This window comes from Manis javanica, chromosome 7 (genome assembly GCF_040802235.1).
Source record: "Manis javanica isolate MJ-LG chromosome 7, MJ_LKY, whole genome shotgun sequence".
In the NCBI taxonomy this organism is placed as follows: domain Eukaryota; kingdom Metazoa; phylum Chordata; class Mammalia; order Pholidota; family Manidae; genus Manis; species Manis javanica.
The window spans coordinates 1,371,966-1,513,370 of record NC_133162.1 but is presented as its reverse complement, the minus strand read 5'-3'; the positions used below and the strand labels follow the sequence as shown (position 1 = coordinate 1,513,370).

General features: G+C 53.1%; 2 protein-coding genes across 8 annotated transcripts; one reads left to right on the top strand and one right to left on the bottom strand.

Annotated features, from left to right (window-relative positions):
* The first annotated feature begins 86,341 nt into the window (after nucleotides 1–86,341).
* Nucleotides 86,342–120,769, top strand: PPP2R2D (protein phosphatase 2 regulatory subunit Bdelta). Of its 6 annotated transcripts, XM_073240111.1 has the most exons (10): nucleotides 86,400–86,539; nucleotides 86,620–86,712; nucleotides 101,896–101,993; nucleotides 105,595–105,760; nucleotides 106,162–106,274; nucleotides 109,497–109,674; nucleotides 112,584–112,748; nucleotides 114,414–114,583; nucleotides 114,656–114,747; nucleotides 120,231–120,769. In XM_073240111.1, the coding sequence occupies exons 1-10, from the start codon at nucleotides 86,533–86,535 to the stop codon at nucleotides 120,508–120,510; spliced, it is 1,362 nt and encodes a 453-aa protein (XP_073096212.1). In that variant the 5' UTR covers nucleotides 86,400–86,532; the 3' UTR covers nucleotides 120,511–120,769. The 6 variants fall into 6 exon arrangements, with proteins under 6 accessions (XP_073096211.1, XP_073096213.1, XP_073096212.1 ...); XM_073240110.1 differs by lacking the exon at nucleotides 101,896–101,993 and having other exon boundaries at nucleotides 86,342–86,539; XM_073240113.1 differs by lacking the exons at nucleotides 86,400–86,539; nucleotides 106,162–106,274 and adding an exon at nucleotides 99,430–99,496 and having other exon boundaries at nucleotides 86,627–86,712.
* Nucleotides 120,770–128,308: 7,539 nt separating this feature from the next.
* BNIP3 (BCL2 interacting protein 3) lies at nucleotides 128,309–139,188 on the bottom strand. Of its 2 annotated transcripts, XM_037011304.2 has the most exons (6): nucleotides 138,986–139,187; nucleotides 132,704–132,854; nucleotides 132,175–132,259; nucleotides 130,709–130,815; nucleotides 130,487–130,636; nucleotides 128,309–129,160 (listed from the first exon to the last, which is right to left on the bottom strand). In XM_037011304.2, the coding sequence occupies exons 1-6, from the start codon at nucleotides 139,029–139,031 to the stop codon at nucleotides 129,115–129,117; spliced, it is 585 nt and encodes a 194-aa protein (XP_036867199.2). In that variant the 5' UTR covers nucleotides 139,032–139,187; the 3' UTR covers nucleotides 128,309–129,114. The 2 variants fall into 2 exon arrangements, with proteins under 2 accessions (XP_036867199.2, XP_036867200.2); XM_037011305.2 differs by lacking the exon at nucleotides 130,709–130,815 and having other exon boundaries at nucleotides 138,986–139,188.
* Nucleotides 139,189–141,405: the final 2,217 nt, after the last annotated feature.

The following is a 141,405-nucleotide window of genomic DNA, read 5'->3' as shown; positions in this document are numbered from 1 at the left end:
TGTTTCCAGATTCCACTTGTTACCATTTTGTTGATGGTTTTGTGTTTATTTTCATAAGGGATACCAGTCTGTGGTTTTCTACTTTGAGGTGTTCTTGTCTGGTTTTGGTGTTGTGGTAACACTAACATTATAGTGCTTTGTATTAATACTTCTTTAAATATTTCATAGAATCCACCAGTGAATCCATGTTTTCATTTGGGGAAGTATTTTAATTACCTAGTCAATGTCTTTACCTGTCATAGGTCTGTTTTGATTTTCTATTTCTTCCTGAGTCAGTTCTGGTAGTGTATGTCACTCTAGGAATCTGTGCATTTCATCTAAGTTACATAATTAATTGGCACATAATTGTTCAGAAAATTCCTTTAAAATCCTTTTTATTTCTGTAAGGTTGGTAGCAATGTCCCCTCTTTCATTTCTGATTTTAGTAATTTGATCCTTTCTTTTTTTCTATGGTTAATGTAACTAAAGGTTTGTCAGCTTTGTTGGTCTTTTCAAAGAAATAATTTTTGGTTTTGTGGATTTTTCTCTACTGCTTCTATTCTAGATTTTATTTATTTCCACTGCAACCGTTATTATTTCCTCCCTTCTGCTTGTTTCAGATTTAGTTTGCTCATCTTCTAGTTTCTTAAGGTAGAAGGTTAGGATATTATTTTGAAATATTTCTTAGCATATGTGTTTTCACCTATGAATTTCCCTTTATGCACTGTTTTAGCTGCATCCAATAAGTTCTTAGATGTTTTGTTTAAATTTTCACTATCTCAAAATATTTCCTAATTTCCCTTATAATTTCTCCTTTGACTCATTGGTTATTTATTTAAGAGTGTTTTATTTAATTTGCATATATTTGTGAATTTTCCAAACTTGATTCTCTTACTGATTTCTAGTCTTATTCCATTACAATTGTAGAAGATACTTTGTATGATCTCAACCTTTGAAACTTCATTGACTTGTTTTGTGTCTAAGACATGGTCTCTTCTGAGAACGTTACCCGTGTGCTAGAGGAGAATGTGTGTCCCGCTGTTGCGTGGAGGCTCCTATCAATGCCTGTTAGAATCAATTTATTTACAGTCTTGTTCACATCTTCTACTTCCTTATTTATCTGCTGTGTAGCTTTCTATCCATTATTGAAAGTGGGTATTCAATTCTCCAACTATTATTGTTGATTCATCTGTTTCTGTCTTCAATTCCAAATCCAGGATGATCTCATCCCAAGATTAATTTAATTACATCTGCAAAGACCCTATTCCAAAGACATTCACATTCCCAAGTTCACAGGTGCTAGGTGGGCATATCTTTGGGTGGGGGCACTGTGCAACCCACTCCGGGAGAGGACTGTGCTAATTGCACAAGCAACAAGGATCTTGCCAGCCACGGGATTCTGGGAACCCTTGAAGGCCCACTCCCAGGCTCCCCTGACTGCCTCTAGTGGCTCCATCCACACACCAGAGCCTTGGGGACCAGAGGCCCATGAGAAACCCACCCTCCAGTGCCCTGTGCACTGGCCACGCTCTCACCTGTGATGCTGCACAGGTACAAGACTTTACCAGGCAGCTGTGTCCCTGGCCTCAGGATCATCACCTTCAATACTGGATCAACTGTAGTCCCACCTGCTGAGACACAGCGGCCCCATGAAGACGGTGTTTCCCCCCTCCACAACCCCGTGGGCTGGGGGTGTGCCAGGAACCCACCCGGCCCTGGCAGTACTTATGTGAGCGCTCGAGGAGCAGCGCCCAGGGTGCTTTGGGACTAGAGCCCGTGGAAATGTGTTCCTCCCTCTCCTGGCCTCACCCTGCCAAGGTTAGCCGTCACGACCAAGGGCAGAAGGGGTGCCAGGGTGGGGTTTGGCCCCGAGCCCCCATCCTCCAGGCCTAGTGAAGCCCACATCTCCCCGGCACAGCTTGGGGTGGCCCCCAGCTGGGGGCAGGAGGCACTCCCACCACAGTCCCTTCCACAGAAACCATGGGAAATGGCCACATCTGACTTCCTCGCCTGCTGGCAGTTTCTATTCTAGTTTCCATGGAAACAGCTCTCTGAATGTGGGCAGAAATGGGGAGCAAAGATTCTTTAAAATAATGATAGTTGAAAAACTTTCATGGGCCTGTGTTTCCTGCTATGGGGGTTTCCATGGAAACACACACCAAAGACAGAACTAAATCGAGAAGGCGCTGGGTGTACCCCACCACCGTAACTGCAGGGGAGCCTGCAGTGTCGGAGCCTCCCGCTCAGCCCTCCACCCCTCTGGGGACACCTGCTACTTCCATGTAAGGATGCAGGAGCCGCCCTCCCAAACCACCAGCAGAGCCGGGTATCCCGCAGCTCACAGGGGAGTAGATGCCAGGAGGTGGGCAGGAAGGAGGGCACGTCTGCTCCCACCCCGGGCCCCAAGCTGTATACACTCCTGGTGACCCACAGGGGAGGGAAGAATGCCAGGGCATGGGAGCCCTCCTCCCCAGACCTGCATGTAACACACACACCCACACACACACCACAGAACCAGGCACGCACACCCATGCCTCAGCACCCCGTGCTTGCAGACCTGCTCATGAGCAGCCTGGGTCCACCTCAGCCCCCCTTCTCCAGCCACATCCCCGGAGACCCAGAGGCCCTGGGCAGAGCGGGCAAAGCCAGGTGGGCGGTGGGGACGTGGTGGTGCTCATCTCGTCCAGACGTGAGACGGACTCCAGCTGCCACCCGGAGGCCTCGTCTGAGAACTTGTGCCTGGGGGGCTGTGCGCCTGCATCTACAGAGATGTTACCTAGTCCAGGCTCGTGCCACTCGCCACAGGATGGGACTGTAAGTCAAGGGACAAGGTGTTGGGGCAAAGAAAGTGACTTTATCCCGAAGCCAGCAGATTAAAAGGAGGGGACTCATGTCCCAAAGCCCCGTCTTCGCTCAGGGTTGATGTCAAGCTTTGCTTGTATTAGGGAAGGGGGAGCCGGAGGGCCGAGGTCGGGGGGTGACCATCAGACCAGACATCTAGACGTCAGTGAGGTTCTGAGGATGGCAGCAAGTCCTACCAGGCCAGTGACTCTGGTCCACTCTGTGATGTGGGTCTGGCCCAATGCTCCTGTGAGGCCTTGCCAGTCCTGTGGTCATTTCGTGCCACCACTTTATCTCCCTGGGAGAGCGAGGCTTCAATGAGGGGCTGGTCCCATCAGACTAAGTCCTGAGCAAAATCCCCTTTGGTGGTTAACAAGCCCATGTGCAGGGCTGCAGGGCTGAGCAGAAGCTTGTGACCCAAAGATTAGGCGGGAAGGAGACGGAGACGCTGTGAAGGCAGAGAGGCCAAGCTTGTCACTGTCACAGAAACACCCTGGCAGAGAGTGGCCACAGAGCACGGCCCCGAGGTGGCAGAGCTGTGGGCCTGTGGCTCTGAGTAGCCGTCCTCACGGGGAAGCACTCAGCTCCCGGCTCCCCACGGGCCTCACCTCGCTGCCGTCCTGCTGCAGCCCACAGATGGCAGCCCCACCCACCCCAGCCCCGAGGAAAGTCAGCCTCATCCTTCCGGCTTCTCCGGCCACAAGCAGGCCTCGGGGGCACCAGCCAGCCTCCCTCCTCCTCCGAGGTCCTCGGTACCTACGACAGCTCCTGTACTTCAGGCACATGATGCTAGGCTGTGTTTGTTTCCCCACATGACTGAAAGATGCATTTGAAAGAGATGCTTCAACCGAGAGGCACGGACATGTGTGCCCATGGGGCGCTCCTAGCCGTCCCTCACGGAGGCCGGGCCCACGCCCACACGTGCCGCCCCCAGACTCCCAGCACCCCCAGCCCGTCCATCCTGCAGGACGCTGCATGGCCCTAGGAAGCCGGGAGCAGAAACACTTCCTGTGGAGAACATGCCTGGGCTTCCGCTGCTGCTAAGTGACCCTGGAGCCTCGCCTCGGAGCATCCCCTTGGGGTTCCAGGGGGTCCATCTGCAGCGGTGACGCAACAGGACGCGTGTGGGGCCTGGCTCCCATGTTGGACACACAAGGACCCGCGGGGCCAGAAGCACGCACCCCGGCTCACAGGGTCACTCATGGAGTTGTGGAAAGAGACAAAAGGCTTCCTCATTCCAAGACACAAAATACTAAGGTAGATTTAGAAAACACTTCTAAGTGTGTCTTACAGGACAGACACAGGCCAAAGAACAGCCAAGTTTCAGACTGCGGGTGAAGAGGCACCTGCCCAGGTGGGGCACTGTTCCTCGTGGACACTCCCCCGTCACCTGCCTTCCACAGACACCCCTGGGGCAGGTGCCGCTGGGGACAGACTGACGGGGAGGCGGAGCCCCTGCGCCCAGGCTGGCGGATCGAGGGGCAGGCACGGACCCGGGCCAAGGTGCCGCAGAGCAGTGACAGAGTGCAGGATCCTGATGAGGCTGCAGGTGGGTCTCTGGCCCAGCCGGGGCGTCAGAAGACGCCCTGGAAGAAGTTACAGCAAAGGCCAGACCCAGAAGAGGGGGAAGCTCACCCCCAAAAACAGGTGCTGCAGGGAGACGCATGTGGCCACCGGCTGGGCCTGCAGGTGGGGTGACAGGGTGACAGTCAGTCTGCGAAGCGTAGAGGCGGAAGGTGGGCACACCTGGCAGGCAGGGCTCACGGCAAGGTCGGGAGGCTGCCAAGGTGTCCTCACGTGTCCTGAGCAGACCCTCTGGTCAGGGTGGGGGTGCAGCGGGCTCTGCGCTCTAAGGTCACTCTGGCTGCGGAGTGAAGGGCCTGTAGGACGTGGGGCCGTGGGGTTGGGCTTCCAGAGGCTTTGCTCTCTCCCAGGCCTTGCCCCCTGGCTCCCAGCCTTCCCTTCCCCCAGAGCCATGGCCGAGTGGCCAGTTTCCCAGTTGCCTGGGGCAGCCCCAGTGTTCACACTGAAACCCCGTCCTGGGAACCTCCCACTGAGAGGGGATCGCCTCGCAGAGATGGTGGACGGTAGAGGCCCTTCCTCAAGGAGCCGAGGAGGGACTAACGTAACAGAACAGGAGGAAGAGAGGTGCATGGCCACCCCCGTCCAGGCCGGTGCCGTGGGTGACCCTGCAGCCCTGCCTGTGTGACCCCAAAGCCCACTTTCCTGACCTCTGAACTGCAACCTGGCAAGAGGAAGGGGTGAGGTTGCTTCTGAGGGTGAGCTGTGCTCACCAGTCCCCAGGGCTGCCCAACAGGCAAGCGGGCCCCCCAGAAGGCTGCCCCACTGAAAGGGCTCAGCAGACACAGGGGGGCCTTTCAGGGCTGAAGAACGGAGCCAAAGGAGGGAGGCTTGCACGGCAAACGCACCAAAACGCCCTGTCAGCCAGGCTGCTGGAGGGGGATCCGTCCCTCGTGGATCTAAAATCACAGGCTTCTTGAGTCGTCTTACCCGTTTGGAGGAGCCACACTTGGCAAGTGCTTTAATGCTGATCGTGTAGACGGCCCTTCAGGAGGCCTCTTGAAAGCCCAAGGCAAGGTCGGGGAGTGGGTGTGGGAGGCCGGCACCAGGAGCCGGGCCGCAGGGCGCCGGGCAGCTGCAGGCGCGGTGGTGAATGGTGCTGAAGCCGTACTCCACCCAGACGCGGCTCCTGTCCTCTGCCTGAAAGGCCACTGGCCATGAGCAGCTCAGAAGCTCAGCTCCGGCCGGCCAGTGCCCAGTGCCAAGCTGGGGCCAGCGGGCACTCACCCTATAGCACAGACACCCTAGCATCCCAAGGCGGGCATTGAGGGAGGGTTCCTCTTAGGGACCTGAAACATGAGGGGCTCTGCTGACACCTGCACACCCTCAGGGTCAGGCAGGCACCCGTCAGGGTGGCCTGGACGGCAGGTGGGGCAGGCAGAGTGACGGGCCCTCAGCGCCCGCAGCCCCGCCAGCACCTGTGCACCATGCGCCCCCATGCAGTGCCCTCCTGTGTCCCCCACACTGCAGTTTGCAAAAGCCACAGATGTGGTGGTCAGAGCACTTGGTGAGGAGTGACTCACCCACATCTGCACTCAGGCTGAGACGTGGCGAACGCACTTCGGGAAAGTATGGGTTTAACACCATTTCTTGGGCAGTGCTGGGCTCTGCACCGAGCTGCCCTGTGCCTCAGTTTCCTCACAGCTCGTAGGGCTGGACGTGCTCGTTAACCCTTCCAGGTCATGCAGGTGGGCAGCTGGTGGCACATGGGGTCAACCCCACAGGGGCGCACCGACTCCCCTGAGGCCTCTGGGGTAAAGCAGCCACTGAGGACAAGGATGTGCCCAGCGGGCCCGTGGACCAGGCAGCACAGATTTCAAACAGAAGACAGCCTGCAGCCTCCCTGCTGAGAGCCTTGGCCACGGCAGCCTCCTCCAGATCCCAGGTGGGCACCGGGGCCTCCCCCACCCTCCCCAAGAGCCCACACCCAGCAGGGACCAGGCCAGCTGTGGAGTCATCCCGGGCAGGGTTGCTACAGCCCCAAGCGGGACCCACCCTCTGAGCAGCACCAGCCCTGCGGCCCGCACTCCCCTCGGGCCCCCTTGCCATGCTGAGCCTCACCCACTCCTGCCTCCCCTCCTCAACCCCAAAACCTGCCCCTGGGCCCACTGCAGCCCCGCACGTCAGACACCTCGACCTCAGTGCTTAAGAAGAAAACGTATCTGCTGTGAAGACATGATGCGATTTTACTCCAGCACAACGAGGGAGGGAGATGACGAACGAGCCGCCCGGCCGACTGAGCGTCTCCTGGCTCGAGTCTCATTGCTGACGCTCCGCGTTAGGCTGGAGGAGTGGCTGGCTTTCCCCTTATTTCCCTGTTTTCACGTTATCCGCGCTGTCTGTACCCATTCCTTAGGTATTACACACTGACCATGGCTCGATTAGCCAAGTTTCTCCAGAGAAACAGCCCCACGGGATGGGTGAGAACTAAGAGGTGAGAACTAAGAGGTCTATTACAGGAATCAGCCCACGTGGTTACAGAGGCCCAGGGGGCCCCCAGTCAACCCGCCAGGTGGAGACCAGGCACGCGGTCATGTGCCAGTCCAAGTCCACAGGCCTGGAACCGGGAGCCCCGATGGCCCCGGGCAGGAGGCGGGCAGCCCAGATCAGGAAGAGAGCGTGAGGGCACCTTCCTCCTCCGTCTTATTCTCCCACCCATCCTGGCGGGGCGGTCTCTTCCCTCACTTTATGACCCAAACTCCTCTCTCCTCCTGAAACCCCCCCAGATGCACCCAGAAATACCATGTGGCCAGCTGCCCGGCATCCCTGAGCCCAGTCAAGATGGTACACAAATCGACCACCTCATGACAATGATAAAAAATGTAAGAAAGGCAGAGGATGCAGAAGCAGCTCCACCTCCACATTCTGTTGAAACATTCAGCGAACGTCGCTCTGAGGGGTGTCATGAAGCCTGGGGGAAAAAATGTCCCTGAAGATTTTTAGAAGATGGAATTGTTGCCTAAAAGTAATATGATTACTGTCATGAAATATTTTTTTTTAAATATGTCAAAGATTTTGTGCAACTGATTCACTAATGGAGAAACAATAAGATATTGCATTTGGTAGAGAACTTAAACACACACCCACAGAGGCAGTCACGAAAGGGAAAATAAGTTTATGAGTAAATAAAAAAACTGGTCAATATCCAAGTCAACTGTACTCCACCAGACGTGATTTATGTGCAATCCCACGGGCAAGACGCATCTGCGTGACTCTAAATTTTCTACAATGTGTGTGAAGTTGCAAAGTAGCCCACAGACATGGAAGGATGCAGGCCCCCCAAGACGCAGCTTCCTGCGGCCCGGGCGCCACACCCCACGCCTTGGCTGCATTCCCGGCGTCCCCCCACCCATGTACTAGCATCTGCTCTGAGCCAGGCCCAGGCCAGTTCTGGGGGAGCCATGGCCAATGAGACAGCCTTTTCTCAAGCCCACCGCCTGAAGAAAGGTTGATAACCAAACACCCCAGCTAAGGATTCTCACCCACGATCCTAATATTCTGGTCTTATGTTAATATCGCCTGCATATTGTGACTTTGGGGCATCACCTTTCACCTCTAGTAACCCAAGAGGTTTTAGCCGGGTGGCAGCCGGGGGCAGGCTGGCACTCAGGTCATGAGAAGAACCCTGTTTCCTGTCCCAGCCCTGCCTCGACCAGCCTGTGGCCCTGGACACATCACCCAACCTCTCTGCGTCCCAGTCTCTATTATGCAGCAGCAATGACTCCACCACCCACAAGCAGGAGAGAAGGGTGAAAGTATTTGACAGACGTGAAGCCCCTCCCGCAGTGCCTGGAAGCACTCGGGAAGCGGGTTCCGTGTGTGCACTGCACGGATGCACGATGTGGCCCCAGGGCGTGTGAGGACCCAAAGGCTGGAAGTGGAGCTCCTGCCACCCCCCTGTGCTCCCCGGGCCAGGCCCCGACGCGGCTTCTGCCTGAGGCATCCCCAGAGTCACAGGGACGGTGAGAGATCCAGGTGCTTCCTTTCCTCTCGCTTCCGTCGCCAGAGCCACGCCTGGGCCCCCGGCATGGTGACGTGGCAGCGGCCGGGCACTCCAGCTGCCCTGAGCCCGCAGCCCCAGGCCTTCCACATTTCCCAGGAGATTTCCCTCACCCTGCCGGTGCTGTGGGTGGCCTCGCCCTAATAAACCCCAAGTTCTTAACCAGCTCCCATCAGATCTAATCAGCAATCACGTGTTGTCAGATTACAAGCTCAAAACCCAACATTATAAAGCATCTAAAAATCAGTCATTCAAGGCATCTGATTCAATCCACGTTCACTCCCAAGGCCTCTGGACTGAACCCTGGCCCCCAGGAATCAGGGCCGCCCCATGTCAGGGACCTTTCCCCTGCTCCCACCCCTGCTCTGCCAGCTGCTTCCCTTCCTCACAGGCTTCAGGTTTGTGGCCAAAGAACAAGCTGATGCAAATGCACATGCCAGCTCTAATGCGCCAGGTGCAGGATGACCTTCGAAGGTCTGGCTGTGCCCTGGGGTGGGTGGACGCCCCGGCGGGAGCCTAACCCCTACAGCCCAGAGCCGGGGACCAGGGCCAAGCCTGCTGGCCTCTTCCCTAACCTTGGTGGTCAGTGATCCTACTTTCTGACAAACGTAATTCAGAGTGGGAGGTCCATGCAAAGCAGAGGGCACAAAGGGCAATGTCTACCACCAAAACCGCCCTCCTGCTTTCAACTCTGTTGGGCTCTTCTTTAAGAGAAGCTTCACAATGACCCAGTGCTGCTTCCCTAAGCCACTGGGACACACAGGATGAGCCCCCGCACCCCAGCATCACCTCCCCAGGCCAGCTGGCTGTGGACCGTGGGTGCTCCCCATGCAGATGCCCTAGACTGGTGTCCTCCCTCTGCAGCAGCCATGGGGCCCCCCTCTGGCTGAGTGGCCACAGCCCCCAGCCCCGTGAGCACTGCTGAGGACCCATGTCGGCCATAGCAGCAGGCTGACTCGATCTGTTTTAAAATCGGCTTGATTCAACATGGGTTTACTGGGCGAGCACTGAGACCCTCCCACACGAGCCTGCCAAGGGCCAGGTGGTACACAGCTCTCACTCAGGAGGGGCCAAGCTACAGGAAGCCCGTGCGTCAAGGGCAGCCTGACAAGGTAACAGGAGAGCACAGGCCAACAGGCCCTTCCCACTGAGACCCACTGGGCCAAGCTTTGCATGGGGACACAAACAGCGAGCTGAACACGTGTGGTGAGCTGTGCACGTGGTGAGGAGCCGTGTCCATGGGGGGCTGTGCGTGGTGAGCTGTGCGTGTGGTGTGGCTGGCTGTGCATGTAGTAGGCTATGCATGTGGGGGAGCTGAGTTGCGCTGGGCTTGTGTAAACAGGCCACGTTGCATACATACATGAGTTCCACCCCTGTCTCCACCTCCCAGAAGAGGCCGTCATTGACGCCTCCTGCATACTATTTGTATAAAACCTTATTCCTGTGCTGTCACCCCCATCTGGAGTTGGCCTCCGTGCTGAAACCGCGGAGCCTTGTGAAGACTGCGAATGCCGTCTGGCTGTGCATTGCTTTCCAACACTGGGGGTTTGAACAAGTGAGGTTCACCTCATTTCTCCAAGCTGCATGGATACTGGTGACTGTGTCTCACACCAGTAAAAAGGCCCAGGAAACCAGAGAATCCATGCCTGCTGCAGCTCTGTCCTGGTGCCATAGATGCCCCGGAGATGCCACATCCTTCCATGGCAGACCAGAGGGCTCAAGGAGATCCCAGGACATGTTCCAGAATGTCTGCCAATCGGCTCATTCTCACCCTCAAAAAAGACAGAGGACAAGGTATTCTAATATTAGTGAAACTATTGCTGTAAAATCCACATGCACTAGTGTGAGTATCGTGTTAAAACCTGAGCTCTAGGCAGAGTGGCTGAAAGCCTCGTTGAAGTTTGAGGAGGTGTTGAGCAAGGGGCCCGGGTGAGACCTCCTGCCTGATGACCATTCCAGGCCTTCTTCCAAAATCCATACAACTGACCACACACCTGGCGGCCGCCCGCTCCCTCGACCAGCCAGGGCGACACCCACCAGAGCCCGGCTCCCTCTCCTCCAAAGGCCCATAGACTTGCAAAAATGAATGATTTCTGCCTGTAAAGCCCAAATTACTGTTCCGTTCAAAGTAACACAGTTTTTGTCTCTGCAACAGTGTTAATATCGTCCTTAACAGTCCCACGGGGGACACTTAAAACCCTGTCTTCCCCAAAAACCGGAGGCCTCTGAATCCTCCCCTCAGTAGATTGTTCACCCACAAAACTCGGACTTGCAAAATACCAGTAGGGAACCCCACACCTGCCCTGCCCTTTCCTCTTGTGATTTGGGGCATTTATCGTACACAGCACCTCACGGGACCATCTTCCTCTGATAGGGGAGGAGTCAGGAGGCCGAGCTGGGAAGGACCAGCCCAGCCTCCCCGCGGGCAGGAGGGTCTGAGCCTGCAGGTGGCTGATACCCGAGGCCTGGCCCCTTCCCAGGAGGCCTCCCACCTGCGGGGAGCCTGCAATAAAAGCCTGTGGGAGGACACGGGGTAGAACTAAGCAGCCTCCTGAGATGCCTACTTTGAAGTCCAGTAGTGACTCAATGGAAACACTCTCGCATATTGATATAAAAATAAAATCATTCTGGTTACTTTTAAATGTCATGTCTCATTTTTTAAAATTACCTTCACATCTTTGTTCAGTCAATAAGGAGAAGAACTTCAATTTCTATCTGAATGGATTGCCAACCAGCCTCCAAAGTACCCCTGGGAGAAGCTGGAAGCATAGGGCCCCCCACTCTGGGTGGCGACACAAAGCCGTGGCCCAACACCCCACACTCAGTGTGACAAGCGCAGGTCCCCTGAGCCTGCCTGGCAGATTCCAGGCTGGTACCCAGGCAGGGCCCCAGAGCCCGCTGGGCTCCACCTGGACATGAGAACCCCAGGCCCAGGCCAACCCCCGAATCTCACCTTCAGTCACAAAATATCAACAGTAAAAAACAACAGGAGAGAAGGTGAAAACAGATCTGGACAGAGTTCTTCCCATGTTCTTTTTTTGTTTTTTTTAATTGATTTATTTTTATTTTTTTGAAGCACATTATGTTTACTAGGCTCTCCCCTACCCCAAGTCACCCCCACAAACCCCATTACAGTCACTGTCCATCAGCGTAGTAAGATGCTGTAGAATCACTACTTGTCTTCTCTGTGTTGCACAGCCCTCCCCGTGCCCCCCACATTATACATGCTAATCGTAATACCCCCTTTTTTCTTCCCCCCCTTATCCCTCTCTTCTCACCCACCCTCCCCAGTCCCTTTCCCTTTGGCAACTGTTAGTCCATTCTTGGGTTCTGTGAGTCTGCTGCTGCTTTGCTCCTTCAGTTTTTTTTTTGTTCTTATACTTCACAGATGAGTGAAATCATTTGGTACTTGTTTTTCTCCGCTTGGCTTATCTCACTGAGCATAATACCATCTACCTCCATCCATGTTGTTGCAAATGGTAGGATTTGTTTTCTTCTTATGGCTGAATAATATTCCATTGTGTATATGTACCACATCTTCTTTATCCATTCATCTACTGATGGACACTTAGGCTGCTTCCATTTCTTGGCTATTGTAAGTAGTGCTGCGATAAACATAGGGGTGCATCTGTCTTTTTCAAACTGGAGTGCTGCATCCTTAGGGTAAATTCCTAGAAGTGGAATTCCTGGGTCAAATGGTAAGTCTATTTTGAGCATTTTGAGGAACCTCCATACTGCTTTCCACAATGGTTGAACTAATTTACATTCCCACCAACAGTGTAGGAGGGTTCCCCCTTCCCATGTTCTTTTAATGCTCTGTGCAATAGTGATGCTATTTCACAGACTATTTTGATTTTTCTTAACTGTCAAAATCCTCCAGAACCATAATTTTAACACTGGCCCCTAAATAACTCCATGAACTGACCACAGAACCCAAACTGTGAGGAATGGGTCACTGCCCACGCATCAACGACAACCTGTACCGAGGCTGTCCATCCATTGTTCTGCCACTGTGGGTGCCCATCTCACTCCCCAGGTGCCCATGTGGCCAGGGCGTGGGTCGGGCATCTTGGCTGGGCAGGGGGCTGGCCAGACCCCAGAGCTGAGGGCAGCACGTGCTATTCCCCCTCCTCTGGCTTAGAGCTGGAGGCTTCCTCCCCACTGGCTCTATTTGCATGAGAAATGGGCCCTGCCCTCCCACCCACATCCCAGGACAGGAGCTCACACCCCATAGGGGTGGCCACTCGCCTGCTAGGATAGACGTTGTACCAGGGCACCTGCAGGCCAGAGCTCAGTCCTCACATCGGTGACAACAGCCTGGGTGGTCCTCGCCCCGTGATTCCCAGTGGCTTCTGACCACACGGATCTCAACCTATTGATATATTTCCTTCTAGTTTTCCTTCTACAGATTTTTTTCCCCCAAACCACAGCCATGCTGCTATAAATGGACTTCTGTTGTTTTCACTTAAAGTTATAACAAGTTTTAAGAACTCTTAGAAAATCCCACTTCAAAGACTGCGTAGGATCGCCTTGAATATGGGTTGTGCAGGTGCAGCCATTCACCTGACCACATGGGATCATTAGACACAGGCTCATTTTACTTCATTTCTGAAAAATGCTATGATTAATACCATTTTTTAAAATACTCCCAAAAAGTCATTGTGAGAAGATTATTCATAAGGTATAAGCATAAAGAACCCCTTCTTAAATGAGAGCTCGTCCTGACGCGGCCCATCAGAGCATAATGGCAATCCTCCTGGCTATAGAGTTTTTCACAACACAGTGTTAAAATGGCATTAATGAAACACTAGGCAGTTCAGGAAGAGAGAAAGGACCTGGAAACGGGCTCCAAAGGATTCAGATCAGAACAATCTTCACAACTAAATAAAATTTAATTTCTGGATCACGTGAAAAAAGATTATATCCGATTTCTCATTCCTTGGAAAATCAGAGAGACCTTAATAACAAATGCCATAATTATCTGCAAAGACAGAGCCATGATTAAATTATTAGGAGGCCTTTCCTCCTAAAACTATTTCTTTAATTAGCTAAAGCTGGCAGTATATATTAATATTTCCAGAGGTATTTGCATACACTCACAACAGGCTAACCAGATATTAACTAAAATATAATTTTCCTAATATTATATTAGAAATACTTTTAGGATTAAATCATATTATCATGTTTTTTCCATGATTATTAGAGTAGACACTCTTGATTTATTACCATACCATAAAAACTGAAAATTGCTTCTTTCTTGATGAGAATTTCAAATCCATTCACAAACCAAAGAAGGCTCTCTTGGAAGCCAAGATCAGCTTGAGAGAATATGGTTTTGAATAACCCACATGCCCAAACTGCCTGCAGAAGAATGGAAGAAAGCCCCCCCTGGGTCTAGCTGACCGCAGTCTGCTCCTCAGACCCTGTGACCGAAGCGAGAAAGGCCGCCAGGCAGCAGTGATTTGGGGACTAGGCAGAGGCAGGGGTTCCTGCAGCACAGGACAAGGAGTAAAGGACCCACCAGCAAGGACAGAGGCTGAGGTAGAGTCGCCCATGTGCACCTGCACCAAGCAGATGGCACATTCGAGTTCACAGGCTTCATAAAAGGACTGGGGACAGAGACGTAAGGGGGCTACACAGGTCATCACAGCCAGGCTGTCCCCACCGCCAGGTGAAGCGTGTGGAGGGACCCCCACAGGGGCAGGTCGGCTCCAGGGGAGGGGTGGGGAGATTCACCTACCTTCTCCCGTCCACACACCTTTCAGGTCCCTATGGCCAGACCCAGCAGAAGCCAGAGGGTGGGGGACACACAGACGAGCCTCCAGGCCAGTGTCCAGGCCTGTGAAGAGGATGACCTGGAGGCGACAAAGGTTGCAGGGCACCGGTGGTGTGGGCGCGGCACGCGCCAGTGACTGCATCTCTGCCTACACAGCACGGAGGACTCCACCTGGACACACGCAGCACGCGGATGCCGGAAGCCATTGTCCTCAGCTCCCGCGGGTTCCCCCCTCCACGTGGAGGACTTCCTCCAACGTGGCTGTGACAAAAAAATGAGAGGTCGGCAAAAGTGGAAGACACTTTGAGAACTAAATGGAAGCTTCCAGAGTTGCCCTGGAGCAGGGACCGCCATCAGGAGCCATCAGTCCCGGGCCCTCGGGTGGCCCCCAGTGGCCCCACCAGTGCTCTGTGCCGGGGCTCCGAGAAGGCTCAGAAGACCATGCCCTCCTGAGGGCCTGCAAACTGGCACTACGGCTCCCTGCTGGGAGGGCAGGACGTGAGAGGGTGCAGGCAGGAGCAGGTGGCACAGGGAGGACCCCACGTGGTCCGCTGCACCCGAGGAGCCTCAGGGCAGGGGACAGCAGGAGCCCCCCGGCCATGGTGCCCATCACCGGGCGAGGCTGGGGCTCAAGGCCAGCTCTGGCCGGATGCTGGGCCCGGTTCTGCGCGTTCACCCACTGGATTTGTGGGACCAAATGGGCAGGAATATCGGAGACCACATCTCATCCCCCACACAAAGCCACAGCAAGGAAACTTTTCTTGACCCTCTTCACCTGACGATCCCCTTCACATGACGTTCAGTGACACTCCCGTGAGCAGAGGCGGAAGTAGAAAGCAGGCCACAAGGAGCAGGCGCTGCGCGAGGGCCCACGCTCAGCCTGCCCCAGCGCCCCGACCAGGAGAAGCCTGCACCGCGGGGCCGGGCGGGGCCTGCAGGCTGGGAGGTGGCTGCTGGAGAGGGCCACGAGGAGGGACGTCATCCCTCGAGGGCCCTCGGTCAGCCCCTGTCCCCTGCCTCCTCTTCCAAACCAACCGTGCTGACGACTTCTCGGCGGGAAGGAGCAGCTTCCAGGGCCCTGGCTGAAACCTCACAGAGCATTTGTAGGCGCTTGGCCCCCGCTGGAGGCCCCAGGACTGTGTCCAGGTCAGAGGCTGACCATCGGCACATCCTTTTCCTGTAGGAGCATGTGGCAGAGGGCAGGGACCCGCAAACAGAGGGTGCAGTGGCTCTGGGGACCAGGGGCACAGGGCAGCGGAGACCTAGAGGCCTCCCCATTGGCACCATCCCCTGAGCTCCTTCAGGACAGACACATCACAGCAGAAAGTCTGGGGCTCAAAACTAAAATTGGTCCCTGAAAAGATGCTGTTTCCCTCCCCAAGGATTGAAAAGTATCTTAGGAATTAAAATGCAGTAAATTCAAATTACAGTCTATCCCAATCATGACACTAAAAAGGAAATGTAATATTCATACCCAGCTTGTCATCTTAATTAATTTGTCTGTATTTATTTCAGAAGTTCTAAAAAAAACAGGGCAGTCATCAAGCGAAAATGCAGTACAAATACAACCATTCAATCAATTCACTGTCCGTCTAAGCAGATTGAGGGAGGAAACCCCCCACCCACTGGGACCAAGAGGAGCGAGACAGACACTCCCAGAAAAAGATATTTGAGGATAATTGCTTAAAAATGTGTGATTTTGAAGTTATCATGCACTCTTACCCCGTCTGGAATTTCAGCATGCTTTTTTCAGAGATGTCAGGGGCTGGGAGACAGACGAGAGACTGAGAAGGGTGCAGGGGACTCGTGAGGAGGAACCGGCCTGTGGCCTCGGTGGTCCGGGCTACGTGAAGGCAGCCACTGGAGCTCATGAAACTGTAGGCTTCAGTTTGGTAAATTTTATTCATGTAATGTCACCTCCATGAAGCTCCCAACTGAAAGCCCCGTTGCTCCCCCACTGCCCCTGGGACAAAGCCGAGGTCCCGTGGCCTGCTGCCTGGCGGTCTCTGCAGCCGCCCCTCAGGATGTCCCAGCCTCTCCCCTACCCCCAGGCCCCTCCCCCTCTGCTGACGCTGTAGGAAACCCCTCCAAACCCTCCTTCCATGCTGCCTCCTGCCTCCGTGTCCTCTGCACACCGATCCTTTGCCTGGGATGCTCTTCCCTAGTCCTCCTCCATCTACTGATAACACCACCGGGTCTTTAAGAGTGGGAAGATTTGCAGAGGCCGCTAAGCAGGCTTCATCCAGACAATGAGCCAGGATACCTGGTAACGCCCATGCCAGGCAGCGTAGCAGCAGAGTCCCTACCGAGGCACTATGTCCTTCTTTAAAAATAAGGCACACAGACTGTGAACGATAAGATAATTATTGGCAGATCTTTATAACTGCTTTCAAAAAAGATGAAAGAACATCTACGATTAGAATTGATGAGAAGGTTCATCGAGGCCACTGCTTCCAGGCTCAGCACACAAAGATGAAAGCACCCATCATCACGCGTCAGCGACGGCTGATTAGGAAATGTGATTTATGAAAGATCCCATTCATGAGAGCAAAAAGAAAAAGAGAAAAAGCTGTAAGTACTCTAAAAGTAAATCTAACATCAGCTGCCCCAGATATTTATGGAGAAAATGATAATAAAAAATGTCCTGTGCTCAAGGATGAATGCAAAGACCTAATTTTATGAAAATGTCAATTCTCTCCAAATGAATCTATACACTCAAAGCAATTCCAGTCAAAATCCCAAAAGATTTTTTTGTGGAACTTGTAAAATGTATTCTAAAATTCACATGACAGAGTAAAAGTCCAAGAAGAGTCAAAACAGGTCTAGAAAAGAAGCCGGTGTAAGGTGTGTCCTGAGATCACCGTGGTTTGTCACGAAGCTGCAGGCCCTGGGCGTGGTCAGAGGTCCGGGGACAAGCAGGTCACCGTTGCAGGACAGCTCAGACCCGCCCACCCACAGGCCGACAGCTTCCAGCCACACAGCAACAAGCATCCTCACACCGAGGGATAAGGACAGCCATCGTGTGCAGGACGTGATTCCAGGACATTTGGCTTTCTGCATTTCATAGATCCCTGCTTCTCAACCAGGACGACTGTGAATTCCAAATGCATCAAACATCTAAGGGTGAAAAACAAATTAGAAGAAAATGCGCAAGAATACTCTAACAAACCACAGGGAAAGAAAGGAGAAACATGCATTGTGAAAAAGACTCCAAGACAGGACCATATCCTGGAGATTTGGGTGTAGCAGGAAACACCACAGCAGATTAAAAACAATTAAGCTGGAGACTGGGGGAAATTGCTTGCAATATATGCAGCCCGTAAATTATTAGGATCTAGAATGTACAATGATTTCCCCACAAATCAATGATGAAGACAAAAGAGCCCAGTGGAAAAATGCCCCAGGAGGGCAGCCTGAAGTCCTGGGCATGCAAATCAGAGCCACAGCGAACACGGCTTGGTGCCCAGAACGGCCGGGTCGCAGGCGTGGCAGGCTTCCACGGCCACTGTTGGAGCACAGCGGTGAGCCAGCTCTGGAGAGCATTTGATGTCACCTCATCATGTGGAAGAGCAGGGCTGCCCTCCTGGAGGAAGACGCAAAGCCACGGACAAGCCACGGCCCGTCGCCCCCTCCTGCCTCCCTCGCAGGAGGCAGACAAGAGGTGGATGTGAGGACGACGCAGGCACATAACCCTGGAAGTGGCCGTGGGGTGGGGATGTGTTAGAGCCACAGGCGGGAACGTGCCAGCGACCATGGGGTGGACAGCTGGGGGTGCCAGGCCAGGCTTCCCCCCACCTGCTGAAGATGGTGCTGCTGGGCTTTGGTGCCTTGTGTCTGAACTCGCTCCAACAGCACCCGCCGCAACGCACACGAGAAGCAGAGGAGAACGCGTGTGGGGCGCGCATCCTCCCAGTTTGCAGCGACCCACGGAGCCCAGCCCACAGGTAAGGGAGCTGGACAAGGCATCACCCTCAGAGGGCGGAGAGTCAGTGAGTTTGTGGGTAGATTTTTTAATTACCAAACAGAAGTGCCCTGCCCTTGACCCCAAAAGAAAGAAGAAGGCAAATAGTGTTCTGGGTGGAGGCCCGAATTCCAGCCGAAGTCGGCACTCCAGCTCCAGGTGAGACCCCTCTTCCCGTGTATGGCGCACACTCGGCTGCCCAGGCCCTCCGGCAACCCGTGCATGCCTCTGAGCCATTTCCTCATCCCTGGGGGACTTCATGGGTTTATTTTAATCAGTTAGTTTGGGAGCAAAAACTCATGTCTCAACATAGTTATTCTTGCAAAATTGGAGCTGGTACAAGGCCTGTGAAGTTAGAAATTAAATGGTTCCTTTTCTGAAACACAGGTTAAGTGAGTAGCTCATTACCTTCTTTTGGCTCCAAGACTAACAACCTGGCTCGTGAATCTTTAAATCTGAATCATTACTCTTCAACAGTCCCCAGCGCAAGGGCTCAGAGAGAAGTGCATCTCTCCTAACGCAGGCCAAGGGAAGCCGAGCCGGACAAGGTCACACAGGCCACTTGGAGAAGACGACGTTGATGGTGTCTGCCGGCAGGTGCCCTGCAGGGGCTCTGGGCTGGGTCACAGTGCAGTGGGCAGAGGGGACTGCAAACAAGTAAACATGAGGTGGATTTTGGTATGACATCCAGTGCACTTCTTTAGAGGTTAGTCAAGTGGGAAAGGTGCGCTGGAGGAGCCCCAAAGAGGAAAGCAGTCCTCTGCCCAGCCCAGTCTTTCAGGGGGAGAGCTGGGCACTTCCCACTGGCTTCCAGCCCGGGGTTGACTCCAGCCCCATTGTACTTCTGACCAATTTGTTTATTAAGCATTTAAATTGTTTCAAATTTTTCATTATACAAATAGTCTTTTAATTAACATCCTATGCAAAAAGTACTCTAATAATTTCTCCAGGATCAACTCTGGGGGCAAACCTGCTGGATGAGAGGGATTGCCCCTTTTTAAAGCTCTGGGGCTGACAAATGGCCTCCAGAAGCTCGAACCCCGTGTGTCCCCCATGTCCTGCCGGCCTGGATCTCAGTCACCGCTGTCACTGTTGTAGGTGGTACGTGGTGTGACCTGATTCTCATTTCATCTGATCGCTGATGAAGTCGACGTGCTCTCGGCAGCGTGGACTTGGGTGTCTCTGACTCAGGCCTGTGTCACTGGCGCTCTCGGTATCTGGAGGAAGCTGACCCACGGACCAGCCAAATTCTCTGTTTATGTCCAGTGTACCCCTCGCTCCATCATTCACACCACCGTCCCCATTGTCTCAGTCCCCATCATCTCCAACAATCAAAACACAATGACAGGAGGTCACCAAACGTCAGCCGCCACCAGGAGCCTCTGGCGCCCTCGCCCAGCCAGGGCACTCCGTCCATCGCCCTGCCGTGCGTTAGATTTCATTGGTATTCCTGTTAAGAACAAAGGGCAACTTCCTGGATAATCTTGCTGCCTAACCTGCTTAGCATTTAATAAGGTGAGAAGGCCAGTGTCCCTTCCCCCCGCGCCCATCGTGAAGCTGGGCTCCCCCCTTACACGGAAAGCCAGGTACCGCAGGCCCTGAGGACCACGGAGAGAAACGAACCCAGAACCGTTGCTCTGAGATCTTTATTTGTATCCTAGGAACCTGCTTCAAATGGAAATGCAGGTAATGTGCAGACATTGATTAAATTGTCCACATGAATATTCATCAAATCACCTGGACTTCCAGATAATTCTTGGCTGCCTCTGAATAACAAAGCCTCCTTTCTCCAAAGAGGGGAGCTCAGCTCATCAGAAAGCAGGGAGAGACTGAGGCTGAATTTCTGGTTTAAAAAAAGGCTTTAGGAAACATTGGCCCAGGGCTCAGGGCCTGCGTTGACTTTTTTAAGTTGAGATGAGTTCCACCTTCAGAATCTAATGTATTTCTTCATTCGGTCAATATGAAGAATAAGAAATCATTTCATACAAATGGACATATATTTAATAAGCGTTCTGAGAACAGGATATTTTAAAGGATTATCATATTAAACCACGGTGCTGGAGTTTCCTGGAATGTGTTAAACCAGGGTCCACATTTGAGCAGACATCTGAGAGGGACAGCCCCTCAACATCTCAGAAGAAAACAGGGTATTTGAATGCACTGGATTTTGATGGAACTTCCATATCTGGGCAAACATCTGGTTGAATCCACACCTGTGCCCTGGAGGTTTCCCATTAGTTGCTGGGGAGCGGGCAGCACTCACCTGGCATGTGGCAGAGGCGCCCAGGTGACCCCAGGCCTGCCCAGCTCTGTTCCTTCCTCTGCCCCATGCTTACAGCCTCTCTCTGCTCCAGTCCAGGGGGAGAGAGAGGAGGTGTGTGGGGCAAGGTGCCATTCACCCTCTGGGCTGCAGCCCAGGCCCTGGCTCCCATGCCCCAGACACCCTAGCCTGGCCTCAGCCACAGGGAACCTGTGCCACACAGGGGGCCAGCCCGCCCAGCAGGATGAGTGGGTAGATGAGCACCCGGGCACAGTAAGAGTCCCTTTCTGCCTCTGCAGGCCTGGATGGAGGGTGTCCCCTGGCCAGTCCCAGGCCTGCCTGCCTCAGCAAAAGCCTCTCTCGGGTGGGGCCCTGGGTGTCACACCTTCGGGATCCCTGGTCTTTCCTGCAGGACAGGGAGTCTCCTGGGGGCACCCATCCCACAGGAAAGACTGAAGCACTGTGCCCGCAGGAGGGCTACCCATCCCTCAGTTCTTGGGGAGAGAAGGCACAGAGCCACCAGCCTCCCTCCTGCCCAGGGACCTGGGCTCGGCTGACAGGGAGAGCTCCAGCCGCCTGAACCGCAGCCCCTCTGAGCGCCAGAGGCAGGGGCCCTGAGCCCTCCAGACAGCACACCTGGCAGCCGGGTGGCTGAGCTGTGACCTCTTGAAGGACCTTCTTATGGAGGCTCCAGCACAGCCCCAAGGATCATCCGCTGTGTTCCCAGCACCCGCCCCGGAGGGTGGGGTCAGGGCAGAAGGCTCCAAGCTTCAAGCCCGGCTCTGTCTTCTGGAGACCAGGCCCCAGCCGGGAGCCCTCTAGGGACTGCCCAGAGCCACTCCTGGTGACAGACCGGTTCCCAGGGACTCAGGAGCTCGAGGCAGGAGGGGGCAGCACACGTGCTCTCTGTCGCTCTCACCGCCCCCTACCTTGCTCATCTGCCAGTCCACCCCTGGCTCTCCCTGTGAAGTGCCCAGGCACCGTGCCAACCCAAGTGTGCTCAGTTCCGGCTGACCACTCCCCTCTAGCAGCTGCTGCCGGGTAATGCCCGTCCTCGGCACTTCACCTGGGCCCAGCCTTGTTTATTTTGACCAGTGGCTTGTTTTACGATGAACCATCTCTCCGAGCACAGGCAGCCGAGGCAGGTCTCTGACCCCTCACTGAAAGCGACCTGCCTGCCTTCTGGGTGCACTTCTGGGAAGGGGTGCAGTGTCACAGTTACTTTCAGACCCAGAAAGCCCCAGCTGTCTGGATTTTCTGTTCTCTAAAGGATCCACTCACCCCAACAGGACTTGCGAAGGTCAGCCTGTCACGTAAGGAGGGTACCATGGAGGTGCGGCGTGCAGGTCCCTGGGGGCTTTCCGCTGCCCGCTGGTGTTCATGAGGCTGCACCCTGGGCCAGATGCACACTCAGACACCTTCACGGGGGCCTGGTCAGGCTGCCCCACATGGCACCACAGTCGGAGGCAGGGGCTGGGGTGCAGCTGGGGTCCCAGGGTGATGGCAGGAAGCAGGGGAAGGAGGGCCTGCCAGTTGTCAGGGAAGAGGGAGACCCAGCCAGAGGTCACCTGGTCTGGTCACTGCAGTGGCTGAGGGCTGATTCTGAGGGGTTCTCAGAACTCTGCCTGAGGTCCCCTGGCCAGTGGCCAGCGGGCATGACTACCTGCACCACACACGGCTGTACTGGTGCTCTGCCAGCCAAGCTAACCCACCAGGTGGAACCAAATCAGGAGCCAGTCGTCACAATACGTCCATGTGCAGCTGGGCAGGGCACCCAGCGGATTGATGCCGTCACCCAGAGGCGGCCACTCGGCCAGTCACCACAAGTTTCCTGGCGACAGTGTGAGCCTTGCCCTCAGGTGGGGAGCTGGGACAGACCGGGTCTCCCCCAACCTGGTGGGCACTTAGACAGCATGAACAACCTATGAGCATGTGAACTTCCACAGAACTGTCACACCTTTATATTTGCTTGTTTGTGTTTTATTTCAAAATATCATTTCTACACAGTATGGTTATTGGAGTCTTAATTATGAATAATTATTCCCGACTTAATCAAGACCCATAGAAGCCATATGTTTAATTTGTTAAACTGTGCAAAATTATTGTCTTGAGTTAAATTTCCAGATTGAAGAGGCAATTAGTCTTCAATTCTCGGGAGGCCGTGCCCCTGCAGCGGACACCAGCAGCCTCCACGAGGCTTTGCAGGACCCCAGCTTGCGGCCGGCTCACCAGCAGCCCCGTGGATCCCGTGGCTGAAAGTGCCCGAGCCGATGCCTCAGGCCCAGCCCTGGTGGGTAAGTGCCCCGCCTCACTCGGGGGCAGGAGCTGGCGCTGAGGTGCCTCACAATCCCCTCTGGGCCCCATGCCAGTAGCCATGGGGCCAGGGCCCTCGTGGACTGAAATCCTCCTGCTCACTGCCCACCGCCTGGCTCCTGCCTCCTGCAGCAGCTCCAGAAAACCATGCTCACTCTCCCCTCCCGCGGGCAGACGCCGCATTTCAGGGGCGCTCAGGTGCGGCCCGCTGCCATGTGCACTCAGCCTCCGTCGGGACACGGAAGGGCCCTTCACTGTAGCAGCAAGAATGACTCATTAAAACGTGCCCTTGATGCAAAATGATGAGAACAACACAAGCTGCTCTAAAGTAACTGTTCCCTGTTCCAGGTGAATCCCACCTCCACCTGAGACAGGTGAGACTGCAAAGCACGTCAGCCACCCTGAGAACACTGCGCCGTGGGGGTGGGGCATGCAGCAGTGTCCTGATTTTCACCCCTGTGGAGAAAGTGAAGGTTCCTGTGGCCTGGATTCTCACCTGGCCCTGGCCAGCATGCTCACTGCAATGCATTGTTACTGACTCTACATAAAGAGCTCTGCCCAGCGCTGTAGGCTGCATGGCTGCAGGGGAGCAGAGGCTGGAGTGGAGGCAGCACTGAGGACAGAGGCTGAGAGGCCCAGAGGCAGAGACCAGCTTGCTGCCTGCAGACTCGCTCTGAGTGTACGGGATTCCAGTGACTGACCTGCCACCATGGAGATAAAGTTGGGTATAACCCTTTCACCCCAAGAACATTCCATTGTCATATCTCAGTCTCACTGAATCAAGAGTGAACTTGCCCGGGGCTGAAACCCACTGGCAGGACAGGACGTAAGAAGTCAGGGCTGCAGAGGCAGCTGGGCTAGAACGAGCCCAAGCCCCCAAGCCTGCTAGAGCTGGTGCAGCAGTCAGCCATCCTGAGCTGGGCCGCAGTGGCCAAGCCGCACACCTGTACCCACCTGGAAAGGATGTGACCACGGCAGTCCCTCCTCGTGGGCCAGGGCTGGCCAGCTCTCGGTCCCTCACACTGTCTGTTAGAATCACCCAGCTTCACGGGAGCCAGGAAAGAACTCAAGGGTCAACAGGAAGGAATGGCTCCCTGGCATTTTCCATCCCTGACATCGCAGGAGAGGTGAAATGCCTCCACGCCCGGGCAGGGGGCCGCGGGGCTGAAAGGGACTTTTGTTGGATGAGAAACACTCTGGAAACACAAAACAAAGCGAGAGGCCACATCAAAGGCTTTCCTCTGGGCTACAGACTGGCAAAGATGAATGGATTGATGGTGTGGTTAGGGGTGCACCAGAGTTAGGGCAGAAACAGTGTGGCGCGCTTTAGTCTCAGCCGAAGCAGTGCCTGTCGCTCGCCGCATCACTCCGTGCTCACCAGCAAGCGACCAGTGGCTTGGCTTCTGGCCATGTCTGACGCTCTGGACTGCCGCCCCGAAGTGGCTCGTGGGTTCCTGACAGAGCCATGTCTGAGTGCCTGGAGATGCAAGGGTCTCTCTCCCCTGCTGCGCGTCCTGTCTCTCCACGGTGCCCCATGCAGACGCTCCAGGAATGTGTGGAGCTGGCCAGTCAAGTGCAGAGGGAACAGCACAGTAAGTGGAGGGAGCAGCACATGCAAAGCCCAGGGGGAAGAGCGTTGCGAGAAGGGCAGTGTCTTGAGGGCGTAACAAGCAAGGGAACATGGCCAGAACCAGGCGCACCAGCCACACACCAGGAGCCCCACCTGACTCGGGCACCTGCATGGCTCTCGTGCTTCCTGAGAACTCCGTGGAGAAAGCCGTGGTGATGCAGGCCCCTCCCACGGGCTGCGTGCCACCACAACGGGACCCCGTGGGGCGGGGTCCCAGGGGGACGCAGAGGCTGAGGGATGGTCCCATGGACAGTGTGACTGTACTAGTTGGGGTCCGGTAGGTGTGTATGGGTGCACAGAAACATGGACCAGGAGGGGCTGGCTCACGAGGCCACAGAGGCTGAGGAGGCCCGTGTTCTGCAGTCCACCTGGGAGGCCCAGGAGGGCTGCGGTGGGGTTCCTGCCCAGACCCGAGGGCCGGAGAACCAGGGCTCCCCCCTTCCCCAGGCCTTCCATGGATTGGACGACACCCACCGGCACTGGGGAGGGTGGTCTTTTTATTCTAACAGCTCAGCGCTAATCTCTTCTGGAGGCACCTTGCGTAAGTGCCCAGAAAGGATGTTTGCCAGTCCTCGGGCCTCCCTGAGCCTGGTCTAGTGGGCACATGGAATTAGCCACCACAGCACTGACACGAAGGACCAGCGCCTCACAGGGGCAGGTGGGACGGTCAGGGCCGAGTGAGCAATGGGAAGATGCTCTGCAGGCATGGGGGCCCAGAATGGGGTGCGAGCTGCAGTGTGGCCTCCAGGCGCCAGGAGGTGAGGAGCCGGGCTCCCCACCCACCAGGCTCCCCACCCACCCACTCCTCCCGCCCACCCCTGGGTCTCAGCCCAGGGAGACTCACTTCAGACTCCTGACCCAGACCTGGAAGGCAGTACATTTGCATTGTTTTAAGCCACCAAGTTTGTAGTTATTTGTTAGCACAGTAAAAGGCAGCTGATCAAGTGCCCTCGCTCCATTATTTAGAAGTTCCCTCTTTCTGACATTTTTACGTGGTCATATGGGCATTACAACATTTAGAATCATCAGATATCATTTTTTGCTTGTAGTTCACTGGATTTTTTTTCTAGCCAAAATCATGCCCCTGCTCGGTCCAGAAGATTTTCCATGCTGACCTCAGTGCTAAGGAGGGAGATGGATCTTTGCAGACTTCACAGTGACAGGCAGGCAGGCAGCGATCGGTGATGAGGGCCATTTAAATTATCTATGCAGGTATAAGAGACCCCACGGAACTTCATGACAGAAACATCAGAAGTGGTGATGTGGACGGCGTGGGGCGCTCGGGGGCAGGTCACTCGGGGGCCACGCAGTGCCCCGCTGTTAGGGCTAACGGTGCCTCCCACAGCAGTGAGTCCAGGGCCCTCGCGCTTCCACATCCAAACAGGAGTCGACATTTCTGCCTCTGCTGCACGTGGTCAGAGGCGACAGCCGGGGGATGACTTAGGCATCCGGAACCCGAAAGTCTCGCGACAGTGCGGCCGCAGCCTGTGGTTGCATCTTGTCTCCAGGAGTTTCCTTCTCGTTTGAAAGTCCAGGTGCTCAGGGAGACTCCCCAAGAGTGGCCTCTGTGTCTCCCTTGTCACCGGATGTCAGGGGCCCAGTGGGGCCGTTGTGCAGCGTTAAACACTCCGCATGTTGTGATGGGAGAGGGACGGTGACACTCGAGGGACACACGCATCCTGCCACGTTCGCAGCATGCTCGGGATTGGGGTGTGAGCAGACCAGGGCCCTGGAGAGCTCCCATGGGGCAGGACTGCCAGGTTCCAGGAGGACGAGGTGCGGTGGTAGAGCAGGCCTGAGGAAGAGCCCCTCTCCACCCACCCAGGCCCACAGCCAGGTGGGTCACAGTGCCCAGAGCAAGTGGCCCTAGGCTCATCCTGGGCAACCAGCAGGCCTTCGTCTGCAGAAGGGGAGGTCGAGGGTCAGGAAGGGCCTTCTGGCCCAGGGCTCCAGCATGCACAGGGCCCAGACGTGACAGGAGACAACAAAGGTGTGTTGAGGCCAACGGCACCCAGCCAGGGCCTGGGGAGAGGCAGGAATGGGGCTCGGGCCCCCCTTCAGACCCCAACCAGGGCTTCAGAGCATCCTCGGCTCGACCTGAAACAGCAAGTTCAAAGCCACATGGAGTCGACCTTCTCCACCCCCGCCTCCAGGTTCCCTTGAAGGGAGGCGGGAGTGCCAACCCCTCCAAACCCACTCTCCTCTACAGTCCCCACAGGCTGCCAAGGAGAATCAACTCTCAGACCAACTCCAGGTAAACACAGCCTACACCCAGTGACGTGTGGGGAAGGAGGGACGCAGGTGAGGCCCCCCCGGGCGGGAGCGGTCAGACGGGAGGAGACGGCCACGAGACACCCTACCTCTGGTGCACTGACCTGGGGGCACCATGGAGGGAGGGGACCCCAAGCATCACTCCCTTCCTCCACCAACTCCCACTGAGTCAGCCAAAGGCCAGGGTGCCATGTGCATCCCAACAGCTCAGATGACTAGTGAAGCAGCTGAGACTATGCATGACCCCCAAATTCACATGTTGCGACCTGCCCCCTGGTACTGTGGTGCTGGGAGGGGCCTTCCTTTGAGGTAATGAGGTTGTGGGGGTGGAACACCCATGAATGGGATGAGTGTCCTCGCAAGGGACCCCAGGGAGCGCCCAGCCCCTTCTGCCACGTGAGGACACAACGAGAAGGTATTCATCCAGGAGCCAGGACACCTGTCCTCTCCAGACACCAGACCTGCCGGCACCTCGATCTGGGGCTTCCAGCCTCCAGAATGCTGAGAAATAAGGGCTTCCCTCCGGGGGCTGTACTGGCCTTGTTTGAGTGACTCCCAGGCTGACAGGGACCTGACACCCCCTTCCCAGCATTAGGGGCCCCAGGCCTGGCCCCTGGATAAGGAGGCTGCTTGAGGGACCCTGTCTGCAGGTGCAGAACCCAGAGCTTGTGGGCCGGCCAGCCGCGGCTTCCTGATGTGACCAGGATGCTGAGCCCTAACCTTAGGGCCCACCTGCAGTGTCACCCCCATTCTTTCCTGCTCTTCCTGGACCACCTCCACTGCCGAGCTCGCCCAGAGATCAGACTCCAAGGTGCCCATTCCTCCTGACAGCCGATCACATCTCTGGCTGCTCCAGGCGAACCTGACATGCGCCGCTTCCCTGGGCGTTACAAGCTCGCACACCTCCTGCGTTTCTCTCTGGCATCAGACACTATTTGTGTTCTTGATCCTGGGCTGGGCATGCTGTCACAAGTCGAGATAATGCTGGACATGTGCTGGGGCAGAACGCTCATGTGACCAACTCCGCCTGCCTCTCTGGGACACATGTTCCCCTCCAGTCCACTTGCAGGACACCCGGTGTCCTCAGAGCTCAGGTCACGTCACCTTGTGCTGGGAGGACAACTAGGGGACGTTTTCTCGAGGCTCCCAGTTTCCAGTCTGTGTGCCCCTGGGGACAGAGACCCAGTGCCCTAGGAGCTGGCAGTGATTTCCAGATATTTCACTGAGCTGCAAATCCCTTGGGATTTTTGATCATTTGAAGCTCACATTTCTTCAAATATCTGAATGTTCAACTGTATTCACTGGAAGAAGAAATCCTACTCTGCAAACAGTAGAAAATGGTCACAGAAACAATTCAAGGTGAATAACAAAACAGGAATTCCATAATGAAGTCACTGACTTCAGTGACTTCCCGGGTCGGGTCTGTTTAAAAAGCGGCAAGGGTATTTTTTGAAATTGGCAGAAACGCATGAGCCACGCAGCAGTCGGCTCTTGGGTAGTTTCATAAATTTCAATCCTCTCCCCAGGTGACTGGCCCCTTAAACAAATAAAAACAGGTCGGATCCTGAAGCAAATAGAGACGATCAATCCTGAGATTGCAGGGCAGGGTTTTCTTTGCACATCCAGTAATGGCCAGCTGGTGAGCCACGTTGCTCCCAAATTAAAATGTCCACTGACTTGGGGTGACCTTAAAGGGGGAGCTGACCCAGCAGGGAGATCAGTAGGCAAGAGCCAGCTAACCAGGTGTGGTGTCTGTCCTCCACCCAGGGGCTCTGAAGGCCTCTCAGTGTCCACGCCCATGTGGTCCCCCAGCCTCAGTGACAAACACTGACATGCGCTGGGCAAAGCTGTTTCCTCCCATTGCTGCGTTCACTGAGCTGGAAGCCACACTCTGTGAGCAAGGCTGTCGCCCCCTGCCTCCAGCCCCTCCCGCTGCAAGGAGAGGGGGTTCTCTCGTCTCATTCAGCAAGACAAATGCCCCCCGCTCAGCTGCAGCAGGGGAGACCAGTCCCAAACGGGGGCTTCTCCCCAGTCTTATTTCCTTTCACAGACACATTACTCTTTCAACAAGTAGAATTTCCTTTTGTTTCACATTTGCATGACTTACAGAAGCATTTACCCTGTCTGTCCCTGAATTTTGCCAACCATGGGAGCCGCACCAAGGCCAGAGTGGGGGGCACGATGACAGAGAAGAGTACGCCACGGTCAGCCTGAAATCCCACAGTCCTGGTTGCCTTTCCTGAAAGTCCTACCTGGGGACATCAAGGGATCCATCTGGTGACATCCTGTCCCACGCACAGTGACTGTGGCTGGCACCTCACAGCCACAAGCCCAGGTGTGCCCCACATGCCACCTTATTTTACTTTTCCTTCTTCAAACTAGCCCAGACTCTAGACCATCCCACAGGTTGGTGGGAGAGTCCATCTCATTCTTTATTGGAGGTTCTGTGGACGAGAGCGGTGTGGCCCCCCAAGAACGGCCTGGCAGGTTCACGCAGTTAAACAGCACAGGACCAGCCGGCCCACTCCTGGGCACTTGCCTGGAGAACTGAAGGCTGATGTTCCCACAACCTTGTTAGGAGGCTCACACTGGCTTCGTTTGCCATGTTTGCAAAGTTCTTCAATAAGTGAGGGTGGGGGGCTGGTCTGTGCACACCATGGACAAGGGGCCTCCTGGGCACACACTCCAACGGGACGAGCCTCAAGGGCACACAGGTGAGGTGAGGGAGCGGCCACGGACCCATCCGCACTGCGGGCCCCACAGACCTACTGCCTCTGCCCACAAACCTCTGTGGTCGCCAGGATGAGGCTCAAGGCCCCTCAAGGTGTGACCACCAAGAACAGACAGGACAGGGAGTCCATGGCCCATGCTGTTCTGTGTCCTGAACACTCACCTGCACCAGAATTCATAGGCCCGGACCCTGAAACAGTGATTTTACTGAATAATTTTAAGTATGAAGTTCTTTTTAGAAAAAACAACTTCAAAGTAAAGGGCTAGTGGGAAAAAAACCTTAAATGCCCAAGAGAGCAAATCTCCCAGGAACTCGAGTGTCACATGGGATGACGGGGCACACGGGGCACGTAGGGCTCACAGGGCGCACAGGGTGCTCCGTGTGCTGGGCTCTGCAGCTGCTAAGATAGATAAGCCACAACTGCGACCAACACGCACAGATCCCAGAGACAAAATACAAGCAAAAGGAGTGAACTGTACAACACGTGAGGTCTGTATACAGACCTCAGGAAAACAAATAAACCTAAGCACCGTGTGTGCAGGCGTGCATAGTGTTTTAGGAAATGTTTTAAGTTTGCACAGGGATGGCAAGCACCAAGTTCGGAACACGGGTCCCCTCTGTGGGGAGAGGACGGGGTGAGGGGGGGCGCCCGTGGAGGGGGGGCCCCTGGGACCTTCACTTCCACTGTTCAGGCTCCATCTCCTAGGTGGGCCGCGGTGAGGGTGTTCGGTATGTTAGTCTCAATTTTGTATATGCTTTAAATATTTCATAGGTGTGCAGAGCAACAAACCATGCCGGACTGCACACCGGCCTCACAGAGGGAACGCACGTGTGTGCCCGCACAGCGGGGCCGCCCCAGGAAGGTGGCAGGCGGGAACGCCAGGGAGAGGAGGTGCGTGCCGCTCGCCCTCCAAAGCCGTTTGGACTATGTTGCCATGTGCACATGCAGTATTTTCAATTTATATTTTTAAAAGCTTCAAATACTTTGAAAAGGAAATTCTGAAAGAAAGAATGCCCTCGTCCCCTTCACCACAGAGTCACAACCAAGCCCCATGGGCGAGCCATCCTGTCACCTCCTCCACCGGCGGGGGCTGCCGCCAGGACGTCACCCACCTGGTACCTAGGATCTGCTTTTGCTCCAGCTCCCAGGCATGCGTCTGCTCTCCTGTCCCCGGTCTGCCGGCAGGAGGTGCCTCGGGCAGGGGGGGCACAGAGCAGGACCCTTGGGAGTCACTCTGGCAGAGACCTTGTGGCAGGGGTCTGTCCACGCACCTGGAGGCTGAGGCACTACACCCAAAGAGAGCCTCCCAGCCCCAGAGTCCAGCCGTTAGGACCCGGTAGCTCAGAGGAGGGGGCCCTGAGGACTGGGATCCAGACCCCGAGGGTCCCGTGGGCCAGGTGGGGCAAGGGGCCCTGAGGCTGGCTCTGAAGGACCAGGGACAGGGTGCCAACCTGCCTCCATGCTGACCCTGGGAGTCACTCACCTGCTCTCTGCCTTTTCAGAATAAGACATAAGAGGAACCCTACCGTATGTAGCCTTTCTGGGTCTGGAGTGATGCCTTTGGAGTCATTCATGGTGGTGTGCCAAGCACTCGGTCCCTTTCTCTCACTGGGGGGAGCCCCACAGTCTGAGGGCACCACCGCTGTGCCCCCGCTTGCCTGCTGGAGGATGCCTGCTGTTTCCAGCCTGGGACGGTGATGAGCAAAGTCGCTGTGAACGTTCGCGGTGGCATTTGTGTTGACGCTGGCTCCTCATTTCCTCTGGGAAAGGGCCTCGTGCCGAGATGGTTGGAACTGTGGACAGAGTCCCAGCGGGCTCCTGAGGGGGCCGGGCCACCCTGCCCACCCCGCCAGCACTCGCTGTGGTCTCCGCCTGTTACCCCACCACCACGGCCTCTCTGAGGGCTAACGGCACCAGGCTGTGCGCCACGTGCTGCCCCGCCATCTGCGCATCCACTGGGCACAGTGCGTTCAAGCTCCTTGCCCCTGTTTTACACTGGGCTGTTGTTTCTTTATTGTTGCGTCTTGGCGTTTCTTAAGTATCCTGCATACAATACCTTTGGCAAATACATGGTTTCTACCATCTTTTCATGCTCTTGGCAATTTATTTGGAAGAGCAAAGTTTTCAGTTTATTGCTTATGGCTCATGCTTTTAGGGTCATATCTGAGGACTCATGCCTAACCCACGTTGACACAAATCATCTCCTGTATTCCTCTGTAGCTTAGGCTTCACATTTAGGTTATGATGTTCAAGTTCGTTTTGTTTACACTTCAGAGACTGGACTGAGGTTCTTTTTTATATTTCTTGCATCTGGGTGTCCAGTTGTTCAGCACCACTTACAGAAAAGGCTCTCCTGTCTACCTCACAGCCTCTGTTCCTCGAGGGACTGTCCAGCCACATGACATACCGTGCATAAATGTTTAGCACATGGTAATACTGAAAGTGCTCAATAAACAATAGCTTAAAAAATCCTACATTTCTATGCTCCAGATATCTGACAGGCAGAAGACATCTCACCTCAGAAAAGCTCTGGAAACACCCCATGCTTCATGGGGTTGGAGGAAGGCCCTCCCATCTGGGGTGGCGGGCGCCCAAGTGGACTCACGCACAGAGACGAGGTCCTCGGCTGCAGCAGGGGTTCTGAGAGCCCTCCCATGGGTGATAAGGAGATGTGGGTACAGAGCTTCACTCCCACCAAAGAAACTATACGTATAAATACAGGGTTGGGCGTCACAAACCTTGTTCCTAGTCCCCAGCTGGCCATAGGGCCTCTTTCCTTGAGAACCCCGTATCGATGACTGACTGAGCGACCTCTCCTCACTGTCCCCCCAGGACTGCCTTGTGCGCAGCACAATCGGGTTGTAAACAGCATATTTAAACACGATTTAACAGGAGTGATGGTTTATTTGATCTTATCCCTTAAATTACAGTTATCAAGCCCATATCTTTGCCATTTTTAATAGCGGCAGGCAAGCAAAGTCATCACCAGACAGGGTCAGTCTGCCAACAGGTACTTACTCTCCTCTCCTCCTAGGCGAGAAGAATCAACCCAAAGGGTCATGTGCCAAAGACAAATCTTCCCCACAAGTCCACCCCAAAGGGCACGTGGGCATCCCAGGGCCTGAGCTTGGGCAGCGCCCGGGGCTGAGGACCCTGGGGTCCCTGTGTGGGCTGCCCTGCTGCGTGTCTCTCCCAGCTCCGCTGAGGGCCAGTGGTAAAAGCCCCCTTCCGAAGAAAACTGTGTGTCCAAGAGCGCCCCCAGCTCCCCAGGTCCAGAGGCAGAAACGAAGACCACTTTCTGCTCCCTTGTCCTTGCCGGCGGCCCCTGGAGAGAGCCCAGCACCAAGGGCAGGGCTCCTGGTCCTTTCTGGGGCCAGCATTCCGGAGCCGTTCCATGCCGCGAGGCGGGCCCTGGCCTCCAGCGCTCCCCTGTGCCGGCCAGTCTGACGTATGTGGTGCTGGGAACTCAGCCTGGGAGGGAGACCCTGCCAAGTCCTCAGGGAGGGCAGGTTCCTCCGGAAACACCTTCTTGGCCAAACACAGGAGGTGCTGGGCCAGGACGGGGGCTGCACTTAAGCACCACTCTCCTTCAAGTTCCCAGTCCTGGGACATGCAAGCCCGTCACTCCCAGATGTGACCTCCAGCCCCTGGGCTGCCATTTGTAACAGGGGACACCCGCTCAGCTCTGGGGGGCCTCGGGGACTCAGGCCTCCGGTCTTCCCATCTCTAGGGTGGGGACGTGTTCCCTGCCAGGGCCCTCACGGCCTCTCTAACTAATGCTGCTTTGCTCGGCAGCACAGCAGGGGTGCCCCCCAGACACCGGGCACTGGACGCAGGCGACCCTCAGGGACCTCTTCCCACTCCCTCACCCCGCTCACCACACACCCTCGCGCTGCCTGCCCTCCCCGCCTGGGCCCTGGGGCTCACCCTAGGCATTCACGTCCTCTGCTTGACTGTGCGGACTGATTTAGCCCCGCCCACTTGGTTTCTCTCCTCTGCAAATTCAAAAGCTCATTAGGGTGCAGGCTAAGCCGAGCACCTTCCCTGGGGGTCTCCTCTGAGCAGCTCAGGATGCCCAGCAGAGGCTTTGAACTACCTCACCGCCATCCCCGCCAAGAGCTGCCCACCCCACCCCACATTCACCAGCCCCTGTCAATCGTCCACTGTCACACTTCCAGGAATTATGCCACTGGCCCTTCTCACCAAACTGCCCAGAGGCCCAGCACCCCGTGCACCCTGACCCCGTGGCAGAGCTCAGGGGCTCTCTCTGACCTCACTGCTTGGTTGCGGTGCCCCAGATTCCATCCAGAACCCCTTCCCTCCAACTCCACTGCCCACTGCAGCCTTGGCCACCCCACCCTGTGCTTGGGGCTCAGGTACCCACTGACCCCCACCTCCCAGTCCATTCCTCACTAGGGAGCCAAGCAATCTTCCAAAAACACAGTCCAGATTGTGTCTCAAATGGGCCTTTCTTGCAACTGCCAGTTCCCTGACCGCCAAGCATGCGGTTCCTCTGGGTTCTGTGAGCACCAGCCTCTAGGCCGCCCCAGGGCCTTTTCACATGTTTCACATGCAACCCTTCTGCCCAAAGGACACTTCCTGCCATCACTTTCCCTGCTGACTGACGCCCCGCATCCTTCAGGTCTTGGCTCACACAGCCCTCCTGGGAAGTCTTGCCCCGTCCTTACCAGACAGAGTGACCCAGGAGCCAGAGAAATTACGCTCTAAGTCACTTGTTTACTTTGGATTTTTCAAGTGATTCCCCTCCCTCCCACTACCTAGTTTCTGTCACAAAGGACTTATCTCCCTAGAGGGCGGTGCCCTGAGTGAGGCCCCCTGGGCGGGCTGCCTGTCTCTGGGATCTGGGAGCGCCTTCCTCGGGTGGGGTCCTGGGGACATCGGCTCTGCGGGTCTGCACTCACAGGTTAAGTGGGGCTACACATAATTCACTGCAGAATTTCTCAGGACCTTCGCCAACACTGTGATCCCCCGGAGGGGACCTGGGCCCCACCAGTTACAAAATACGGCATTAATTTCTTAACAGCTTGTTGGAAACCAAACAGAAAAATACACTAACAAAGACTGTGAGCTGTCCTGCATGGCCTGACTGAGGGGTTCCTGGGAGGTGGGACGCCCAGAGCTAAAGCCAGGACCCCCGGGGCAACTGCCATGGCTGGGACCTGAGCTGTAGCCCATCTTGAGAATATTCCAATACTACCCGGAGGAAACTACATCTGGGAATTCATGGTGTTTCCCAATTACGCACCAAATTGTTTTCAGGAGCACCTCACAAAATGCCCTCTGGGAAGTGGTGAGCTAGGCCTGCAGTCAGAAAATTAGTGGCACACCCAGACACTGAGGCCCTGGCCCGGGCAGCGCTGACAAGCTTTGCCGTGAGTCTGTCCCAGCTGGGTTCAAACACAGACCTGGTCGCCGGTTGGATGACGACCTTCACCATTCGGTAAAGCAGCAGAGACGGCGGCCCGCAGCGGGGCCGGGGGCATGAATGAGGCCGTGCGGGCCAGCCACGCAGCCAGCGGGCAGGGGCAAAAGGGGACCTTGTGTCCTTTGGATGTTTTCACTGTTGCTAATGTGCCTGGTGGCCCAAATCTACCCCAGCAGTTTAGATTTAATGATCTACATTTTCAGCAGAAACACAAATTTCAGGGAAACAGGTGTGACAACTCTATTTAGCCCTTGTAAGAAAACAAATTTGGGTTTAAGAGAAAACAATTACGTACATGATATCATGACCCAAGCATGAGGGACAATGAAAACATTTTTAATAACTGAATCATCTGTGGGGAAAGTGAGCCGAGAGGTGCTAAGTGCGGGGACTGAACTCGTGTTTGGGGAAGGTCATGCTGGGTCATGAGGCTCCAGACAAAAGACACTAGGAACCCGAATGATCCTAAAATCCACCTGGAAAGGCAGAGGTGCGCCTTAGCCAAGACAATCTTGCAAATTGCTGGAGGGCTTGGGGATGTGCTACGACACAGGAGTCCAGAGGGGAAGCAAGGCAAAGGGACGGACATGTGGACATCAGACCCCAGAAGTAGACCGATGCACACATGCACAATTGATTTTCAGCAAAGGTACAAGGTAATTCAGTGAGGAAGAGATAATGTTTAACAATTGGACAACCATAACCAGAGAAAACGAACCTTGCCCCCTTATCACACCACCTAGAAAAACTAATTCCAAATGGCTTATAGGCCTACATGTAACCATAAACCATGAAACTTCCAGAAGAAAACATAGGAAAAAAATTCTTGTGGTCTTGGATTGGCCAACAATTTCTTAGAAAAGACATAAGAAGCACAAACCATTTAGAAATTGACATATTGGACTTCATCAAAATTAAAAACTTTTGCTCTTTGGAAGATACTGATAAGAAAACAAACAGGAAAGACGAAAGCTGAGATAAATATTTTCAAGATACATATCTGATAAAGGAAATAAAGCTGACTCTGCACACACGCCGAGCCCTGGAACCCTGCAGGGGAACTCTGATGGGACCAGGGGTCTGCAGTCTTTGATGGGGCTTAAAAGGCAACTTTACAGTGAAAAGAAGTGTGGCTGTTCTTGGGCAGGAAGTCAGGCCCCCACCTTGCAGGGAAAATCAGGTCTCTGAGACCCCTCAGGTCCCATCACACCTGCTACTAAAGGTAGCTGCCAAGTGCCTGCGCAGAGAGCCCCACTGCCTCCAAGCCACGAGCTTCAGGGGAGAGAGAGCAGTCCTACACTGTAGTACATACAGAGATTATTTGGCTGTTTGCAAACTACAGTATGCTATTTACATATGTGTCCGTCAGATAAACACTGAAACTCCAAAGCTGTCTGATGACTGCTATGGGAAATCGCTGTGAGCATTAGCCAAAGAAATCCTCCCGCAGTGACTATTACCAGGAGAGCCTCCTTATTGCTAAGAGATACTCACAGCCCTCCGCTTTCAGAGGTACAATTCATAATGAGAAAGTGCAGACGTATTTTATTTGTTCTTTCTTTCAAGGTTTAGCTGTTAACCAGCCCTTCCTGACTAATGAGGGCATCTGTCAAAATCCAGGCTTTTGCAGAAACTGCGTACAGCAACTGCCCCCTGGAAACCAAAACGTGCAGCCCCAGACAGAAAGAAAGAGGCTCCTTCAAGGAAAGCCACTGCCTACGTGAGGTGGTACCACCCAGGGCAGGAACAGAGCTGCCCACGGGAGCCGCACCTTGGAGGCTGGCCACCAAGCCACCACAGGTGCCTCCAGCCTGCTTTCTAGGAGAGAAGTTTCTGCAGAGGCTGCTCAATTTGCAGTCAGCACCCCCATGCACAGGTGCGCAAGCCTCCATTCACATCCACCTGCTTCCCCACCCCCACTCCCATGCCACCAGGGAGCCTGGGCCACAGCCGTGGCCTGCAGGGCGCCGCCCCCTCTGTCTCTGTAGCACTTCTCGCACGTGGTGCCCATAGACATTACGGAGCCTCCAGAGAGGTTTTGCTTACGTGACCCAGATCTTTCTACGTATACCCTGGCATCAATTAAAGCTGAGAACATTTTAAATATTCATCAGTTGATTCATTAAAAACAGTAATCATAAGCCTGTTATATGTTAACATAAATAACATATTTTCATGGAAAAATAACTAGATTTTCTGAATCGGAAAAGCTTGGTGATCAGGGAAGCACCAGGTGCTTCTCCCTCCCATGCCCGGGTAACAAGGACAGTTAGGGTCTCATAACTGCTCCTACACTCTGTCTTCTGTGGTGTCACTTGGTTTGTCCTTGTGTTTTGGAATGTAGCCTCACTACAAGGATGTGGGTGTGAAAGGGGAATTTTCAGAAAGTGGAGGATATTCTCCTTGGAAACCACACCCGAACTCGGTGAGTGGGGTTTGTTAAAGGCCGGCTGCAGCCGCTGACCTGGTAGGTAATGGCCTTCGACTCGGCGCATCAAACCTGCCTGTGCTTCGAGCGGTCTTCTGCTCACTGCATCACGCACAGTCACACAGGAGTACTGACTCAGGGCCATGCAGACCTTCCACGGTTCGGGCTTCATGCTTGTTCCAGTCGCCACAGACCCACCAGAAGAGCAGGGAGATACTAGGCGGCCGTCAGACACATGCTGATAGCCCGGATCTCATCATTAGCAACAAACACTGTCTGCTTTCCTCCAAGTGGCCTGTTGGATGGAAGGGAAGGGACCCACCCCCTCCTCCAGGCACTGCCCCCAGCCTGGCCAATGGAGGTATGCAAACATGCTGAGGCAGGGGACTTACCAGGTACCCGCCATTCCTGTGACACAAACCACCAGCCTCAGAGCTACAAATAAGGATGACGCAGGCTGCGCTCACCAGATGGCCCACCAGGGACACGTTGGTTCCTACACGAAGCCACCCTTATGGCACAGTGCTTCCTGGAGGGACTGGCATTGCCCCTCAGTTAAGGGCCTCCAGCTCCCGTCCAGCCTGAGGGTCCGGGTGTGTCCTAGACGGCACGTGAGCCCAGGCAGCCGGTTCTGGCTTTTCTGTCTTTATATCTCCCTGCAGACTTCTTACCCTTCTGGAAAGCACAGCCCTGTGGGCAGCTGCACTGATGCCCCTTCATGTCCCCCACCCCCTGTGGCAGCAGGAGCAGCTGGGCAGCCCTGCAGATGGTCTAGAATGATCCCCAGGGCCCACGCTGCATCTGAAGGTTCTCCCTACAGTTAACGCCCTGCATGAGAACTCATCTTCCAGCAGATAAGAAGGCAGGAAAGCGAACTGAAGGGTAAGCAGCCGCCCCATGCTGGTGCTGGGGTGCCGCCAGGAGCGGTGAACAAAATACAAATATTCAGAAGGAAAATTGACTCCTTGCAGCCACAGACAGCCTGAGGTAGAAAGAGCATCTGAACAGTTACAAAATGCTTCTCCCACATTCACTCACTGACAGCAGATGTTTGAGAACATGGGAGCAACAAGATGGGCAGTGTTCTGTGAATGCACCACCACGCGGAGCCCCCTCACTGCCCCCACTTTGCAAGGTGAAGCCCTCAGATCCCACCCAGCCTCCTCCCCCAACACGCGCCACTCCAAGGAAGGCCCGTGGGAGGGCCCTGGGGCTGAGCGCAGACGAGTAGCGGGGCCCCTGGAGGTGTGTCCCCCCCGCCCCCACCGCGGTTATCCTGCCAGACGTCTCCGCTCTGTGAACGGCCCCTCATGCACCAGGAGACTTGCCGGGACGCGGCCTCCAGAGCAGCCGCTGGCCGGTCTGCTCTTCCAGGAAGGGACAGCGTAGGAGGGCCTGCAAAGCCCTGTTTTCCGAGCAGGAGGCAGGAGGCCCCTATTGGGCGGCCTGCTCTCGCTTTACAAGCCCCAAGAATTGGTCATGGTGCCCTCTGCAGACCCGCGACAGAGAGAAACATACCCATTGTTCAGGAAGCAGGGCCTCCATCTCCACTGAGGAGAGTTTAGTGACAGAGGCCAGAAATGCTGACAAATGTGCGAGTCCAGCGGGGTCCATGGCGTGGGGACAGCACCTGGAGGTGGCTGGGCCACCAAAGGCAGGCAGGACCCTGCTGAGGCTGCCTGCCCCTGTCTGCACTTCCCATGGCCCCAGCCGGCGAAGGTACACACCCGAGGGACCACAGGTGGGAGGGCCCGGAGGGAGGGGCACAGCAGCATCGCCCTGCCTTCCCCAGTGGGGCCAGGCAGGCCCGGAGCGCACCGGGAGCTGTGCACACACCAGCTTGGCCACAAAAGGGCCCCTTTGTGTCAGCACCGCGATCCTTAGTGTCAGCAACACGAACATTGCCACGACGGGTCTGTGTGGGAGGCCTGATTCCTGGACAGCCAGAGCTGCTGTTCACTCCCCCTAAGGGGGAGGGGGCCGGAGGCAGCTGGCACGGTGCGGGCATCCCTGCAGCCACCCAGGGCGGCTGGAATCTGGACTCTGACCTGGCTAACTGTGGGTCTCCTAGGCCTCAGTCTCCTTGTGTGTTAAGCGGAGACAGTAACAACACCTCCTCAGGGCAGGGCTCAGAGGGCTAGATGAGTTGGCATTACAGAGGGCCCAGAGCTGTCAGCACCATTCATGCGTTTTTAGGTAAGTGGGGCTCTCCTGGCTCTGCCACTAAGCAGCTTCACTTCAGGGCCCAGTGGGCGAGCCCTTGCCTGCGACCTTTCTGAAGCCACAGCGGTGGGTTCAACCTGCTTCCACAGGCGGAGCGGCAGCTCAGGTGTCACGTAGGCCTGGGCTCGCTCTGAAACGCTCTGTCCTCGTCCCGCAACGGCGGCCGCTCAGGGTCCAGGGCCATGGGAGGTCCCCCACAGCATGGTAGGTGACAGAGGAGCAGAGGTCTCCTCCTTGTAGATCACTTCCACCTTGTAAGCAGGGAAGTAAGAAAGAGGGAGGAGTCCACGACCAGGAGCATGACCGAGCCGGCTGAGGTCACAGACCTGGAAGCACAGCTGCAGCTGAGGCTCCGCCAGCGGCCGCTGACGAGACTGCCCACACCTGCCCAGGCTCTGCCGCCTGCAGAATTTCAGTGCAAAACCACATTCAAGGGGCAGGACTGTGAATGCATGCCAACCCCCCAGCTGCCCCGCTGCAGGTCTCCTGAGGCAGGAGAAAGAAGAAGGGACCCATTGCCCCACCCAGGGCACAGCCGTCGCTGCAGCTGCTGTCCGGGGCAGTGTCAGGGCAGGAAGCTTTACTCTGCGCTCGTGCAGTGCCCGCACAGGATGTGCCACCGTCTTCCCCGCTGTCTGGGTCCTCCCGAGGCAGGGCGACCCACCCAAGGAGTCTTAGGGGAAGTGCTGTCTGACTGCGTGGGGCCTGCCCCTCCAGGAGGACAGGGGGAGGAAGGAGGTGGTGGACTCCTGACCACTGTGCACTTCTGGGCAGCTTGGGCCAAAGTCGCCATCGGAGGTGTCGGCACCTCCAGGAGCTCCCAGCCTGCCTCCATGTCCCTGCCACACTGTGGAAGGGGCCGCCACAAAGGCCACAATGGGTTTCAGAGCACAGCCACTCCTCCTGCCCATCCCCACCTGGCTCAGGCCCCCGCCCCCCACTGAGGTGACACCAGCACTCCCCTCGCCCCTGAAGGCCAAGCCCCAGGCCAGGTGACCCTTCTTCCTACACCATTTCCCCACGTGACTCCCCTGCTCAGAGCAGATGTAAGGAGGCCCACCTAAAAATTAAGCTGGCCCTATGTCCACCTAAGGTGAATGTTTATGTAAATAAATCATGGTGCGACCCCCAAGGAGGTCATTTCCCACTGTTAAAGGAGACGTGTGTAAAACTATTACCACCGTGAGAAACAGTTATAACTTTGAGAGAGAAAAAATGCAGTTAGGTGTACATGATACTTTTAAATACAGTTGCCATCAAACAAAGGAGCCACCAAGTACAGAGGGGAGACAGAGGGGAGAAGGGAGGAAGGGGAGGGGCTGCCAAGGAGCGCTCTCCATCCTGAGCCCGCAGCAGGCCCAGCTCCCGTCCTGAGGGGCGCGAGTCACGAACCACAGACTCAGGGTCCCAGAAGAAGCAGGACGCCATGCCACAGAAATGTGTGCGCGTCCTGGGCACAGCTGGTGCTGGACACCCCGCAGCACCAGCGAGAAGGGAGCAGAAGCTTCTCCCCCCAGGACTGCCCCTCAGACCCTTGTCTTCTTCCAGACCCTCACCACACCCACCATGCCGACAAGGCCACCACAGGATGACTTCCTTTGCACCCGTGGGATCTGCCTCAGGACCAGGCCTGGGAGTGACCTGGGCTCACAGTTGGAACAAGGGGCTGCAGAGGGCTCGCCCCTTTCCAGCAAGCGGGGGTGCTGACCTTCTTTTCCCCTCACTGTGCCAGCGCCACAGGCTTCCCAGGGGCTCCCCAACAGGCAGCAGCTCGGGGCAGCCTCAAGTCACTCCCAAAGTCAGGAAACTGAACTTGTGGGGTCTCAGGCCTCCTGCCTCAGACCGCCTGGAGGACATGGGAGGCCACAGGCCATAGCTGAGCTGGAGGAGGTGGGGAGGCCCAGATGATGGGGAGGGGAAGGCCCAGTCTCAGCCCAGAGATCCCACCCCAGGGAGAAGACCGGCATCCAGGGACACTGAAAATGCCGGCCTCTGGCCTCCCCTGGCCTGCTCTGAGCCACAGCCTCCAACGCCGAGGGAGGAGATGGAAGGGCGAGCAGCCTGGGTCTGGGTCATGGGCAGCTCATCTCCTCAGCTCCCATGCCAGGTCCGGGGCCAGCCTGGGAGCCCCGCCCTGCATCAGTCCACCCCAGCTGGGGTGAGGGGGTGTGCCCACCACCCCACAGGGCCCCCCACAGCCTGCCTGGTGACTCAGATCACTCTGATGAGGCGCTCATTGTGTCTTTGTGTCAGGGGCTGTCTCTCGCCGGCACCTGCATTCCATTCCTGTTAGAAGTTCAAGAAGCTGCCTCCATCATTACAGAGGCCAAGCACCCACATCTGTTGAGGTCGCCCATCATACAAAAGAAGTCATTAGCATGACACCAGCACGGCACTCCCTTGTGACAGCCTTGACACAAATACCTGGCTTTCTGCTTCATCCTACAGGCAGACTCCCCTGAGGCAGGAATGTGACATCACAGGGAGGTTGAGACCTTGGCTTGCTGGCCGGAGGGCTGTGGTGGGCTGGGAGGGGGAAGAGAAACACAGGGTGGGGACACCCCAGCAAGAGGGAGGTTCAGGAAGCAATCCACTAGACCTGTGTGTACATGCACGAGACTGATCCCAAGTGGAATCCTAAAGTCTCAAACTACACGTGGACCAGCACCCAGGTCCCAGACTGGCCTGTGGGCAGCACACATGTGACACAGGTCTGAATAAGACAGCAAAGGTTTTGAAATCCAAACTGATTCTGATACTACAGAAGGGTCAGGACTTACAGCCGAAACCTAACTGGGTCTAATGCCTGCTGAAGCAAACAGACTGAAATCAGCATTCTCCAGGATATGTTAACACTCAGGGTTTCATAACATAACATTCAAAGGGGCCAGGAAACAACACAAAATTACTTAAAATACCCCCCAGTGAAATGTTTACAACTTGAAAGAAAAGAACTATCAACAGATCTCAGTCCCAAAGTGACAGAGATGTCGGAATTATCAAAGACATTAAAACGGCTAATATATCCATCATCCATGAAGTAAGGTTGAACTGTAACTTTTTTTAAAAAAAAGGAAAATAGAAATTGTCAACAAAGGAATAGAAGCTGTACAAAATAATCAAATGGAAATTTTAGATGTAAAATTATAACTGGAATAAAGTATTCACTGGATGGGCTTATAATAGAATGGAGGCACAGAGAAAGTCATGGGTAAACTTGAAGATAGCTATTTATAGAAATTACCCAACCTGAACAACAGAGAGAAAAAGATTGAAAGAAAAATAAACAAATCTTAGGACTTTCAAAGGGCTTAATCATTGAAGTACCAGGATGAGAATAAGGCTGATGGAAATATACATATTTGATACAAAAAATAATGAGTGGAAACTTCCTAAACTGGGTAAAAGAAAAACAAAGATTCAAGAAGCTCAGTAAATACCAGATAGGATAAACTCAAAAAAAACATGTCCAGACACATCAAAACCAAACTACTGAAAGCCAAAGACATTGAAAAAAATATTTTTAAAGTAGTCAGAAAAATTAGACATTACTCATAGGGCTATAACAAGTTGAAACTGAGGATTTCTCATCAGAAACCATGGAGACTGGAAGACAATAGTAGCACACAGCATTTTAACGTGAAGGAAAAGAGCTGCCAACCCAGAGCTCTATATCTAGAGAAAACTTCCTTCAGGGATGAAGACAAAATAAAGATATTTTCAAATGAAGGAAAATGAAAAGCCTCATCACCAGGTGATCTGCTCTAAACAGAATTCTAAAAGAAATTCTCCAGAAGGGAATAATACCAGAGGGAAAAGTGAAACTTCAGGATTAATGAAGAACAGATATGGATACATGTGAGCAAGTGTAATAGGCTGTTCTCTCCTTTCACATAAAATACTTCTAATGAAAACAAAAATAAACATCACCTGTGGGGGTCTTAATGTATGTAACTGTGTCCTAAGACTCTACAAGATAAAGGGGAAGAATGGGAGTGATAGGGTTGTAGGGTCGCTACATTTCACTGCAGTGAACTGTACAATTTTCTGGAAAAAAAGTAATTGCCAGTGAACATTGAAGATGTAAGTATGTATGATGCAATTCCTAAAGCAACCACATGATCATATACACTGAAGTAGAAAACACATTTGATAAAATTCAACATCCTTTCACTATCAGAAAGAAGAGAAAGGAACTTCCTTATCCTAATAAAGATCAAAAAATAAAATTTTAAAAACAATGTCATTTACTCCAGGTCCAAAAAGATGGAATATGTAGGCAATAATCTAACAAAGTAAGTGAAAATCTATAAGCTGAAAACTATGAAACGCTGGTGAAAGGAATCAGAGAAGTCACAAATAAATGGAAAGATGTACCATGTTCATGGAGTATAACACTTGAAGGGCCCCCACCAGTAAGATGGCAAACTTCCGGCTTCTCTTCGGGGTCCTCGGTTCCCGCCAGCGCCACCTGTAGCCCAATCACCTCTCACCCCCCTCCCAATCCCAGCACCTAGTCAACAGCCACCAGCCCCGTAGAAGTGACACCTCAATCAATTCATGCCCCTTCCTATATAACCCAGCACCTTTCCCTAATAAAGCGGAATTCTCCAGTGAATTGCTGCTGTGTGTCGCTCCTTTCCTTTCAACACTCAATTTAGTTAAGATGTTAATTCTCCCAAAAATGATCTATAAATTTAACACGATTTCAAACAAATTCGAGCAAGACTTTTAACAGACATGCACATGTTTATTCTAACATTTATACAGAAAGACAAAGGAACCATAATAGACAAAATATTTTTTTAAAGAATAGAGTTGGTAAACTCATGTTGCCAGATTCTGACTTATTCTAAAGCTGCAATGATTTAGATAGTGTAATATTGGTGAAAGGTAGACATATATGTCAATGGAACAGAATCAAGAGTCAAGTAGACCCATGCAAATGTCATGGTCAAATGATCTTTGATAAAAGCTAAAGGCAGTTCAATGGAAAAAGGGTTATTGTTTCAACAAACGTTTCCTGAACAATGGGACACCCATATGCAAAAAAAATTTTGATCTCAACCTATACTTTACACATTATATAAAAATTACTTCAAAATGATCATAGGTTCAGATGTACTATGAAAATATATAATACTCTAAAGAGAAAACACAGCAGGAAATCTAACTCTTTAGGTTAGGCAAAGTGTTCTTGAATGGGATGCCAAAAACATGGTCCATAAGAGTTAATAAATTGGACGTCATCGAAAGGAAGAATATATACTCTTTGGAAGATGGTGTTAAGGGAACAAAAAGACAAATCACAGACTGAGAGGAAATATTTCAAGTCATATAATGGATAAAAGACTTGTATCCAGAATATATAAATAATTGTCTGACTCAATCATAAATCTAAAATCACAGCTTTTTTTTAACAGTAAAAGATTTTCACAGATACTTTACCACAGAAGATATATAGATGACAAGCACATAGCAGTGCTGGTTTTCTTGCTCTGAAGGTGAAACTGTTCTCCCAAGGACCCACAGGCAGCCATGTGGCCAGCAGGTGCCTGCCCTGGTGCAGCCCAGCTGTCCCCCAGGCCACCCCAGTTTCTGTGTCTGCACATCGGTGCTGGTCACAAAGCTCCCAGCAGCGGTCACAAGGGGAAGATTTACAGCAAGTCAAAAGTATGGCACATGAACTAAGCAGACCTGATTAAATGACTGCAATGGCATTTTCTTCCCTGGCCTTTTCTCTGATGACCTGGATTTATGAGCTTTGGTAAAGTGCATCAGAGAGAGGGCCAAGTTTGTAAAACATGGTTCCTTTGTCGAAGGACATGGGCTGTCCAAGCTCGTAACTCTCCAAACACCACATCTGTGCTCCCTTCCCACCTGGGGAACAGCTCCTGCAAACTCCCACCTTCCCAGACTCCACCCAGTGCAGCCTCCCCCACTGCTTGGATCCCCAGGCCGCCCACCGGCTGTGGTCTGAGGGCGCAGGGACCCTCTGCAGCAGGCAAGGGGACCTGAACCCTACTGTGCTCTGGCCCAGGCTCCCTGACCCCCGTGAAGCCAGTGGGTGGTGGGAAGTGAGGTCCAGTCAACCTCCTGTTTGACAGTCTGCCACCAAGCAGTAGCTTGGCAGACCCACCAGTCACCAGTGGCGTTTCAGCGCTCCTGCGGGCGTGGGAGCACACGCACACACACAATCCAGGTGTCCACGGGTGTGGGGGGCTGTCCCAGGCAACAAAGGGGCTTGACCTTCACCTCAGGGGCTGGTCGTTAACTGGATCCAGACACCATGTCGGGCTTGCCAACCGACCTCCCCTTCATTGTACTTCTCAGCCTCAAAACCGACTGTCCTTCACCACCCCCAGGGCTGGAACCTGAAGGGTCTGTGCCCTCCTTCGGTGCCAGGACACACCAGTGGTCATGGCCACCCAGGGGACCAGGCCCAAGTCCACTCCAGCCAGAGTGCAGCAGGGGGAGGGGCAGGGTGCAGAGAAGTCCACACTCAGGGCCAGGCGGTGCCAGGACCCCCTCACCAGTCCTCCGGGTTTTAATCCATTTTCCTAATGTTTGCAGAGCTGATGCTCAGCAAGGACTCACCCACGGCATCTGCTCTGGTTGTCTGGCAGCCCCCTCAAGGTCAGCGCCCAGTAACTTCTGACTCTCGCCCTGGGTTCTGTCGTGCGATGGCCACACGCTCTCCGCCCACCCTGCAGACAGAGCTTCTCCAGGAGAGCCTGGCAGGAAGGACCTTGCAGTGCTGTCGGGGACCGACCAGCACGGGAAGACAGCACGTGCAATCCCCTTGTTCCCATGCCCACACTGCGAACTTGCACTCAGCCTCGCGCGTAGATCTGGGCCTCGTGTCCCCATCCCTTCCCGAGGCCCCTTTACATTCCATAAAACATGAATGCATCAGAGTCAGCGGCAGTCCCCACTTCTGAGCCACCGTTCATGGGGTGCACGCCCACCGAGGCACCCTGAGAATAGTGGGTTAGACTAACTTACCTAACCCGCCTGCACGGACGAGTTCACTGAAGCCCAGAGAACTTAGGAGACTGGCAGCAGCAGATCCGGGGCTCACCTGGCGTCTGGCCCCTGGGCCCACATCTTCTATGAACTGCCAGCCCTGCAACGCCCTCGTGAAAGCCCCAGGCTGCAAAGGAGAGAATGAGGCAAGCACAGCACTCCAGGCGGAGGCACCGCCTAGGGCCCTGGGGCTGCATTTCCCAGGAGGCTCTCCCCAGGTGATCCCACACTGGGGCTGGCCTCTGGTCACAGAGTCAGACGTGGCCCAGGGTGACTTCAAGGTGGTTCACAAAGACACTGCTTCCACCTTTCTCACTGGGAACCCTGTGCTTGTCCTAGAACCGCCTGGGGCCACCTGCTGTGAGGATTTGGGCCACCTGGAGTGTCCCAGCTTCTAGTCACCCCATACAGGCCCCCGACATGCAAGTGACCCAGTGCCCAGCTGTCAGATCAGCCTCCATCCACCCTGCCCCCTGTCCAAATACCTCACCTTCTGAATCAATTGAAATTGTGAAATGCCTGCCGAGCTCTGGGGCAGTTGGTTACACTCACTAGCCACTGAAATGCTGCCCCCCCCCCATGACAGCCCGTGTTATTCTGCCATCGCGCATGAGAGTCAAAGCTTGGGGCAAAAAGGAGACGTCCAGAGAAGCCATCCCACAGAATAGGTGCTGATGAGGAGACACATTCCCAGTCTAAGCCAACTGTCCCGTGGCTTCCTTCTTCCCAACTCCAAAAGAGGGGGCCTGGTGGCATTCGCCAGGCTCACGCAGTCACCCTCCCCCTGCCCAGCCTGCCTGGGTGGGCAGACTCTTCCGGACTCGGCCGGGTCCCAGGCTGCCGGGTGACAGTGGGCCTGCCCTGTGGGTTCGTCAGCTTCCTCCTCACGCTCTGTGGGAGCCCTGTCTGCTCCTGAGCGGGACGCCTCCATCCCGCCTGGGGGAGAGGCAGCCGGCAGCGGACAGCCCAGCTTCCGCCGGCGTCAGTTTAGAGGATGTTTGCTGCAATAAACACACCAAGATGTTTCTTCAAGGGTGCTTGACAGACAATCTCTGGAGGCCATCTTCCCACATCATTTTTCTAGCAAAAGTATGGTACTTATGTCTTTATTCTAGAAGAAGGAGATTTACTTCCTTAATAATGGGAATCCTGATATTGGCGGGTTTTGCTGCATGCTGGAGTTAATGTTTGCTTTTGTCGCACCATTTTGTGGCGAGCGGTTTAATTGACAACTTGAGATTTACCATAGCGAGGCCATGAAACATCTGGGAAACTTGAGAAATGAGTGTTTTTATAGCCTTAAGGCTACCAGCAATTTGATAAACATAAGATATGGATAATTTAAATGTTTAAGCATTTAATTACTAGCAAATGGGAGATGTTTGGGTTTATGTTGTGTAGCTTATTATTTCATAAGTTTTCATTTAAGCATTGGGAGCAGGAGCCGACCTCCTGTCTTGAAGTCTCTCTCCTCCTCCCAGCTGGACGGGGTCCAGGGCAGAACTGCCACCAGCGGGTGAGCCGCCCTCGCCTCGCTCGGGACTCCCGGTGCTCTCCCCTCCCCCCCACCGTGGCTCAGTGCCTGTGCTCAGAGGGCCAGCGATCACAGCTTGCTGCCAACAGCCAGAGACACAGTGCTCAGGGCCCCGGGGAGAGCCAGAGGAGAAGGCGGGACCAGCCCTCCCTGGCGAGGCGCAGGCCATGCCTGTGACCCATCGGGACATGAAGGCAAATGGCAGCGTGAACTCTTAATGTCCTTACATATTTGCACCCACAGATGTGCAGTGGATCCAGTGCCATGGGTGTGCAGCAGGCTAACTCTTTAAACCCGGCCGTGTTCGCCTATGTTTTCCGCCGCCTCCCTGTAGGAAATCGCTGCTGACAGTGTCCTTGGGAGGGGTTTGCCTTTTTCTCCTCACTCATTAGGCAAATACACATGAAGGGGGGTCTTGCTTTGTTTGTTCTACAAAAATAAGAACATGGTATGTATGTTTTCCTGAGACTTGCTTTTCTCTCTTAAAAAGCCCAAGGAGACCAGCTTAGCTGTGGTTTGCTCTTGCCGTTAGTTGGCTGAGCCGCCACGTCAGTGCCAACCTCTTCCCTGGCCCTTGGGTTCCGGGCTCTGCCTCCATGATCAAGGCTCCAGTCAGCCTCCTGGAACACAAGCCCTTTGGAATCCGGGGTTTGCTGTACGACGCAGACGCCCAGTGAAATCATTGGCCCCAAGAACACCTGTGTTTCAGTGCTATTTGCTGACGCAGGACGCAGCAGGACCACGGAGCGATTGTGATTGGGGAAGCCCACGTGCAGATGTGGGTGCTTTCAGGAGAAGGCCGCCAGGTGCAGGGAGGGCGGAGCGACGCCTGCCAATGCTGGCACAGTCCTGCGTCCAACTTTATCACACTCTGCTTTTGGCACCAAGTTCCCGAGGGCAGGAGTGAGAGCAGAGGTTCCAAACTCCATGCGAACGTTAGGTTGCTATGTTCTGTCTGTCATCCCAGAATCTGAATAGATTCATAAGCATCAGTCAGGAAGCCAGGCAACTTCCAGTTCTGGCTCTTGCCATCTGTCATCAGCTTCGCTGCCCTGTACACGGGAAGCCAGCCATGCAGGTTCCCTCCAGCATCCTCTACACCCTGGCAGCTCCCCTAGGCCTTGCTGAATGAAGACCCCTGCCAGGCAGCCTCCACCTGCCTGTTGTGCCCCTTACCCCACCCACAGTTGCCACCTGATGTCTTCCAGATCAGATGGTGCCCACAGCCAGGCTAGATGCCTGTCCCCAGGGAGACTACCCACTCCACTGCTTGCTTGTTGAATTAAAGACCCTCTGAGCCAGACACTGGGCTTGGGGGCTGGGGGCAGGTCCAGCATGCACTGAGAGCTGGGAAGGTGACAGTGATGACCCACCATGGGGAAAAGGGGCAGGCTGCCCGGGCTGGTGGCAGGCTTCCCTACAGAGGGGAGGAAGGAAGAGACTATCTCCTGCCAAGTCCTGCTGTGGGAAAGAGCCTGCACCTGGCAGGACTAAGCAGGGGAAGCCCAGGGTAGCTGGAGCTCAGAGGAGCGAGGCCAGGGCCACAGTGCAATGTGGGTGTCCAGCCAGAGGTGACAGGTCCCCGAGACTGCCAGGTGTCCCTCAAGCAGGTGGAAAAGGCCAAGCACAGCCAGTCCCCTGCCACTGTGCTCCTGGGCAGCAGGGAGGGAGGCCACATTTCTTCCTGGTGCAGGCAGCTCCCCAGGCCTGTGATGCACACCACCACAGCACCACCACCCCTCCGAACTCATTGCAACTGAGATTTTACATGCATCTTTCTAAACACGGCCTGATTCTAAGTCTGGTTGCCTCCCAGAATGACAGGAAACAAGGAGAGCATAGATGCTGAGAACATTGGCCACAGCGGAGCCCAGTACAGGGGGCAGGGGCCGCCCACCTCCAACGCCCACCCCCGATTATATATGGCTTTTTACTGAGTGGTCTCTGGTTATTTACAGCAATACTCAATCCTCCAAAACCCCAGGGAAGCCACTAAGCAACAAATGATAGAGTCAAATCCTCCTGATGTAGGCTGTTAAGGGAAAGCCTGGCCTTAATTCACACCCCAGGTAATTGGAGCAGGACACTAACTAGAGGCCGATTCATAGCGCTTATTAACATGACAGGTTCAGCTGCTCGTTAGAGGCATGAATTGAAAATATAAAACCCCACATTGTGCATAAATTACTGTAAACACTGTACAATTTTGGTGGTATCTGAACCACAGAAGAGCCAGCCAAAGCCCAGGTACAAGAACCAGCTGTGTTCAGACCACACCTCCCGCCGGGGCTGGGGCCCTGGCCCCATGCATCTCCCTTGTCTGTCCCTGGTAAACAACCCAAGACCACCAAAGGGAGCAGACAGGGGTCATCAGAGCCTCCGCACCTTCACCTGACCCAGGCGGGTGGCAGCGTGCAGGAAACCTCCTGGGTGCAGCGGCATGCACCCTCACGGGGCTCCCCGCCCACCACTCCATGAGGTGGAACAAGTCCTTCTCCTCGGGCCCCACACCAAGATCAACAAATACACTGTCTGCTTCTTAAGAAGGATTTGCACCTGTCAAGTGTAAGACGTTACCCAATCTCATCAGAAGGTGTTTCACACAAGTCTTCCGTGAGTTCAGTAAACATTTGGTAGCATCACGAAAAGAGAGTAATTCCAATTTAAATCAACACTGTGAAGGCAGGAAAATCCATATGAAATATTTATGCCACCCAGGTAACTGGTTCCCCCAAAGCAGAAAAACACTGAAAGTGGTCTTTAGTTTGAATTTTAGATCTTAAGACAAAACAAATGGCTTTTCTTCATTTTGTAACTCATTTTATTCCCACTATAACACATGACCCTACATGAGGTAAAACAGTAATACTAAATAATCAAGGCCCTGGTGATGCCAAAGCCTTTGTGAGGATGTTGCATCTTTAGATGATGGACATGGGTGCCAATCCAGCTGTAATCACGGTTCTAGGGAAACCGGGGCTACAGGGCCACTGACCTCTCTGCACCCAGCAGCCCAGCAGGAGGGACAGGAGCAGTGCAGTGGCCCCCTGGGTCCCAGAGCAAGGCTGCCCCAGAGATGCACCTGCCCCTACATGGACGCCGGGGGCAGGAGGACCCAGTCCCCAGAACCAGCCCTGCTGGGGGCAGGAACAGGGCCTGGGCACCTGGGCAGCTGCCCCCCGGCCCGTGCTCAGTCAGAGAACAAACCCGTAAGAGCCTCCAGAGACCACAGTCCAGAGGCGGGAAGCGGAACCCACAGGCTTGCCTGACTGCATCAGGCCCCTCTGTCCTCCCAGAAACACCCTAAACCCAGGACCCTAAGCTGCCCTGTGCTGTGCCCAGCCCTGTCTGGGGCTTCTCCGCTGCTACTGGCTCCTTGAGGTTTGCCAGGACGAAGCACTTGAAATGCATCACTGAGAGACCACTTCCTCACCCTCTCCTGGGAACAGAAGGATATAAATCATTTACTTTCAAAATGTACGTTCCAAAGCCCCAGGGGGCCTAGCAGGTGGGGCGCACTGACGGTGGCCAGGTGACTTTGGGGCGAGGAACGGCTGTGCCAGCCGCACTGAAGCAGGGCAGGACTGAGCCACTCCCTCAGTCCCGAAGCCAGCACCAGGGCCCCGTGGGCTCCCTTAGTGGGCATGTCCTCTGCAGGAGCATGTGCACCCCACACAGGGCACCCTGTGCCTCGCTCCCCAGCTGGCACCCAGCCACTTGGCAGGTGCTGGGACTGATTTCGAAGGCGCCTACTCAAAACAGAAAACAAGCCCCACTTTGGGGACACACAGGCTGCACACAAATGCTCAAACCACAAGGGAGGCAGGGTGGGAATGTGTCTCGTGTACCTGAGAAAATGCAGGGGCAGGCAGGGGTCACCCCACTTCAGAGCGTGCCCTGCAGGCAGACCTGTGCCACCATCACGGCTCCCGAGGGAGCACAAGGCAGCAGGCCAAGCCTGTCACATATCCGGGGTCCCCATGGGGTCGGGCTGCTCTGCCCCCAGGCCCACCCCCTGCTGTGCTGGAAGCCAACACAGCCCTGCCCGACAGAACCTTCTGCTGCCACTGGGACTCACCAACACCCTTCAGCACTCGGGCCCTGGTCACTCTTCACGGAGCAGCACAGGAGCTCAGCCAGGACGGAGCCAGCCCCTGGGGGGTGCACAGGAGCCGGAGCCCAGGGTCTGTGGGTGTCACTCGGAGCAGCCACTGGTGCCACCCTTTGGCCTGGCTGCACTGGCACCCAAGGCGGAGGTCCACTCAGGCCAGCTCAAGTGCAAAGTCACGGTCAAGCCCTTCCAGGGGGCACCCTGGATCTGGAGCAGAGTGGCCCCGGGGGACCCTGCAGGAGGGTCTGTGGCCTGCCCCCCTCATGCCTGTCTGAGGGGCACCTTACTTCCTCAGAGCTTCTGCTTCCCCCAGCGCCTCCTCAGTCCCTTCAGCACCACAGTCTCTCTGATAACACCCGACCTCAGGGACTAGGCTTTTCCGCTTCTCTGGCCACCCTCAGCTAGGTGCCCTCACCCCACGTCTGGGACCAGGGGCCCCCAGTGTGGCAGCTGCACTCCCAAGAAGCTGTGGGAAGACATTTTTCTGGAAGCGAGCGGCGGCCAGCTCCATGTGAGTGTAACCATCACCCATCTCTGGGTGCGCCCCACAATGGCAGGAATGAAAAAAAAGGCAGAAGACGGATGGGGTCTCGGCCTTATGGGACACTCGCTGTGTCCGGCAGAGCCTTGGCCTGTGTGCGCTGCCCTGACCTGGGCGCCCCTGAGAGCCAGCGTGGGCCGAGGCCGTGCTGGGCCGTGCTGGGCAGGGAGTCACCTGTCCAGGGGAGGGGCGGGTAGCTGTGGGTCCTGCTGTCCACCCTTCCTCCAGTCCTCTCACCAGAGACCCACCCCCCAGAGCTCCCCAGAGGCCCGACCAGCGGCCAAGCTGCGGCTTCCCGGTGCCCCAAGGCCCCACTGAGGCCGGGGGAGGATTTCATATCCTCTGGGCAGCTTGAGGGCAGATCCCCAGTTAGTGGCCCCAGTGGCCTACGGGTCTGAGATGGTTCAGAAAGGCCAGACCACAGGGGTAAACAAATGCTTGGCTTAAAACCCTTGGTTTCCATGAAAAAGCAGCTGTTTTTCTGGGAGGCACTGGCACTGTGTAACCACACAAAACAAAAACAAATAGACCTGGGGGAGAGACTGGTGCCGCGGCCCGCTCACCACGCTGTTGGAACTGAAAAGGCATGTTTACTCCATGCCACTGAAGGGCCTCTTTGGCATAAAACAGCTGTGTCCCAACGGGCAAAGGGGCTGGCAGTCATGGAATGGCCCCCGTCTGGGGCTGGCGGTCATGGAATGCCCCCTCCCATCTCCTGACCCATGCCACAGGGATGCCCTACTAGCAAGGAGCAGCTTGGCTCCCCGGGAGCCCGTCCTCCCCCACGGCCGCCTTCTCTCAGGGAGCTCCCCACACAGCAAGGCCGGCCTGGCAGGCGGAAACCTCACACACCCCCAGCCCGCCAGTGAGTGTGACCCGCCAGATGTCTGCTCAGCACCCCCAAAGTGAAGGGCTCCACAGGTCCTGCCGAGCGCCAGAACAGTGCATGCCCAGAGCCGCACCGACCGCAGCTGAAGAGCAACCCCACCCCCACCCACGGCCGGCTTGCAGGGAAAGTGGCACTAACAGCAGGAAGTCTGTGGAGCCCACCCTCCCCACTGGCCCACACCGCCAGCCCAGACGAGGATGGGCATCCTTCTGGTGTGTGAGGCCACGGCGGCTCTGGGCCCAGGACCCCGAGCGTGGCTGAAGGAGGGTGACTCCCTGACTGAGACGGGGTGCAGCAGGGTGCTCGTCCTGAGCCGGGAGATGCACAGACCCGCCCCAGTACACTCAGCAGTGCTGCAGGGGACCCTGCGCCCCAGGGCAGGAGGCCCAGAGTGAGGCGTGGGGGTCCCTGGTATGAGGGTCCCTCGGTGAGGAGCCCGTCCAGCCAGGGAGGCCCACCCCCCAGCAGCCCCGAGACACAGCCCTGGGGTCCCAGTCTACTGGCCTCCGTCCTTGACACTGGGCGCACCTCCAAGGACCAGAGGCTGTCTGAGAAAAAGCCTCTTAACTATGGAGAAAATGCAGGGCACTGAAATAAACATTTTTAAATTATAATCAGAATGATATTAGTTAAAATGAGTAATAAAATACTATGAATTCAAAGTTTAATATTGTATTTTTGACTAAAATACTATTATTTAAAATTATTATGAATTAAAAATATTAGTATCCTGATATTGGTTTTTTAAATGACACTGTATCTGTGAAAGGAAACAGGATGCTATTTTTCAAATATCTTGGACATTTAAATATGACAGCTGGGAGAAAACAATCACCAGAAAAGTAAGATGACAGAGTTGAGAAAATCTCCTAGAATTCAGAACAAAAAGGCAGATACATGGAAAAGAGAGGAGGAACGACACACGAATCAGGAGATCGCCCCAAGAAATCCATTTCTGACTAGTAAAATTCCAGAAATTGGCAACACAAAAAGAAAAAAGAAAAGAAAAATAGAGGGAAGGAAATTGCCAGAGAAATAATACAGGAAAATTGCCCCGAACAGGAGGAATTAATCCACCAGAAGTGCAGAGCGATGTGTAAAAATGGGCTGATTCCAGGGCTCGCGGGGCATGAACGAAGGCGTCCACAACGGTGAGACACAAACAGAACCCAAGGATCTGGATCAGAACATCATCAGAACTCTCAGTGTCCGCAGTGGGGCCTGAAAGACAGTGAGGCTGGTCTCCCAAATTCTGAGGAAAGTCATCTTCAGCCTGGAATCCCACGCACAGCCACACCCTCTGCTGGCTGAGCAGCGAGGACCCCGGGTGCACAGGGACCCCACCTGCCTGCCTGCAGACGGGCTGCCAGAGGACTGGCCCGGCCAGACAAGGGGGCGGAGCAAAACCACGGGCGGACGGTGGGCCCAGGAAGCAGGTCCCCAGCACAGGACGGCGGCGAGGTGAAGAGAGGGTGGTGGGCAAGGCCCCAGACCCCCGCTGCCCGTCAGGACCAGAGCCGGAGGAAGCAGTAGGACCGGGGCCCCGGGTGTGGCTGGGGACCTCCAAAGGCCCCTGGGTGGGGGGCTGGGCCTTGGGACCTGGTGTGCACTGCCTTACAGGGCTGTGAACTTCCCGAACTACACACTTTGGTGTGAAAAAGTGACAGTGAGATGTTCACAAAGACTTAGCAGCAGGCAGGTGCACCTATCAGCTTCCACAGAGCAGCCTGCGCCCGACAGCCGGAGCCTGTTGACCCCTAGCTGCCTGGGACAGGGGAGGGGTCCGCCCCAGGGGCCATCACAGTCCTAGTGTACATGAGGGCGCCTCCCCCGTCCCGCATCCCCAGGCGAGTGGCCTCTCTGCTCCGCACCTGGAGGCTTCCGTCTCTGGTTTAACGACAGGGACGATGACAAGTCGGCCTGCCTCCTGCACACCAGGACAAGGCCGACCCGCTGCGCACCTGCCTGCGGCCACCCTTCGGGCCAGCACATCCAGGCCTGCAACCCGCTCCCGGAAATCATCCACAGGGAATGCTCAGCGGCCGGGAACGGTCATGACCACCTCGCTCTGTCCCAGCTTCACAAAGAAATAATCGGCAGACGTCACTGCGTGAGCGCGAGGTGCACAGCGTGGTGGCTGCTCGTGCACAGGTTGTGGAGTGATGGCCACAGCAGGTTCAGCTCACACCCATCTTCTCACTTAGATGCAACAAAAAGGAAAGAAAGAGAAAGAAATCTCTCCCTGCGATGAGTGAAACCTGAGGACACGCCTCTTCCGCCTTCCTGCGCACATGGCAGGCACTTCCCCATGACTGGAGGTCTGCGCCTTCCGACCACCTCCCTCCATCCCCTGCCCATCCTGCCCCCCTGGTCACCACAAGTCTGAGCTTTTTTTCTATGAGGTTTCTGGGGGGCTTCTCAGATTCCACATAGTACTGAGATCAGACAGTGTCTGTCTTTCTCAGTCTCACTTAGCACCATGACAACCTCACTGCTGGTGACGGAACTGGGGTCAGCTCAGACACCCATTCACCCAGCGCATGCATGGAGTGCCCTGAAATCAGAGAAACAAGGCAAACCGGCCCCCGTGCGCTGCGAAACATAGCCATTAAAGCGACTGTGCGAACCCTCGGCGGGTGCATTGATGTGTGTGATGCATTGTTCCGGGGAGAGGCATGCGCATGCGCAGAGGGCGTTAAACTGTGGTCCTTCTAGTGAAGTCTCGGAATCTGAAGGGTGTAGGACACAAGAGACTGGCTATCTCCAGGGTGAGACTGTGGGTGAACTTGACATTTCCCTTGGTCTTTTTCTGCATTCTCAGTTTGTTTACAATCAGCATATATGAATTTTACAACCCAAAGCTATTTCCAAAAATGAGTTCAGTGAACCTATTTGAGAAGCCATCCTTGGTGACAGGCCCCAGCAGAACGCTGGGGGAGGCCACTGGCCATCCTGTGACCACAGAGGGGTCTGGGCCTCAGGCAGGTGGAGGGACAATTGCTCAGAATGGCTGAGCTGGAAGCCCCTTCCTGGCTGAAGGGACGTAGGAACCCATCGCCGCTGCATCACCACACCCTTGCCTGACAGTGGCCTGGTGCACACGGCTCCCCAAAGTGCCTCAGGACCCTACAATCCCCCCAAGACTGCTCTAGAAGAGAGGCCCAGGCTGCCAGGAGGGTCTCCCTCCCAGGGGACTACTGCTTCCTCGGGCCCTAAGCACTCCTGGGCACTGGCTTTCTTTGGTGGGGGGTGGGGGTGAAGGGTGGGGAACCCATTTCTTTTTCACTTCCCAGAAGTTTATATGTAGTGACATTCACTTTCTTGTGTCCCGTTGTCTGATTTAGACACATGTGCACAGTGATGTAGCCGCACCACGATCACGAGCAGGACCTCCACCCCCCAGCGCCCCCTGAAGCCTTTCAACCAGCCCCTCGTGGCTCTTGGCCCCCCAGTCACCCCTCTGTCTTCTGTGCCTCCAACTTCGCCTTCTCCTGGGTGTCATCCAAGCAGTCACAGCATTTCACTGCCTTCTCTTCTGCAGCCCAGTGGGCTGGGATCCCCAGGATGCCGTGGACCGGGAGCTGCTCTCTCAGCCCTCCCCGCGGACACACCACGGTGGGCCTGCCCACCCACCAGTCAGGTGTCTTTGGGGGGCTTCCTGCTTTCAGTGGTCAGTAATGAAACCACCAGGCGTGCTCATGGACAGGTGTACTTTTTTTTTTCTCCTGTGTGATTTTCAGTAGGAGTGGGTTTACAGTGTTAGACTGTCAACATGTGTAGCATGATGCAAGAAATGGCTCTATCTCACAGGAACTGCCCCATCTCATAGGGAACTGCCCCATCTCATAGAGAATAGCCCCATCTCACAGGGAACGGCCCCATCTCATAGGGAACAGCCCTACAGTGGCCAGGCTGCCTCACTCCCACCAGCTGGTGTAGGAATTCCAGGCCTGGGCCCTCCTCACCAGCACTCGGTATTGTCGCATGTTTTTGTCTGTCTGTTGCGTGTTAGCCATTCTAACAGTGGTATCTCCTTGTGGCCTAATCTGCATTTTCCTAAAGACTAATGATGTCAAGCTTCTCTTCATGCATTTGTCCGTCATCCGTGTACATTTTTTAGTGAGGAACCTGTTCAAACCTTATGCTTGCTTTTTAAATTGCATTGTTTTCTTATTACTAAGTTTAGAGATTTGTTTATCTGTTCTGAATACAAGTCTTTCTCTGATACATGATTTGCAAAGATTTTCTCCCCCACATGTGACTTGACTTACCCTTTTCTTAACAGCATCTTAGAGAAGATGATTTCAACGAAGTTCAGTTTATCATGTTTTCTGCTATGGTTCGTGGTTTTGGTGTTACATGTACCAAACCCAAGGTCACAAAGAATCCTATGTTTCAACTGGAACATTTTTTTTAGTTATCCTTAGAGGTGTTTAAAGTTAAATTTGAGAGTTTGTGGGGCTGGAGGAGGCAATGCAGGCAATAAAGCTGGGGGGAAAAGCAACTAGCTGCCATCAGGTAGGACAGAGCTGGAAATTTAGGACAGACCACGTAAATTTCCTGGGTGGCTTCACTTGTGCATCGGCATGTAGTTGTTTTAAGAAAATGTAATTGAAGCCTAGTAAATAAAATAATTCCTCAAGGGCAAATATAGTTAGAAAATTGGAAAGCAAATCTATAAAATCACTAAATTTCTTTAAGACACTGAAAACAAGGGCTAGATCCTGAAATGTATTAACACAGCAGCCGAGTCTACACACCCAACGTCAACTGTAGGAGGTGCATGTTTACCCCAGATTCTCCACTGGCAGGGAAATGGAGAGCGGAATTCTCGGTGGGCTTTCCGATGCCGACACTTTGTTGAGCAGGGGTGGAAACATCCTTATTTCATCAAAGGCTGCTTTCTCTCAGGAGACCACCAGCTGTGGAGATTCACACATATGTGAAGAGCCACTTAATTGGTGCTTTTTACAAAGGTCTCTGAGTCAGAGGCCAGAAAGTAAAATAAATAAATAAATTTTTTAAAGTTTAAATCACAAAAAGGGAAAAAAGATCACACTGAATAACTACTGCCTAGAGAAAAGAAACTGGTTCCACACTGTGATGGATTAAGGGATTTAACAAGTGGGGAGATGGAGAAGAGATTGAAAACTAGGAAGAAAAAGAAATTTGCAGCAAAAATGACGTGAAGACAAGTCAGGATTAGAAAAAGGAACAGGACAGTGGAGGGAACAATTCAGAGAGACAGAAAGATGGAGAATGGGGCATCCCAGTCATACTTGGGGGAACTGCTGCATTGCAACAGTGTTGAATATGTAACCGTTTTCTCCCTAATTAGTAACACATTTATCACTAATTGTCAATGTGTAAAGTATTTATTTTCCACAGAAGTTACGGTTTGGCATATGTATAGGGAAAGACTTAGGTTTTAGAAATGTATTTTGCAACCGTAGGTGCCCAAGCGTAAGCTGCACTGATCCATTTCACTGCGGGATCAGAACTCACTCCACTGCGTTCTTAATTTCAGGGTCTCGCTCCATAGTGTCGGAAGGTTTGTTAACTTCAGGTATGAAACCGTTCTCTCCATAGCACAACAAGCCTTTGATTGATTCAGTGAAGGGGTGTTCGGGGAAGGCACGAGACCCTTGGGCGCCAGCCCTGATCCCTGAGCGGCTGAACTGGAGCGGGTGCCGCAGCGCATGAACTCCTGCCATCCGTGTTGGGACACTGCCCTCTGCTGCCTGCAGAGCGAATGGCACCGCTCTCCCCGCGCCCCAGGAGGAGCTGAACCCCGCCGGCCACCTGCGCAGAGGACCCTCCGCGGCCCCACACCCACCCCGACGGCGCCCTCATCTCCCCAGGACCACAGCAGACCTCATATGTGACCCATGAGGCAGGCCCATGATCCCGGCACGCCCCCAGACAGGTGTGTGAGGAGCCAAGCCCCACTTCACCCTCATCTCCTGGCTACCCCTGCTCTGGCCTCCCCCAAAAGCAGGAGCCAACGGATGGGTCCCCGCAAGGCAGTTGACTGCAGAACGCATGCCAGCAAGCCAGAGTTAACAGAACGACCTGGAGCAAAGCCACCTCCGGGAACCTCTCCCCAGGACCACAGGGGAGGGACCTGAAACAGGCACCGGCTGAGAGAAGACTCTAAATGCAAACAAGATCTAAGAAACTGGCAACACCACCTATTGACGTGTTTCTTGCACTTCTGAGAGTGGAATCTAGAGAAAGATGCTGAATCGCTGCATGATTTGCATAGAAATAGTCCCTGTGCTGGCGCAGGGGACCCAGGGAGCAGCTCACTCGGGTGCCCTCCCATTGGGGCAAGGGCAGCGCATATTAGGCTGTCACTAAAAATGGTGCAAAATCATGTTTCAAATCCAGGGAAAAGCAGGATGCCAAGTGTAGCTCTAATTTTACCAAAATATATTAAAATTACATAGGAAAATAAGCTACAGATCACTGCCGGAAGGCAGGCTGGTAGAGCCTATCCCCTGGTGCCCCAGCTACTGCAGTAAGCTGTACGCACAGACCTGTAACTGGGGGCTTGATAAATAAATGTACTTAAGATGTGTGGCCCCCAGGAAGGTCACAGCTACAGAGCAGAGGAGCAGCACCCATCCAGAGGACGGCCAGTCCTCGGCGCCCCTGAGAGGCTGAGCCGCCGCGGAGTCGCGGGACATGGCTGTCCCCCAGAACCCACCCAGTCAGGGCGGCCACTGAGACCCTCAGTCCCGAGGCTGGAAAGCACAGCAGGCCCCACCCCAGCTCTGCGGAGGCGGGTTGGGAAGGCCAGTGGTCAGCTCTGCACACTGGGAGTGCCACCGCTCAGGGGGAGAGAGCTCCTTGTGAAACTGAACCTCCAGCTTGGGGCTTAAAGGTTAGAAGGTAGATTTTCTAGAATGTCTTTAAAAACAAAGAATTTCCAGTAGCAGACCATATGACCAACAGTCAATCGGCCATATCTGAAGCAGGAACTCTCCCAAGAACTAGCGGCCAGCCCCCGTTTTCACCAGAATCACTACCTCAATGGAGGAACTGAGCAGTCTTAGCATCTCCTATGGAAACAGCAAAGGAGGCCCTGACAGTGTTTTGGGAAAACCAGTGAATCAGCATCTGCTGACCAGGAAGTGGCGCCACCAGAAAGCAAACAACGGCTCTGGCAGCCATCAGCCTATTGCGCCCCAGAATGCCCACAGCACCCCGAATCGCAAAGGCAGCTGTGAGGACGGCACAAGGGCTGAGGCACCCACAGACGGCAGCAGCCAGAAAGAAGGCACCATCCCCATCCAGCCACTCAGGTCCCAGCAGCAATTGGGGCCCCACTGAGAGCCAGGCACTAAGGAAGGAGGGGTTCCCCTCCCATCTGTGGGGGGACAGAGGGAGCAAACAGGATGAACAGGACAAGACTGAGGAGTGATAAGGGCTTCAAAGGAAAATCCACCAGGAGAGGGAGCCGGAGGCTACGGCTTCCTGCAGGTGGACAGCCGGCCTCACTGGGAAAAGGAGCCGAGTGAAGGCCAAGGAGGCTCGGGGACGGCGGTCAGCAGGGGACAGCTCTGCACACGGAGGGCAGAGCAGGCGCACAGGCCCTGAGGCCCAGGCCATGTGCACTGCAGGAACTTCCAGGAAGCAGGGCCAAGGGAAGACTGAGCAACGGCAGAAAGGAGATAATCTGGGAGGGGTCGTGGTCCGGTGCCCCCAGGCATGGCAGAAGGGAGGCCTCGGTGCCAGGCAAGGCCCTGGGTTCGCTCGGCCTTGTCTGCGTGGGTTTCCCATGGCTGCTGTATGCACAGGCCAGCACATGCTTGGTGGGCTCACAACAGCACAGACTCACTGCTCAGTTCCCGAGGTCAGACGTCCCCACAGGCCTCACCGGCCGACCACAAGGTCCCAGCGCGGCTGCCTCCTCTGGAGGCTCTGGGGGGACCCATTTCCCTGCCTTTTCCAGCTTCTAGAGAAGCCTGAACTCCTTGGCCCACAGCCCCTCCCTCCATCTTCAGGCCACCAACGTGCAGTGGAGGGCTTCTCACGCTGCTCCTCTCACTCCCCCATCTCAGGATGAGCTGATAAAACACAGCCTGCACACGGGCGGCTGTATGGAGGCGCCACAGACAAGGAGACACAGAAGCCAGTGGAGAGGGAAAGAGACAGTCGTCCTCCTGCAGGCAGGGAGTGCCAGGTGCGGCGGCTACAAATGAGGCCGAGCCCAGGAGTGGGCACTCCGTGGGCCCTGAGCAGAGGAGGGGACCAGTATGCAGAGGCAGGGACCCCCCCAGGCCGAAGGAATCACCAGCCCTGTTGGACGCAGCCTCGGCAGGTGGGTAAGTGTGCTTGGTTGTCACACTGCTGTGTACAAGGCTGCAAACATGGACATCCTCGGGCTCTCCCCGCTGCAGGGGGCCCACCGGAGGGAGGACATCCTGGTCCTCAAGGTGCTCACTGGGGGCGTCCCAGACCCAGGAAGGGGGCCGTTCCTGGAACCCACTTCCAAGACAGGCACACCAAGGAAAAAGAGATTTCCCAGAAGCCCTGGTCACGCTCCAGAGCATGTGACAAAGAGTTCGTCTCGGATGTGGTGATTCGTGACCACGCGGCGTCAGGGAGGCCGACCCAAGCTCCTCCATGTGGTCCCAGCACCCATCGAAAGTGAAAACGATCCAGACGGCAGGGTTCCATTCCAAGAACCTGGAGCTCTCCCAGTAGAAGGGTTTTTTTTTTAGCTGAACCAGAGGACAGAGCCACTTCCTGCACATCTGGCCCTGAGCCTCTCTTGGAGGCTCTGTGATGCCCTGATCTTCCCTGTTAGATGAGTTCATGTCACACCTGATACTCCATGAATGGAACTCTGAGCAGTAAACCCTCCATATCTTCCTTCAACGCAAAAGTGCCTTTCATTTAATTACCAAATAGACTCTGTTGTCATAATCTTGATAAGTGATGTTTTACTTGATAACACACTCATGATGACCCTAAAGAATAAAGTTGAAGACAGGAGGACACTTAGAAAGTTTGGCAGCAGGATTCCACCCAGCTCACAGCAGGTGCCCAGCGGCCAGACGGAAAATCGCAGAGTGCAAAGCAGCCGGCGAGCCTCTGGGAGCACCAACACTGCCTTCACCCCAGCCACTGGTGGTAAATTCTGGGGGAATAAAACAGCTCCTCCAAGGTGACACTGCCGGGAACCCCAGCTTTGGCCAGGTCAGGGTGTCCGGAGCTAGTTCTGAGCTAAACCCAAGCCCCGAGTGTGCATAAATCCATAAACCCTGTTTTCTTCTCTAACCTTATGTCCTTCTGCTGCCAAATTGAAATCCGATTTCTATTCTATTTGTTTAATGTCCAGTGAACGTGCTTTGCAAATATGCAAACTGGGGGTAAACATATGATTGCAACTCATTCTTGTCTCAAACGTCACCCTGGTCTCATTCTGAGTTCAAGGTGACACCCAGAACAACCCTTCTTCATCGGGCAACACTGCAGAGCCATCGGGGGAACAGCAGCCAGAGCCTGTAGGGGTGAGGGGTCCACCAGAGCCAAGGCCTCCCGGAAACACATCAGTGCAAGACAGAAGTAGGCCCCTCTGCTGCAGAGGCCAATTCCTCGCCAGGACCTCACCCCCAGCGGGATGACGGACAGGGTGTCTCCCTGGAACTGGCTCAGGTGCCAGGGAGACTGTGTGCAGCCAAGATGCTCAGGGCGCTTGGGGCCCGGTGTCCTCATGTCCCTCCCCAGCAAGCAGAGCCGGGAAGCTGCCCCGTGTAGAGTCCGGAGCTGCCCCAAGTCCATGCTGTGTTCTCAGGGCAGGGACAGCAGTCTTCTCCATTGTCCCTGTTGCTAACTGGTGTCTGCTTTATGCATGGGTCACAGCTCAGATGTCAGAGTCGCTCTGGGTGGTTTTCTCAAGGAGCTTTCTTTTCCGGAGCATGCTGTGGGGGTCGTCATCACAGCCCCTTGGGACCTGGGGACCAGCACTCACCCCCCACTGGGTGAGGGCCTTAGGTGCAGGCCTCAGGGTCCCTGGGGCCCTCCCGCCACCACACCCAGCCTAGCTCCTTGAGGGCTTGGTCTGGCCCACCTGACGCCTGATGACAAGGCGCTATTCAGGGTGGGCTCGTATCTGGAAATGTATGTCCCTCTGCAAAAGCAATTGGGTTCTTACACTGAGGATTTTTTTAAATGGCATTTCTACGTTTCTCCTGTTCAGAGCAGACTCCTGTCTTTTGGCAGAACACCATCTCTGGGTGACCACACACATCCCAGCGACACGATGTTGGAGCAAATCATGGAGATCTCTCTTTATTGATTCAACACCCACTATTTGCTGAGGGTCTCCGGGGGCTGGGGATGGAGCAGAAATCCCAAATAGGAGGTCGATTTCATGAACAGAAACAAGACTGTTTAACAGAGTTGGAATTAAAAATTAAGGAATCAGCTCAGCTTATTCTTGGGCAGTGGAGGCCGGAGCACAGGCAACTAACTCGGTGGCAGAGGCCGCCGCAGGCCCCAGACACCAAAGGCCCCGGCCTAGCAGGGGATCGTTCTAGGCAAGAGACGGGAAGCCCACCACTGGCACAGAATCAGAGCCCCTGCAGCCCAGAGCAAGGACGCTGCGTGCAGGGGTCACTCCCTCTGCCAGAGCATCAGGGTGTCCTGCCTGCTGTTCTGGAACCTTCCAGGGCTCGTGTCTCTGCAACAGCAGTGAGCGTGGACCCCGCTGATGAAGAGCTCATGTTGGCAGACGCTCCCAGCTGGACTTGAGCTGGGTGCTCGGGATGGATGCCCAGCCTACCTGCTGGGCTCTGAGGAAGGTGTCCCCCACCGAGCACCCCAGCCAGCCCAGGCTCTCTGCAGCCTGCCGACACCTGCAGGTAATTTGCTGGTCCCTCGCAGGTCTCCCAGGGAGGCAGGACATGGGCAAGGCCTAGGGAGTCACAGTTCTGCCTCCCACCCCATGGGTGGCCTTGAGCAAAAGTGAATCTGCCCAGCTCGGCACCTGCCCTGGGTGTGGGCGGAGGGATCGATGGCAGGGGCTGAGCCTGACCCCCTCTGCTCCTGGCCCTGGGCGGGCCTGTGCAAGGAGGCCTGTGGCACTGCTCCCAGGCCCTGGAAGGATCAGAGCAGAGGGGGAAGGCTGTAAATTGCCAGGAACCGAACGAACGCCAGGCTGTTAGCACCAGTATCAGTCCTTACCAAATTAACTGCCCACACCCTGTGACGGCCAAGGCGTCTGAGCAGAGCAGGCCCGGACACCAGTGCTCATTACACATTCCGGTTTGCTCCACACTGGTTTGCTGATCTTTGCGTTAATTCTTGCTTTTTTTCTCTCCTCACTAAGTCCTGTTCTTGGAGCCGATTAGCTCCCCAGTCTCTCCCCTGATTAAATAATGACCCAGGATCACTCATTTCGGTGTTTCCCATTTTCATTACGCCAGCCGCCCAAGGCTCCACCACTCTGGCTGTGCCCGTGTTTGACGTGGGTGCAGGCTGATCAGGCTGCATACCCCCATTTGTGTGCATGGAGTGTGCCTCTCATACCAATTATAAAAAGCTTGCAATGTTCAGAGGGAAAGAGTTCACTTTTACATACAGTTAGGCTGGGATTTGATCTTCCCCGCAGCAAAAGGACAGTCCTGACTCTCCCATTCTACCAGCCAAATTCTTACCTTGAAGTCTGAGACGATGCAGTTGTTTTTCTGACAGCAGAGAGGAGTCAGAATGTCTCCCTCCTTTGAACTGGGCCCCAGCCCCTGCTAGTCTTGGCGAGGGCACCCACCAGGTCCGGGCAGCGGCGTCTGGCCCATAGCCCTGGCCATGCCACCCTTCAGCTGCCCACTGACTGAACTCAGACATGCTAGGCCTGATGACTTAAGTGAATACTGCAGTAGAGGATTTTTAAGGTGGGTTTGAAGTTCAAGGTGGTGGAGAACAAAAAGACAAGCAACCCAATTCAGAAATGAGCAAAGGACCCAACAGACATTCCCCCAAAGAAACACACAGATGGCCGATGTGCACATGAACTGCACTGATCCTCCAGGAAATGCCGACCGAGCCGCAGGAGACCCCAGCTCACACCCACTGGGGGCCATTATCCTGAGGGGGTGGTGAGTAGCCAGTGTTGGCAAGGATGTGGAGAAACTGGAACCGCTGTTCACTCATAGAAGGAGTGTAAAACGGTGCAGCGCTGTGGAAAACAGTGTGGTGATTCCTCAAAAACACAGAATTACCTTATGATCCAGCAGTTCCACTCCTGGGTATGTTCCCAAAAGAATTGGAAGGGACTCAAACAGATGTTTGCAAACCCATGTTCATAACAGCATTTTTCACAATAGCCAAGAGGCGGAAGCAACCCAAGGGCCCGCTGGTGTGTGAACAGACAAAACGTGCTCCATCCAAACAAAGGAATATTATTCAGCTTAAAAAGGAGGGAAGCGCTGACACCTGCTACTACACAGACACCCCTTGAGGACGTTAGGCTGAGTGAAATAGCCAGACCCAAACAGTCAAATATTCTATGAGTCCACCTACGTGGGGCCCCGGGAGTGGTCAGAATCACAGAGACCAACAGGATGGCGGGTCTGGGGCCGGGGAGGAAATGGGGAGCTGGCGCTCTGCGGGGACGGAGCTTCGGTTTGGAAGACGGAAAGTTCTCAAGATGGATGGTGGTTAGGTAGCATGTGAATGTACTTGGTGTCACTGAACCACACACTTGAAATGGTTAAAAGGGTAAATTTTGTATTGTGTATATTTTAACACAATAAAGAAAAGTAAAAATAAAACATACTTTAAAAAAAAGGCCAAAGTGAGTCCCTTGACAGCCGCTAGATAAGTCTGGAGAGACAACAGTAGGGCCAGTTAGTTGAGGCGGACACTTGTGCTCGGGGCTGAGGGGGTACAGCCTGCTTCCCACCGGAAAACAGGCTGCCTGTGGCCACAGGGCATCATCTGTGCCCAACCCTCGAGCCCTGAGAAGGTACTTTACAAGCTCACCGTAGGAAGGAAGGAATATTTCTTTATGTTCTAACAATAGTAGACTAACATTTTAACCTGATTATATTGAAAGTATTCCATATCATGGCCCAACACATTTTGAGGTCACAGCAAAAGAGACTCCTTGAGATCTTTCTCTGTGTGGCTCAGCACATTTGTGTCCCTTAGTGCCACAGAGCAGACCTGGAGCCTGCAGGCCCGAGGCCAGGCCCCATTCTGCCCTTTCAATGAGGGGATAGCACGTGTTTGGTGGTCCTGTTCTGAAAAGGCCTCTCTTGGAGGGCGTACCCAGCCTGAAGAACTAAGGGGGAAGCCTATTTGGACTCCTTACCTAAGGCCCTTATCATAAACAATGTAAAAAACAGGCTGTCAGCAAATAGCCTTCCAGACAGGCCTTTGAGTCCTAAGGCCTGGTGGGTGGGGTGACCTCCCTATCCTTGCCCATACCGCAACGCTATTGCTACGGTCAGGCTTTGGGAAGAGAGGACACTGGGTTTCTTGGGAAGCTGAGGACAAATGGGGATATGACTCACAGTGGTTCCATAACAATTATCAGTGAATTTTGACCTAGATCTACATTAAGGGATATAAGAAGTTTTAAAGGGACAGCAGTGGACACTGGAGGAAGGATGTACTTGCCAACAGGGAAGGAGTGGTCATAAGGTAGCCCCTTCAAGGTAGCTCCATTCTCCCAGCATGCACAGCAGTGGCTGGGCCCTACCTTGGGCCTGGGATTCTCCCAGCATGCACAGCAGTGGCTGGGCCCTACCTTAGGCCTGGGATTCTCCCAGCATGCACAGTGGTGGCGGGACCCTCACTGGCTGTGGGAACGTAGGCGACTGCCCCAGATGCTCTGTGCTCTTCTGTAAGCCAGTGAGCTCCAAGCCTCCTGCTAGAGTGCACCACAGGGCACTTGAGCTGCATTTAAATTCAAATTAATTTCATTTTTTTATAATTTAAAATTCAGTTCCTCAGCCACTCTAGCCCCATTTCAAAGGTTCGATAGTTTCATGTGGCTAGCGGCCCCCATATTGCACAGTGAAAACCTAGAACATTCCATCTTGGCAGGAAGTTCTGTTCACAGAGTTCTTCTAGGGGTAAAACTCAGATTCTGCCTCAGGGCCACAAACCCCGAGCCTGGGTAACAAGGTCACCATCTATTCAGTGGCCCTGACACTCTGAGCAAATCCAGGAGCTGGAGGAGCACTCACGAGGACCCCCCTTTCCTGCCCACACGTTCGGCGGATGTTTCTGGAACAGCTCCCTGTGTGTAAGCGGCGAATGAAGCCTCAGCTGTGCTGGCGTCCCGGGAAGATGGAGGCTGACGGCGCTGGCCCCCTGGGGTGGCGGGGGACAGGAATCTCTATTTACCAGTCAAAGCTCCACATCATCCATGTAAGGCATGGCGTTTTCACCTCCAAAGCCTTTATAAGTGCTCTTATTATTATGCCAGATTTTATCTCAGTTGAAATGTCTGGCATCCTATTAAAGTGTTAAAAAGCTGTATTTAAGACCTTACCTTGCAATTATACTGAGACTAAATAAACAAACAATGGTTCTTGATCTGTTCAAGGGACAAAATTGAGCTACTAATTTAATAAATATTTTAAAAGTCAGAGCTGATAAACACTTCAACACTGTCTGAAATAAGCATATTTAATTTATGGTAATAAACATGTGAGGTCGTCACCTGCAAAGCCCCGAGCTGGGGGTTGGAGGGGCGAGTGGGTGGGCCCCCAGCCAGACCGGAGAGCGGGCCGGAGGGGTCCCAGGAGAGAGGAGCGGGGCGACAGGACCCTCATGCACGGCTTTCACGTGACCTTCCTCGCGTGGACTCCTCTGGGCAGCCTTTCCAAGGTACCGCCCCCTTGCCTGAGCGCAGGTGTGCTGGGCATCCCGTGGGCGGGCTCTGCAGTGGGCCCCCCGTCTCTGGCGCACAGCTTGCCAGGCCCTTTCCACGGCTCTACCCCTGTCTGCATTGGACTCTTCTCTTCCCCCCGGAAACGGCGTGGAAATCATCTTTAATGTTGAGAACGATCCCTAAGGCCAAAATCCAGTACCCAGACGGGAGTGCTGACCTACTCACATTGCGATCAACAGAAGGTCTAGATCAGAAGGCCTGGGTGGCTGGACCTGGGGACCCTCTCCAGCCTGGTGGGAGGGGAGGAGATGCGCAGGATGCGCCTGCCCAGGCGCAGGGCTGCTCCATCAGCTGTGGGGCTCACACCGGACGCAGCCAGGGAGGCCGAGGCTGGAAGCTGAGCTACTCACCCAAAATAGCCCCAGGAGAAATGACAGGGCCTGATGACCACACGGGGAGGGCAGCACCTCACCCAGAGCTGCTGGAACTTTCTGCAGATTCAGAGGCAAATAAACTTAACTGCACCAGGGATCTGGGATTTGGCCTGGAGCTGCCTACAGAAAATATCCCACAAGCTTTATCCTGTATTTTTTTAATTCCAGCATTTCATTCTATCTATAATACACTCATTTGTTTTAATACAGAAAATATTGCCTGAATGAGTTGCAATGGAATGAGACGGTGCTCCAGGAGATGCATCCTTTTTATCCAGATGCACGTGGGCATCTGGGACACCGAGCATGGAGGGGAGAATCCAGCCTGAGGAGCAGAGACTGAAGCTCCCCAAGCAGGGGAGGCTTAGCCAAGGACACGATTTGCCTTCTCCTCACACTTGCGCTGCTAAGGATGAGGCAGAGGCCGTTCCCACGGGCAGAGCGCCTCCACTCCCACCCCGTCGTCCTGAGATCAGAGGCAAACATCACGCTGTCCAATGAGCAGCCCCGGCCTCGGCGCACCTCCTGCCTCCGCCTCGGGAATTGTGTCCAACCAGTGACGGTGACAGGGCACCATTCCAGGCCAGCATTTGAGCGCTGAGTATTCTGCAGATGCTCCCAAATTACTCATTTATCGTTACTTATATTGTTTATGGAGTCTCATTTTTCTAAATCAGTTATTTTTCTCCTCATCTCCTATGTCAGTCTGAAATGACAAGCTTTACAATGTGGAACATAAAATGAGCTCCAAATTGAGGAGAAATGGATCTTCAGGTCTAGCAATAACACCCCCAGGAGCCTGCTAGAAATCTGTGCATTTAGAATATCTGATAGCCGAACAGTGTCCGGCAAGGGCAGTAAACCCTGATGGTCTCATCTCTTCTTGTTCCTTGAATAGCCTTCGTCACAGGGCCGGCGGTGAGAGGCAGTGCTGGTCTCCTGTGTCACCACATGGACGCTCGTTCTTTCAGCTGCAGAATTCAACGGCCCTCGCATGCTGGGTCGACACCAGAGGAAACCAGGTGGGCTGGCCTGTAGGCAGAGCCATACCCTCCCAACCCATCACAGAAGCTCCCGGACGTGGAACTTCATGAAGAAAGAGGTCCAGTACCTGATCCCTGTCCTCCCAGGATGCTCTGGCCTTCGTGCAAAGGTGGCCCTGCTACCAGGGAATCCAGGGGACAGCTTGCTCAGCCTTGGGGGTCCTTCCTGGCTGCCCCATTACTGGTTCCCTTCCTGGCAGCTTACAGCTCCGTCACCAGTCCCAGGGCCGTGCGGAGTTGTCTCCTGTCCTGCAGATGTTTTCTGACCACCTACTGTGCCTTGAGCACTGAGGAGACAGGTCTCCCTGCTCACGGGCAGGGGGCTCACTAGAGCTCCTCCCTCATCACCTTGCAGGTGGAGACCCACCCTGGCCCTCAAGTTGCTCAGGGTCTAGAGGAAACACAAGCCTGTGTGTTTAGCTTAGGACATCATGACACCGCTTTGCTTTCATTTATCCAAATAATGTCTTCCCAGGGGGCCCAGAATCCCACCTGGCTGCCTGCAATCTGCACCTTCAAGCTCAATCTGGAGGAACTTAAATCCATCCACAGTTGCCTTCTGCTGCCACCAGGTGTCCCTGTGGGAGGCAAGTCCCCGTGGTGCTGTGGAGCCCACATGGCCCTCCTTGTACCTGATGCCTGGGAGCCCAGGCCCTGCAGGTTTGGGGTGCCCAGCTTTGGCTTTCCTAGTTCACACTGACCGTCAGCTATTCCCCCAAGGCCCCCCTTGTCACCACACTGTGCCAGGGCCAGCCTTTTTCCCAGTTATAGGCCCCTCCCTTCAGTGCCCTCTGACACCCAGGTCTCTCCTGCCTGGGGGCCTAAATAGGGACCTCACAACCTATCAGAGAAGCTCCCAAATGTGGAACCTCATGAAAAAAGGGATCCTGTCCTCCCAAGAGGCTCCTGGCCTTCATGCAAAGGTGGCCCTGATACCAGGGAATCCAGGGGAGCAGCATGCTCAGCCTTAGGGGTCCCCTTCCTGGCTACCCCATTTGCATGGCTAGGAAGGCTGCCCATGGGACTCTCCCTGGGAATGTGACCAATCTTCAACCAGAAAGGGGGATGAGCTAGCCCGTGGCAGCACACAGCCCACACGTTGGCAGGAAGCTGGCCAGCTCCCACACAGGCAAATCCCAGTGGATCGAGTCCAGGGCACCCAGTTTGGTTTGCCATCCCCGCTGGAAAGCTTTATTTTAATAAGGAGGGCCCCCTGCACCCTGGCCATCTCTTCCCATGCCCTGGTCATCTGCCCCTGCACCCTGGCCCTCTCTCCCTGCTCCCTGTCCCTCTCTTCCTGTACCCTGGCCACCTCCCCATCCAGGGAGGCCTGGGCCAAGGGTGAGCAATGAGGTGCCCGAGCCAGGCTCAGTGCTGTATTCAGATCTGAGGCTCTGACCTCCTCCACCAGGTGAAAGCAAACGGGCTGGATGGGACCTTAACTCCCCAACCACCCTCCTCTAATGAAAGCACCTTATAGGTGTCCCGGTCCAGTTTCCTTGGTGCTGCGTGATGGGGTTGCTCCCCTCAGCGTGCTAGCCATCTAAAGGAAGGGCAACCAGATGCTCTTTGTCCTAGAGATGGTGGACTGGCTCTTCTGCTGGGCTGTAGGGGCTCCTCCTGGCAACACTGCAGAACCGGGGGATCCCTGGAAAGGTCCAGACCTGAATTAATCAATGATTTGGAAACTTAAACTTCTCTCCTTTCAATTTACCAGGCCTCATCTGTGACACAAAAATGGAAGAAAAGTTCTAAACCTATGTCTGCAAAGCTTTCGAAGACCCCCCGGGGCCCCAGAGGCAGATCCTAAGCCGCTGTGCTGGAGCTCCGGAGGAAGCCAGCCGCAGTGACAGCCGAGTGCCTCCTTCGCGACAGGCACCACCTGTTACCCAGGGGCCATGTGGCACTCACGGGACTCATGAGAAATGGGCATTTCTTTGGGTTCTTTTTCTTCTTCCTAAGCAAGCAGGTAAAGCCCTAAGTTTCCACATCTCTAAAACAGGGAAAGTTAAATAAGACGGAAAAGACAGAGAAGGGGCACAATCCCGGAAAACAGAACCTGAAAGGCCTGATTACTGTCAGCAACACTGTCTCATTTTAGACATTCTCATTTTCCTGCAAACAAATGAACACAAGTCCAGCAAAAAGGAGCATTACCTTGGGATAGAGCCACCGGCCCCCTGTCGCCCTCACAGGAGGTCCAAGGGCGCCCCCCGTGCTGTTTACGCTCACCCGTCGCTTCCTGGTCCATGTGGCACCTTCTGCAGCTTCCTTCTCATTGTACGTATTTGCGCCCGGAGGTCCACACCCCACATCCTGCTCAGGCAGCAGCCAGCCTCTGGCTGCTCAGGCTGGGACTCTCTCCCCCAGGAGAAGGGGGCGCCAAGCCCTTCAGGCAGGGAGGACATTTCTCCCAGGGTGCCGGGAGCCTGGGTGACCTAGGGCTGGTCTGCACAACGCCCCAGAAGGAGGTCCGGCCCACAGGATAAAGTGGTGGAGCTGAGGAGGTCAGGCCCCCACCCTCCAACTGGACTTGGGAAAATGAGCCAGAGGCTGTGCCCCCCACCCCTTTGGGAGGCTGCCCAATTGTGCATGTTTTGCCCCTCTGAGGGGGAAGGCCCAGCAACAGATTCGAGGCTGTGTCTCTATCCTGGGCTGTAGGCACAGCCCCAGCCCCAGGCCTGCAGACCCCACGGTCACCCTCCACCCCGAGCAGCTCCCTGCATCCTGGCAGCGACTGGCGTCAGCACGAGATCTTTAGCAGAGGCTGTGGCTCGGCTCCAACAGGGACCTTGACAGTCAGTGATGCCGTCCCTTCCCCTGACCGTCCCAGGGTCTGTGATGGGGGACTCTCTCCCCAAGTGGCCTTGAGGATCCAGGAAGTGCAGTGGCAAAGCCTTCAGAAGGGGCTGGCTCGGAGAGCACACCTCCCAAGAACAGGGGTCCTGGGTTCCAGGGTGGTCAGTTCTGGGCAGGGGCCTGGGCTTCAGGCCCAGGTGTGGAGTTGAAGGGCATGGAGGTGGGTCTCACTTCCCATCAGAGGAGACATGCGCTCACTGCTCCACTCACGGCCACCCCTCCCCTCTTCCTGGCTACCCTCCCGTCCTGTGGCAAGGGCTGCAGACCCTGCCCCAGCCCCCCTCCCCGTGGGCCCACAGCGCCCCAGGAGAGGCAGAGGGAAGAGGGTGGTCAGCTGGGAGGGGAGGAGACGCGGGAGCAGTAGATGTCAGGCTCAGCCTGCATCCCTGACAGCCCTGGGGCCAGGCCTCAGTCTCCTCACCTGTAAGAGGGGATCCTAGGGGTCCACAGAAGAAAGGCTTTTTGGAAAGGAAATTAGATCCATAAGGGCCCAGATGCTTGTACAGCTTCAGAATGATCTAGACTATATAAGTTTATTTTATTGAACGTATAGGCAACCATTCTGACATTATGTCAGTCCTTTTACACCACGTGAAGTTTGATTCGCGAACATTCCTGTGGCCGAGCTCAAGTGCGTGGTTGCCTGACGGTAATGTTTTGTATTACCCTATGCTGGGGCCCAAGGGGCGCAGACTCCCTGGCCAGGACCCCCAGCCTGCGCACCAACACACAGGCAGAGGGGCGGGGGCTTGATTTCTGCCTCGGGAGTCTGTCAGCCTCCTCACACAACAAGCCTTCCCAGGACGTCCTGGAGCACTGCCTGCTGGGCTGGGAGGTCCCAGAGGGTGGAGACCCTTCCCACCCATGGTCTCCCAGGCAGAGCTCAGACTCAGAGCACGGCAGGGGCTGAGCTGATGTTTGGGAATGGGGCAGGCATCCTGATTCCACCTTCACTGGCATTAGGAGGTGGTCACAGAGCCCAGGCAGAGCCCAGCCATCCCTGCCTTCTGAGCTTTGGCCGCATGCACCCATCAGCTCCTTCCTTTTCAGCCCCGGTTGGCCAAGGGGGCCTCAGCACCAGAGGGTCCTACTGAGTCACACCTGTGTCCCGGCACCCCCACAACTGGCCGCACGGCTGGAGCTCACCCTCATTCTCCTCCTGTTTTGTGACTTTTCAAATGAAGGTTTCCTCAATATTGAGACGTCTGTCGGAGTTCCACATTGCATGAGAAGAAATGCAGCAAAGAAACAGGGCTGACATCCAAAAGGGAAATACAGTCTAATGTTTTCCCTGCAGCCCCTCAGAAAGCATCAAGGGGGCCTTGCAGTGCACACCGAACAGCAATGTGACATCAGAGTCTCCTGGGTCTGCCTCTCCGTTGAGCACAGCGCCTTCTTTCCGGGCTTAACCCGAACTCTTGAACTCAGTCAGGAGCGGCTGCATCTCCTTGCCTTCCCCTGGGAGTGTGGGTCCCTCATGTTCCCCCAGCGTTAACCCTGCCCAGTGCCGACTGGGAAACCCTGACAGCTCCCAAAGATATAGGTCCAGGTCCTCAACTCGGGGACCTGTGAACGTGGCCTTATTTGGAAAAAGGTGTGATTAAGCTAAGGATCTTGAGGTGAGATGACCCCAGATTGTCCAGATGGTCCCCAGATGCCATCACTAGTGTCCCTGTTGGAGAGGGAGACACACAGGAAGAGGTCACGTGAAGGCAGGCTGACAAGCGATGCTGACGTGAGCCGCGGGCGGCCAGCAGCCCCTGAGGCTGGGAAAGGGGGAAACATATGTCCCCTCAGCCTCCAGAGGGAGCCTGGCCTGGGGACACCTTGATTTTTGTCTCAGTGATACCGATTTTAGACTCTAGCCTCCAGATCTGTGAGAGAACACTTTCCTGTTGTTCTAAGCCACCAAGATTGTGGTAACTTGTTCCAGCAGCCACAGGACATAAGATACCAACCTGCCCAGCTTCCCCAGGCTTCTCTTTATTTCAGACTCAAATCCTTTGCAAATATTTTCTCCCAGTCTGTGACTTGTCTTTTTATTCTTTTAGTAGCACTCTTCACAAAGAAGTTATTTTTATTCTGATGAAACCCAACTCACACATTGTCTTTCATGGGTGATACCTGGTGCTGATCTAGAAACTCATCTGCAAACCAAAAATCACCTAGATTTTCTCCTGTGATATTTTCTAGAAGCTCTATAGCTTTGCAGTTTACATTTAGGTCTGTGATTCATTTTGAGTTATATTTTGTAAAGGAGGCAAGGTCTGTGTCCAGATTCATTTTTGCTCATTGGTGTCCCGCTGTTCTGGCACCGCTTCTTGAAGAGACTGTCTTTTCTCCAGCGATCGCCTTTGCTCCTCTGTCAAAGGCCAGTTGACTCTCCTTACGCGGGTCCATTTCTGGGCTCTCTATTCTGTTCCACTGATCTATGTGTCTATCCTCTCACTGATACCGCGCCGTCTTGATCGCTGCAGCTTTAGAGGGAAGTTGGATAGTCTCAATCCTACTCTATTCCTCTTCAATGTTGTGCTGGCTATTCTGGAAGCTTCGCCTCTCCATGCAAATTTGAGAGGCAGTTTGTTAATATCTACAAACTAACCTGCTGGGACTTGGACTGGGTGGGGTTGGCTCTTACAGACCAAGTTGGGAAGAACTGACCTCTTGACAATATTGACTCTTCTATCCATGAACATATTTCTCCATTTATTTCATTCTTCTTTGATTTCTTTCATAAGAGTTTTGTCATTTGCCTCATATAGCTCTTGTACATATTTTGTTAGATTTATACCTAAATATTTCTTTGTGACGCTAACATAAATAGTGTTTTATCTTTAATCGCAACTACCATTTGTTCATTGCTGGAATACAGTAAACCAACAACTTAAGTATGTTAACCTTGCATCCTGGGAACCTGGCTATAATTGCTTATTAGTTCCAGGAGGTTTTGCCAGCTGTTTTGGATTCTGTACACATAGCCATGCAATCTGTGAAGAAAGACAGTTTCGCTCCCCCTTTCCCAGTTTGCATACCTTTATTTCCTTTTCTTGGCTTACTGCAATAGCCAGGACTTCCAGCCTGTGTTGAAGAGGAGCGGTGAGAGGGGACATCCTCACCTTGTTCCTGACCTTGGGGGAAAGCATCTAGTTGTCCACTGAGCATGATGTGAGCTGTAGGGTCTTTGTAGATGCCCTTTAGCAAGCAGAAGTCCACTCTATTACACACTTACTGAGTGACTCTTAGTTACTATCCCCTCTTTTAAATTGATTTTTAAAGTTATATTCCAGAATTAGTGCTGGGGGCAAGTTTCATGAAGCACCTCTCCCCACATTGCTGCTCCGACGATGCCCTTTTCCTTACCCCTCTCCACCAGGACCCTCCTCATTCCAATCAGACCTGCCACCTCCTGCCCACTGAGCCCCTCCCGGGCCCCCACGTGGCGCCCAGGGCTCTTGCCCTCCTCCTCACTGGCCCCTTTACTCTCAGGGCCACCCTTTGGTCCCCTCAGCCACTTTAGCTTTCTGTTAATCTGGAAAAGTTGCAGGCTATTGGAGTAGCAAGTTGGATTTAATCAAACCATCTTTTTTTTTAAAAAGAAAAATTGCTTTTCTAAACTAGATTCTTTAAAGATTAAACTCTACATGGTGGGCACTGTCACACTTCATTGGGCCTGTGCTGGTTGAGGACACCTTCAAGATACAACTAGGGAGCTGAGTCTGTCCGGGGTTCCCCATGCCCACCCAGGGGCTCAGGAGGCAACGGAAGGTGGGCCTGCACGCTGGCCCGGCACCTCTGGGGGCACCGGGCCCTTGGGCGCCCCGCCCTGATCCTCCCTGACCTGCTTCCTCCCAGGACTTGGCACCCTTCTGGGGACAGCAGGTGCCACGTGGAGATGGCGGATGAGCACCAGCCTCCCTCTCTGGCAGGAGCTCTTCTTCCTGTGCCTCTCAGAGCACTTGACTCCCCCCTTTGTTGTTTCATGGGCTTATCTGGGAACCTCTCCGGCCCAGATCTGGGTGAGCCCCGCTTCTTTGTAGTGGAGACTGATACCTAAAAACCAAGATGCAAGCACAGAGGTGCTCAGGCCATTCCAGAGTCATGGCTTCAAGGCCATTTTTGTGGACAGAGCCAGGAAGTGTGTGTGCGTGCGTTTGTGTGTGTGTGGTGTGTGTGTGTAAGACCACACTCATAATGATATAATTTAAGGTTTCCATTTAACCTCTTAGGTTTACATCTATATATGTCATATTGAAAACCTTGATTCTTATCAACAGTACAAATGGCTCATTTGCTTTGTCCCACAAGGCAGTGCTCTGATAAACACCAGGTTCCAGCTGTGCTCCGTGGCCATCCGGAGAAGGCAGCAGCCTGTATCACTGGCTCCCTAGAGAGAGATGGGGCAGGGGAACAGAACCAGCCCCAATGGGCCTCAGAGAAGACATTCTCTGGCCATGCCTTTTGCTCTGGTAGCCTGGGGCAACTCAGGGCTCATGGAGAGCAATGCCACCTGCCCAGGAAATGGTCATGGCTCAGTTCCAACACTCTAGTCCAAACCCTAAGCTTCATTTGAGCAGGACAGCTCCCATCTTCTCTTGGACTCTAGACTTGATTTTTAAATTTAAATAAAAATAAATCAAAGGATGCCTTTCCTTCCAAGATTTGTATCACATTCACCAAAACATCAAACTCACACTTTACAAGACGTTGGCCGTGTGGTCCCAAACAGATGCCATGCGCCCCCCACAGGTCCAGCCACAGGCATGGCACAGGGACACCTGTGATGGAGGAGTGCTTGGTCCCTTCTTTGCCTGGATGGCTCGGCACAGGTGAGGTCTCAGAGGCACACAGGTGAACCGTGCAGCCCAGGCCAGGCCTGGTCCTCACCATCACAAGAACTCAGGGCCAAGCGTTTTAGGGTGACTCTGTGGCTAACATGTGTACTAACGGTCACCTCCCCCTACTTCAGCTGCAGAGAGCAAAGGACCTGAATTTGCTGGTGCCCTACCAAGGACTCACCCACCCAGCAGTTGGAGCCTTGCAAGTGGCCCCCACCCCAAAGATCCTGGGGGTCCCTGTAAACACACACATCCGCAGGTACCAATAGCCCAGGATATTAACTTGGATAGGCTTTCCATCTCCAGGATGCTTTTATGGGCACAGAATGACAACCACCACCAGGAGTCACACCCCTCACCAGTCCCTGCCATGCCCACCTGCTTCTTCCATCTTAGCCAGCAGAGGGCAGCAGGCTGACAAAGAAAGATGCCAGCGCGCTTCCCCATCCCAGCTGGCGCTGTGGCCCGCTGGCCTGGCAGCCAGAGCCCACCTGGGGCACTTCCCATCGGTACTTCCACGTTGACAGTAAGGGCTAGAGGCTGGAACCTGATTTCCCACCTCTCTAAAGTTCCCTAATAAAAATAGCTCACAGTTAGACACATGTGACAGTTTTCAGAGATTTCGTGCATCCTTCCTGCTGACCGCATAGCGCAGAGTGTTGGGTGGAGCTGGGACAGGTGCTCCTGCCTGTCAGGGAGAGGAAGAAACTCAGGCTGGAAACCGCTCCAGGTCCTCCGGCTGGAGGAGCAGAGCAGGAGTTGGAACCTTGTGACCTTGAGTGAGAGCTCCCTGCCCTGCGCCCCTGGGAGGGACATGCTGACAACAGCACCCACTCAGGGCTGAGCCCTCAGGGCACCTGGCCCTGGAATGGAGATACCTGGGCACCTGCTCCTCCCAGTGGCACACTCATTCTCAGGGTTACTCCCGGGAGCCTCCACCACAGTGTCTACACCCCCGGGTTCACAGCCCCATGTGGGATTTGTTAGAGCTCAGACTAAAATGCTGCCCTGAACTAGCACCAGTCTTGGGTCAGGTAGGAAAGGGCATGTTCCTGCATCTTGGGCTTTCTGCTGATCCTGGAACTCCGTATGTTTTAATCTGTGGGCACGAGACCCAGTAGATGCTCCTGACTGTGAAAGCTCCAGTTAATGGGTGTTCTGCACCTTAACGATGGCCTGGCTCTGAAGCCTGCTCTCAGCAAGGGCAGAAACCAAAGTGTTAATGGTAGAAGGCCCATCAGAACGGTCTCCCAAGGTGAAGGCTGCTGTGAGCTGAGGCCAGAAGACAGAAGGTGTGCCGGGGCCTGGGCTGGGTGGGCTGCCCGTTCCCCCAGGAAGGAGTGCACGGCAGCATCTAAGTCCTCTCTGATCAATCAAGCTGACACGCTCTCCCGTGAGGAGATGAGAAGACTCATATTGTCAAGGAGCTTTTGAAGTACAAAGATCCTTTTTCAATATAAAGAATCCCTGAGCTACTAAGATAAATGGGGGGAGGCTTGACATTTACTGCACATAATTTAAATTCAAATTGGCTCCCAGTGAAGGAAAATTACAAGACATTCTGAATTGCATGCCTTCAGTTCCCATCCATCCACTAACTGCTTTATATCTGCCTTCTTTTTTATAACTTACAGAATAAAGCCATGCTGTGGAATATTGTGATGCTAATATTTTTGTTTTTGAAGGGAAGTTATCCCTATCTGTAAATTATTTCTTTTAAAAAATTGGGCAAGTGTTTTTCTCACTCTTAATTACAGGATTTAAAAATAAGAAACACCAAACAGCCGACAGTGTTCCAAAATACAGAGAAATACACAGGTGCAGGCCAATAGTGAATAACGAATTTAGAGAGGAAAGATCTTCCCCAAGGGTACACGCAGATCTCTCCTAAACCCAGGTGTTCGTGGACATCCAGAGATGTGGGGTCTGATCATAAAATGCAAAGAGTCGAGAAGACCCCCAGGATTTCTGTGCAGAACTGGGTAGGAAATCCCTGTGCCTCCTCTGTGCTGGGGACGCCTCCCTGCCTGACCTGCCACATGGGCATCGAAGGGGCTTGGTCCCTGTAGGTGGCCTCAGGTAGGACCCAGGCATGGCCCTCTGTCCCCTCCCTGTGTCCATGCTTCTGCAGTAGAAATGAAGTGACATTGCAACAGGGCCGGAGGAAAGCAAGAGGGGGCACATGTGCCTGCTGGGGGACCGACCAGTGGGGTGTGGGGGCTCCCTAGGTGTGCTGAGCCCCCAGGAAGAGTCTCCACCCATGAACCATTGCCTCTGACATCCTGGGACACAAGAGGGAGGCCATGCTCAGAGGAGGGGGTACAGTCACAGGCGACCTCGATGACCTCTGAACTGCCAGTGATGTGCAGAGCTCTAGGAGCATCTGCGGTGCCCCAAAGCCAAAGATTCTGTGACCTACGTGCACTGCTACTGTGTCCCTGGCAGGAGGCACATGTGTGGTAGGTCAGGGCACCCCATGCCCAGGCACAGCTAAGCTTTCCAGAATGCGGCTGATTTTCACTCTCCCATCAGCCTGGGGAGCATGGCCTCATGCCCACTGAACACAGCTTCCTCCAAACAGAGACACGCTCACTCTCGGCAGGGTGCGGGAGCGCCCTCTGCTCTCTCACCCTCGGCCCGGCTGCGGCGGTGCGTCGGGGAGCCCCCAAAGTGGCGTCTCTGTCCTCATCCCTGGAGCCTGTGGACATGACCATATTTGGGAAAAGGGTCTTTGCAGACGTGATTTCAGCTGAGCACCTGGAGGCAAGAGCCGCGGGCAGGCCAGCAGCAGGCCAGCTCTGCCAGCAGGCTGTTTGCCTGCGGGGTTAGGCTCCTCTCCCAAGGGCTGGGTTTCAGCCCCGCGTCTGGGTGGAGTGCGGCCTTGCCCACAGCGGTGTAGCAGCACCTCTCAAGTGACAGGAGCTCTTCCCCAGAGCCCCCAGGAACTTCCCACCCCCTCCACCCGGAGGAATCGGCATGGTCGGACTCTGCCTCCCCAGCAACCTGGAACTCACTCCAGAAAGGCAGCCGCGCCCTGGGGCCCAAGAGCAGACACAGGACCCCGAAAGAGGGCAGCCGCCTGCTCCTGGCCCCCTGGTCAGAGCTCTGGGTCCTGGGGCCTCGGCAGCACTTGTGCTCACCCCGAAGACCCAGGAGCCCCTCACAGATAGCAGCCCCCGCCTCTTTGCTCTGCCCGGTCCTCCCTCCACTATGCCGGCCTGGTTTCCCCCTCACATGAGTGGGCAGGGCCCCTCCAGGCCTCTCCAGGCCTTGACACCTGTCAGGCCCTCAAAGGAAGGAAAGCAAAGCAGGCTGATGGGCATAGAACGCAGTAATTTAAACACGCATTTAATTCTTACACAACACAGCCCTCCCGCCTAAGTGGGAAGCAGCAGACCTTCCGTGTGGATTCTGTAAAACAAACTCTTTGAAAAGAAAAAAATTTTCAAAATACAAAGACAGACCCAAAGGAAAAGCTAGCCTTGTGCCACTGTGGACAAAGACATCCCCACCCCAGGCCAGGGCCAGGGCAACAGCTGTCTCCTGTGCCCGCTAGGGTGCCACGGCGCACAGCCTGGCTCAGTGCACGGGGACGCGGCCCTGGAAGGGCAGGACGCTCCATAAAGCCACCTCCCGCTTCACAGTCCACACCACCGCTGCCCCTCGGGCACCCTCACCCACACCTGGGAGGCTGAGGAAAGAGCACCCAGGTGGCACAGGAGCCAGGACCCTTTGCCCTAGGGGCTCAGCCCTCAAAGGCTGCCTGTGACCTGCCAAGCGGCTCCCTTTGGGATTCAGCTTCCCATCCCCAAACCAAAGGGCTCTCATGCCACATGGCGAGATGTGATGTCCTGCCTTTTAACCCTTCGCTGTTTTTTTATGAGCCTCAGTCTCTGGCCACCACCCACTGCCCACCATTCTTGGGGAAAAGCAGGCACTAATTACCTCAGACGAGACCTTCTACCACCAGTTTCAAAAGATGAGTGGAACAAAAGTTTGTGTTATGAAAACACCAGTGACTAGAAGCCCATGACCTTATCGGTACGAGAGCATCTGAGCCTGTCTAGGTGCAGAGAGAGTCAGCATCCCCATCCTTACAAGGAGTGGCATGGGGCCCCAGCACACTTAGTCACACACTGAAGCCACACCTCCACACCTCCACGTGATGGGAGTTCCCTGGGTCCTCCTGGAAGTGGGAGGAACTTCCTTTTTTGCTCAACTGCCAGTTGCTCCAAATCTCCCCATTTGTTTGGGTCCCTTGTCCCTTGTCCCTGCTCTATCTGAAACCATCTCGGCCTTTGCCTGTGTCCCTGACATTCAGTGATTACTGGCAAGACCGACGGTGACAGTACTGATGTGTCGGGAGTGCCCCCCGCAGCCGTGGGAGCCACATGATGAGGACCCACTTCCGAGACAAGAAAATCGAGGGTCCACGAGGTGAAGCTCACAGAGCCCGTCTGGCCCTGAGGTCTGTGCTCACAGTCACAGTGCTGTGTCTAAGGTGGGACTCTGCGCCATGCAGCCGTGATGCCCAGGTCAGCAAGGTGCCCTCCAGGTGCCAGGATGAGGGTGTGCAGGGAAGAGCTGAGTGCCCACTGCAGATGGCTCCCAGCTCTGTGTTCAGCCACATCACATGGGCAGCTGGACCCCGGTGGCTGTGTGGCTGCTTTATAGGGATGGGCAGACACTGCAGATCGGAGCTTCTTTTTTCCTTGAGAGTTGGTTTCCCATTGCTTATCATTAATTAATTGGGAAGCTATTTACAAAAATATATCCATTCAATTTGTGTTGTGTCCATGTAGAAATACATCATTGTGCACCAAACACCCCATAGCAGTAAGAATTCATTTTAATCATAACTGTCTGTCTAAGCATTTAGGATATAGAGCCCTGAGCAGTCCGGAGGTCCCCCCTTCCCCTCAGGGACCTTGTTACACTTAATCCCTAGCTCCGAGAGAGCTGCAGCCAGGGACCCGGCCACTCTGAGTCTCAGAAGCACCCTCAAGTTCTGGCAGCTGAGCGCTCCCCCAACGCCTATCCGCCCACATGGGCTGTCCCTCTGCCTCATCCTCAGAAGAGGCAGGCCCTCTACATGTCTGCCCAGGATGGCTGTGACCTCCCAAGGCTTCAAGGAGTCCAGTATGTTGAGGGTCAACTGCACTCTGACTCTGCCACAGCTCCCAGCATGGCTTGGCGGAATGAATGGCCCAAAGGACCCACAACCTGGATGGCTTCTGTGGCTTCTGTGGCTTCTGTGGCTGCTCTCTCCAGCCCACCTGGCCAGCCCAAGCAGCTCACAGGAAGGGTAGGTCAGGATCCCCTTACCTGGACAAGTTCCTGAATCTGGTGTTCTTTAGGGTAGAAGCTTATACCCCCTACCACTAGGGTATATCTATGATAACTCTGATTACTAAATGTGAACTTGAAAACAATCCACACTTAGTAGTGTAAATGGTAAGTAGTCATTGAAATTTAAATAAATCAAAGAAATTTTTTAAAAGACTAAAATACGCAGGGAAGAACAATTAAGTACATTCTTCTGTGATTTTTTTCAAACTTTTAAAATACAAAGTCCTCTTTAGGCCTGGGGAAAAACTAGATATACAGTAAGTTAGGCTTTTTAAAAATCAGTTCTTTTTTCTCTTTTTATTTTGGTACACAATCACATGAGCAACATTGTGGTTACTAGATTCCCCCCATTTAAAAAGCAGTTTTATTGAGATATAACTCACATGCAATAAAAGGAACCCACTTTCAGTGTGTAGTTCAATGAATTCTGACAACTGTATACACCTGTGTAACAACTTCTCCAACAAGATATGGAACATTTCCATCACCCCAGAAAGTTCTCTCTTGCTCTCTCCCAGTCAATACCTTCCCTGCCCCACAACCGATTTCCCCCACCACTGCAAGGTCATTTAGCCTGCTTAGAACTTGAGGGTCCTCCAGAGAAACAGCCAAATGGATATATTTGTGTATGTTGAGAGAGTCATTTTAAGAAATTGGGTTACATGACTGTGCAGGAAACAGCAAGTCTGAAATCAGTATGACAGCTTGGAAACTCAGGTAACGGTTGGTATTTTAGCCTTGAGGCAGAATTTCTTCTGTAAGAACCCGTTATTTGTTCATAAAGCCTTCAACTGATTGGATGAGGCCCACCCACATTATCAAGGGTAATCTCCTTTGCTTAAAGTTAACGCATCTATAAAATACCTTTATAGCAAAACCTAGATTCATCTTTGATTAAACAACTGGGCAGCATACCCTAGTAGAGTTGATATATAAGACTAACTACCACAATACAAATGCAATCATACAGCATGTACTCTTGTGAATGGCTCCTTTCATTCAGCCTAAAGTTTCTCAAAAAGTCACCTACAAATACTGTCTGTATCAGTAGTTCATTTTTATTACTGAATGACATTCTCTTGTGTGAACGCAGTAAGCTAGATTCTAATATAGATCAGGCATTTCACAATTTGGCCATGAGATCTAAAAATAATAAGACAAGAAAATTGCCTTGTTACACCCAGGGACTTGTAAACACCAATTCAAGACCAGAGCGACTCACTGAGATACTTAAACTTCTTTAGCGTCATGAAACAGGATGGTTAAAAGTCTCCTGCTGGTCAGCTGATGCACAGTGAGACCCACGGAAGGCAGCTATTTTCAGGGAGTTTACTTTTGTGTTATCTTTGTTGTTTTTTAATTTTAATTTAATGGTACTAATTAACCAAAGAATACCATCGGAACTAAAACGAATCTTGCCATCACTTCAAAAGACTTATCTTTAACAAACAGTAAAGCAACTGCATATGAGAGAGTCTAACAGTTAACTAGGCTTTTCAGCTGTTCAGGGGCACAGACTGGCTAAATCCACATGTTTAAAAAAGGAGATTACAGCCCCATTTCTCGCTCCTCGTCACAGAAATACGTTGTCATTACTTACTGCCTCCATTTCTTTCCCTCCCACTTTCTCTTAAACCCTCTCAAAGCAGGTTTGCCCTGTCCATTTCGCAGCAATTGTTCTTGTCCAGGTCAGCAATGGCATCTGAAATGTTGCAACGGAATGGCTCATCCTCTGCGCACATCACTGCAGCGTCTGACAGCCTGCCGCTTCCTCCCGTCTTTGCCGGGCTCGGGATTCCACACGCTCCGGGCTCTCAGAAGCCCGCCTTACGGGCTGCGCCTCCCCTGCCTTCTTCGGGGCCCTCTGCCTGGTCCTTTTCCCCATCCACCCTCCCTCCTGCGGTGAGCGCACGCAGCGTCTCCTGGTCCGAAGTGGCTCGTCCCGCTCTTTCCCAGTTATGCCTCCGGGTTCCGACGTCCCTGTGTGCCCCAGCCTTGAATATGCAAATGTCTTTGCAACAGTTCCACAAGGTCACGACCAACTTTTCCGTGGGCCGCACCCACACCGCTAGCCGCCTGCAGCCCGTCCCGTCCGAGGCCAGGAATCGGCCTCCTCCCGGCACTCTGACGGCCAGACAGCACTTGTTCTCAAGCCCCTTCTTACTTTCACACCGCGTCCACTGTACCTGTAGTCCAGGGCGGTGCCTCTGAACGCACACCTGTGAACCCGGACTGGTCCCCCACTCCTCTCCCTGCACTACACCTGTGACCTCCGAACGCCCGTCTGCTTGCCTTGATGACCCCATGACCTCACTAGGCCCCCTGCTTTGACGCTTAGGTCCACACAGACCCTTCTCAGCAGAGAAAGCCTCCTTGGCTCATGGCCCCACGGCCTCCCGTCTTGTCTGGTGTCCAACCCACCCCACAGCCTCCCCCAGCTGTCCACGTGGCTTGCTCTCTCATCTCTCCAGGTCTTCTCCAGTTACCCTGTTTAGAACTGCAACCCTCCCGCTACACTCCCTGTCCCGCCTCCCCGGCGCCGTTTTTCCATCCAGCTCCGTCTGACTTATTCCAGTTTGATCCGCATCCCCCAGTTTTGTGTGTCTCCCTGAGACGTGAGCTCCCGAGGGCAGACATGTCTGCTCTGGGCACCACCGCATCCCCTCGACTGTGGACGTGTGGCACGTACTGGAGCTAACAAGTGGACAAATGTACCCCATTTGGAATAATCATCTGCTAGCCATTCGATAGGGTCACTGCCATCTTCACAATAACATTGAAACAGTTACGATTTCCGACACACGAAACCTATAAACGGATGACCTCTCCGTATGCCGCAGGAAAAACATCCACGAACGAAAGAACAGCAGCGCGACACCAAGTTTCCCTCAGACTGTATGCAGGGGCTCAGGGGACCCCTCAACTGACAACTTGGGGGACAACAGGAGCGCTGGGCAGGGCCGCCATTAAGGGTGGGCACGGATTCCTTGGGTCTCACGCTGAGGAGGTGGCTTTGGACAGTTGGGCAAGTTGGCCAGGGGCGCACGTTCCAGGCGCGGCCCGGGCCGGACGCTCCACCCTTCCGCCGCCAAGCGCACCCTCCATTGGCTGCCCCGCCAAAGGACAGAGCTCCTATTGGCCCAGGGCCGCCTCGAGCCCTCCCGTGACCCCAGAGAGGAGGCCGGCCGGGGACGGCCTCGCGGCTGGTCTACGAGGGAGCGTCTGGTCGGGTCCCGCAGCCGCCCTGCGCAGAGTAGGCGCCGAGCCCGAGCCTGGCCGGGGGCGGGGCGCGGGGCGCGACTCGGCACGAGCGGATCGCGCAGGCGCAGTCGGCGAGACCGCAGCCCCCGGCAGCCCCCGCGGCCTTCCGACGCCCCGCCCCGCGCAGCGGCCTCCAGGCGGCCTCGCCCCCGCCCGTCGCCCCCGGGAGGCGGAGGGGGATGACGTCATCTAGCGGGGCGGTGGACATTGGGCGCCATTTTGAAAAGGGGAAAAAAAATCCCTCCCCGGCGTCGGCGGCGGCGGCCGGGCTGAGGTGCTGGGCGGCAGCAGCGCGCGGCCGCCGCCTTGGTCCGCCGCCGTCGGCGCCCGTGCGCCCGGCCGCCGGCAGGCCGGCATGGCAGGTGAGTGCCCGCGCGGGCGGGGCCGGGCGCGGGGCCGGGCGGGGCCGGGGCGCGGGCCTGACGCGCCGGTGTGTTCGCAGGAGCCGGAGGCGGCGGCTGCCCGGTGGTCGGCAACGACTTGCAGTGGTGCTTCTCGCAAGTCAAGGGGGCCGTGGACGAGGACGTGGCGGAAGGTGAGCTCCGCGCGCACCTGGCGGGCCGGGCCGGCTTCCGTAAGGGCCCAAGGTCACCGCGCCTGCGAGCGCGGGGCCTCCCGGGGCCGGGGCTGCCGCCCGCGCTGGGCGCAGCTCCGCGAGGCTCCGCGAGACGGGGGCTCACACCGCAAACCGCCGTCCCCGCGGAGCCGCCGGGGGCGGGACGCCGCGCGGGGCCGGGTCGTCTAGGCACCTGTGCGGTCGTGAGACGGGCTTGGACCGCCTGATCCTTGAACTCCTCAGTTTCATTGTCTGTTTCTCTAGTCGCGTATTTTCAAGTCTCCAGACTTAACTCTTTCCCCTTGAAGCTTCTGTTTGGTCTTTTCCTTCATTATTGCCTTAAATGCGCCAAGGCGCCAAGTTCTAAGCTGGTAGGCGGCAGGCTCGGGACTCTGTCCTGCCCCGGCTTCCCACAAAGCTGCACGTCATCTTCGAGTGAAAAAAAAAAAGCTTGTGTTCTTTCCCGTAATCGTAATTGAATGTAGAGCTGATTCTTACTCAGAAGTTTAATTAGTATTCTAGATTCAGAGCCAGATGGTGACTTTTTTTGCCCAACCGTCTTACTGAACATTGTGAACCTTTAAACTTATCATAATAATGCTTTTTTGTCTTTACTTGAGGTACATCTTTCTTGACCCAACTAACTCACAGCCTCTGGCCAGGGGTCTTGTCATCTTTTCTCAGTCTTGGCCCTGCCCGTGACCTTTGCACCCACCTCCTGCACCTCTCCCTGGCCGTGTGACATCGGGCACTCCTTGGCCCATGGGACAAACAGTGCCCAGATTATTAAGCAAGTGAAACAGTGCTCTTAAGAAATTTTTGTGAAGATGTATGTTCTTTGAGATTTTATATAACCTAGTTTATTGATCGTTTCTTCTATGTTTATTTAAGATGTTTTACTTTTTTTTCACTTTGCATGTGCCAAGTGGTTGACAGCTCCACTTACTCAGAATTTGATGAGTAAAGCAAAACCTGTTTAAGGGCAGGGAGGTGGGAGGACTGAATGCCTCTGTCAGCTCCTGGTTTCTTTCAGTTTTCTTTAAGAAGTTGTTGACAAGCTGGATAAATTAAAATGAGTTAAGTCTAGTATGGTATATTTTAAGTGCGATGTTGAAGTTTGAAAGTGGTATTCTTTCCTAAAAGCAAGTCCTGACAGAAATATGTTATTTTCTGAATTAAACTGAATCGAATGTTGGGTAGTTTTAAACCTCTTCAGTAAAATTTGGAACATATCAAAAGTTTGGTATTCTGAGTTATCTTTCTTAAAATTGCTTTGCGGAAATTACCCACATGTTTTTTGATTGTTGTGTGTACTCAAAGCTTTCTATCTTAATCCACATATGCTTAGGCCTTATAATTAATTGGACTAACACATTTATGGCTCTTCATCATTTTGTCAGATGGTTGTGCAAATATTAGTCTGAACTGTATTCTACCAAAGAAGTTGATGATGATAAAGGGCAATGTAAGTGTTAGCGATTAGTGCTCAGCAATGAGAATAAAGAGGCTGGTCCAGAACCTGGTCATGCCCAGATTCAACCTTCATAAAGAAATGTTCATAAGAGGTAACAGGAGATGAGACGTTTCAGGGAGGTTACTATGCACTGGTTCTAGACTGTAGAACTTAAGGTGTAGTAAAATTTATTTCCAGTTGGTGGTTTATGAGGCGTTTGTTCGTGAAAGTTCTAGTCTAAGCAACGTTCCAAAGAGCTGCACTGCAGCTTGGACTAGCCTTCCTCCTCGGTGATGGCCACTGAGCGCCTGAGATTGAGGTTGGGCCCTCACCTGAGTGGGGACAGAGCCCACTGAGCACGAGGAGTGCCGCGGCTTAGCTGGGCCCCCTTGATTTTGAAGGTTGAGGATTGAGTACTGTGGAGAGGGGCTTATGATTTCCTTTTGCTTTTAAAACTAGTAGTTTTTGGGGGCTTGGATGGTAACTCCCGAAGAAAGTGTTGTACTGTGTTAGATTTTTTCACCCCCAAAGAATATAGGTTTTGCTTTTGGGCCAGGTCAGCATGGTGACTTCAAGGATTCCCCATCTCCCTGTGAGCAGTAGAATGGGCTTGAAGGAAATTAGTAATTACTCTGCTAGTGACAAGGCGCAGGAGTGACAGTCACTGGTGGCTTGCCTCTCCTTCCCCTGAAGCAAGCTGCCTGTGGCCGCAGTCATCACTCCAAAGGGGGGCTAGGTGAGCTTTATGCTTAGGTGGGTAAGAGTCAAAATGGTAGAACCAGGCAGAGGCTGCCAGAAGGAATTGACCCGTTGTTGGTTAGCTTAGCTTATGCCTCTGAACGCTTTACACTCTGAACAGTAACTGCTGCTTGGAAGTTGTTAAATGTCTGTGCAGATTTTCATGTGGGTCCCTATCACCCAGTCCCTGCTACCTTTCCTTGGACCGCTTTCACTGAATGGATGTCCTTTGCAGGTGTCACATGACACATAACTTTGCCTGCCAGGTACAGTAACTCGGTGGATTGTAGTTGGTCTCTTGCAGGGGAGCTGGAGGTCTTGCTGCCTGTGTACATTAATTGCTTTTCCCCAGAAACAGTGGGGAGGGGTTGGAGGGGGGAGTTGTAATGAACTGTTGCCTGGTTTTATATAGCTTTTTGTCTGCTTCCTTTCATCATTGGTAGTTTTAAGTGTCTTGATTTATTATTATTATAGGGTGATTTTGTTTTAATCAGTTTCTTAATCCATGATCTGGTCTATTGCATTAAATTAGACATTAATCTTTTCCTGAAGAAATAATACTGAAAAATAAAGGCTCATCTGCTTAACTCAAGCTTGAGTCCGAGATAGTATAAATAATATGGGTATCTGTGTAGTCTTGTAGAGAGAGCCTTTCTAAAGGGCTTCCCCAGACATTATGACAGAAAAACAAATCACTTGGGGAAAGGTAACAAACATCAAAGGAACTCTGTCATCAATTCTAGGAAGTTACTGTGTTTCATAGTAAGATGTGTTTCATATAAGAGATAATCTGATTTCAAAAACGGTAAATAAAATGGGGGAAACGGCTCCTTAGAGTCAATGAAACCAGTATTTGTGATGCAAAATTTTTCAGTCATAGTCATTATTTTTAGAGTATTGTGATTGATTTCTGTGTATAGAAATTGAGCCTTTAGTATTTATCATTGCTTACTTTGAGTCAGGAAGGGATATAGTGTTTGGTTAGTTGAACCCAATCTGCTGTCTACATTCTGTTGTAGAATTCCCACTTAATACTTACCCTGCTCCATTGAAAAAGGCCTTTAGAAACCTATTGTCTGGGGAAAGCTGTCAAACAAGAAAACGATTTGTAACATTCTTGCACTTTAATTTACAGGAAGAGCTTCTTGGGGAGATTCTCTTTCAGGAAATAGATAGGTGTAATTTTAAGATGAATGTATTAAGCTCACTGCGCACAGCTACATTGAATGTCCCTGAAATTAGCTGCCTGTTCAAGAAACTGGGCTGATCTTAGTTACATAATCAGATAAAAATTTATAGGACATATGGTAGTATTAAATCATACTTGATTTTTTTTATTCCTTGATTTTAAGTCAGTTGTTTTGGTGGGAAGTTCTGGGTTTAGTTCCTTCCTGCCATTTATTTATCAGTTCTCAAGGCCCTTTTTGAATTTCAGCTTGCTTATCTAGAAATTACATCATAAGATTTTTTTGTTAAACTCAATGTGCAATACTTTTATAATCTGTAAAGTGTGGTTCAAATGTTAGATGCAACTGTTAATTAACTCTCAGGTATTTTAAGGTTGTTTGGCTTTGGTTGTAGCTATATTTAAACATTAAAATTGCAGTTTCTTGGTTTTTTTCCTGACCTCCCCTGTGAGTCTCTCCATTCACCCCAGATCCCTTCCATTGGGCCTGACCACTTGGTTTTTCTGTTATTATTCAGTGGCTCTTCCCATCCCCTTATCTTTGCTCATATTTCCCAACTTAGACTATTCTTTCTGTTTTCTTTCTGTCCACTATGCCCTGCCTGTCTTCTGAATCCATCTCAGATCCCACTTATTTCATGAATCACTGCCCAGCCATTCTTAACATCAAGTATTGAGTCCTAGAATCTGACCTTTCCTTTCATTTAGGTTCTGGGTGTGTAGCAGTTGGCTGTATCTTGCTTGCCATTCTCCAGTTTTATCACATGGTTTAGGCTTGTCTCTTCAACTTGATGTTAATCAGGATAGAAGGGCATTTGGGACAAATCCCATTTTAACCCTTTCACTAGCTTTGTGTTAACTTGACAGGTTACTTTTGTTTCCTCTTCTGTAAGATGGGTACTATTCCCTGTGACCATTACATGTTGTTAGGAAGATTCCAGATGATGCAGGGAAAGCTCTGTAAACAGGTGCACAGTAACTGATAGCTGCTAAAATGCTGGCCTCTGAAGGGGCCTCTTGCATAAGAGAATGACTTCCCCTGCATAGCTTCAGGGAGGCAATTTAAGAAAAGGGTGTTTGGGGCTGGCTTTCAGCTTAGTTTATCTAGAAAGCTCACAACAGTGTCCCAAAGAGCTCCTAGTGCTGGCTACTGGGATAGAGAAACCCCTTCCCTGCCTCAGGCAGTCCTTTGTTTGGACAGGGACTGACTAGCAAACAGGAGTTTGCACCATCCCGAGGTCACGGGATGGTGATATAAGTACCCAGTATCCAGACTTGGGTGAGGAGTGAAGGGGAGGAAGGCAGGGTGTGGGAAGAGGGAGGAAGGGAAACGAGAAGAATGTTCTGATGGAGGGGCTTGGAGTGGAGATGGGAGAGAACATGGTGCATTCTGGGAAACGAGTACTAGTTTGTCTGGCAGAGAGGGGAGTGGCCCAGAATGAGAAGCAGGCGATGGCGAATAAAAGGCTGGATTACCTTGCTGAGGACTTTGAGTTGGGGCAGTAAGATTCTAAGCAGAGGAATGAGGTCAACTTTACCTTTTTTAGGAAGGTCACTCTGGCCTTTGGAGACTGAGTGGTGGCGGAGTAAGAATAAATGCCAGTGAGGAGGTTACTGCGGTAAAAGAGGTTAGAAAAACGGGTTTACCCTAAATCAGAGGTAAACCCTTTTTTTGTAAAGGGCAAATAGTAAATATTTTATTCTTTGCAGGCCAGACTGTGTCTGTTGCAGCTTCCAAGCTCCACTCTGCCTTTGTAGGAGGAAAGCAGCTGTAGACCCGGGAGTGCACGGGTGTGGCAGCGGGCCAGGCGCTCTGAAGGGACAGCAGGGACCACTTTGGCTCTCAAGTGGTCGTTGCCCGCCCCCTGCTGAACCAGTGGTTCTCAGAAGCAAGAGCTTTGTGTGGAGGGGTGTTATCTATCAGTATTTACTATATTTGAAACTATAACAGAACAGGACAGCTTAAAATATTTCACTTTAAAAATAATCTATTTACATGTTAACATATTAAATGGAAAACAGTTTTCCCAAAACAAAAGGTTTAGTGAAGAGTGGCATTGTATGCAGGGTCTTTGCAGACCCTTTAAGTGTATGGTTTAATAGGGGACAGCGGGATTCTCAGACACACTTCTGCATTCAAACTGTTGAAATTGTTCACGTGAAAATTTGGCCTCACACTTACCTGTACTTAGGAGAGGGGAATGTTTTAATAGCCTTTTCATACAATTGTGGATATTCTTTAATTTGACAACAAAACTAGACACAAGGTGGCTTTTTCAAGTTTAGTTACACTTTGGAACTTGCAATCATATCAATGAACTTTTTATCCTAGTACATTAAAATCTGTGGTTCAGTTTTGTATTTAGAATGCATCTCTCGCTCATGTGCATGATTGAGTAACATCACACTTCAGTCATTTGGAAACACTGCTACACTGAGTTATTCAGATTTTCTACTTGTTGATATATTTCATTACACAGGATCAAAGAAAACCATATTTGTTGATATTACCATTGATCTCATCAGAAAAGCCTTAAAGTGGGAGGCTGTCAAGTTAGTAGTGATAGATATGTTTTCCAAAATTCTGATGTTCTCTTAAAAGCTTGGATTTTATCCTTGGCAACAAATACTGTCAGTTTTCTGTTAGGTGAGAGGCTCACTTTGTTCCTCCTCAAAAAAATTTCTGCCAGACACCGAAGTCTGAGTAACCATAGTGTTCAGTTGTTCTTTCAGCTGAGAATGGTGCTCCCAGAGAAAAGCGGCTGGCTTACCTGTCACGCGGACAGCTGCATGCGTGGCTGTCCTGGGGAACACAGGGTCTGTGCCTTACGCACGGTGCCCACTTCAACCCCGAGGGAGTTAAAAAGGCACATAGGAAGGGTTGGGGTTGAGCATGAGTGGTTTGTTCAGCAAGGACATTTCTAAGTCACACTGGTTTTTCCTTCCCTTTCTTCTGCATGTACACGGTGTGAATACGGTTGACTGCTGTACAGTTCGGTGTAGCTGCCATGTGTGCTGAGGTGCCTGCGGTTTCAGCCACCCCTGTCCTTGCTCATCTGTGCAGGTGACTAAAGGGAAAACTGGTGCATGATGTGTTAGTATTATTATGACAGTGGCTCTGACCTCTGGCACCTCTGAAAGGTTCTTGGGCCCCCACCACAGGGTCCCAGAGAGCACACTTTGAGAACTGTTGCTTTCAAGCAAGCTATTAGCTGTAGGAATAGTAAAGCAGATTTCAAGATTAACTGTCCCCTCTCATCTTTGCTGGATTTTATTTTGTCTCAAAATACAAAAGCAGATCTTTCATTATTAAAGAAAATTAAATGGTTTAAATGTGAAGAGTATAAGTGAAAGTTCCTCTTCATTCTGTTGCTGTCCTGGAACCCCCCACAGGTGACTACTCTTAACAGTGTGTGTATGTTTTTAGACCATTTTCTGTGAGTTTATTTATTTTTATTTTAAAATTTAGTTTGTGTATAAGTAGTTTTTTTATTCCTTACAAAATGTGAATCCAGTTATAAATACTGTTTTGCCCCTTGGCCCTTTTGCGTCACTAGTATGGGATCTGAGATCTTACAGGGACCCACACTTTCTGCTCAGCTGCGCACATTCTTGAGCCCATTGGACCCTTGCCAGACCTCCTGAGATGTAAGTCCTACTGTTGCTTTCATTTTACAAGTGAAAAAATTGAGTCTCAGGAAGGGGAAGTCACTTGCCCAAGGTCATGTGGCTAGTGGGTGCTGGTCAGGATTTCAGCCCAGAGCCCATACTTCAGTGTTTTTAACCATGCTGCACCTGGCGTGCCTCTGTTTGATCCTCTTCGATGGCTGCATAGTGTTTCATCGTACAGATCACCTCATTATTTAACTAGTCCTGTGTCAGTAGTTTGCAGTTTTTGCTGTTACAACAGGTGCTGTGGCAGAGTTGGGCCCGCCGTCTGTGCAGTACAGTCGTTTCCATGGCTGTGGAGCAGACGCACTGTCAAGCCCGCTCACATTTGTCTTTTGATCTGTCAAATTACCCCCCAAAAAACAGTGCCAGCTAATATCTTTCCCAAACTTCCCTTTTCCCCACTCGTGCTGAGAACATTAGTCTTTTTAATTTTAGCTATTTTAATGACACATCTAGTGTTGGGATTTGCGTTTCCTGATCAGTTATAGAATTGAGATTTTTTTTAATTGACTTTCTATTCTGTGAATTGTTGGGTCATGTCATTTGCCCATTTTTTTACTGAACTTTTTGAAAATGAGTTTTTGAAAGTTTTTTATACATTATGAAACTTAATTTTCTTGAATATTTTTTATTTTTGACCTTGAATTTTAATTCTGCCCCTGTTTTATACATACTTACCCAGAGTTCAGTTACATCTACTTGCTGTTTGTGTCTTTTACAAGTGGATTTTTTGTTGTTGTGGCTGCCACTGGAAACAGAGAAAAGACTGAGACACTTATTTTAATAATGGTGTAGGAGAGGGTCAATGAGTGGGACAAGAAGAGTGTCGTGAGTTGGGCTTAAATAGTAACGGGTTCAGAGCTCAGAGGCAGGCGCAACCATGAAAGCAGGAGATTGTGTAGAACCCGCAGAGGTCTTGGCAAGGATTTTAGGCGTACTCAAAGCATGGAACAGACCTTAGCCTTTTTTATCTAGCTCTCCAGAGATAAGAAAACCACAGCTAAAACAGGAGTGCTGTTGTATGAATACACAGGACATGTTTATCTTTTTCTAAATTTTGCGCAACTGGTACATGGAAGTATTTTTAAAAATTGTGAAGTCTCTGTGAGTCATACCCTCAAAGGTAGCAAGTTCCCTGATAATAACTAAGAAAATGCAAGTGAAATAGAAACAAATGAGATCCTCATTTTAACCAGTCTATAGGTGTGTTATCAAATATTTTTTAAAAGGGATGAGTAAAAAAGTTAACATAAATCATCAAAGAAATGGCTTTAATAGCAAAAAATTTTCAGTTAAAACAATGAGATTTTATTTTTACTTTATAGTTCTGGAAAGTACTGTATTTTTTGGAGGGCAGTTTGGCATATGGGAGTGGAGATCCTTCTAAAACAGTGTGGTTGTAAATGTACAGTCAGGAAGCCAATGGCCCAGTGGGGAATGGGCAGGGTGAACACCTTTGCACGGGCTGAGGGGTCCGATTTGCCTAAAGAGAGGACTTTGGCTTTTATTCTACACACTTCTGTATTGTTTAATGTTCCATGCCACAGATGCATTGTTTTTGGTAATAATAATGAGAAGAGGCCAGTTTAGAAACGGCAAAGAGTAGCTTTGTAACAAACACCTCAACAGCGGAGTGTTCCCCTTGCTGTTAGGTATGAACACCTGTTGTTGAGGCTCTCACTCATGTTTGAAAATTCCTTAAAAACAACCCTGTACAGTTGATCATAATGTGGTGAGTCAAGATGTGAAATCTAAGGTTTAAAATACTCCTCCTGTAGGCAAGGTGCATCCAAAAAAATAATGAGATGCCCTTTCCTTAGAGCACATAGGTGCCCAGGTTACTGCAGACCGAGGGAGGAGAGCCCACGGAGTGGTTAGGCGCCCTTACCTCGGCGCTGGTGCACGGACGTCGGAGCCCCTTCCAGCAGGAGCAGTTACCGGCTGGGCTGTCGGCGGCGGTGTTTCAAAGCTAGTCACGGTGCTAGAGCGCTCGCAGTGTACCCGCTTCTGTGGGGTCTTTGCCGTCCTGGGCGCCCAGAGCAGAGCAGTGAAAGCTTCGCTAGGAAAGGCTATTCAGACTTTCCCATTCTGTCACGTTTCATCCAGTCTAGTCGGCGTTGGGAGAAGCTCCGTTCTAGGCGTGTCTGGGTCGCAGAGTCTCTAGTCAAGAGCCCTGTGATGCCCTTGGAGGTGGTCCCATCTGCCACACTTGGCGGAGGCTCACGGTCACTTCTGTCAGTGCGAGTCTGGTTTCTGAGTGGAGAACTCTTGACTTTGGTGATCTGCTTGCTTTAAAGGGACAGAAATGAAATGTAGATGTTGTGTGTATACACACACCTTACAATAATACACATTTATGTTTGCTAGTAGAATATCTTTTTTATGTAAATATGTCTTCATACTTAACAAGTGGAAATTGGCTGATTTATCTGACATCCTATGAGACTTTTTGTCCTCGGAGGGTAGCTGGTACTCCTTAATCTGGATATACAGTGAACCCATGGGCTTTTTTAGTGTCTTTACAGAAAGCCCTTGTCACTGGACTGTGCTCTGTGCCGCTGTGTGAGTCCCTGCAGTGTCGTGCCGCTCTGAGGGAGCATGAGATAAGCGGCCACACCCTCGGTCCCGTCCTTACAAGTCCACAGAGACGAAGAAAGCTGAGGAAAGGATGTCCAGACAGGACAGAGAAATGTGGCCGTGGCTGTAAGGGTATGGGGAGGGCAGCCTGTTTATTTTTAAGATGAGAGAGCATTTTTGTTTGAAAATGGGGCTAACCTGTGAGCTGAGGAAAGGGCCGGTGCTGCAGAGCATGAGGCCTGCCCAGGAGCAGAGTCCCGGGGGGCACGGGGACAGAGTCTTCTGCTCTAGTTGGTCCTTTCTGGAGCCAGTGGCTCCTCCCAGTGCCACAGGGGAAGGGCGGGCATGCCAGCTCCGCAGTGTGACGGGAGTATATGGACTGGCTGTTCTGGGCACCTCTGTTCTTAAGTGAAACAAAGTGAAATGGGTGGTTGGGGTGCTGAAGTCTGGGGAGAGGAAAAGGTGTTGAGGAGAGGTGGTCTGGGAGCACCCTTGGAAATCCGGGAGGTGATTGCAGGAGAGGCTTTGGAGAAGCTCCGGGACTGTCAAATTGTGGAGCAACAAGAGGCGGTGTTGTAGCAGAGGCTGGGGGAGGCACAGGGCCAGGTGGGGTGAGAACGCAGGGGAGACGGTCTCAAGGAGACAGGATGTAGCTGAGATGGCGTGCTCGACCAGGGAAGGGTGATGTGCCTACGGAGAGTGCACATCCCGGGTGTGCAGGACGGTTCTTTCCATGTCGTGCACTGACTCAGATCAGAGAGAGCACCTTGCCAGCACCTGGGGCCTCTTCCACCACCCCAGCTGCTATCGTTGTGGATTAGATCCCCGTTTTATTTTTGAACTTGATATAAATGGGATCAAACCAAGTACTCGGTATTTTCTTCATGAGACGAATCCACTGGTTCTGTGTAGTAATTGTTCTCATTACCGTGTTGTATTCCACCGTGTCAGTGTCCTTCGATTTGTGCATCTATGATTGATGGACATCAGAGTTTCTTTTGTGACATTCTTACAAGTGCTTTAGTGATGTGTGTTTTTGGTTGCTGTGCATCTGGAGTGGGACTTCCTCTTCTGTTCTTCCAGGTCGCCTGGAGCCCCTCCCTTCACTGCTAGCCTCTGAGTCTTCTCTCCTGCCTCATGCAAGTGGACACAGTGTGCTGAGCTCTCCCCTGTCAAGCCCAGGCTCCCAGCCTGCCTCCTCCATGCCTCGCACACCCCTAACCTCCTCCCCAAAGCCGTTGTCCTTGCCCCTGTCTTTCAGCAGCCCCATGCCCTGCCCTGTGCTCTGGCTCCGCATCCGTTCCCTGCCTGTCTTCTGACCCTGTCCTCTCTTCTACCTCATCCGTTCCTTCCTCACTGCTTCTTTGTGCCCAGGGGCACTTGGATGTGACTTTATAGAGCCCATCTTTAAAAGCCCCGTGGGCTGCATCTCCCTGGCACAGCCACTCTGCCTCCTGCCACGTCTCTTCGTTCCTGCTCCCCTGCCCACAGTGACCTCGGCTCAGGACCTCTCCCTCTCACCTGCCCTCCTGGCTGCGAACATCCTGAGCAGACCCTGAATGGTATCTTCTCCTCCTGACTTCGGAGTTCCTGATTTTGAACAGTAGGCGCTGACTTCTGTCAGGGTAACTAATTTTGCTTTTTTACTAACTGCACCTTCCACCTGTACATACCCCTCTGTGCAAAAAAAAAGGAGTTGAGAGCATTTGTATAATTCTGTACAATTCTGTATAAATTTGTATACTTTTTTAGTAGAATTTGTATAATTCTATACAAGTAGAATTTGTAATTCTATGACAAATCTTGGCTATGTCAGTATTACATTGACTGTAAATATTTTTCTTTACTGAACTAAAGTCTAGGCTTTCTTTTTCATTACAAGCTTTCATTTCACCTAGTCCTCATGATTGCCTGATCTTTACACATGCTTAGTTCTTGTGTCCATGATGCTATTTTTTAAACACTCTTTAGCAGATCTGTGGGACACTAGCGTGACCGTCCCAAACACAGCAGGCGGCCCCGGCCCTTCTTCCCCCAGACGACCGCTCCTGGTGCGTCTCCTGCGCTGGGGCCGCTGCTCTGTCTTGGGCCTTTCTTTCCTGTTGTCGGGATGTCGCGGACTCGTCTTCCTTTCCTTTGACTTTTAGCTGCCAGATTGCATCTTCAGAGGTCTTCTGAGAAGAGAGTTTTGTTGTTTCTCTGTTTGCAAGTTTGAAAACATCTCACTCATCCCCCAAACCTGAGTGGAAATCTGGCTAGGTATAGAATTATACGTTGGAAACTATTTTTTCTCAGAATTTTGAGGATGTTTAGTATTCCATCCACCATTTCCCTTCCTTCATCCCTTCTGATGCCATCTGATTCCTTTGTATGGGACCTGTTTGCTTTCTCCGGGGAATTTTAGAATCTCCCTTTGGTGCTCCTGGGGCTACTTGAGCCCCATCAGCCTGGGAGCACATGTGCTTCTGCTCCGGGAGACGCTTGTCTTACGCCGTGGATGGGTTTTGCCCTTCCTTTTCTCTGCTGTCTTCCTGAACCTTGTTAATTGGCTGACAGGATGACAGGACACCTAACCTGGTCCTCCGACTGTCTCTCTTTCCTGTCATCTATCTCTGTCTCTTTGCTCTGCTCTACCCTTTGAAGAGGCCTTGAGTTTTAAATCATTACTATTACATTTGAATTTCAGAGATCACTTGTTTTTCTTTTCTCAGCACATGCCACTTGTTTTTTATGGACTCTGGTTGGTGTCATGGTATCTTACCCCCTTTCCTGCCTCGGGCTGCCACCCTGGGCCAGCTGGTGACAGTGCCTCAGCACTCGCCTCTCCGTCAGACACGCTGACAGGAGTGCTGCCTCACAGGCTGCTGTGACACGCACTCGCTTCACGCAGGGGTCGAGTGGGATTAGAGTAGCACCGGCACCTCGCAGGCACTCAGCCAGCATGGGTAGCAGAACTCCTGTTGACAGCGTTGGCTACCTGAGCAAGCTGGTCGCTCTTCTTTGATATTTTGTTGCTTGGTCTCTTTCCTCTGAGTCATTTTGTTTCAGCGTTTTTCTCGCCCATCTGCAGATCCTGAGCCATCGGTTCCTGTTTAAGATGGAGCCGCTCTGAAGCCCATAGGCAGTTCTATGAGCAGGTGGGCTTTTCTGCTGGAGGTGTCCCTGTGGGTGGTCAATTCCCAAGTGTTTGAATCTTGAGGCCTTTTCCCCTGGGCTTCACCATTTGGGAGAGGAACCCCCAGGATGGTGAGAACGAGTCACTCCTGGAGGCCAGCATTTGGGAGGAGGACGTGGACACAGCTGTGTGCTCCACAGCTTGGGGGCCCTGTGCTTCCTCAGAGTTACTGGATTTCCATGCCCAGCACCCTGTTCAGAACCTGGCCAGCGCCCCCAGCACGTGGAGACCTGGGTCCCTGTGCATGCTCAGCTTGCCACCACGCAGTCCCCGCTCCTCTTACCCCTGGCCAGTATCGGTGTTTGTCCGGGCCTGTTCACACTTGCCTTTTTTGTTTTCTTTTGGTACTTTTGGTGGGGGTGGAAGGGAGGTCAAGCACAAGCCTACGCCCACCCTGGCCTGGAAGTCTGAGATGGACTCTTAGAGGCTGCATAGAGGTCTTGACTGCGACCTAAGCAAACACTTAGCCAGCAAGCTCTGCATCGGTCAGTTGGCTCCCTGGCAGCAGAGCCCCCCAGGCGCGGCTGTGCATGTGTCCCAAGGAGCCTTGCTTGCTGTGTGGAGAGCCAGCGCCCGGAGGCTCCCTGGCCACTCCCACAGGAGCAGAGGCAGAGGCGCGTCACTGTGCAGCGCGAAGTGATTCTGAGCGGTGGCTCGTGCCATGGCCAGTGCTGTGTTCAAGCGCTCAGCGTCAGCCTAGTTGTGTGACGTACTATCCATCAGATTAAATTCTTATTGGCAATTTAAATTTTACTGGTTTTGTCATTTTGTTAGAACTTAGTTTGTGTATTTTTTCTATTTTAGAGCTCTTCTAAACTCTGTAGAGGATATTTCTGATTTTAGGTTCATACATATTTGCATACCTTAATAAAAATAATTTCTCACCACTGGCAGTCATGGGACTTGTTCTTTTAAAAGATTCAGTCCATTTTAATTAAGTTCAAAAATCACTGACAGAGCTAAATATCATTAATTATATAACATTCTACAACCCCTGAGTATAAATGACATAGATTTAGTCCCTTTTAGTCCATTGCAGAATATTTTAGTTTAATTTAAATAAAGTGGGTTATTCTGAGTGACTTAATTTAAAAAGTGACACTTCTAACAAGAAACCTAATCCTTTCCCCAAGTTTAACTGAAGATTTAAAAGTAAGGAGAGAGAGAAAGAAATCCAGGCCTTATAACTTAGCATGTATTTAAGGTAAGTAAGCAGTGCCAGTGAGGAAGGACCTGTTTTGCAGAAAGCCATAGATTAACAATTACTTGATTCCTATTTGTACATACCTTTAATGGTATTATATTAAGGTCACTTTGGGGGGAGTTTTTAAAGAAGTTTCAACTTTGGGGTCAGTTTCTTATTAGTGGGTAGATTGTTTATAATAGCCATTTAGCAGTGTTCGTCTTTGAACACTCCTGACATCAGTGGGACCATGGCCCTGGCATGTGCAGAGTGGTTGTTCTCACTTGTCGATAGGACGTGCCCTTTGAGTTGGTCCCTGAGCAGCAGGAGTGGGTTTGTGTGATCCAGCCCTTCCTGCAAGTAGCCGGAGATGCCGTTTTTCAGGGGCAGCTGACTAGGGCTAAGAGTCCAGTTGTGGCCACGGGACAAGCTACTGCCGGTCCCTGGAGGGGCAGAGCTAGGCCTCTGTCCTTGTCCAGTCAGCAGTCAGTGCCCCCAAGCTAGAGAAAACCTCTCTTCCTCAAGAGTCCATCACGGGACCTTTCTGTTGATGCAGTGGTCAGTGTTGTGAATCCAGGCCTCAGCCTCTAATCAAAGTACCAGACGCAGGACACTAAGGCTTTTCCAGCCCTTGTTTGGTTTTTCGCCCCCTGTGAGCCAGTGTCCAAGTCCTTTGGGTTGATAGTGTTGGAAATCTCAGGGGTCTGACCAGCAGTGTCTCCCTCGGTCATGATGTCATCATTATCACTGGCAGTGACTTTATCCAGACAGTGTAGTGGAAGTTGCCTGTCTATACAGAAGCCGACAGGAAGTTAATAGGTGTACCCTATAAAATTAGGTGGCCGTCTTTCTTCTTGGATCGATTTTTTTCCTTTCTTTTCTTCTTTCATTTCGAAAAATTAATTTTCAAAATTTCTACCCTGTATCTTTATATTAAGACAGTCCTGGTCTGCCAAGGACCCAGCATTAGATCAGTTGAGCAAAACCCATAAATCGATGTGTGCTCATGGGCTCTGGGCACCAGAACCGAGAAGCATCTGCTTGGTGATTAGAAGTTTCCTGGGAAAACTTTGCTTTATCCAGGGAGAGAGTTTTGGTTTGTCTTTCTTTGATCCTTCTTATTGATTTTTGATACTCATTGTGAGTCCTCAAAGTCATAATCTGTATTTTGTTGACAGCTGACATCATCTCAACTGTTGAATTTAATCACTCTGGTGATCTTCTTGCAACGGGAGACAAGGGCGGCAGAGTTGTTATTTTTCAGCGGGAACAAGAGGTCAGTAATTTACAATCCACAAACCAAATGGAATCATTAGGCCCCTCTCACATCACTTTGAAGGAAGGAGGCACAATTATTTTCTCAGTGTCTGATTTCATTTAGATTCAGTTATATCACATTAATTACAAAGAATTTTCTTTCAAAACTTAGCTCAAGTGGGCGAGCTCTGTGCTGCAGTGCACTGCCGATCCCGTTAGGCCCCAGCACCCTCACCTTGGGGGTCGAGTCCTTGCGCCACCCGCAGGTTGTTAGGGGACCAAAAGAAAGATGGGTGGGGGCCTTGTGGGTTTGCTTCTGTCCTTCCTGTAAATTGAAGTGCTGTCTGTGGAAATCACTTCACAAGCCTGAGGAGGTGCTGGCCTCTGCCCTGGCCGCACATGCCCCGGCCCTGGGCAGCCCGGGCCCCGCCCTCTCCCTTCCCATCAGAGGTGAGCAGCCCCGCCTCCTCCAGCCCCTCGCTGGGAGGAAGGAGCCCTCTGAACTCGGCCTTGGAGGGGCCTCTGGGTGGGTCCCACTCAGGAGCACCGGTTCTCGGGCCACCCCCTTTCTGGAGCTGACGGGAGAGAAACGCCCTCGCAGGAGCTGAGCCTAAAGAGTGGGAGGGAAACAGAGCGGGGCCTTGCCCCCCACCCCCATCTGTCTCTGGGGAGCCCCTCAGCTCTTCGCGCACGCTGATGAAGGGTGCGGTGAGGCTCTGCTGATGCAGATGCGCCAGGCGAGCGCCGCATGCGGCTGGCCCTGGGGCCTCCCCGGACTCTCTGTCCCCCTGTTTCCTGGTAGGGTCAAACGGGGCCCCGCCCTTCCTTTTCTGTTTCCTGGCAGATCAGTGGGAAGTTACATTTTTATCTCCAAATCGTAGTCTCTAAATTTTTGTGCTAAAACTTGGGTATAGAGGCCATCCATTAGACCCTGTGTGAAGCAATGAGTAGGCCCTGCCACCAGAGGTGGGGCACGAGGGGCATCGGTAGGAGGCGAGCCCTGCGCCCTGATAGAAGGGGAGGGTCGCTCGGGTGAAGGGAAGAGGTTTATAGGGTGCCCCCATCTGTCATTAAAGTATACCTGGTGCAGCTCTAATTTTAAGTATGTCCATGTAAATTAACATTTTGAAATACCTGTTTTCTCTTGATTTGGGATGGTGAGAAGTCTTTTGTGAATATTGTGAGTATTGTCATTAATCTCCTAAATCCTCAGTTTGCTAAATTCGGGATTCTGCGTTCCAGTCCCAGAGGCAGATTGTCGCAGTGCCGCCCAAACAGAACCATGTGCTGGACCCTTTTCAACACAGGTGGTGTTTGAGTGGCACTATCAGCAGAAGGATTGTTTGACAGTTTGCTTAGTCACAAGCATCTTAAGTTTAAGAAGTTCATTTTACCTCCTTTCAATAATGTCCTTATAGAAAAGGAAATTTTTCTTATTTTTGTGGGTCATTGTTTATACCTAAAAAAGACTAGCTTCAACTGTTAACTGAATTGTAATAAAATCATAGCATCTTGTTATGAAGTGTGTTGGGTATTTTACTGTTTTGAGAACCTGTCACCTTATGTGTTCGGTTGAGATGTGCTCAGCCTTTGTCGTGGGAAGCAACAAGCTTGCACGATGGCAGGTCCCTAAAGTGGCCGAATCGATGAACCTGACCAGCCGCCACTTAGTAAGTACTGGGTGACTTTTCTTTCCATCATCATCTTCTTATTTTGGTTAATATAAGAAGAGCTTTCATATTCCATCTGCTTTTAAGATACTTCAGTGTTTGCTTTGTATAATCCTCCCTGGACTGGCATCCTTCCAGTGAGAATGAAGTGTGAGCTTGCTGTGTGGTCACCCACAAGCAGGGACCCAGGCAGTGGTGCCGCAGCAGGAGCCACTGTGGTGGAGCCGGCCCACTCTCAGAGGCCGCAGGAGGCTTCAGGGGCGCCCGTGTGTGCATTTCGGAGCCCATAAAGCGTAGAGGATTGCTGAAGGGTAAAGCTGTGCCCTGCCAGTCAGGGAAGGTGCAGGATGCAGGGAGCCCTGGAAGGTCTGCCCAGGCAGGAGGCAGGAGGCGCAGTTAGCACGGGGACTGTGCCGCCTTGTTCCTCCTCAGCAGCAGAGGCCTCTCTCCAGGGCGCTCATTTATCTGCAGGGCGCCGTGCCCTGGGACTCCAGCCCCTGTGCAGAGCCCTGTTTATGTAGTTGGTCTGCGTGCCTGCAAGCAGAAGCTCTCCACCTTCCCCCTCTCTGATCATGCTCCGGGGCTCGGGCTGTCCACTGTCCTGCTGGGAATCTAGTCGCCAAAGCCCCGGTGTCCTGGCAAGTTTGCCTCAGAGTCCTGTCCTGTCACCTTGCCTGTCCTCGCCTCTCCCTGGACGGGGCATGAAGATCAGTTGCTGCTTAGGGCCCCTCCAAGGCCGGCCTGGCTCCCTTGGTGTTGGACAAGAGGGGCTTAGTGGTGGACTTGTTTGGGGTGGTGGCAGAAAGGCAGGTGGTGCAGCCCCAGGAGGGTCTGCCCCATCCTTGGGGAGGACACCAGAGTCCCAGGAAGGGTAGGCAGCTCTCAGACATGGGCGTCTCGCTCCCCTCACGCCCTGCTCTCTCCTTGGTGTGTAACATTTGAAGGCACGGAGCCAGCTCCACACACACTTCTTTCAAATAGTTCAGCTTCATTTTGTTCATTTGTGAGTTAAAAGTATCTGTTGGTGTGTTACCCTTTTTCGTAGAGAGGGTAGGGTGGTGTGGAAGGAGACCAGTGCAAACAGCATTGACCGCGACACACAACACACTTGGGAAATCCCATAGCGGATTTCCAGGTCCTGCTGGTGGCTTCATATTCCTTCATAAAAGAAGAGAAGGCCGGGTACTGGGGGACGGGGCGGAGCCCCCCATCTTACCTGCCCACTACTACCAGGTTTCGAGTTGTCCTCCTTCCTTCCCAGGGTTGGTTTTCATTTTGTAAGTGGCATTTATTTTCCCAGGCATGTTTTCCTGTTTTCATGACAGTGTATAGAATTAGTCTTGTGTGTGTTAAAAATTTGCATGAGAGGCAGTTTACTATGGGAGATACCCGTGACTTGCCTCCCCCATGCGGTGTCTTTGCTCCTGTGGGTTCGTTCATAGTAGTGGCTGTGTGGTGTTGACGGCATGACACTGCCGTTCAGCAGCCTGCCTCCTGGGTCTGCCCAGGCGTGGTGGCATTGGCCGGCTGTCACAGTGACTGCAGTGCCCGGCCCTCGGACCCACTCCTGGAGGGCCTGGGCCAACCCACAGCCTCCCCACAAGGCCGAGTTGCCGGTATTTCCACATCTCCGGGCCCTGTGGTCTCTCAGAGCCCCTCCCCTCTGCCTGCGCAGTACAGAAGCAGCCCGCCAGGCCAAGGGCCAGGGCACCCATGCAGGCGCGGCTCATGCTGTGCGCGGCAGGCGGACCCGGCAGTCCCTGCTCTGGGGTGGATGCGTAGGAGGACAGAAGGGCTGAAAAGTCATCTTTTTTCTTTTTTCAAGTAAATTAATTCTGAGTGTCATCTATTTGACTTTGTTTTAACTTAAAAACGCATGTGGTCTTGTGATAATAAATTCTTCTCTGCACTGTGCTTTGTTCATTGAAACAGCTTCATGTTTCCTTCCAGAATAAAAGCCGCCCTCATTCTAGGGGAGAATATAATGTTTACAGTACCTTTCAAAGTCATGAACCAGAGTTTGACTATTTGAAAAGTCTAGAAATTGAAGAAAAAATTAATAAAATTAGGTGGTTACCACAACAGAATGCTGCTCATTTTCTACTTTCTACAAATGGTAAGAGCTTTTTTTTTAAGTGGCTGTATTTACTTTAGGATTTGGATTTTAATTTTCTGTGTGTGGGTTCCTTTGTATTTTAACCCTTTCTACAAGTTGTTTATGCCTCAAACATTGGAGGGAGGGTAAGCTGTTAGCTAGGTAGCAGGTGATAGGTTAAAAACTTGGAGTACGCACACACCCAAACCTCCCAATATTACATCACTTAACTCTGCATACGTTTCTGCATCTTACTGTAGGAAATAAAGAGTTCATCCATAATTATAATTGGAAATAGTAATGTTCAAAGACCTCTAGCTTGTAAACATAGAAGAACAGGGTTTTCTAATACAACACTCAACTAATAGTCGCACATGATGAAGTTTTTCTTTTAATATGGAGCATGGGGTTTTTATTTCCAGATAAAACGATTAAGTTATGGAAAATAAGTGAACGGGATAAAAGAGCAGAAGGCTATAACCTGAAAGACGAAGATGGACGGCTTCGGGACCCGTTCAGAATTACAGCACTGCGGGTACGCGGTAGTTCACTCACACTATCCGATGCTGTGCGAAAATTGATCAGGAACGATGCCAAAGTCAGCAGTTCAGAGAATGGCGTTACCTGATATGTTGTGAGGTCTGCCCTCTTCATTCATGAAGGTTATTTGTAAAAACAGTCATCATTTTTATGTATATGTGTTAAAAATTCCTCATGTTTTCACAAAAGTAAAAAGTCACACATTATCTTCAGAAAATATAGTAGTCCTAAAGAAAAGACTCAGATTTAATTCCACAACAGAAATCTTTTTAAATGTTATCAACTGTCTTTCACTCTGAAGGTTCAGAATCGCATATCGGTAGGGCAGAAGTCCAGCTGAAACTCAGAATTGGCCCCTAGAGTTGCAGTAGCCTAGGTCTCCAGTTGAAAGGGATTCAGTGGGTCCCCAAGGTGCATTTGCAGTTTTCCATTGAATTTCCTGAGCTAGCTAAGGCCAGTCTCCGTGTTTGGGATTCTCTGCCTACCAGTCCATGAACATCATTACTTCTAATTTTTTTTTTTTAAGGTGTCGATACACAATCTTATGAAGGTTTCACATGAGCAGTCACTGTCCATCAGCATAGTAGGATACTATAGAGTCACTACTTGTCTTCTCTGTGCTACACTGTCTTCCCCGTGCCCCCCCTGCATTATGTGCGCTCATCATAATGCCCCTTAATCCCCTTCTCCCTCCCTCCCCACTCCCTCCACTTTCGTGACCACTAGTCCCTTCTTGGAATCTGTAAGTTCATCACTTCTTTTCTTAATTAGTAAATTCTTCAGTCCCTCTGGTGTGCCTTAGTACAAGATGAAATGACCAGATTGATACCTGGATTTTTTCACATTTTAGCATTTATGAAATAAAGTGACCCTTAAAATCTTAGTGTCTTATAATTGGCCTGTAGGTGTACCCCATCAGTGGGATGTGGTAAGGGAGGTTACACAAACTTAAACCAAGCTGAGACACAGCCCGGTAGGGGGCACCAGGCAGTGCTGTGGAGGCCCGAGAAGCAGGGGCCACGCTCAGGATAGCTCAGCACCCCCTGGACAGCTCCCTAGTACAACTGAAAACTAACCTGGTTTGCTTTTTAACTGGGTTTAAAACTTGTTAAAATGCTGCCTACCAGGTGAAGATCTGGTTAGTGAGCCATGGCCAGGTAGCAGCGAGGTGCTACAGAGAAGGCCAATACGGCAGTGTCCCTGCCCCCCAGACACTGGTCTGCTTTCATGCTGTTCCTTCAGTGGTCCTGTGCGAGGCGCAGGTCAGGTGCCAGCAGGAGTGGGGAGGGGGCATGCAGGACACAGCCGCAGCCCGTCCGTGGAGGCAAGGCTCCAGCAGTTAGGAGAGCAGTGGCATGCAGTTGGGCAAGGGGCGACCACGGCATCCTGTGGCCTCTTAGGTTATCAGTGCCACCATGTTTCCAGGGGTATGAGGCTGAGAATGCTGTGTAGTTGCTCAAACCTAATTTATAGACCCTCATCCGAACCAAGGTGTCTGGTCCAGATGCTGCCACTTTGCGCCCAGCAGTTGCTGATAGCTACTAAGTAACCACTGCTAGAGGCAGGAACTCTGGCTTTACAGCCACCAGCTCAGGAGCTTCTCATTTTAAACTGTAGGTGGTCGTGGATGGGGCGGGGCCTTGCGGGGCAGGCTGGGCACTTCTGCCGCCATCCCTCCACTCCCGCACAGGACGCAGTCTTCCTTGACCAACCCACCTTCATCACACATGGTGCTCAGAAGCCTGTTTAGAAAACCTATAGGTCTTATTAGGCCCAGTCTTGGGTTTTTTTACAGCTGCTTTTATATGTTTGACCTAAACAAAACTGGCCCAATTGGTGGCTGAAGTGAAGCGTGTGAACAGTGCCCTTACATTAGCTGCCCTGCTAGCCAGGCTGGGATAAGAGCTCCCAGGTGGGCCACTCTGCCCTGGACTCTCCTTGTGAGTTCAGGTCCAGATTTGAGCTCTCAGTTACCTCTCTTAAAGGTTGGAATGGACTATTAATTTGTCTAAACTTAACCGGGTATAAGTCAGAAATGGTGCTCTTTTTAAATTTTGGTTTCCTCTTAAATTGGTTTAGTACCATAAAGGGATTTAATTAGAAGAAGGTGTGTTTGTTTTACAAGTATTACGGCTATTTGGGTGTTGTGACTAATTAGGAACTTGTCGCAGGGCCTTGCAGCCCAGCCCAGTCCTACACCTCGTAGAACTGGCCCTTCCCTCTCCAGAGAATGCAGTGTGTGCTTAGCACTTGACTGGGGCAAAATAAGGGAAGTATTTTCCCCTTGTTCATTTTTACGGAACTTTGGCTGGGAAAGACTTAAGTGGAGAGAGATTCTTTAGCCTTTCCAGGCGTCCCCTTTGGTTTTTACAAAAAGAATACTATTATTAATTTTTGGTTTTGATTTGAAAGCTGCTTGCTTTCTGCCAGATGCCAGTGACGCTGGGCCTTCCTTCCTTCCTCTCACTTGTGGACATGTCCTCAGACTGTGCCCTGCCTCTGGCTTCCATGTGTGTGAGGGCCAGGCCCTTCCTCCCGCCCCGGCTAACTCCTTGATGCTGTTTCCACCAGTGTAGATGTCCTGACCCCAGGGAGCCGTCCCTGACCACGCAGAGATGGGGTTTTTGTGCCCCCTTTTTTTTAGTCTTTTATTGAAGTATACATACCAAGAAGTGCCTCTGCCTCATAAGTGAACAGCCCCGTGAGTGTCCCCAGGCTGGGCACGCCCATGTCGCCAGCACCAGATCAAGAAATGGCATCTCCCAGCTCCCCAGGGCCCCTTCTGAGCCCTCCATCCCTTCCCCCTCCAGGAGAGGCAGGCGCCAGTTTAGGGGAAGTAGGAGTCCCGTAGCCACCGTGAAGACTGCTGCCAGGGAACTGGTGCAGTGACGTTGACAGATGGAGTGAAGCCGCACCCATGGGCAGCGGTGCCCTGGAGGCAGTTTGTTAACTGCTAGTTTAATCTCTTCAAGGAGAAAGCATCAGCCCCCATGACAGCTGCCGGGCGGGATGGCGGGATGGCGGGATGGCTGGGAGCTGGGGGAGCCACGTGAGGCCCCATGAGGCCTCTGCAAGGCTCCGTGCTCGGCTGCTTGGGTATCACCTGCACAGAGCTGTTACTTGGCTGTGGTATAGTTCGTTCCTTTTTGTTACCTACTGTAAATAATTCTGTGTGCTGTGGTCGTTGTTTTGACTTCCTATTTCCTTCCATTTTTAGGTCCCAGTATTGAAGCCCATGGACCTTATGGTAGAAGCAAGTCCACGACGAATTTTTGCAAATGCTCACACATATCATATAAATTCCATTTCAGTGAATAGTGATCATGAAACATACCTTTCTGCAGATGACCTGAGAATTAATCTGTGGCATTTAGAAATCACAGATAGAAGTTTTAGTATCCTTCGTCAGATGGAGATCTCGGCATTTTTTGTAGGATTGTTCCTCAGATATAACCCGCAAGTGCATTTATGCTCCTGCACCTCAGTCTTGGTTTGCTACACAGCAGCCGGTGGTATAAGTTCTCTATGATCTAATTCCTTTGTTCCTAAAACTAGAGACTTCTTTCTGTCTTTGGAGAAAAAAGTCTGTCTTTTCTGTTCTCTATAAATGGGAAAGACCTCAAGTCCGTTGCCTCCGTGGTTGAATCGGAGGCCATTTTAAGTAGTGTGTATTTGAAAGTTCAACATTGCCTGTTTTTTTTTGGTTCTTCCTAAATTTGATATAGATAATAGAAGAGAAAATAGTGACTTTCGTTAGGACGTTTTATTACCCAGCCTGAGAAGTGACGGATCATGTAAGATTTCTGTTTTAGGGGATGAGCTATTTTTCAGAAATAGTAAAAAAATTCATCTCTCTTGAATGATAAAATGGCACTCTTGTTTTCAAGATGAATATCTAAATCTTTCTGGCTAATCATTTGTTTACAAGTCACTGGTTTCTAGCAGATGAGAGCCCAGTGATGCATATGCACCCAGCGGCTTCAGGCAGAGGCCCCGCCAACTCGCAATTCGCCAACTCGCAATTTGCAAATTCGGGAGCTGTGGCCGCAGGCCCTGGCGCTGAGGCTCAGCAGGGTGGGGCCCACACTCACCACCCCCGTAAGGAATCTCGGGGAGTGGGGTGTGCACGGCTTCTTCAATCCCGGCATTTTACACTCCTTTCTCAGCACTTGGTCTTCACCTCATGTGCTTATCAGCCTGCTTCTCATGTGTGAAAAAGTGGGCAGCAGTGCTCATGCCCGAGTGGCACTGGCGGGGGCACACCTGCCTCGGCAGCCCACCGGGTGGGTGCCTCTGCACACAGCGGCTCTGTGGGACCGACGGCCAGTGCCCACCCTGTTCCTCTTGCTTTGACTTGGCAAAACTTCCCAAATTACAAGGTCATACCCTTGGCCCCTGTTTTCTCTTGTTCTCCTTAAGCCCTTATGTGTTTAGTCATTCTTCCTTCTGGGAACACATGACCCTTTTGAGCAAAATTCAGATTTCAAAGAAGGAAGATTCTCTGCTCGGAGGCCTACCCTTTGGAAACAAGCAGTTATCTGCGGGTGGTTTGAGGCAGACCTGTCCAAGCCTTTTTAAAACGTGGGCTCACGCCCTTCCCAGTGACAGTGAAGTTGCCAGCACTAGGGAGCGTCAGGAGGCCCGAGTGCAGCCTGGTGACCTTGGCATCAAGTCACTCGGTCTCCGAGCCTTTCTCTTTCCCTCAGATGGAGGCCCTGAAATGTGCCTCCTGGACCATGTGAAAGCTCACACAGGTGGTGAGTGCAGAGCTCGGCACCCCACCTGGCGGACAGCAGCAGGCCCTGCGGGAGCCTCACCTTAGTCTGTCAGGGCCACTCTCCCCCGTCTGTGCGAATACAGATTTAGAGCTGCAGAAGTCACTTACACGCCCCTTATTACATGTGCCCCTCCCCGGAGCGGTAGGTCCCTCTCGGCTCCTCACGGCGAGCCCCGGCCACACGGAGGGCTGTGCTCCTGCACCCTGGCACCCTCGGGCTTGGCCCCCGGGACTCCCGCCGGATCAGAGCTGTGCAGCGCAGGTCTTCGTGCAGACTGAGAGATGGGGCGTCCCTTGTGTCTGTGCACCCTCGTTCTCAGCAGACCGTTGGCTTTTTTAAAAAGTAACTAATTCTGTGAAGTCAAAGTAAGACAGTTCTTGGTTTCTTTCGTTACTGCCGAGTTGGACTTCTATTAATTTAACATCCACTTCTGTGTGATCTGTTAATTATACTTTTCCTCCTGTTGGAAGCTGTTTTCTCCTGAATGATTTCTGACAACTTCATACATAAAGGGCTCAGGTAGTCCTATCTTTCACTGCTTTTTAAACTTTTGTCACCTGATGATGCTTCAGACGGCCTTCCTGTGCCTGAGGTTGTAAGGCATACACACTTCTATACTTGTACTTGTATCTGTTAACACTTCCAAAATGCCCGTGACCGGCTCCCATGAGAGACACGGGGCTGTGCTTCCCCTGCGTGTGCGGCCACCTGCCTGTCCCCTCCGCCCGCCCTGCCGGCCGTCCCCCAGCGTGCCCCGGGCTCCTTGCGGCCTCGGCTTCAGTCCAGACCCGGCCGGGCCCTTCAGGGAGCTCGCACGCTGGGGTGCTGCTCTCTCTGCTGCAGGCGGTTCCTCCCCAGCCCAGCGGTCTCCTCCCGGGCTTGCACTGGCCTGTCCCCCAGAACCTGCTGGGAGCTCTTCTCTAGACATTGGCCGTGGGTCCTCCGCCCTGCGCAGTGGCCCTCTGGGGTCACCGCCCACATCTGACACCCTGTGACGTGAGCTATTATGTCACCTTCTTGGTTGTCTTGGAAAGGTTCGTCTGGGTCCTGCTGTTCTATCTTGGCCCAAAGCCAAAGTCTGTTCTTGTTCCTGAAGTTGACCTCTGTATTTGGCCACTTAATTTGGTGACACTGTTCTATGTAGAACAAGCTCTTGATGGCAGATACTTGGAGAAGCAGGATCTTGGCAGTTCTTGTGTGTGATTGTGGGTGTAAGTGCGGGACTTGGGTGCAGGTGGGAGCTTGCCCCTCACCTGGCTCACTGAGTATGCAGCACCTGCTGTGAAAGCCTTTTCGTAGAGCATTAGGAGCAGCCGCAGGTGAAAGCAGGCCTCGGGGCTGTGCGGACTCATCACTGGGCTGCGGTCAGCGCAGTGACATCTGCTCAGGGGCGCGCTCCCCTGACATGCCCTGCGCCCTGCCTCCTGTGCATCTAGGCTCCGAGGCCCAGTGGGGGTTATCTCGCCTGCTGCTTGGATGTGGACTTAAAACCCACCGAGCGCTCTGCCTTAACTGTGCGCCTCCAGACATTGTGGACATCAAGCCTGCCAACATGGAAGAGCTGACGGAGGTGATCACCGCAGCCGAGTTCCACCCGCACCAGTGTAACGTGTTCGTCCACAGCAGCAGTAAGGGGACCGTCCGGCTGTGCGACACGCGCTCCTCGGCCCTGTGCGACAGGCACTCGAAGTGTAAGTCCTGTGGCTTAAAGACGCCTCATTCCAACTTCTGTTCTCCAAACACAAGACCGCCTGCAGAGTTGGAGGCTGTCTCTGTCACCCCTAGACCGGGGCCTGCATACGACCCTGCCTTGCTTGTTTCAATCCTGGTTGCAGCCCTGCTGGAGGCCATTGCTGATGAGAAGTGGAACGTGGGTCCTGCTTCCCACAGGGCTACCCCCACGCGTGTCCTGCGTGGAATCCCAGCACTTCATCCCCGGGCTCCCTGGCTGGGCCCACTGAGAGCCATTCGTCGCCTCTCCCCTCTGTGTTAGGTCTCAGCTGAGACTGCCTGAGCACATTTCACTCACGGCTGTTCTCAGCCATTGGAATGGTGGTGTTGCCAGGGAGCTTTGCTAGACTTGAAGCACTTCTCTCAGGGGAAAGCCTGAGCTTTCATCCCTGAGCCTTGGAGTCCCTGTAAGTGAGGAAGCCGTGGTTTTGTTGCAGTGTTAGCTGTGAAGAGCAGGCCCAACCTCACGGGAAGCCGGTAGCATTTGTGTCACATGGGGGGGACATGTGCTGGGCACTCCCTGCAACACAGACGGGCGACCCTGTCCAGCTGAGCCGTGGATCCCCAGCCCCGTGACGTCCTCATTCAGGGTGGGCAGTCTGTTGAGAGTCTCCCAGAGAAAGTGCGAGGCAGCAGGCTTGCTGACTAGTTCTCAGGGCCTTCGTCATGCACTGAGGTTAAAATGAGGTGTAAGGGCTCTGTCACCCTTGGAGAGCCCTGCAGTGAAGGAGGAGTCCTGGGCGGCCAGTTCCGTGTCTTCAGTACAGCGTTCTCCAGTAAGCGCTTTAGATGCTGAGAGTAGTTTTGCCAGCAAAGAGCTTGGTATTGCTACCAGTTTGCTTAAAATTACTTTCAGATGCATAATTAAGAAACGTGCAGGTTTCCACATTTAAAATAAATAAAAGCTAAAGCAGCTTAAACTGAGAGAAGGTACAGACTTCCTGGTCCAAAGTTTCTTGAGTGCAGGTGTGACCATGTGCTAGGGGACCTGGTGGGCTGGCTGAGCGCAGAGGGCCATCAAGTTATTGCTGAGAAAGGAACAACTTCAGGAGAAAGATAGGCCTGCTGAGGACGTTCAGAGCCTTTCTGAAAGTGGCAGGCAAGTCTGCCCAGGGAGATCCTGGCTGTTTTAACAGCAGGAACAAAACCCTTTCCCAGCTGGCTTTGGAGGTGGGATGTGCTGGTTGTTAAAATGAGGCAGACAGGCCAGGGTGGGCTACAGCCTGTCGGCACCAGGTGCTATGAAGATGCACAGACTTTGTGCAGAGGCAGTCTCGGTGCAATGCCGGGGTCCTCCATCAGGACCCACACCAGTGTCCTGAGCTGCTCCAGGTTGCAGCTCTAGGCCCCATCTGTGGAGGTGCTGGGTCGCAGGCCAAGGTCAGGGACCTGTGCTTCTGATGCTGTCCCTTGTCACCCATCAGTAAGTGGCACTCAGTGTCTCCTAAGCCTCTGAAGCACAGAATTCAGAGGCCAGAAAACATACAGAGATCAGAAAGAGGATGGGGGGAGGCTTGAGTAGCGTGGAGGTTGTGCCCCTCTGGGGTCTTGGGAGGGCCAGAGTCCTACTTTAATGTGATTTGTTCTTTGTTTTTAAACAGAAGCTGAAATGTTGTGTTTTTTAGTTTTTGAAGAACCTGAAGACCCCAGCAGTAGATCCTTCTTCTCAGAAATAATCTCCTCCATCTCAGACGTGAAATTCAGTCACAGTGGTCGGTACATGATGACCCGAGACTACCTGTCAGTGAAGGTATGGGACCTCAACATGGAGAGCCGCCCCGTGGAGACCCACCAGGTGAGGCCGCCGCCTGGGGGCGGGGCCATGCCTGCCTGGGATGCTTCCTAACTGTCCTGTGGTTTCTTTAAGGTCCACGAATACTTGCGAAGCAAGCTTTGTTCTCTGTACGAAAACGACTGCATCTTTGACAAGTTCGAGTGCTGCTGGAACGGCTCAGATAGGTAAGGCCTCATCGTGGGGAGCAGCCCAAGCAGGCCGGCTCTCCCGAGGCCCCTCCCACTCCTGGGAGGCTGCCAGAGCAGAGGCCAGCGCAGGGCACTCGAGGCCGACTGGGGCCAGAGCTGCAGAGGAGGTTGCTGGTGAACCTGCTTTCTGGGCCACGCGTGTGATGGTGACAGGGTCAAGGTGAAGTAGGACGTCGGGCCTTGTGTTATATATACTCCATGGATTAGAGAGTGAGCGTGGAAGTAGGCTCTTACTGGCTGGTTTGAAAGTGTTCAGTGAGTGATAATTCACTTTATTTCCAAGACGGGTGAAAAGGAAGGAAGTGAGGAAGTTGCTTACTGTTAAGTATGTGGACTGGCTACATTCTGCCTTTTCTGGGAAATACCGTCAGGCATACTTGGACAAAAAGTGGAGATGGCTGGTCTGAGATGCTGATTTAATTCATGGCGTTCTGATACACTCATGATTTATCCTTTGCACATTCCTTAAAGATGGTAATGCAGACACTGCTAAGAGTTATGTCTTTAATATTACACAAAAACTTAACATTGCAGATGCTGAAAGGAAAGCATTCGCTTTGTCTTTAGTAGAACTTCACGTAGCATGGCTCGCCTGTGATGTAACTAAAGAGGTGGCTTCGCCACCGAGGGCCTGAGGCGCCTGCGGGTCTTGGCTGCGACACCATACATCTTTTCACATGCATGGTTGAGCTCACAAATAAGTAAGGGACATTGCACCACAGCCAGCAGTGAAGACAAGCGGAAGCCAGAATGGTCAGAAACCCTGAAGCCCTCGGCTGGCCTGGGGGGGTCAGCTGTTATAGCAGCCACACCTCAGGAGTAGCAGCGCAGGAGTGGTCATGACCTCAGAGCCACACGAGGTGGGCAGTTGAAGCTGGGCCTTCATGGAAAAGACACCCATCTGTGTTCAAAGTCTCTGGGGAGATTTGTCTGTCTGAGGCCTCAAGGCTTGAGTGGATTAAAATCCCCGGATTTATTACCATAAGACTGCCCTCTCCCACAGGGATGCAGGGTTTGTGTCCACACTGGTTGCATGATCTGGAAGAGCTAACTCAGGCATCAAGTTCCACCAGGTGTCAGAGCTCTGGGCGTCTGGGAGAGCCACAGTATCCAAGTCTGGGCTTTCACTCTGCTTACAAGCTGACAGGCTACCTCCTAGCATCTCTGGGTGCAGGCTGACAAAGGGGGCGCCTGCGTCAAGAGACAGAACTTTGTTCCCCACAGCACAGCCAAGCAGCGTGAGCTTCATGCTGGCGCCAGTTTCTGCTGGAGTGACACAGACCCGGGCAGATGCCATGCAAGTAGTGGGGGCTGTACCACAACTGCCACAGACTAAGCTTTGGGGGACCCTTTACTCACACAGAAAGTGGTAAACAAGCTGCACTTGAACTGTTGCAAACACAGCCCCAAGACAGGGCCAGGTTGAGAGTACTCAAGACTCATGCTCGTGAGGCCCTCTGAGAACACTCAAGGCGCCCACGCCCATGGCGGACCCGCTCACGGTTTCCCCAGATGGAATCACGGTTTCCCCAGATGGAAATCAGCTAAACATGAGCTCAGGTAAGAGCCACCAAGTGGGGAAATGGAGGAAACCACGGAAGAAAGCCAGCATGAAAAGTCAGCAGAAACAGCAATGGGACTTAACCCCTGAGAACTGAGATATTTAAATCGTACAGAATATAAAAAGGGTGATGGAAATATTGTTGGATTAAAGGAAGGAGCAGAAACTTGTAAAAGGAACACAGGACTGTTAAAAATGACCTAGGATATTTGGGAAAGAATCACACATCTTCTAGAACTGAAAAATGGAACACTTTTTGTACAACATAATTCACTGTGTGGATTTAGTAGGAGAGCCAGTGCAGCCAAAGAGAACTTGAATCGGTGAACTGGCACCGATCAGAAAGATTTCAAGATCAGTTCTCCTGATGCAGCATGCAGCGCAGAGAGCCAGAGAGCAGAAGTGTGGAAGGTTGAGAAGCACAAGGACAGGGGAGGGGGCACCACACCTTCAGAGGGGAGGAGTCTCCAGAAGTAGGGGCTGTGGAGAAGCAAACTTTGGTAATCGCCAGGAACCCCCTGACTGACGAGAGTGAATGCACGGAAGTCCACGTGTGCACTGTAGTGGAGCTGGAGGGCGCCCGAAGCCAAGGGAGGACCTTAGAAGCAGCCAGGGGAAAAAGCTTTTGCCTTCGGAGAAAGGGTGACTGAGAGCAGCCTTGTCAGCACAGCCATAGAGCCAGAAGGTAGCAGCCCCGTGCAGCCCCCTGTGACCCCACCCCCCGGCCTTCTGTGCGCTATGGGGAAAGCTGCCGTCAGCCTGGGGCCGTGCGTGCAGATACGCGGTCTTGGAAGAATGTGCGTGGGATCCAGGCGCTCCAGGTGGAAAACCAAATTTGCCATAACAGGAAACTCATGAAAGTGAGATCTAGAGGGATTCACTCAGTGATGCCTTCCCAGGGAGAACAAATGGGACCCCGAAGAGGAGTCTGGGACCCCAGGGAGACGGCAAGCAGAGCAGTCCGTGAGGATGTGAGCAGGGCTCAAGGGATGTCCATGCGGCAGGCCTGTGTGGATCTGTCTCAACTGGTGGTCTGTGCGGGCGGACACAGCGAGAGCCCTCCCTCACCCCACACAGCAGGTGCTCTCTGAGACAGCATGTGTATGGGCTCTGGGGACCGCAGCACTCACTAAACAAGGCCGCCAGAACCCAAGCAATGAGGAAAAACAAATTCAACTGTGTTAACATTTAAGTGTCTTCATATGAAAGGAAGCAGTGAGTGAAACTCATGAATTACGACAGAAATACCCTAACTGTGTAGAGTGCTCTAAGTTAGCAGGAGGGTGGCGGTCAGCTCAGGACTTCGGTCGACAGCAGGGGAAAAGGGAATAAAAATGCTCGGCCTCATAAGTCATCAGATTGGAGGGATAGGTGCCACGCCACCCCGCTGCCGTCTGTGCCCATCAGAGTGATGGGAGTGTCCGGGTGGAGGTGTGGGGGCTGACGGCCTTGGGCACGGCCGTGCTTTGAGACACTGGTAATAGCGAGGTGAGCTGGACTGTCTCTTGCATACAAATTACATTCAGAAACATGACCCAGCGAACACCTGAAACAGCCTGTGTTGTTAGGTGAACAGATGGGTATTGTCTCTTCATGAGGTGAAATAGTGAACAGCAGTGGACAGCCAGTGAATTAGACCAGTTTGCCCTTGAATGATGCCCTTTCAACTTGCGGTTGAAAATCCACAAAAACTTAGCTACCGTTGTCCTGAAGCCTTACCAGTAACATAAGCCGTAGATTAACGCACATTTTGTACAGTCTGTTATATACTGTATTCTAGTAATAAAGTAAGCTAGGGAAAATGTTCCAAAATGTCACAAATCTCAGAAAAAAATTCCCAATACATTTGTTGGAAAAACCAGTGTGTAAGTGGGCCAGCGCAGTTAAAGCCCTGCTGTCCCAGGGTCAGCTGTACATGTAATCACATGGATGGTCTCACAAAGATAATGAGCAGAGAAAGCAAACTGGGGAAGAATACATGTGGTTTGATGACTCATCGGACATTTAGAATATGGGACATTTTGTTTCTAAGAATATGTAACTATTCAGAATATGAACTTGTATAGGAATGATACACATAATAAGCAGTTGCCCTAGCAGGTGGGGGGGGTCCTTATTGGTCGGAGTTGCTTATGGGCACGTGGATATTCATTGTATTATTCCTTATGCCTTTGGCTTATTTGAAATATTGCAAAATACTTGTAAACCATCCTCCCCCAGGAGCCTCTGAAAGCTTTCCGGTAAAGTTACTTGTTCATTCACCCTTGTGAACATTTCCCTACTTCTTGCCTGGAAGCTTCTACTGAGGGGCGGGGTGAACAAGGGACTGTGCTGCTGGGCCGGTCCGCTGTGCTGCGTTCCACGCTGTCCGGCACAGATGCGCGTAGCTGTCTGCGTGTGTCCACTTCAGCAGCGTTCAGTGGTATTGCCACCTGGCCACGTTCTCTGGAAGGTTCCAGTTTATGGGGTGTGGAACAGTAGGCTGGTGGAAATACACCCTCCCGTACAGGCATTGTCAAGCTTTCCAAAGTAGTAATAAAACTGGAGGTTGGTCTGCTTTTATTTCTGCCATGCACCACAGTTCTAACCAAGGGTGATAATAAAGTACTCCTTCCGGAAAAAGTCTTACTGGGCTCTGGTCTGAGTAGTTGTTGCTCATACAGTTGAGTTTTCATGTGGTAGACGTCAGCTTCAGATGACACCTGTTGCTTGTCCTTCTGTGAGCACTGTGTTCTGTGCAGACTGTCCTGGAGCCCCCTGCCCACACGCGGCCCTCAGCCAGGCCGGATGCAGGCGCAGCTTCACCTGGGTTCACTTACCACAGTTTGTCTCCAGCCCCCGCGCTGCTAGGTTCCTGGGGGTGAGCCTCGGCATCCAAGTGAGGAAGGGTAGCTGCAGGTAATTTTTCTTTTCTCAGTTTTGTCTTTTTTTCTGGTGTGAAGCTTTAGATGTGGTTAACCAGACACTCAAGTATTTGCACACAGCCAGGGTCAGCCCTGAATCGTGGAAATAAAGCAGAGCTTTCCGTGGTGCCTGGAATATCGTCCTAACCAGGCAGTGACGGGACACATAGGATGTGGGTGTCCAATTGGGAAACTGGGGCGCAAAGGGAAGAAGGCTTTTACCCAGTCAGAAGCTCTCAGACCAAAGATCGAGAGCTGGACTCATTCTGAAGCTGTGGGTCAAGTCATGGCTACATTTTCTTTCATTCAGCTGTTTTCCTCTCATCTTTGTAGAAAAGACCAGAGGTGTTTTTTTTTACCAGTATAGCAGATATGTGTCATGACGTGTTTCAGTGGAATTTTTTGCTGCAGAAAAAGCCATGAGATTTAATCCTGAAGAAATAAGGTACAGACAGTATTGCAGCATCTGGACTTATTGGGAAATGGGGTTCTGCTTTCCTCCCATACTTACTACCCCAGTGTTCGAGACACCCCGAGTCTTTGTGTGCCTCTTGTTTCATGAGAAAAATCTTTTTGAAATTAGAATGGATTAAAAAGCATTCTTTGATTACCGGAGTGAAGGTATGATGACAAATCTTGACTGATACCTGTTGAACATGAATATGTGGAGATTAGCTTTGAGTCATTGACAAAGTGCAGAGGTTAAGACTTGAAAATACACTGTTACTTATGACTCGGACAGATGAATGTGTAGAGGTTTTTTGTGGTAAAAAAAAAAAAATTTTACCAACATAATTATGTATATATGAAGTTCAGTAAGAAATTCTCACTGTATTTTTCTCCTGACCATTATCATCCATCTCATTTCCAGATGTACTTTGGTCATGCAGTGGAGGGCACGGGACAGTGTCCACACTGTGAGTCCCGTGGGGGCCCTGGTGCTGTGGGTTGGGTCGAGTGCCTTTCTGCTTAGACGTGTCTCTTGTTTTGAACAGTGCGATTATGACTGGGTCTTACAACAACTTCTTCAGGATGTTTGACAGAAATGCACGGAAGGATGTCACCCTAGAAGCTTCCAGAGAGAACAGCAAGCCTCGAGCCGGCTTGAAGCCTCGGAAAGTATGTACGGGCGGTAAGAGGAGGAAAGACGAGGTCAGTGTGGACAGTCTGGACTTCAATAAGAAGATTCTCCACACAGCCTGGCACCCCTCGGAGAATGTCACTGCTGTGGCTGCCACCAATAACTTGTACATATTCCAGGACAAGGTCAACTAGGGTGCTCGGGGGTACTGCGTCTGGTCTCGCAAAGTAAGCTCACTGCCTCCTGCCAGAGGGAAGGCGCTCCCCTCCATGCCGCGGGGGACGCACTGTGCGCCCTCCATGGGTGGGAGGCTGGCCACATGCAGCCCGGAGGGGCTGCATTCTCTGCCAGGTGAGCCACATGTGTCGCCACTCACACGAGAAGCCCACTCAAACCAGAACTGATGGACCGTGCTCAATAAAGGCCGTTACTCAAATAAATGGGTTTACTTAAGTCTGAGCCTTCCTTTGCAATTCATAGACCAAAACCTACCGCCCAAGAGAACAGTTGTCATATATGCCATCTCTTTGTCCAGCTCTTTCCCTCCTTTGCGTCCATCCTTGGGCCCTGGTGCACGTGCCGCGTGACTCTGCCCTCCCTTTGGCCTTGCGCTCAGCCCCGGGGCCCACCGTGGACGAGTCGATTTGGCCAGGGCAGCCCCAAGGCAGCTTTAGTGCCCTACTGCGCCAGGCATCGTGTGTTCTGTGCAACCATTTGATAAAAGCAACACACTGGGAAGTCTTTAAATCCAAAGTGTCGCCTTTGTTTGCTTTAACTGCATATAAAAATATCAGGTATAATTATGCTTTGGAACAATTTGAGAAAAGTCCTTTGTGACCCAAAAGGTAGACGGTGCGCAGTACTTCAGACTCTGAACGTCTCTCCCAGACTCCTGGGACTTCTCCGCTGCTGTGGACACAGTGCCCCTGACGTACCAGGTAAGGCCGGGGAAGCCCTAAGTGCCCACCTTGGGGCAGACAGTTGCAGGGAAGAGGGTTCAACAGCATGTGCTCTAAGTTAGCGCCTGGTTTAAAGTACACCTCAAAGTCACTGCAATTGGAAACAACATTCTTTCTAAACCCTTTTTAAAAGTATGTCGAGGGGGGGTGTACTTTTTAAAAATTGCAGAAGTCCTATTATATGCATGCTGAATTTCATCTTGTATTTCAGCCAGCAAAATTAAATTATTTTAAATATGTAATGTGCAGCATCTTGGTGGTTTATTTTAAAAGTAGTATCTTTGGTACCAGAAGTCAGGGTTTGCCAAATAAGGAATACAGAGGCGTAGGAGCGCCAAGCGGCCAGCGCCTACCGGGTGTGCTTCACAGGCCGGGCTTCCGCCCTGCCGCCCGAGTCCAGGTGGACTTTGGTGTCCGAGGCGATGGATACGTAAGAACAAAATGTCCTCACTCATCGCCCTGAAACGGTGTGCCACTTCAGTTCACATTAAGTTAGAAATTGAGAGTCTTAATTTATTTGAATTCAAAAATAATTCTTACACTGTTCATTGGTTGTGACACAAATTTATGAATCTGAGATGTGGAAGAGAGTTGCTTTAAGTATTATTCAATCCTAGTCCTTCAGAAAAAAGTTGTAGTGAAATGGGATTGTATATAGTCAACTATTTTGACCAAAAGATTAATAAATTTTAAATGTGTAACTGGATTTGCACTGTGTATTTGGACAACTTTTTCCATCTTTCCTTTAAAAAATGTCCTGTCAAATAGAAAACCAGTCTGGTGCATCTTGGAGGGGACAGAGCAGAAGGTAGGCACTGCAGGGCGGTGGCTGCAGCTCTGCCTGGGTGCAGAGTCCCTGGCGGCATCGTCAGCTGGCACTCGAGTCCCGTTCCGGCCTTGACGCTCCTCGGAGGTACGCCCCAGGGCAGTGGAGTGTGCGAAGCACCCCCTTAAGAGGCTGCGTGGCCTCCCCCAGCTCTCTTCGCTTTATACTTCTGATTCCACTGAAGCCTTTTTCCTTTTCAATGGGTGACAGTCCTTTGGTTTCCAGATTTCTGTTTCTTGTTTATATTCATGAAATGCCTGTCATTTTTCTTCTAAAAGGTTCTAAACCTTTCCCCTTTTCTCTGGTTTGAGAAATTTACTTGCTCCTGAAGGTCAATTCTGTGAACTGTTCTCATTTTTAGAAGTCTGTGCTCCTTAGAATTACTTGAAGCTTCAACACTCTTAACACCAGTGACCTAGATAAGCTTTGTTTACATGTGGATTTAGACTGCAGTTTTCTTAAAGAAAAGTTGAGCTTCTGTAAGCCAGTACAAGACTAAAAAGCATCGTAATGGATCAGGGGCATCAGTGACGGAGCAGCGTGGTGAATGTCGTTCTCCGCCGTTCCACCTACCTACGGCTACACCACCATGCTCTCCACGGCCAGAGGCCGTCCCAAAGCTGTCACCTGGCCAGTGTGGTGTGTCCAGTTCCTGGCTGGGCTGAGCAGAGGGCTCTGTGTTGCTAGCATTGCATTCGTACAAGGAATTGTCTGCAAGACTGCATAAAGCAGTTGGGCAGAATGTCAGAATTGGCACTTAACTGTCTTGCAAACATGTCCACAGACTAGCAGCCTTAGCATCACCAGCAAAATGGTGGCAGTGAGGTCAGGAGCGGGAGGCCAACAGTGGGCTGGGGCTCTGTGGGTGAAGGGACACTGGTGCCTGCTGCCCATAGGACAGAGGGCTGTGCTCAGAGCCCTGGTCTGAGGGCAGGGTTCTGCTCTAGGATCCCAGGAAGGGTGTTAACAGGGAGGGAACACGTCCATTATGAACTGTCCTCATGCCAGGAGAGTCCAGGAAGTCAAGACATGAAAGTATGAGCGTGAGTTGCAACGGTAACCAGCGCCTGGCCTTTGGGCATTCAGGTGGAGAGGCAGCCGGCACAAAGGCATGGGGCTGGAAGGGGCCAGAGACAGCAACTTCAGGGGTCTGCCTGCTGCCCACAGGGGGAAGCCCGTTTGTGTGGCCGGCCCAGACCTGCCTGGCCAGGCTGGACTGCACTTCCCTTGGGTCCCATCCTTGGTGCAAAGGGGCTTGTTGTGTGCAGGTTGGAGGCCACCAAGGAAGCTGAGCACATGACCCCCTTGGGCTTCTCTGCATGTGGTCCTGCAGGCTTTGTGGGTGGGTGTAGACCAGATTCGGGTAAGGGGCAGCACCCGCCTCCCTGCCATGCACACAGGCCTGACCACAGGGAGCAGTGGGGTCTGACTGGCATGGATGGTGACCCTGATGGCAACAGCCCCTGGCACCGGGTGCTCGGTGCAGGCATGCAGGCACTGGGCTGAGTACTACCCTGAAGCCAGCATGGCAGGCCCCAGATGGACACAGCACGGCCATGGTGGTGGGTCTGGATCTGAACTCGGGGCCCAGGTTGCACAGATGACAGAGCAGGTGAGTCCAGGTGCAGGGGCCACTTGCACACCCCGGAGCTTGACCTTGATCCTCTAGCAGGCGCAGTGTCCTCGGAGTTGTGAGAGGGAAAGAAACGAGCCGGTGGAGCTTGGTGTCGTCTGGGCCTGGGGCTGCTTGAGGCTCGCCTCCCGCCTGGCCGCTTCCCCTCCACATGTGGTGCCACCCAAGGCAGAGCCCCTGAGCTGCGTGTCTGGGGCAGGGGCAGTCATGCCGAGCAGGGCCTGGGCAGCGGGCTGGCCGAGGTCCCGTGTGGCCAGTGGACCTGGCTCGGGCTTTGAAGCACGGAGCTGGCAGGCCTGGCTGCGTGTCCCCAGCAGGCCTCTGTGGCCACTCCAGCACTCGCCCCCAGGCGGCGTCCTGTTCCTCTTCACTCCGCTGCTGGTTAAAGGCACAGTGAGGAACCGAAACCCGTGATTTCTCCAGAGATCGCCAGCGGTGTCTGGGTGAGTAACGAGGTGGCTTCCTCGGTTTTTGTTTTCCATCTGGTGGTTTGAAGGTGTTTCTGGTAGTGGGATAATCTTCGGTTCGGCAAGTCCCCGGCCTTGGGCTTTGTAGCCCTTTGCCCGGCACCCTCGGGGCCCTCCTCGTACTGGCAGCTCAGACGGACGCGGGATGCTGGTGCATCTGCAGGGACGCAGAGCCCAGGCCCCTCCCGAGGCGAGAAGGGCTGCATGGCTGTGCGGCGTGGCCGCCCCACCAGGCGGCACAGGGAGGCGGCTGGGCCAAGACTCTGGGGGGACGCCAGCTCTGCGCAGGGTTGGCGGGGGTTCCTGCATCCCTCCCCTCGGCTGGGAGGCTCCGTCGGGTTTACGGCAACTTTCAAGATGACTGTGTCCCAAGACAGTGCACCCGTTTGCCTCAGAGTTCACTTAGAAAACTGCCTTTTGAAACCTTGGGGCATCTTTCAGAAATGTGTTCCATAGGGTGAAACACATCGTTGACTCCAAGAGCTACTACCTTTCACAGGAAAATTTGTTCTCTAAACTCTGAGGTCTACATGTGGTATAACTATGGTTCTTAATAGAAATGGTGGTTCTTGTGTGTGTGTAGCTCAGACTGACATACGTTATATATTGGATGTATACCATGATTCCATATTTGAATATATTGTGATCACTACCATCTGTCAAAAATTTCTTGTGTTGAGAACTTAGAAGAGTAACTCTCAGCAGCTTTTAAATACACAGCACAGTGTTACTAGCTCAGTGGCCATGCCACACATACCATCCTCATGGCTGTGGACTCCCTCCACCCACTCCCACTGCCCCACCCCTGCCTCTGGTACCACCTGTCTGTTCTGTCTCTGTGAGCTTATTTTGTCTTTAGATTCCACATCAAAGTGAGATCCTACAGTGTCTGTTAGACTTATTTCATTTAGCATGATGCCCTCTAGGTCCATCCATGTTGTCACAAATGGCAAGATTTCATTTTTTATGGCTGAGTAATATTCACTGTGTGTCACATCTTCATGATTTGTCCATCCACGGACACTCAGGCTGTTCCCACATCCTGGCTATTGTCAATAATGCTGTGGTGAACATGGGGATTTATGTTTTCTTTGGGAAAATATCTGTCCAGATCTCCTCTTCTTCAGTCAGACCATTAGGGGGTTTTGCTGCTGAGCTGTAGGATTCTCTGTGGATCCTGTATGGTAGCCCCGTAACGGGTACACCATTTGCAAATGCGCTACCCCACTCAGTAGATGCCCTCCCGCTCGATTGGCTTCCTTTGCTTGGTAGCTTCCTGCCCTGATGTGATCCTGCTTGTTCACACGGGTTCGTGTTCTCTGGCATTGGGTTCAAAAGTCGTCACCAAAACCTGTGTCGAGCTCACCACCTGTTTTCTGTTCTTAAGGTTTCAGGTCTTACATTCAATCTTCAGCCCATTTTGAGTTAATCCTTGTGTGTGGGGTGAGGTAGGGGTCACCTTCCCAGCTCTCCTTGTTGAGACGGCCCTTTCCCCATTGTTCTTTCCTGGCCCTTTTGTGGTTGACCGGCCATAGGTGCCTGGGTTTACTTCCGGGCTCCCCTCGCCCTTTCTGTGGTGACTTCTGTGGGGAGACAGTGAACCAGCACTCCCCGTCAGAACCCCACCACTTGATTCAGCAGTTGTGTTGCCTGGTGGTGACTCATTCTGTCATCCCTTACATAATACTGGGTTTCTGTCAGTGTGGCCTGGTGGGGACCTGCCTTAGTCTAGAGCTGAAGAGCCATTCCTATTGTGACTGTCCCCATTGTCTCGGTTCTCGCCACTGTGAGTTCCTTCGGTTGGCTTCTGTGTCCTTCCACCTTGCCGGCATCTCTGGAGCACCCTGTCCCCTTACCACAGATGAGCACCACCCTGCCCTGCGGTCGGCCCGTATCCCGAGGAGCCCTGGGTCCCCGAGAATGGCATTAGAAACCAGCATCTGGACGTTGGTCTGGCTCATGGCTATTGACGTGTCATTGTTCCTATGTCCTTTCACTGAACAGAGCTGAGAAACATTTTCCTTAATTTTTAGGAATATATTTTTTAAAGAATATGTTTAGGAAATAAAGGTGTACACACACACCTCTATTTTTCTATTGTCTCTATACATTTAAAACCGTGCATCATGAACACCTCCAGCTCAAATGCACCATGGGCCACATGCTCACTGTCCCACAGACCTGGCTCTCCGTGCCACACATCCTCCCTGTGTGCAGCATCCACGTGCACACTCACCCACCCATGCCTTCAGGAGCACCAGGTCCACCGGCAGCCGTATGCCCAGGCTCGCCCTCTCGAGCCTCGCGTGCTCGGTCCGTGTGCCGTGACCCTCAGTCCTCGCCTTCCCTTTCAGTTCTGCTTCAGTCACGTCCTGACGGGGTTCCCTTGTGTTCCACCGCAGAGATCCCCCAGGTGTTCATTTTTAATTGATTTTGGCATTAAACGTGGAGTATTGCTGCTGTTGAGTCACAAAAAGTGTGACTTGCACCCCCTGCGGGCAGCCACCACTCTCTGCCGCACTCACCCCTATTGCTGCATAAATGAAGTTTCCTATTTCCTTTGGGCTCTTTTGCATAAACAACATGCCATGTATTTATTTTTCAAACACTTTTTGTTTGCCAGCCTGCACCTTGGGGTCAGAGGTTCAGCTCATCTCCTCTTAATGGTGTCAACTGGGCTTTCACCAGAGGATCGCCATCTGAGAGAGACCGCCCCTCCCGCGTAACCAACGCGTGCTCCCCAGGTAGGTCTCTGCACAAGGGGGACTTCCTCACAGCCTGGGACAGGAGTCACAGGCAATCAAGGCTGGGCAAGTGGCCCAGCATGACGAGCAGTCAGGGGCCAGGGAAGGGACCCGGGCATGCCTCTCCTGGTGGCGTGGAACTGCCCGGCTCCACACTATCCCTGACCTTTAGTACCAATACTTCTGCGCCTTGGACACTCCTGTGGTTGTTTTGAGGAACCTGTGTGGTGCGCCCCTGTGTGGAAGCCCCAAGCTTACCCAGCCTCTGTGAAGGTCAAATGTCTTGTACTTAATATATATGACTATTACAAACGCTAGGTATGTTCCTGCACATATGCATTTTCTACTCTAAGAGGTTTATTCTTCAGGGTGAATTTCTAGACATGGCCACCTGGAGCAGGCAGGTATGGCTTTTTAAGGTACTTTTCTTTTGAACGTACATTCCTTCTAGCAGGGTACAAGGGTCATGTCCCAGTTTGCAAAGTCAGACTCTGGGGTTAGAGCATTGGGTCAGGAAACTGCATTTAAAAGCAGCAGCCGAGTTTCATCTTTATGACCAAAATTGTTTGGATTATGTTCCTTTGTCAGCTTGCTCTTCAGTGAGTAAAATGGCATCATTCCTATTGACAGCAAAATGGGCTGTTTGAAAAGCTTGATTACTATACTGCTATTAGCCTACTGAAAGAAAAAATATGTATTTTAAATGAATCATTTCATATTAATAAAACGGCCACTGTAATACCAGTCTTATGGTAGAAACCTCTAGAAAACCTGAGTCTTGGCCTTCCCCTCACTGACGGGGAGCACTCTCCTGACAGCAAGTCTCAAGAGTCCAGCCGACGCCACCGATGAAAAGCGCCGCCCAGTCGCCTGCGCCATGGTTTGGATGGCCGGAGGGGCCCCTTCAAGGGCCGCTGCTCGTCCTGAGGACACTCGACTGCTCGGACGTGCTGAGTGTGGTCCCCGCAGTCGTGACACTCCAGCCAGAAGCAGCAGAGGAGCCCCTTCATCTCTGATGAAAGACAGACACCTCCGCGGTAAACCAAGGGGATTTGCTTGGACAGGGTGATTCCACCTGACCTCACAGGTTGTCTTTTTTAGCGGGTAAATAACGTCAGTTCAGTGCCATTCAACCAGCTGCCTCCAAACAGAAGGGCTGTAAGCCACTACTACATGATAATTGTTTCAATATAAACAAATGTTCTAAAAAATTAAAATGTGACATTTATTTTAACATAAGAATTCAGCGTGGAAGAGTGAAACACATGACACATGGTGCACCAAGTGGCAGCCCTGAAAAGCTGTGCCGCAGGGAAGACTCCTGGTGTAGTCATTTTGAACCATACGTAAATGCAGTCATCTCTGAAGGATTTGGCAAAGATTTATTTTTTTCTGTCTCCAGTCTTTCAAAATAGCTACCGATTTGTTTAATGAAGCTGCTTCTAAGAGCACACAAAACGTGAGCACACTGCATAGATGAAACCCAGCGATCTAGAGTGACGGGTGGTGCAGGAGTGAGCCCGGTGGGCGCCCTGGGTGGGCTGCCTGGCCACGGTGGCTCCCCACTGCCGGAGAGCACAGGAGGTCACCGCCCTGCAACTCGGGGCTCAGTGGCACAGCAGAGTCCATATTGTGCCATGGGTTCCATGTATCACGTAACAAAGAACTGGCAGAGTTCAACACAGTCTCTAAGTAGACGACCTGCATCCACGTCACCGTCCACCCTACAGTGGTGTGAATGTAAGGCCACAGTATGTACTGGGGACAACCTCCTATGGATCATTTTACTGTCAGCATCATTCTTCTGAAATAGGAAGTGTTTCTGAATTAAGGTTACAGACAGTTTTTCTTAAAATACTACATACATTATGACTAGTATGTTAAAATTATTGATACTTAAGATATTTTAATATCCAAAGGAAATTTACTACCAAATTATTACAGTAGATATTAATCAGTATGGCATGCTTATTCATTGATTCCATACGTATGAGTATAGATCAGCATGATTTTAGTGTCTTCTCTTTCATTTTACTAAGTCAGGAACACAGCATTTACAGAACACACACAAACTGTGCACCGCCCCAGGACTGTGACAGCTCCCCGGCCAGCTGCGCTGCAAGCTCCGCTAAGCCCCGCAGGGGAAAAAAGCCGGATTCCAGTTCTTCCTCAGAAGGTACTGGTGGAGGTGGTCAGGCGCCTTCCAATATAGATCCTTAACAGAAAAAGCGATTGACAGTTAATGTGGGCTCCTGGGGCACCAGCTGAGCCAGGGCAGCTGGCTGGGGTCACACCTTACACGGGAGACTGGCCATTGTACACCTGTTTAAAAAACTTTGTGATGAATATCAGTGGACTTGCATTAAGTCAGTTTTACTCTTCATCAACATGTTTCGCAGGAATGTCATTGGGAATGAGTCCCACAGTGCTGTGACAGTGCAGTGTCCTCATTGCCACAACACACGGGGACCAGCCGGCCAGAAATGCCGAGGAGAATGGCTGGGGGAGCTGCCCCAGGGCAGGTGACATCATAGTAAGTGCACCACCAGCCTCACGAAGGCCACTGCTGGGCCATGAAGCCCCTGCTCACAGCCGTCTAAGCTCGGGGGTGGCGAGAGGGGCACCCAGAACCCAGAGGCCCAAGCTGATGCCTGAAGAGGGGCAGGAGGAAGGTGTGACCCCAGGAAAGGGCCCCAGGAGCAGCAGGCCTACGGGGAGGGGCAGAAACGAGCCTGCAAGCCTGCTGTGGGAGCTTCCATCCTGACAGCAATGGGGCCCTGGAGGCCTTTTCCAAGTCTGTTAGGAAGGGTGCAGGGCAGGGACACCGGTCAAGGGCTGATGGCAGAGCCTATCCAGGGATGGAGGCTGAAGATGCAGGTCACTGGGTCCTGCCCCCAGGATCTGACTTGCTGGTTCTGGAGAAAGCTCCAGAAACCACCATCTACAAATGCCCTGGGTGAGCCCTAACCCTGAAAAGTACTGGCCAGGAGCCAGAGCAGGGGGACACTGCCAGGTACCTCGGAGCTCTGGCCCACCCAGGGAGCACCTTCCATGGGAGGAAGAATTACAGTCCATGGCTGGCGTCAGGGAGGGCAGCCCCGTGCTCCCCTCCACAGGGCTGGACGTGGGCATTATTAACCTTGCAAGACCCACGAGCTTCTACCTTCCATGTTCCATGTTTGATCTGGGCAAAGGGGAGGCTGGACACCAGGGCATTTCCACCCTGATTCCCTCAGTGCCCCTGAGGGGAGTCCTCCCGGCCGGAAGCCCACCCTGACAGCCGCTGTGACCAAGACTATAGAGGCCACGGGTGGGGGTGGAGGGCACCCTGGGGACTGCAGGCCTTGTCACTGTGTCACTGCTGAGCAAGCAAGCGCCTTATCCCCCAGGAAGGGCGGCCCAGAGGCAGGAAGCCACCCGCCCCACCCATGGTAAGAGCCTCCTGACCAGGGTGGGGAGCACCTGGGCAGGCTCATGCTGCAAGAAACACCTCACAGGATGCGACCCAGGCTGAGGCTTACGGGGTCGGGTCCCCACTCACCCCAGTCCGACGGCCAGGAGGTGGGAGAGCAGCAGGGACGGGAGGAACACCTTCAGGAACTCGGCCGAGAAGATGCCGCCCCTCTTCATGACGCTCGTGTTCCTCATGCTCAGGGCGGTGGCGCGCCTCGGGTGTCTGAAGAGGAACTCCCTGGGGGAGAGACGCAGTGAGCGTGGCCGCACTGCCTGCGGCGGGGTGGGGGCCCTGCGCCGCGGCACTCACTTGGGGGGCACATTTTCCGGCCGGCTCGACCAGTCCCAGATCCAGTCCGAGTTCTTCTTCAGGATCCTCTCCACCTCCTTCCTCCTCTCCAAGTAGTCTTCCTCGGACTGCGGGGCCAAGGCGAGGCAGGTGAGCCAGCACAGGGAGCGGCCCGGTGCACCGCCTCGCACAGGCCTCCTCCCCGGGGGGCAGGGGCGCCGCTTCCAAAGGCCCGCGCGCGCCCACCCGTCGTGAGGAAGCGCGGACGGGGAGGCCCCGAGGGCCGGCTGTGGCTCCACCCGGCAGCCGAGTGGCCTGGCAGGCAGGCCCGGGAGAAAGGCGCTCACGCGTGCGGGCCGGAGAGGCCAGACGCCGCGCCCCTTGCCATTTCCACTGCATTTCTCAGATGACGTGAGACATTCATCAAGGGGCCTTTAGAAGTAGGATTATAGTTGTTTTTCTCTACTTTGCACTCAGAAAAGATTCTGTACTTGAGCATTTAATTCCTTTTTTAAAATTTGGGGGAAATACTTAAATTTTGGAAATGCTTTACAACAGTACACCAAAACCAACCATATGCCTGGGCACACCCAAGCTGGCCGTGGACCCCAAAGGCCAGGAGTGCGGCTGCCCGGGGCTGGGGTGGCGCCCGCTCGGGGCTCCCGTGGGGTCCGGAAGCCTCGGTGTGCTGACGGGGCCCCTTGTTTGCACGGTGAGCGTGGCAGGACACCTAGTGCCCCTGCAGGGAACTGACCATAAGACTGCTTCCCGAGACAGGCTGAAGTGGGTGGGGAAGCACCGCCTGCTCCTGTCACCCCAACCCTAATGTGCACCCAGGGACACACTTCCTCTGCATGGGGCCAGCAGACCGGATGAAGTGAGAGTGGCCACTGCTGCCTTGAGCTCCTCCATGGCGGCGGGGTGGCAGCACCCAGGCACCCGTCCTCGCAGGCCAGGCTCTGGCTTGTGGCCCCACCAAGGGGCCCAGTGCTGGCACAGAAGACCCATTAAAAACTGGCTGAGCAGATGTTGGAGAAAAGCCAGCCAGGTTAGCTCCTGACATTAAGCCCCCGACATGCCAGTTGGCATGCCCGGGGCTGGTTTCTGGAAGGAGCTACAGTGTCTCGTGAGGAAACAGTCAGTGCCGCCACAAGGCAGAGGGCCCCACAGAGCCAGTAGGAAACGCCAGGCTGTCCCCGACAGCCTGGGCATGAGGGCCCACCTCACCGGCCGACAGAGACCACCATGGTCTGCTCCTAGCCACCCCTTCTACCCTGCCATGTCCGCAGATGGCCTATGGAGTGGGGGTGGCCCATAGCGTTGGAGCCCTAACCTGAGTCCATTCCTGCTCCGTGCCATGAAGCCATATGGCGTAGAAGCCTTTACCCCGCAGTCTAAAAGGAGGCGAGAGTCACCCGAACCCCAAACTCAGTTACATGGAAAGCCTGAACTGCACCCACAGATCACGGACACCCGCTCCGGCTCACCTGGACACTGTTCTTCTCCCCGACGCTGTGGGAATCTGCCTCTGAAGCTCTGTTATTATCCTGTGGAGTCTGTGAGCGAGGCGGGCTGGGAAGTGGTGAAGGAAGGAGACACGTGGCACGTGACCCACCTGCCCTTGGCCCTCCTTCCACCCGGCACCAGACTGGGCGCACCATCCCATCTTCACAGCTGGGCTCAACAGGAACCAGCCTGGCAGTCTTGGGTGGGGCACAGGTGCCAGGCCCTGTATTCTGGGACACAGCCCCCAGGAGCACCTCTGGGCACCCACTCGGCCATGACTCGCTGGCAGTATGAGGTGCAGCGGCTTGACAGGCCAGCCAGGGTGGCAGAGCAGAAATGAAGGGCCCCTGCCCACACCAAGCCCAGTCATTACCCCCACCAGGGCAAGGGGCCCGCCGTCCCGTAAGCTGAGAAGCCACTCCTGCACCTGGCCCGGCTGTGGCTCTCGGGCATTCATGATGGTGCCCGCACACCTCGTCAGCACACGGGCTGTCAGGCCTTCGTGCCCACCTGTCACAGTGAGAGCTCTTGGAGCTGCTCCGTCCAGATTCATGCTGAGCGTCCAGCAGTATTTTCTCCAGGTCACCATTATAGAGAGAGACCGAGGCGGGGACGCCGCTCCCGTTCAAGCCGTGGCTGAAGTGCAGCTCGACCCAAGAGCCTGGCGGGGGAGAGAGCAGAGCTGGATGTTCCTGCCGCCCTGGAGCCCGGTCCCCATACGGAAGGCCCGCCTTCCTGGGGCATGACGGCCATGCCCCAGGCCTGCACCCCGACCCCGGCACTGTCTCGGGGCCTGTGTGACGGTGCCTGATGCGGGCGCCCAGGGCCGAGCCTCTCCCGGCCTTCCTGAGGCTGGGCTGCTGCCCACTGACCTGATGGGCCAGCAGAGCCTAACTGACCAGGGTGACATTTTGAACTCTTAGGGGATAAAGAGGGTCAACAAAAGCTTAGAGGACTGACAAATCAAATGGAGGTTTACACTCTCTCTTACCAACCTGTTTCCACATACCGGCATCATTCTGACCTGGAGGCCCCATAAAGCTCACCTGTAAAAGCTGCTCTGTATTTACTTAAATCAGAAACAGACAAATGTGCTGTGAAAGGAACAAAGGTACTTTCTGACTAAATCAGATGATGAACCGGAGCAGGTCACCCCCAAGTACTCGTTTAGCCAAGTCTTTACAGGAAGTGAGTTCAGCACTTTCTTCCTGGAACTACAAACTGACATTTGTTACACATCCCAAAGTGTGATGTGTAATGGGCTTTGTGGGTTCACCCTTGTAGCTGAGCCCTGCACTCGGCTGCCCCCACGCGGCTGCACCATCATTCGCCCCTTCTCTTAGGTGTGTGGCTTACTTCCAGGTCGGGGCAGCTACGATGGCTTCTGTGAACCTTCTCATGTTCCCTGGCGGCTGTGTGCTCGCATTCTGTCGGGCGGACATGTGGGCATGGGCTCATGGGTTTAAAGGTAACATGCATGTTCAGTGCTCCCAGAAAGGGCCTCCGCTCCCCAATGCGGCCACACTGGCATACTGTACGCAAGTGGTCTTGTCTCTACACACCTGTCACCAGTCTTTAAATTTAGCCATTCCATGCTGGTATCTTGTGTGGTTTATTCTGCATTTCTGTTTTCTAGTGAGGTGTAACAATTTTTCCTATGATCACTGCCCATTTGGACAGCATCTTTTTTTTAATTGGCCATTTAAAAATCCCCCCTTCTGTTAAGCTGTCTACTCCCCTCCTGCCTGTAGTTCAGATTCCAGGACACAAGCCTTCCCTCACTGCATGTGTTCCATGTAACTTTCACTGTGACCTGCCATTTCACTCTTAACATCTCCCAAGGAACCTAAACTCTTGATTTTATTCCAGATTTCCAACCTCTTTCTGTGAGGTCATGAAGCCTATTAGGTATGGGGCTTGCATTCTACCATATTCCTTTCCACAACCCAAGCTGTATGGATGCTCATGTCGACTTGGGTTTGACCCATGAGAGTGACAGACGGGTCACGTTCATCCACATGGATATGCAACCACCTGTCAGAAACGAGCTTGCTCAGCACACATCTGTTTCTGAGCACTCTGGTGGCACATGGAGGATGGGCACAGGAAGGAGGGTGAGGGCAGAGGGCAGAAGAGAAAATGCACATTCCAGAAAAGCCCCATGAAGGGGGCTTGCAGTCATTCTGATTTATTGCAATGTCATCAGCCCCCTGCTGTTCTCTGCTTATGGCAACACAACACTACAACCCCACGTGGTAGGGGACAGGCGCCCACTCCTCAGTCCATGCTGCCTGGAGTCCCGGCAGGCTGCCTGCCCTCCCACACACTCAGCAGGCATCTCTTCTGGCAGTCCTGGACCCCGTCAACAGCTGCCTGCGGCCACGTATGCCTTGTTAATCAGAGAATGCACACCCGAGGCCCAGGAGTTAACACAAACTTGCAGTCACAAGCCCCTGGCTAGCTGCTAACAAAACAATCCCAAGGTTTCAAAGCACAGCTGTTCTCTGTAACCTCTCAAGTGGCTTCGTGCTGCCCAGGCCCTCATGAGCACCTCCCTGAGGCACAGGAACGCCAGTCTGTAACAGAGTCCAGGGCTCCCGGCACATGCCCAGGCCACTCCTCCGCTGCACCACCTTCGGAGCCCACCACCATTCCCGGGCCCTCGGTGTGAGTCTTCACCCGGGCTGCCAGCCGTGCTTCCAGGGGCGCTGATCCTCCTGGGCCTGACGCACCATCACAGAAGCTCTGAGAGCCCTGCCCTGGCCCTCCCTCCTTCACGGGGACTCTCGGTGCCGCTGAGCCACCAGCAAGCCAGCTCTGGCCCCGTGGCATGAGATGGGCCCAGTTCCCTTCTTCCAGGCTCCACCTATCATTCAGACTCTGGGCCTGCCTCAGTTCACTTGACCAGGCTACCCTGCTACGCCGGTCACTGTGGCATCTGGTATGAATGGAGCCTTAGGGCAGTGGGGTCTTTTTTCTGATACCTCTTTCGACATGACACGCTGAGGTAGTTTCCACACCAGTAACCCATTCAGTCAGCACTGTGGCCGTTCAACGGTTCAGACTTGATACTACCTGGAGTTGGTGTCGGGTCCCCCAAGACTTTCCCTACACAGATGTCAACTGCAAGTGGGATACCCAGCCTCCTGCCTGGCAGACTACAAGTTCAGGGGTGCCTGTAACACCCCCAGGTCAGTACTCACTACAGCAGCTCACACAACTCAACACTTCACACACATTTACTGATTCATTACAGAGGGTACCTCCTACCAGTCAGCAGCAGCCAACTGGAGCCACACAGGCAGCCTGGGGAACAGGCGGAGCGTCCCTGCTTCTCCCCGGGTCACCCTCCTTCTCTGCAGCCCCTCGCTGGGCATAGACTGGGTCCCCCACCCTCAGGTCAACCCCACCTCAGGCTTCTAGGCCTCACCCTGGTCACTCGCTGGCCTGGGCTCAGGTGTGTTCCAAAGGAGCTCCTTACAAACAACTAGGCGCTATCACTTAATTCCAAGGGCTTTAGAGCTGTGTCAGAATCAGGAACAGAAACCAAACACATTTCTTCAAACTGACATATAACTGACATGTCACATTAGTTTCAGGTGTGTATGTTTTTATTATAGCACAAGGGCCAACTCAAGACTCCAAGGAGACAAGCATTTGCTTTTTAAAATGGTCTCATAAAAAGCCCTAAGCATCTTTGAGAAAGAAAAAAACGCCATTCTGGGGGGTCCAGAGCAAAAGCTTTGAGTCCACACAAAATCTTCTAAGGAATGATTTACTTAAGTACAAGAGTTTTATTACTGACCTGCAGCAACGGGGTAGGGAAAGCACACTTCCTGGAAAAGGAAGGAAAAGGTGCCATGGATCTTATCTTGCAATGATTAAGATCGCCTATCCTTTTAAGCAAGAGAGATGGAGATTAAGGTTGCTTCACAGTCTTAGAAAACTTCTCGGAGTCACAGATAACCGGTGCCTTGGTATCCAGGCCGGCGATGCCGCCGAGGCGCCCGCACACCGACTCCAAGCTCCTCTCCTTGCGCTTTCCCCACTGACTTACAACTCAAGCTAACAGCAAGTCCCCTAGATCTCTAACAAGGTGGGTGACGTGGAGTGCCCACTGCAGCTCCCGCCCCCACCGGGAGGGACCCCAGGGCATCCCCGTCCCTCTGCCCGTGTTCCCAGAGCAAAGGCTGCTGTCCCGAGGGGGCTCTTCCCTGTTCGCAGCAGGCTGGCCCACCACACATGCTGGGGTGAAACCCGGCATGCATTTTGAGAAAGCTACATAAGACAATGTTAAGCAGCCAGGGCTGAAAACTACTGGCCAGCGGAATGACAGGCATCAAACAGCCACTCCAACAATGGACAAAAGTCCCAACGGAGGGCTGGTAGAGGGGGCATAGCACCCCAGAGGTCAGGCCTAAGGCAGAGCAGCTGCTCAGCCTGGAGGGAACGGCCACCCTACTCGGGCTTCCTCCATGGGAGAGGTGGGCTTTCAGAAATTATTTTTAAAAGCTTCTCAAGTTAGATTGGGCAGAAAGAAAAGAGACTTGAGTGACACGTGACTTTGAACATGAAGTCACCAGGGTAGGTAATTCAGGTTCCTAAAAAAAGGCCAGTCAACCTTACCCTTCCTGTGCCACGCTGGGCACAGTGTCCTGCCTGTCTCAGGCTTCGTGCTCTAGGCGCCAGATACCCCCCAGGCCCTTCGCAGAGAGCCCCTTCCAGAGCCACTGACAGCGGCCTTCCTGACTTTCCACTTCTCACTGGGCCTCTGGGCCTCGTGGCGACCACGTGTGGTGGGAGGGCTGGGCTGGGACCCAGATGTCGACCCCTTCCCTCTCAGGCTGCAGCAGCCCCCAGCTTTGCTCCCTGAGACAAACTGTCTCCCTTCCTACACCTTAGCCCCTGGCGAGCTGCCTGTGCCAACAAGCCACCTGGCCTGCATCCTGCCGGGCAGCAGTGAGGGGGGCAGAGCATCGTGAGACTGGTGCTCTCAGGAGCGGCTCTGCTCGGGACGGGCCCTCCTGGGGACTGGGCCTGTGCCCAGGACACCGCGACAGCGTCCTCACAAAATCCCACCTCCTTCCCGCATTTTAGCAGTTGTGAATCTGAAGGTAAAAAAAAGCACGTACAGTATCTTACTGGGCAACAGCTCTGACCAGAGTGGGCCAGAGGACAGAAAGGCGACCACCTTGCTGTTCACTCTGGGGGAAGCCAGCTGACCCCAGGAGATGAAGCACAGGGGGACGTGTCTGTCGATGGCTGTGGGTTTGGCTCGCCAAGGCGTTCCCAGTCCTTGGTTCTGAGGTAAACAAGACGTAATCAAATCAGACAGCACACAGGGCATGTGCTGCCCAGCCAGGAGCCCATGCCCGGCTCCGCATTCCTCAGGGCAGCTGTGCGGCCTCACGTGACTCCAGTGACCCCTCCCACTCTCCCGCTGGGCAGTGAGCAAGTGCCCCGCGGCACGTACACTCAGGAGAAGCGCCCAAAGGGCCCTTAATGTGAGTTTCCACTCAGTGTGTGACATCTTTTTATAGAATAAGCAAAATAGAAAGACAAGTCTTTAAATTCACGAGCTGGTCGGTGACTCGGCAGTTTGGTGCCAGTCAGGAGCGGCCGCCTGAGCCTCTGCAGGACTCAGAGCCTGAACCGGCGGGCGCGGCGCTGGAGGTCGGGCAGCCCCGACAGTCAGGAGAGGGAGATTGACGGCGGCGCGCGGGGCGCCCTTGGGGTCTTTGAGAAGATTTACTTACTCTTTCAAAGGGTCCATGTTGAAGTTTAAGGGGAAATTAAAGGATTTTAAAAATCCGGTTGTAGTTATTAAATGTTATATGATACACTGGACTACATCTTGCCTGGTAAAATCTTGATTTAAGGAATAAGAAAAATAATTAGCAGCTCACTAGATTTACCTGAATACTAAGAATTTTTTGGATCCTAAACTCAAACACCCACCCTCAGATGTTCAGACGGTCCTGTCCCAAGCTTACGTACAGGCGCATTTTGCTGAACTCTGGCTTCGGAAAATACAAGGCTCAAGGGCCACCTGGGCCCCCTTCCAACTCCCAGGGCCAGAGCGGCCAGGCCCGGGCGGTGGCTCTCCTGGGGCAAGTGCCAGGGGGGCAGGTCCCGAGGCGTCACCGGCGGGCTGTGCGGCGGGGCCGCCGGGCCGTCTGCAGGGGCCGCCGGATGGACAGGGTCCCGCCACCTTTTTAACCCGCACATCCATTCTGAACTGTTTGGAACCGACCCTTAGGGTCAAGTGGCACATGGACTGAAAAGACAAATCACATGCCGACACCACTTTTCAGGCTGTCCAAGTCCCACTCTTTAAAGAGCAGCCGCGGACTTGTGCCCTGCACCGCCCGTGCCACCTTCGCCTTCGCTGCCCCCCTGAGGAGGTCCTAGGAGCCGCCACCCACGCGACTGCATCGACGACCTCAGACTGAAGCCCACACAGCTCAGCCCACGACACGCTAGGCCCCTGCTCGCTAAAGCCAACACCGGTCGGGGCTACGAACCACCGAAAACAACGTGGCCCGAAGAAGGGACTGGGACCCGGGCACGTGTGCCTTCCTGGGGGGAACGTCCAGGCTCGTCGGGGTCCTGGCCAAGCCCGCGGCTGCTCCCACAGACCCCGGGCGGACAGCCGTCCCGGGGGGCCCCGGCCTCACCCGCCCAGGCCCTGCCCGTCCTGGCTTCCCCCGGCACCCTCCCCCTGCCCGGCCGCCCGGAGGCCCCGGCACCCGCCCCGCCGGCCCACGTCCCCCGCTCTCCGCGCGGCCTCACCCTGCAGGTTCTCCTCCTGCAGCCCGGGGGTCCCGCTCCGCGACATGGCGCCGGAGGGAAGGCGCTGCGGCCGACGGGCCGGAGCGCGGGTCGGGGTCGGGGAGGACGCGGGCGCGCCGAGGGGACGCACGGCCTCCTGAGCACCTGCGCGGGCCCAGCACCCGCGGCGGCGACAGCCCAGGGCCCCGACTGACTGACGCGCCCCGGCGCACGCCGGGCAGATAAGCGGCGGCGTCGCCCATTGGCCGCGGGGCCTGCGCGTGCGCGGGACACGGGGTGCGTGCGGCGCGTGCGGCGCGTGCGCGGGGCGGGAGGAGCCCTCCTCTCTGAGGAGCGGGGCGCGCGTGCGCGGGGCGGGTAGCTCCGGAGAGGGGCGCGCGAGCGCGGGGTGAGGCGCGCGGAGGGGGCGCGCGAGCGCGGGGTGAGGCGCGCGGAGGGGGCGCGCGAGCGCGGGCCCTGCGGGCGGCTGAGGTTGAAGCGCCGGGCGGGATCGCGCGTGCATGGGGCGGGCGCTGTCCGAGAGCCCAGGACTCCCGCTGCCCAGCGCCGGCCAGGCCCCCAGGGCGGGGTGGCCGAGCCCTCACCCTCAGTGACCAGACGAATTCAGGCCCCCTACCTGCGGTGACTAGCGTGGGGGTTCCGGGGTGGGGGTCCTGCTGCAAGTCGGACCTGCAGGACGGCAGACCACTGACTCCAGCTCCTGGCCCAGGAAGCCACACGACGTCCCTGTGACCCTCAGCCCCGAATGGCCAGGACTTGGCCAATGACTGACAGCTCCCCAATTTCCGTCCCTGCTTCCAGCTGCGGAGCAGGCAGAGAACGCCAAGCACTCCCGACCCATTGCCCACTGCAGCCCCCAGTGCCGCTAAGCCCCTTTCCCTGCTGGCCCTTGGCTCCCTGCCAAACCCAGGTGATAGTGGACGGCCTGTGGCTCCTGCGGGGTGCAGAGCTGCCGCCCTGCTTCAGTTCGGGGTGACCCTCGGTTCTCGTTCATTGAGCATTTAGGGACTCCTGGCCCTGCCCGGCAGGGAACAAGCAGAAACGGCTTCCCGCAGACGCTGCAGAGACCCCGGGGCGGGGCCCCAGCACGCCTCTCTCCAGCGCCTGTCCCAGGCCTTGGCCCCTGGGTGGGAGGGGGGCCTTTCCGGAGCAAGCTGCCAGGGTCCCGTCTTCCGTCTCCTTGTGTACGAAGGCATCAGGCAAGGAAGAGAAAAGGGCTACGTTTATTTACGGAAGATCTGAGATGCTAAAGAAAAGGACGTCATACGTGTCCTGGTGCCAAAGAGAATCTCCCATTTTATATCCTGGAGTGACAGGTCACCTTATCAATAACTGACTGTCCTTCTGGGGAGGCTGAAGCGGCAGTTGGGTCCGGCATTAAGCCTTGTCTGGTGACTTGGCCTCGCCAAAGCAACCGCTTGTTGGGCCTGTGGGTTTCTTTTGAACAACCCACGAACAATGCATTTCTCCATTATTTGGGTGTCCTCCAGTTTCTCACAGCTACGTTCAGTAGTTTTCAGTGTACAGGGCTTGCACATCTTTTGCCAGATGTACCCCTAAATTTCATATTTGTAATGTTGTAATTACTATTTTAAATGTCATCTATTTCTTGCTAGTATATAGAAATACAACTGAATTGTGTGTATTGTCACATCCTGCCGCCTGCTAAGACTACCAAAACTTATAAATTGTATAAGCCTTCTAAAGGCTCTATAGGCAGTTACCTGGAAATGTTTAAATGAAACTGTTTCTTCCTGAAGCATGGATTTCCCTCCCCATGTGGAGCCCTCTGGAACTCCCAGCAAGGTCCACCCCTTGGAGGACCCCATGCAAGGGAGAGGCTGAGGCCTCACTGGTCGGGGGCAGCCTGCCCAGGGGCATCCCCAGGAGCCACAAGTGGGATCTGGGAAAGAGCATTTGGGGACTGAAGGTCTGCTCCTCCTGGCCTGACACCTCCCTTCCCTGCCTGAGAAAATAGTGCTGGTTTTCAGGCTTTGATCATCAAGCTTTTGTGCTCCCGTACCCCCTGGCTGTCTTAAAAAACTCGTCCACACTTCAGTATACATCTAAGTTTGGCACTGGAAATGTGAAAATTGCAAAAGACATTATTTCTGATATCCTGTAATTATTGTCATTTTAATCAAAGTTTTCCTAACACTTTTAAATGTATATAAGGCTGCTAAGTACCAAATCAATTTGATATCATCATCATTCAATTAAACATTAATCATTCATTGTCCTTCCTTAACAGGGAAGTTTGCATGCTTCATTTTTCTTCTTGAACCTGTATTTCACTTTCTCCTTATATATTTATCATAATATCTTATTTTGGAAAGTCTCTCGACCACCCTATCACATCTGTCTCATAGCTATGGATGTATATTTACATGTAATAAAAATATTTCTTGGGACACTAAGGC

Coding starts and splice junctions, on each gene's coding strand:
- BNIP3 (XM_037011304.2), bottom strand. CDS start 139,031: ATGTCGCGGAGCGGGACCCCCGGGCTGCAGGAGGAGAACCTGCAGG. Junction 130,816..132,174: donor GGGAGAAGAACAGTGTCCAG/GTGAGCCGGAGC, acceptor TTGGCCCCGCAG/TCCGAGGAAGACTACTTGGA. Junction 130,637..130,708: donor CCGGAAAATGTGCCCCCCAA/GTGAGTGCCGCG, acceptor TCTCTCCCCCAG/GGAGTTCCTCTTCAGACACC.
- PPP2R2D (XM_073240110.1), top strand. CDS start 86,357: ATGACGTCATCTAGCGGGGCGGTGGACATTGGGCGCCATTTTGAAAAG. Junction 109,675..112,583: donor AATCACAGATAGAAGTTTTA/GTATCCTTCGTC, acceptor GTGCGCCTCCAG/ACATTGTGGACATCAAGCCT. Junction 112,749..114,413: donor GTGCGACAGGCACTCGAAGT/GTAAGTCCTGTG, acceptor TGTGTTTTTTAG/TTTTTGAAGAACCTGAAGAC.